General features: G+C 45.6%; 6 protein-coding genes across 13 annotated transcripts in view; 4 read left to right on the top strand and 2 right to left on the bottom strand.

Moving 5' to 3' along the window:
* LOC116782832 (solute carrier family 2, facilitated glucose transporter member 3) overlaps positions 1-8,151 on the bottom strand; it is a 10,999-nt gene extending 2,848 nt beyond the window's left edge. The window contains exons 1-9 of the mRNA XM_032679852.1: positions 8,019-8,151; positions 4,980-5,075; positions 3,535-3,695; positions 3,008-3,248; positions 2,673-2,835; positions 1,849-2,036; positions 1,380-1,484; positions 871-972; positions 415-618 (exon numbers count right to left, since the gene is read on the bottom strand). Of these exons, the coding sequence (XP_032535743.1) occupies positions 415-618; positions 871-972; positions 1,380-1,484; positions 1,849-2,036; positions 2,673-2,835; positions 3,008-3,248; positions 3,535-3,695; positions 4,980-5,075; positions 8,019-8,033 (1,275 nt within the window). The 5' untranslated portion in view covers positions 8,034-8,151. The remainder of the gene's footprint in view (positions 1-414; positions 619-870; positions 973-1,379; positions 1,485-1,848; positions 2,037-2,672; positions 2,836-3,007; positions 3,249-3,534; positions 3,696-4,979; positions 5,076-8,018) is intronic.
* Positions 8,152-45,441: 37,290 nt separating this feature from the next.
* Positions 45,442-73,360, top strand: FOXJ2 (forkhead box J2). 4 transcript variants are annotated; one of them, XM_032679607.1, is made up of 12 exons: positions 45,442-45,525; positions 46,988-47,112; positions 61,718-62,070; positions 62,579-62,653; positions 64,619-64,687; positions 65,056-65,196; positions 65,624-65,822; positions 67,847-68,173; positions 68,573-68,674; positions 69,137-69,337; positions 70,100-70,198; positions 70,776-73,360. In XM_032679607.1, the coding sequence occupies exons 3-12, from the start codon at positions 61,738-61,740 to the stop codon at positions 70,862-70,864; spliced, it is 1,635 nt and encodes a 544-aa protein (XP_032535498.1). In that variant the 5' UTR covers positions 45,442-45,525; positions 46,988-47,112; positions 61,718-61,737; the 3' UTR covers positions 70,865-73,360. The 4 variants fall into 4 exon arrangements, with proteins under 4 accessions (XP_032535498.1, XP_032535500.1, XP_032535499.1 ...); XM_032679608.1 differs by lacking the exon at positions 45,442-45,525 and adding an exon at positions 45,717-46,515; XM_032679609.1 differs by lacking the exon at positions 45,442-45,525 and having other exon boundaries at positions 45,713-47,112; positions 65,627-65,822.
* Positions 73,361-74,792: 1,432 nt separating this feature from the next.
* C3AR1 (complement C3a receptor 1) lies at positions 74,793-83,792 on the bottom strand. 4 transcript variants are annotated; one of them, XM_032680833.1, is made up of 4 exons: positions 83,499-83,792; positions 82,332-82,435; positions 78,120-78,181; positions 74,793-76,293 (listed from the first exon to the last, which is right to left on the bottom strand). In XM_032680833.1, the coding sequence occupies exon 4, from the start codon at positions 76,284-76,286 to the stop codon at positions 75,177-75,179; it is 1,110 nt and encodes a 369-aa protein (XP_032536724.1). In that variant the 5' UTR covers positions 76,287-76,293; positions 78,120-78,181; positions 82,332-82,435; positions 83,499-83,792; the 3' UTR covers positions 74,793-75,176. The 4 variants fall into 4 exon arrangements, with proteins under 4 accessions (XP_032536724.1, XP_032536725.1, XP_032536728.1 ...); XM_032680834.1 differs by lacking the exon at positions 82,332-82,435 and having other exon boundaries at positions 78,120-78,259; XM_032680837.1 differs by lacking the exon at positions 82,332-82,435 and having other exon boundaries at positions 78,120-78,312; positions 83,683-83,716.
* Positions 83,793-83,938: 146 nt separating this feature from the next.
* On the top strand, positions 83,939-90,716 carry NECAP1 (NECAP endocytosis associated 1). Its single transcript, XM_032678708.1, has 8 exons — positions 83,939-84,137; positions 85,460-85,560; positions 85,708-85,812; positions 86,211-86,292; positions 86,676-86,784; positions 86,866-87,052; positions 88,213-88,306; positions 88,420-90,716. The coding sequence occupies exons 1-8, from the start codon at positions 84,040-84,042 to the stop codon at positions 88,466-88,468; spliced, it is 825 nt and encodes a 274-aa protein (XP_032534599.1). The 5' UTR covers positions 83,939-84,039; the 3' UTR covers positions 88,469-90,716.
* Positions 90,717-90,849: 133 nt separating this feature from the next.
* LOC116782285 (C-type lectin domain family 4 member A-like) lies at positions 90,850-110,467 on the top strand. Of its 2 annotated transcripts, none has more exons than XM_032678709.1 (6): positions 90,850-93,899; positions 103,660-103,776; positions 107,244-107,336; positions 108,970-109,121; positions 109,312-109,433; positions 109,847-110,467. In XM_032678709.1, exons 1-6 carry the CDS (start codon positions 93,770-93,772, stop codon positions 109,989-109,991), a joined length of 759 nt encoding a protein of 252 aa, XP_032534600.1. In that variant the 5' UTR covers positions 90,850-93,769; the 3' UTR covers positions 109,992-110,467. The 2 variants fall into 2 exon arrangements, with proteins under 2 accessions (XP_032534600.1, XP_032534601.1); XM_032678710.1 differs by lacking the exon at positions 90,850-93,899 and adding an exon at positions 98,469-100,334.
* A 7,598-nt stretch (positions 110,468-118,065) lies between these two features.
* On the top strand, positions 118,066-121,676 carry LOC116782286 (C-type lectin domain family 4 member E-like). The gene is made up of 6 exons (XM_032678711.1): positions 118,066-118,110; positions 119,034-119,129; positions 119,582-119,674; positions 120,709-120,860; positions 121,114-121,244; positions 121,517-121,676. The coding sequence occupies exons 1-6, from the start codon at positions 118,074-118,076 to the stop codon at positions 121,674-121,676; spliced, it is 669 nt and encodes a 222-aa protein (XP_032534602.1). The 5' UTR covers positions 118,066-118,073.
* The last annotated feature ends 7,933 nt before the right edge of the window (positions 121,677-129,609 follow it).

Here is a 129,609-nt window from a genome sequence, read left to right on the forward strand (position 1 = left end):
ACAATGCCCTTCTTCTCATCGATGTTTTTTAAAATTAAAATCAGGTTCCTGTGGGCTTCTGAAAGACTTTAATGTTCCCAGGGGTGACCAAAATTGAGGCTTCTAAAGGGAAAGCCTTGATGTGCTAACCGAGATGGCTCTTTCAACTATTTGCAAGCTTCAAGCAGTTGAGACACCAGAATATAAGGTGAGCAATGGCACTTCAGTAACAATCCTAAGACTGACTCAGGGACCTCCGGGGAAGATTCACCAGCCCTCTGCTCAAAGCAGTGACACCTTCCAGGAGAGGTCAGGTTATTAAAGGTCATACAGTCATGTGCTGGAAAGTCTCCATGGATGGAGATTCTACAGCCTTTCCAGACACCTATTCCAATGCTGCAGTGCTCTCATAGTGCTTTATAAACCAGGACTTACCTCTGCATAGGGGAAGAGCATTCCCACCAAGAAATTGGAGGTCCAATTGGAACACCCAGCCACAGCCATGGCTGCAGGCCGTGGGCCCTGGCTGAAGAGTTCTGCCACAATGAACCATGGGATAGGGCCAGGGCCAATCTCAAAAAGAGCCACAAAGCCAAAAGTGGCAACAATGCTGATATATTTGATCCATTCCAAAATGTCCTGCAAGGGAACAAAATACAATCAGCTGCAGTTTGAGGCAAACATGGCACAGCACAATGCCAACTCCAGTGTCACAACTTTCTCAGCTGCACTGTGAACACTGTAGCAGTTTCCAGAGTTAGAAAATCGCGCTCCCTACTGCACACTCATGTATAGCCCCAGCTCTACCTGCCCTACAGGACAGCACTGCAGATGTAAAGTCTTACAGGTCCCCTGCTGGGGTTACCATGAATAAGAACACTCTTCACTCACCTTCAGAGCTAAAGCAATAGTCATAACAGCAGCACACACAGCCATGCCAGCCAAACCAACTAAATGGAGGGTCCTGCGCCCTGCACGCTCCACCAGGAAGAGCTGGAAAAAGGTTAGAAGAAAAATCCATTACTTTGGTAGCAAAAGCATGACAGGCTCCCTTGCTCAGTGTGTCCTGCACCTCTTTTCTCATCTCCCTGTAGCCCTCAGTGACAGTGGTGATCTCAGTGCAGGTCACCAGACTACTCCATCCTCAGCACAAGTTTTTCCACTCTGGTTCTTGCTGCTGCTTTCTCTCATCACTTTTCCCCCATGCACTCCTTTTTCACCTTTCTTTTCACCTAGGAAAACAATACCTCCTTCTGCCCAGCTCTCCTCTCACAAATGCCTTTGATTAATTCTTGTCTTTGTTCCTACAGGTCATTGCCTAGCTCAATGCTTTGCCACAGCCACTGGTTACTTGTCTTTAGTCACATCTCTTAAAGAGGCCCAGGCCTCCTTCCACTCACCGACACAACAGTGAAGACCGTGTTCACCACGCCAGCTCCAATGGTGGCATAAACAGGCTGTTTGATACCAGCTCTTTCAAAAATCCCAGTTGAATAATAGAATACCTGGGAAGAGAAGCAAAAGTTGGACACAGTCATGATCCCATGTTTGAGAGTATGTCCCTCATTCTCTGCCTAATTGGCTTGCACATCCCAACAGGGAGTTTCTAAGCAGCACTCCACAGTTCCAGTCACGGTTCATTCACTTGGTGCAAGGCTGCAGTGTCTTGCCACAGTATGCATGGGAAAAGTGAAAGCCAATACAATATCCACCTTCCATCTCGGCCATCTTTGCCATATCATACAACAGCGACCTCCAGTCAAGGGACAAAGAGGTTTTTGGAGGTACAGTTCTCTCTGCATCAGTGACAAGTGCAAGTTTAGCCACAAATAAGGCTAAACCAGCAGATAGGACAGGAAGATAACTCACAGCATTGATGCCTGAGAGCTGTTGGGAGAGCTGCAGCATGATGGCAATGATAATGGCTTGACGATAGTTTGGAGAACGGAAGAGCTCTGGCACAGTGGCTTTTTTTTCTTGGGACATTTTAGCACTTTCTTCTTTCATCTCCTGGATGTCTTGAGACACATCTTGTGTACCACGGAGCTTCTGGAGAACTGGAGGGAGGAATCAAAAAATGTCAGGCATAATAGACAGACCTACCGGCCATGGGTGCATATCTGTATCCTGCCCTGCTATTTCAGGAAGGGCACAGCAGGAAGAGTGGAACACCTGCCAGCTGGTGTTTGGGCCTGTTACACAGGAAAGACCAAGCCTCTACATGCAGCCTTGCTCATCTTTTCAACCCAGGTCAGGGTGTTGTGATCAACATGGAAATCAGGCACAGGCCCTACTCATGTTGATTGATCTCCAAGCTTATATTTGACCTCAAATTCTGTTCATGCTCTTGCCAGAGCTGATCTCAGACCTCCAAGCTCCTTGTTAAATGTCATCCTATTTCCTGCCTTTCAGGAGGAGTGGCAGCAGCTCATCCTGCTACTTCCCACCAGGCCAGATGCCAGATGTGTCCTCAAGTCTTAATCCCACCTGGAGCCTCTGTTGGGATGCCAGGTTTCTCATGCTTTCTGGCATTGGTGCAACCTAAAGGATGGGAGGGTACGCCAGGCCTGATGCCCTCCAGGAGTCACACCCTAATCCACCACAGGCTCCAGAGTCAGTCCTGGCCTCCCACTCAAGCTCAGTGTAGGCTGGGAGCCAGAACACTGCCCTGCCCCTTCAAGATGAGTTCTTACCTGCTTGTGCTTTCTCTTCTTCCATCTTGTTGATCAATAGGAAACGGGGGCTCTCAGGGCAGAAAAGAAGACCCACGCACTGCAGGATTGCCGGGAGGACTGTGAACCCCAGAAGCAGTGGCCAAAGTGCTTCAGTCCCCATGATTCCCTCCAGGCCAAATATCTACACCAAGAATTAGAGAGAAAGCAAAGTGATTTAAACACTTCAGTTCCTCACTCCCACCCCAGTATTACAGGACCACATACTGCACCTGATAGCAAGTACAATCCTCCTCACCCTCCCCCAGCCCTCCTTTCCCTCCCCCACGGGTATGAGCAGGTTGTGCCATACCTACCTGAGCCACCAGGATGCCCACAACAATGCCCAGCTGGTTGAGGGTGCCAAAAGCCCCACGGACACTGGTGGGTGAGACCTCACTGATGTACATGGGCACAAAGCCAGTGCAGAGACCACAGAAGACACCAATAATGAAGCGGCCAATAATCAGCATCTCCACTGCCTTTGCCGCCTTAGAGAAGGCCATGAGAAGGCCACCAGCAAAGGCCAAGACATTCACCAGTAGCATGGAGTTCCTCCTGCCCAGGAAAAGATGTTAAGACTGAGCTTAAACTGCCAACACGAAAATCACTGGGAGGGGGATAAACCTGACCATGATCTCCTGTCTCAGTAGTGGGAACAGAATAATACCCATTCAGCTTCTGCCTTGACCTGAAACCCTTCCTTTCTTTTTGCAGCCCACATTCTCGCTTCATCCCCAGACACCTCCTCCTCCCTTCCGCTCACCTCTGCCCTCTTCCTCCCAAAACTGCATTGTAGAAGGGAAAAATACCCTAACAGATTGTATCCCTCATCCCAACTTACCTGCCAAATCTGTTGACAAACACGCTGACTGAGAAGGAGCCGATCATACCTCCTACTGAGAAGATGGCCACAGAAAGGGACCACAGGGAGGTGAGGAGCTCTTGGGAGACAGCCCTCCCACTCCTATCTGACAGGGTTTTGTTGAAGAACGTTCGGATGATCTGCAAGAGATCAGGTGGAGACAGAGTTACAATCCAGAAGGAGGTATTTTGCACTGGGGAGAGGGGAGACTGTCTTTCTTGCTGCCATGAAAACAACAGACCCCCCCACTCAAAAAAAAAAAATCAGCAAGCAGCAACAAGTCATAAAAGGGAAAGATGAGGGTGCAGAAAGAGGAAATAGCATGATGAGGGAGAGACTGCTTCACTGAATTGGGGGGTGAGGGTGGGCAGGTGGGATACACACAAGACAGCAGTGTTTATTAGGGAAAACAGGCTTATCTTCTGAGTATTTTGGATTAGGTGAGTCACTGGTGGTTCTTGGGAGGAGGTGTGAGACAGTTGGGAGTGAAAGGGAATGAGAAAACGTGAACAGAGAATGGAAGGGGACATTTCTGGCAATACCAAAACACTGGCAGCAGGGAGGGGCTTTCTGGTATGGACATTGTTAAAAGAGACACAAGGCTTCACTGAAGTAAGGCTGAAAAGCAGCATTATGTAAAACAACTCAACAAGGCCATGATGCTGATTTCCAAGGCATTCTCCTAGATAATGAGGGAAATTTTGCATGGGCTAGGGGGGACAGAGTGTCTGCCCCCAGCAGATGGCAGCAGGACATTAGCTAGGGAGGACCAACCCCCATCCCCCATCCCACTGGTGATGTGACATCTCTTCCCGGAGACAGGGTGGATGTGGTATTGGTGACTCAGTTCTTGAGAGAGGAACCATCTTAAAGTTACATGAAAACCACATCTCTCATTTTCTTCATCTCTCCTTTCTTAGGCTATAGTCATGAGATGATTTGTTCAGAGTGTCCAAGTCACAACCCTTTTGCAAGCACTGAATCTATACTTAACAAAAGGAATGAATAAACAAGTAAAATAAAGAAACCTGAAATAAACTAAACTAGGGCAACTAGTTTACCAACCCTCCACTGTTTTCTGGACACTGCTTGCTACATTCCTTCTGCCATGGCTGGTTTATTCTGACTCAAAATTGAAGTTGCTCACATTCCTCCACATACCACATATGGCAGATGGAGCCCTCCTGCCACCTCCCCCTTGTTCCTAATTAGGAGAATTAACCTCTCTGTATGCTCTTTCTCCTCCCCAAAAGTTTGCCCTTCCTGTCCATTGTTGTATTTGAAAGGGGACTTTAGATGTCTTATTGACTTCATAAACCAGAACCAAATTATTAGCTTGGATGACAGTTCCTCTCCTTTGTACACCTCTGTTTTCCCATCAGCCCCTCACTCATACCATCTCCCCAGCCCATTCTTGCTCTCACCTTCTCAGGTGCATTGATGACACCAGTGTTGTACCCAAACTGAAGAGAGCCAATGGCAGCAATGCAAACAGCATAGATAAGGGGTGCTGTGACTTTCTGTGGAGAGAGGAAACATTTAGTTAATTTGACTTTCTAATCAACTTTGAGTTTCTCTTCAGCATGAACAGCAGCTGCACCTCATAGGTGCCATATGCAAGTGCACTAAGGGCCAGGAATGGCCTTTCATCCAGCAAGGGTAGGTAGTAGCATCCCCTGGATCTCCCTCCCTGGAAAGGGAAATGCAACTGTACAGAAGGAAGAAGTTCTGTGACTACAAGTGGGAGGCCTTGTCAGGGCCTCCCCTTTATTATCTCCCGACCTTTAACAACTATTCTCAGCTCATTAGTAATGAATACACTAGCTGCATTAGTAGCTGTTATTTTGGGTTGATCTGCTTTACAGAAGCTTTTGCTGATCTCTGGCGTGTCATGAAAGAAGGGTCTAACTTCCCTGTGCCAGCTGACAAGTTCCCATAAACTGAGTCTCAGATCTGCCCATGAGCTACACTGGCAGTCACTCCTAACAGTTACAACACGCACTCTTCAGCAACAGGCTTGTTTTTCCCAGGCTAGAGCTTCCCAACCCTGCCCCAGGGCACCTGGCACAGCAGCCTCCCTCAGAGATGGCAACAGTTACTGCCAACCTTCCCGTTTATTTTTCTTGAAGCTGTGGCAATAGTCGATATTTTAAATTAAGCACACTCCCTGGAATTTCAGTATATGTCAATCTCTGTTAAATTAAAATAAAAACTGCTGAGCCCTCAGAGCCATGGAGAAAGCTGGAAGGTCCAACCCTCAGAAGTCTCACATACTGAGAAATGTGTCAGTGAAAAACATCTGACATTTTATTCAGTTTTGAAGCTTGTGGCATTTAAGCCAGCTCCAAGTGAGGGAGGTGTGGGGGAGCAGGTGACTCAGGAGCTGGCGCTTCGGCCAACAGTGCTTGAGTTGGCACAATTTGGAAAGATCGTGTTTCCATCTCAGGAGGGATTGGAAGCTTTTCCAAAAATATTAACAGTCCCTTTTCCAAGACTTTCCAATTATTGTACTTATACTGGCAGAGTAGAGATAAGTACTTGGTGGGGCCTACTATCACAGCTCTTTCAGTCGCTCACTTTCTAGCCCAGCTCCAGTAGCGGCTCAAAGAACTGCCCAGTTTTTGATAATAGCCTTCTTCCAGCGCTCATACCACCTTCACCAATCTTTCAAGCCAAGCATGTATGTCCTTCTGGCCTGCACAACCCTAAGACGCCTACCAGTTCAGCCCCAGTAAACAGAAACTGAGGAAATTACTCTCGGGCATGGCTTCCCCCACCTACATCATGTAAATGTCTCAAGTTTAAGTTCTCTTCCTGCAGAGGTCAGTAATGGAGACAGAGGGGACAAGGTGCAGATGTTCACCGAAGTAGCATTCACACCTGAACACACCCTAGGCAGTCTAGGCATTCTCCATGGCACCCTGTGACTTATCCCCTCATCTTTATCTCGAGAAAATTTGGCACAGAACCACAAGGACACAGCTCTTTCAAAGCATCTGGATGATGCTGTAAAAAGGCATTACAATTTTTAAGCACTTTTAGGACCCCAGGCTAGGTCATCTCTAGTCAGCAGGTATAGTTAAGCTGCGAACAAAAAAACCCAGCTCTCCACATCTTCATCTCAAGAGCACCTTTCCCCCAGGACTCTGCTTTGTCATGGTTTGCGATGACCACAGCTGGTCTTTTGCTTCCGGTACCTTGCTTTGTGGGTACCCCTTACCTACATGGCACATACATAAGCTATAAGTTGTTCTGCCCTCCTTCATACTTCCTTCTCCTGGCTGTTGCCTGCTATTTGTCTCCTACCCAGCCTCCTACCACCTAGCCATCACGTGGCATGACCCATACCCTCCAATGAGCCAGGCCGCGATCTAGTGTATGGATCATTTGTTACTGTTGCAACTGCCTCACTCCCCAAAAGGCAAACAGGGAGCTCAGAAATAGTACAGCTCCACCCACTCTATCTAAAGGCTCAAGGCTGAGGTCTGTACACCAGCAAGGAATTCACACCACCCCCCCCTCCCTCTCACCACAAGCATCAGCAGCATTCGTTATCCAGGAGATGCTCCTCACCAGCTCCCCTCCGTCACCGAGTGGAACTCCAGAGCTGTACAACTTGTTGAGCCCGGCGGGAGCAGCCTCTCTAAGCGACCTTGACCGGGCGCTCCCCTTTTCTCTGCCTCATCCTCTCGCGCTGCCCCCATCTCCCATCAATATGGCGATGCAAGGCCTCGTCCTTCTCCGATTCTGCTGTTCCCGTCTAACTATAATCCCCCGGCATCCCGCTCCGGGTTCCGCTGGGAATTTGCTGTCTCCCTTGGAACATTCAAACACACACATCATGACCTCACGCCACCGCTACGCACCTCACTCTCAGCTGCAGATGAACTACGATATCGACAAATGTCCCCTGCTCTCCATAGGAGAAAGAAGGGAAAGATACACTTGGTCGCCTTCTTGAAATTTAAAAATACCTTTATACATCATGCCACCACCAAACAAAATGCCTTTAATAACAACCCCCCTTCTAGCATCCTAAACCCTGAGACAAACCGAGTGCGGCGCTGCCAGCAAAACAAACCTCGTGATCAATACCCTAAAACCCGGAGCGCATCATGTGCATCATCAGACCACGCGCATGAAACCAAATCGATCTTGCGACCTACAACAACCCGTTCCAAATTGTGCCCGCCCCCGCGCCCCATCTCCCCTCCCGCAGATGGGGGCTTATTCCGACCCACCCTCCGAAGGGGCCAAGCAGCGGCCCTGCCGGCACCACCGCCGCATCCATCTTCACTGACACCAACAGACACCCGGCGGCGGCGGCCACCGAGCCGGCAACCAACCCCGGCCGCCCGCCGGTCGCGACAGCATCCCCGCTCCCCGGCCCTCCGCCGAAGCGCCCGGGTACCCCAGCGGCGAGGGGAAAGAGGACGAGAAGGAACCCGCGCTCCCCATCCCACCTTTTTGTCATCCATGGTCGGCAGCTCCCGGAGAACGTCTGCGGGCGAACGGCCACCCGTCCCCACCTAACGGAACCCGCGAGGAGGCGGCGCCGCACCCGCCCACGCCCGAGACTTGGTGTGCGCCCGCCCCGCACGGATTTATGGGCTCGCCGCGGGAGGGTGGGAAGGAGGGGCGGGGAGGGGCTGCCGGGCATCCTGTCATTTCTGTTTTCAAGGAGAAAAAAAAAAAAAAAAAAATCACGAAACACCCCTCCGAGCTCGCACCACTCTCTGACGAGAACTTGCGTGCCGGGCGGCCGGGCGGTCATGGAGCGGGGCGGGCGGTGGCACCGGGCGGAGCGTGCCGGGCGGCGGGGTGGCCATGGAGCGCCCCGGCTCCGCTCCCCGCTCCGCAGGGACGCAGGGAGAAGGCACGGGCGGCGGGGACAAGGACCCACCACACCTTGGATGTCACGCGCAGACGTTGGCTAATTGGTACAATACCGCTGGTTTGTGCCGAAATCAGCTGCGTGGCACAAAGCGACATCTTTATTTATTATTTATTGTATTTAAAAATAAAGATATTTATTATTCAGTCTATAAGCCAAAGCAGCAAGGCCGGCAGTGACGGTGCAGAGAGGCAGCCACATAAACATCACGGGCAGAAACCTGAAGTCTAACGCTGTGCTCTGTGGGTGCCCATCCCTCGTCCCAGAGCTGTGCATGAAGCACAGTTCTGGATAGCTGGGTTTGGGGGATTGTTTTGTTTGTTTGTTTTGTTGGTTGCATGTTTTTATTTTTAAAAACAAATTTTTCCTACGATGCTAGAATCTACGGGGGCAAAGCCGAAGCTGCATTTAGCCTAAGATTTGCACCCTTCCTTACAAGGGCATGTAGTGACAGGACAAGAAGGAATGGCTTTAAAATGACAGAGGGCAGGTTTAGATCAGATAATAAGAAGAAATTCTTTACTGTGAGAGTGGTGAGGCACTGGCACAGATTGCACAGAGAATTGTGGATGCCCCTTCTCTGGAAGTGTTCAAGGCCAGGTTGGATGGAGCATTGAGCAACCTGGTGTAGTGGAAGGTGTCCCTGCCCATGGCAGGGAGATTGGAACTAGATGATTTTTAAGGTCACTTGTAACCCAAACTGTCCTATGATTAAATCAAACTAGGCTACTGTGCTCCATAGTCATTTACTGTCCATCCTTCAGGTCAAACAATTACCAAACTCTTCTAGGAGAATAATGAAGAGCTGTGCTTTGAATCTCAGGCAAAACTGCTGTCAAACAATAGAAGTCTTCACTGAATTAAGAACCTGTCAAGGACTTCGACTTCAGCAAATGGCAACAGCTGAGAGCTGGGGATGAGGGCAAGGACAGGGGGAGAAACCTGACAGCCTGTTTTTTCATTGTTAGAAAAAACACCTTGAGACCAGACACCACTTTTGTCATAAGATTCTGGGGAACTGGAACAATCACATTTTAAATTCCCTTCTGCTGTTTGTTTGGCATGGTCACCTGGCCACACTTAACTGGAAATCAAGAGGTCAAAGTTTTCCCCCCCTCACCCCCACAAATACCCTTTTATTTTATGGCATTTATAAGGGTGAGTGAGGTTGATAAATACTCATGGGATATTTATGTGGTAAGTACCTCGTGGGTATTTGTGTGTTGTTGTTAAAATATTATTTCCAGCAGAAAAAGCTGTGTAGAAGGGCACAGGATGCCTGCACAGTCCTCTTAGGCTATGTGACAAAAGCTCCTCTTCACACCCACAAAAGCGGATGGAGAGACAATAGCAGAAGAGGAGCCCAACTAAGACCCTGCCCCAGCTACTCCCAGGCCCATCAGAAGAGCCATTAGCACATCAAAGGCCCAATTTTCACACACCCGGAGGAAAACAGGGACACAATGCCAGGTGACAACCCAGATTAAGGACTCAGAGGAAGGGACACCCCGCCTGGGCCAGGTGCCGTCCCAGGAGAGCCATCAGCCCTATTGTTCAGGTGTGAAACTCATCACAAAGCCAAAGCTGGAGCATCTTTTAGACTGGGGAAGAGGTGGTGCTGCGTGCAGGGGCACCGGACACCTTACAGGATGCAGGGGAAGAGAATTTTGGGATTGCACAGGATTTACTATGGGATGTTTAGGGGAGGAAACAAAGAGGAGAAAAGGAGAGACGAGGGGAAAAAAGGGACAGTTGCATGTAAACTCTTAGCTGGCCAGCACAAGCGTCCAGCCTGTTCCTGTGCTCGATTAGCACAGTTTGTCCAATCCTGTTAATTTCTATTTCTAACTCTTTTCCTTGGTGAGGTGTTCTCTGTTTGGGGGTGGGGTGGGGTGTATGGAGGTCTGAGTGCCGGGTCCCAGGGGCCCATGTGCCCAGGGTGCAGCAAGTACGGCTGTACGGATGAGGGTATGAGCACAAATAAAGATCCAACCAGATAGCTGGCAACCAGGTGAAGTGGCCTGGGAGCTGGGGTGCCTGTAAGGAAGGAGCTGCCTATCGGAGGGACCGGGACAGTCCCAGCCAGCTGCTGGAGAGACTGTGGGGTCTGGGGGTCTATAGGGGTGAGAACCACTGGTGTCTGCTTGTCTCTAAGGGCAAGGCCATGGCAGGTTGGCTACTAGAGGGACCAGGATTGTCCTGGCCAGCCATGCACACACCTGAGTGCATGTGTCTGTGTGTGTGCATCACCAACAGCAGTGGGGCTGCAGCCTCGTGCCAGCATCAGGGAGACTAGTATCTGGGGTCAGACTCTCTGAGCCCAGCTCCTGGAAGGATCCACTTTACCATATTTGCATATTTACATATATATATATATATGTATATTTCCCACTACTGGACCTCCATCCTGCTTGTTTCGTGAGGCCATTGGTGCTGCTTGTGTTTGTGTAAATGCACAGTGTGTCTGTGTAGATCCGTGTGGCAGCCGTGTATATAGATGTACATATGTGATGCATACATGTGTTTTTATGCACGTGCCTACAGGGAATACATGGTCAGCCTTGCTACTGGTTGCACCTGGGAGCAAGGAGCTGTGTCCAGCCTAATTCCCTAACCCTCTTTGACTAATCTTGGCTCACAGTTGGTTTTCTTTTTCCTAGTTTATTTTCCATTTGTTTGCAAACATAGCAAACTCTACCTTGAGTCTGATCACCCAGCTGTCTCAAACTTTGGCATTAGCTCAGGAAATATTAATTTACTAGTTAGTTACCATGTTTGTGGAGGTTCTAAGCATATCCAAATTGTAGAAGCAATTTTTGGACTGCATTCTTCTGAATGTCCTCATTCCTTGTTTATTCTTAACCCACATGAATCTGTTGCTAGTGCTAAGCAATCCAAACTTCAAGACTAGATTAAATACATACTAGTCCAACTTAAAAGCAATAAGACTTCAGCTGAAAATTAAATCTCTAACACATAATGCAAAACATAGTGGGTTGTACTTCTTTATTTTACAGCACTGGCAAAGTAAACAGTAGTAAAAAAGAGACACAAGCTCAAAATGCACCACTGGAACCCAAATTTTCCTAAGGAATGTGGGAAAAACATCCATTTCAGTGAGTTTTGCCCCATTTGCTGATGCTTAAATATTCACATTTGAAGTTTGCATCATAGGCATTCCTCCTAAATACCAGTTTTGTTTCTGTCCTAGGACACACACCTACCTCCCACATCACAGATCACTTCTGGGGGAAGTACCTTAACAGCTCCTTAGCAGGGCTATCTTGATACAGCACAAGTAAAACTAATCATCCAGATTTTTCCTGAATATAATACTCGTATATTATGCAAAATGCATTAACTGGCTAGGATGGAGGCCCACTGCATGTGGACAGGCAGATGTAAGATTGCTAAGGGAAGGGCAAGGCAGAACCGGTCCCAGGTAGAACTTGATGCTGTCTGCCCCACATTAACCACCAGTATCCTAACCACAGAGCTATGGGGATTGGGAAAGGCTTGCCTTCTGCTTAACAAGCTTTTTTCTTTTTAGCTTTGAGAACACTTGCATGTCTAAACTAGTGCATGCCAACTAACGTTTCATTTCCAGGGAGCTTACATTTTCTGAGGAAAGCTGGTTTAGTCAGAGAATCCCTATCTAACATTAAGCAAGAGCCCCAACAATGGGCAAGCCTGTTCTTATTTTGATTTATCTCAGAGACTGGAGCTGGCAAGTCACAGAATCACCTTGCTGTGGCTTTTTGAGAACATCAGTGGAGGTCCAGCAGGTACAGTTCTCTGGCAAACACGTTTCATATACACAAGGCCTTGGCTCAAGGCACAAATGAGAAGGCACCAAAAATTGGGTGCTAAAAAACCCCCGAACTAACATTTTGATCCTGACCATGCCTCTACAACCTAATGGGAACAGAGACTGATCAACAGGGATTGATCACCCACAGGGGCATCACTGTGCTGTCCAAGCTCCTGGCAAGCTATATTTCACTTTGCCCTACCTGCTTTGTCAAATCTGCCCAACTTGCAGCCCCATATGATGAAGCTTTTTCTAGTCTCTCTCTTTTGTCTCCAAATTTGGCAAACCTTTTCTCATGTTTCTTCTTATTTTGCCCGGAGAGCAAATTCTTCAGAGATAAGAGGAGCAGGGACAAGGAGGATTATTATGCAGTGTTTGCCTTGAGAGCTGATTTTGTGCTTTTCTGTTTGTTGTATTTATAACAAAAGAGCATTCAGAACAAAAGAGGGAGAATGAGAGCCAGCATGGGCCAGATGCTTCCCCCTCAAGCCATGAGTAACTTTTATTGTTGAGAGGAGGTTAGAAGGAGGAGGGGGGGGGAAGGAGGAAAGATAAAAGAGAGAAACAAGATGGGTGGGATGTAGGTTGGCCCCTACACAACAGGAGGTTGAGTGAGAAAGGAACCAATGGAGAGACAGGAGGCAAAACCAAAAAGACATAACGAGGTAAAGAAAGAAAGCACTAAAGCAGATTAAAAGGGTGAGGCAGAGGAATAAAGGAGAAAAGGAAAGGCAGCAGCAAAATACCAGAGGAAAAAGTATAACCTGTGAACTAGACAAAAAATATGAACAGACAGACAGAGGTACAGGAGGAAGCTACAGAATTACCCAAGTAAGAGAGCACAGACATAGCACTGGAGAGATCATAGCGTTAAATCAAAGTCACCTTTAATTTCTGCCCTCCACCACGGTGCAATGTAGGTTGAAGCTAATGTCTGAAAACTTTGCTAATAAACCCAGTCAGTTAATCAAATCATTGAAGTAAAAAGTTTTTAATACTTTAACAATTGCTTGCAAAGGGGAAGTAACCATTGTAAAAAAAAAATCTATGGAAACCAACATTTAATACTTTAATAACAATTCACAAAGAGAAAGTAACTTTTATTAAAAGAATGAATAGTTCTGCAGAAACCTACATGCTGGAGGGTAAACCAGGAACAGTAGCATACCACTGAAAATTCTGTTTCCTCTCTCTACCTATCTTGGTGCTACACAAGAGACTTGACAGCCCCCAGAAAGCCATCTAAGATTTCCTAGTCCCACTTCCTGTACTCAGCGCTGGTGAGGCCACACCTCGAGTACTGTGTCCAGTTCTGGGCCCCTCAGTTCAGGAAGGATATTGAGGTGTTGGAGCAGGTCCAGAGAAGAGCAATAAGGCTGGTGAAAGGGACTCGAGCACAAGTCCTGTGAGGAGAGGCTGAGGGAGCTGGGGTTGTTTAGCCTGGAGAAGAGGAGGCTCAGGGGAGACCTCATCACTCTCTACAACTACCTGAAAGGAGGTCGTAGCCAGGTGGGGGTTGGAGGTTTTTAAGATGAGACCGTCTGTGGCACTTAGTGCCATGGTCTAGTAACCACGGGGGTAGTGGATCAAGGGTTGGACTTGATGATCTGAGAGGTCCCTTCCAACCCGGCTGATTCTATGATTCTATGATGGAAGCTCAAGAGTGAGCTAGCAGGAGACTGCAGGGCAGGAGTGAGAGCCTTTGGCCAAAATATCTGTGGTAGGGGTTTTTTTAATATATCAGCCACTGCATCTCACTGTGTTTTTCTCCACCCTGAGCAAGAAACTAAATTTGAAGGGCAATGTAAGAAAACAACCTGGCTAATGAAGTTCAATTAAAACACATCAGCACAAGAGAAAAAAAATGTACCAAGGAGTAAAATTACAAAGAGAATTTCCTAGCTAAGTCCTGAGCATAGCAATAGGAAGATACACCTGGTTCAGGAGAGTGGTTGGGCTGAGGGTCGGCTCAGGAGAAGGCCTGGAGAGGAACAGAAGCTAGTGGGATAGAGGGATAGATGGGATAGAGGGAAGTGGGGTTGCCAGTCAGCTGAGACCCCTTTCCTCCCTTCCTTTTCCCAAGGGGTGAACAGTACATGCATAAGGACTGGGTTGTTTTTGATGAGTCTTCACAAAACTAATATGGTCAAGAAATTACTATATTGGGATGGTAAAATATTATTTTCTAAGGAGTGGGGAAACAATTTTTCTCTGGAAGAGATAACAAGAAACTCTCTTTGGTACGTGCAGGGCACCATGCCAGCCTGATGAAAGGATGATGGGAAGTCTAACGAATGCAGCTAGACAATGTTCTCTAGCTGCTTAACCAGCTGCAGTGTTTCAGTCACACAGATACCAATCAGACAGCAGAGGCTTCCTCACAGCAGCATTTTATGCCTAGCCTGGTCAATCCAGAACCAGGGGAATAGGTGCTAGGGAATGCTGCCTGATGGCACATGGAGCCAGTCTGGGCCTGCACCCCATGGCACAGACTGGAGGTGTTTCATCAGTGTAAGCTGCCTTATCTCATGTCCCCATTTAGGCATACTTCTCACACCCCTACATTAGTAAGAGAAAACTACACGCAGGGCCAGCACATACACATACAGTATGCAGAGCTGAACCCACCCACTATACCTACACACTCCCCAGCAAATACACACATTAAGACACACATATATTGACACAACAGCCGAGATATATAAACACGCAGACACCCTGGGCACAAGCAGAGCTGCAGATTCACAAACACCACTTCTGGAGGCATTTCTCATCAAGCCATGTTCTTCTCCCAGGTACTTGACCCGAACCATACTCTATTTTCCAGCAACAGAGTGAAGGATTGTAGCCTGGGGCAGAGGGGCTCAGAGACTATGATAATGGCTCATTACCACATGTGATTACAGCAGCTGGATTCACAGCAAAAAAAACAAAGCCCCTGGCTGACCCTTCTCCACTCCCCTCACTATTGTAATCTAAAATTAGCTGCAGATGAGCTGGAAACACTCAGCAGGACCTGAGCCTCCCCTTATCCCTATGCGGGCTTGTTTTACCTTGTGGGCTAACAATGGCTAAGCCAGTTTATCACACTGGGGTTTATCATTCCTCTCCCAGCATGAGATGCTCTGAGCTGCCCCGTGGCTGTGCTCCCCTCTCCCCCAAGTATAGCATCCCACACTTGCTGCTCAGTAGCCAGGGGCACAAGGAGCAGCTCATGCAGGACTAGAAAGGGGGTGATGTGAAGAGTGCTCCAAAACATGCCTATCACTCCTGTGCTGAGATCCAGGCAGAGCAGATGAGGAAATATGAGATTAAACCCATCTTTAGGAAGAGCTGCCTCATGCAGCCAGTCCTGCTCTGCATCGCTGGCAGGGTCAACCACAAGAAAGGGGGCAGGAGAGATCCCACCATGCAGCCTCATCATCCCATCCCATCCCATCCCATCCCATCCCATCCCATCCCATCCCATCCCATCCCATCCCATCCCATCCCATCCCATCCCATCCCATCCCATCCCATCCCATCCCATCCCATCCCATCCCATCCCATCCCATCCCATCCCATCCCATCCCATCCCATCCCATCCCATCCCATCCCATCCCATCCCATCCCATCCCATCCCATCCCATCCCATCCCATCCCATCCCATCCCATCCCATCCCATCCCATCCCATCCCATCCCATCCCATCCCATCCCATCCCATCCCATCCCATCCCATCCCATCCCATCCCATCCCATCCCATCCCATCCCATCCCATCCCATCCCATCCCATCCCATCCCATCCCATCCCATCCCATCCCATCCCATCCCATCCCATCCCATCCCATCCCATCCATCCCATCCCATCCCATCCCATCCCATCCCATCCCATCCCATCCCATCCCATCCCATCCCATCCCATCCCATCCCATCCCATCCCATCCCATCCCATCCCATCCCATCCCATCCCATCCCATCCCATCCCATCCCATCCCATCCCATCCCATCCCATCCCATCCCATCCCATCCCATCCCATCCCATCCCATCCCATCCCATCCCATCCCATCCCATCCCATCCCATCCCATCCCATCCCATCCCATCCCATCCCATCCCATCCCATCCCATCCCATCCCATCCCATCCCATCCCATCCCATCCCATCCCATCCCATCCCATCCCATCCCATCCCATCCCATCCCATCCCATCCCATCCCATCCCATCCCATCCCATCCCATCCCATCCCATCCCATCCCATCCCATCCCATCCCATCCCATCCCATCCCATCCCATCCCATCCCATCCCATCCCATCCCATCCCATCCCATCCCATCCCATCCCATCCCATCCCATCCCATCCCATCCCATCCCATCCCATCCCATCCCATCCCATCAATTCTACTCCACTCCCCCTCAGAAATGGGGTATCAGCAAGCCAGGGTGGGTATCACCCATAAACTGCCCCTTCATTTTATACTTCCCCCTTTTCAGGGGAAGACTAGGTGTTTCCCAATTCATGCTCTCTGTCTCTTCCCCATCCTCCTTTCTCACCCTCCAGTGATGCTGCTCTGCTCATGCAAACCCTTCTGGATCTTGCGTTGCTCCCCTCTGGGTGCTCCACACACCCTCTGTCCTCCCCCAGGATCATTCCTGCACCCTTTCACAGCTCACTTCCACTCCTACACATGCATGTATCTACTTGCCCGTGGCCCTTCTCATCTCTTTGAAAACTAGTGGTTATATTCAGCCGGCCTAGCTGTGTGAGGATGCTGTGCACACAGCTTCTCAGGTGTGTTTCTGTGGGCAGGTGGAGGATTCTCTGGAGCCTGCTGCATTATGGTTGCATTTCCATATAAAATGTTCACACCTGAGTAACTTTATGTTCTGATACAGAAACAGATACATAATGTGTGTTGTTACATACCTGTACAAACATTAGGATTTCTGAGATTACCAGTGCATAAATTCATAATATTAAAATGTGTACATCTATATTACTTTTATTTCTGAACATACATTTAAATATAAAAAGATATTTGCAAACATGCTACTTTGTACATACAAATGTACACACATGATCACATGAGTGTATACATAATATATAGCTGTATTTTTGTTTGTGTTTCCATATCTCTACTTGCTTGCATTCCTGTGTCTACTATATTTGTTTATATATATACATTTCTGTGTACTGGTATTCAGCTGTTCCCTATTTGAAACCCTGTATTTTTATTTTTATTGTTTATTTCTACTGGGCACAGTTTGTTCAAACCCAAACATTAACTTTCACATTTGCAAAAATAAAAGCAAAACAAAAACCCACACAGAAACTTCTGTAGGTAATGAAGGAGGGCTTTTTCTTTGTATTTAGTTGTGCAAAAAATATCACTCTCTACAGCGATAAGGTCTCAAACCCGGAAAAAGGGAGAGCTTGAACAGTAAAGATAAGATTTTGCTGAAAGCATTAAGAAAGTTAATGCTATTGACCAAATCCTCAAAAGAAATCTGTACTTTTCCAATCAGATGTGAAAGGCAATACTTTCAATATGTTGCAACACCGTTTGCAACAGGGTAGGCCACGACTGCTGCTCTGCTCAGCTACCCTTTGCTTTACAGGGAAATGTATGAAGAGCTCCTTCATATTCCCCAATGGCAACTCCCAGCAGGGGTTGCTGTGGGAATCACACAGGAGCCATGGCTGCTGTGGTCCAGGCCTCTCCAGAGAAAGCTCTGGAAACCGGAGAGGTCACAGGCCTCATCCTTCCAACCCACATTACTCCAGCAAGAGTCCTCATCCCAAAATACTGTGTTTGCTCTGAAACAGCTTTCACTGTAGCCCTGTTTCTCAGCAAGGAACAGGCCACCTACTGAGAAGTCAGGGACCAAGACAAGAATAAGCTTTGAGGCAGAGATGGTTAAAACATCTCCAGTACTGAGGAGCTTCAGATTCGAGTTTCCCAGAGACAACATACATTACTGGACAGCTGTAGGAAACAGGCTCGGCACTGCTCCATGGTTTTTGGTCTTATGATAGCAACAGCATCCATGAGAAAGCATCTACACCACTTGTTCCAATAGGGGCTTCACTCTTGGAGTCATTCCTTCAAGGAGTTGGGGGAGACTGTGCAGGTATGTATTGCATGGAAAACATCACCACAGTCGGCTCTGACCCTGCTGCAATCTGCCTGAGCAGACAGGTAGTGGACAGTGGGGATGAGGTGCCCATCCCACAGCTCCAGGTAGGGCTGAGGTAGTGTTCACAGGGGAAGTCACCACACATCTTTCCAGGAGGCAAAGTGCTTGGCCTCAGGTCAGTGCTTCTGCACAGATTTGTTCCAGTTTAATTGACCAGGTGGGAACAGGGTGCACTTTGAAAGACATTATACTTTTGAATTAGCTCTCCTGCCAAGTGCATTATCGCTCTACAAACAATGTGAGTATGGGGAAATGCACCTGGGAAAGCAGAGACTAGATGCAGACACTAGGAAGAGTGTAGATTCCTCTGTCGATGACACAGATAAGTAGAGCTAGCCATTCCCCAGCTCAGAAATTAAACTAAAGAAATGAGATGGCAGGTCTAGGATAACAAGGAGCCATAAGGCAGGGACTACATTCTGGCCATCCTGGCTACTGACAGAGCTACAAGAATGCTAATAAGGGGACATAGAGAAGGGACATTCAGAGGGGAAACCACCTCGAGGGAACGACTGAGGCATCCATTCAGCCTTTAAACTTTGCCCCTTCAGCCAGTGGTCTTCTCTCCAGTAAGCACCAATTTTAGACACCAGTAGTTCCCCCTCTACAAAACTCTGCCCCAGGCAGGCCCAGACATCATGTTTATACCCACTGGCCAAATGCCTTGTTTTCAGAATGTCACATAACTCTTCTTTAGCCAGCTCTTGGCACCTCCTGCATTCCTGCCTATTCCTTTTCAGGCTATCTCTCTTCTTTTTCCCTTCTTTCTTTTTCTTCAAGTCTGCTTCCATCTCTTTGTGGTTTCTCCACCTGTCCTTTTCCCTATTGCTGTATCTGTTTCCAAACAATGTACATCTTTCTATACACTTCCCCCTCAACACGTATTTCCTCTTTGCCCTGCTACACATCAGTGCTCCTCCTTTCCCCATCCTCGCTCCCCCTCATCACTCCTTCCCCCCATAATTTTTCATTGTCTGTGCCTCCCTATAACACCTCCACCTTCTGCAGTTGTGATCCCTCATTTCCATCACAAAGTCCCTTAGGAAAGGATGCCGCGGTCACCACAGGGTTAAAAGAACTAGCGGGGGATGGGCAGGGGGGAGCTGCCCTTCTCTGTCCTTGATTAGTGCCATCAGCCTTTTGGAAGACAGCAGGTGGCCTGAGGGAGCTGGGCTGCATCCTCATGGAGGGAGCTGGGCTGCATCCTCACGCAGTCTCTCATGCCCTCAGCACTTAGGGGAGTGCAGCAGTCCTGCTATCGGCTGTGCCAGTGCCAGGTGGGAGGGAGGGAGGCAGGCCAGGTAAAGCAGGCTTTTTGGCAGACACAGCCAGTACCACATGGGGAAATCTCAAACACATGAGGATTGAAGGGGATTGATAGGGTGAGTGACTGTGCTTTTTTATGCAGCTGGAGCATATTAAGTGTAATTTTCCTTGTGCTCAGGTGCTTTGCAGAGGCCCCTTGGTCCCACACGCTGCTCATGTGTTCCTCTGGGCTGCAGTGAGGCTCCTTGAGGCCTTTCCACAGTATATCACAGAGTCCCTCCTAGTAAATCTCACTTCTGACCCACCTATTCTCATATGTATGTATATGTGCACATCTCAGATCACCAAGCAGCTGAATTTCTAAAGAAGTGAATACCTCACTGCAGTCAGTCTGACAGACATCCGCCCTGGAAAACTCAATCTCCCTGGCAATGGAGAGTGTGAAAACTGAATATCCCTGGCAATGGAGAGTGTGAAGAAACAGATGAAACAGAAGTATATTTTTCAGAAGAGCAAGAAGCAGACATCTCCTGTAGAGACATCAACATTCCCTCCACTCAGAAACATAGTAGGACAATTTAGGGTGTAGAAATAAAACATGCCAAAAACAAAGGGGACTTGGCTGAGTGAGAATGAGTACTGGAATTTATGTGTGATGTCACAGACTATGCCTTTTAGCCAAAGTCCCCCAACTGAAGGATTGCTGTGTTGTTCCTTCTTCTGGTACAGCCAGTCAGAACCTGACATGAGATAGGGCAGTATCTTGCCAGGTTCTCAGTCTTCAGCGGATCACAGAACAATATGTCAAGTGCTTCAAAATAAGTCAGTAATTGCACACCCTGCCCCATCCACAAGGCACATCCACACACCACTTCTGCAGCACTGTAAGATCTGGACATCTCATAGCCTTGATTTTTCACAGGACCCCACTAAAGGAGGAAAGAGCCTTTATCAGATGTAGAACTGAGACAGAGACAAAAAGTACATCCCAGTCTGAGATGCCACAATGCTAAGCACTACAGCACTGGGGCTTTGTCCCTTAAATGGGAACTAGGAGCCCATAAGAAGAAATGAATATTGCTACAATGGATCAAAAAAGCACACTGGGGAGCCCTAATACAAACTGACACAGAGGAAATCAGTAAATCCCAGCACTGTCCAGGTTACACTGCTGTACTCAGCACTGCTGGGAGCTGCCTCCCTCCGGAGGGGAGCCTGCAACCTCTGTTTTTCTAAATCTACACTCATCCCACTCTTTACTTCTAAAAAAGAAGCAACTAAAGAATCTGTTCTTTCTCTCCATTGACAAGAACAGCTCTATGATTAGTGCAATACCCCAGAACAAGAGACCATTGTTCTGCTTCTCCATCAAGGGACCCATGTTCTACATTCCTAGACATGGTGTTCATGGATCCACAAGTTGCTACGGAAGGACAAACCCATTTACCACGTTGCTCTGAATGCCTGATTAGATCTCATAACCACCTGTGACAGTCCTTAAAATATACACATGCTCTGCCTAATAAATTCAAACATGCTCATGGTGAAAAAAGACTAGAAGCCAAGATCACCTGTTTTCTGTACCTATGCCAGGTAAGGTAGGAATCAGGCTTCCTCATGCCTCATACCCAATGCATCCTTCATTATTCTTTGTATAGGGATGTGTCTCACTACCTGACCCAGAATTGCAATCATTAACTTCTTAGGGTCTCCACCACTCCAGTTGCCTCCAGTAGTGAGAACAGCTTCCTATGGAGGCTTTTTTACAAAAGCACACTAAACACCACTGCATTTCATGTCACGTCTGTTCCAGTAGGGATGCAAACAGTATCCTCAGAAATAAAATAATAATAAAAATTTGCCTCCAGTATATGACACTCACTGAGTGTGGAGTTCTTTGAACATATTTTTTAGGTGTAGTTGCCTAAATGCTGCCTCTATCCCCCTTCAGATTCATAAGCCACTGTATTGAAGTCTGCCTTAAATAACAAGCACTGCACTACGTGTCTAGAGAAAAAGCAACTGAACAAAGCGTTGGTCAAACTACAAAAAAACATTGCAGTGGGCCTGGAAACATCTCTTAAGGGAAGACACTGCATGCATAGGTGGTGGTGGAGTACATCCTGCTTAGACCATGGCATTCTTGACTCTAGTCAGTGTCCTGGCACTACAAAATAATACAAAATGTCACTTCTCTCCAACTTTAAGTCTCATCTGTTTTTCGAGATCTTCTTATGGTAGCATACTGACTGAGACATAGAAATAGAAAAAGAGATTAATAAGAACTGAAGCAAAAATCTGAGGGAAGGAAATATCTGTCTTACAGAAAATGGACAGAAAAAGGGGGAGGAAAAACAAGATGCAGGTTAAGACAATGTAAGAAAGGAATAGCTAAGCAAAAAAAAAATTGAAAGTAAGTACAGGAATGTAATAAAAAATAAGAAAAGGAGAAACAGAAAAAGATGGCTGATATAGAAACATATCTCTTTCTACTGGATGATATTCTTCTGATTGTCAGAAAGTTGCATGACAGCGTAAGGGAAGGATGTTCTTACAGCATTTTTGTGTCAAGTGAAGCAATTAGTGCAACACTGAGTGACAGGGACAGAATACTTGCAGCATTCCTCCACAACTTGCAGAAGGATTTTCTTGGTTGAAAGTCCACTACTTCAGCAAGTCAGTAACTGTCAGGTCTTCAAAGTTTCTTTTGATCAAGAAATATCTCCTGCACTATGCCTGATGTTAAGTTCAGGCTCTGCACAGCTCTTATGTCACAAAGGTGCAGAGCACCACAATCATTCAGCTACTCTATGCCAAGAGTTCAGGTTTCCCTGAGAATTTGGGACCCTTAGCCAAACCACCTTTAACAGGTCCAAAGACTTATCAGATAACACATTCTTCAGCCTTTCAGAAGAGTCACTGGATCAGAGACAGAGAAGACAATGTGCTTGTCACATGAGACCCTAAATCCTGAACTGACCTAAAAATGCAGTGAAGCTCAAAACTCTATGAATAACATATTTATCTGCAACTGATTCCTAATCAAGCACTGATGCAAGATTTCTGGGAACACCTTAAACTATGGAGTGAAATGTAGTAGTAAAATAAATGTCTGACCACTGTTGCCACTATCTGATGTTCACACAGCAGAAACAAGCCTCCCTGAATCCCATCCCATTCTGTGCCAGGCTCAGTGTAAGACTTGGAATTATTTTCCCATGGCAGCCACTCCCCTAATTCTTCCAGAGTTTACCCCACAGAGCTCAGAATATTGCAGAAACCAACAAATGAAACTACTGATGACATGATCTTCAGAGCCTGGAGCCAGCTAGAGATGCATTATTAATAGGATTAATTAATTAATCCTTCTAAAGGGTCCAATTTAAATCAGGATGACACTGTAGAAAGCAGTGTATGTATATCAAGAATAAGAGAGAGCTATATCCTCAAGATCTATCTTGAGGCCTACATACATAAGGGAAAAGAACTAGTATTAACTCTGTTTAGCTGATATGAAAACCTGACACATAGTAATTACATGGCTTGGCCCAAGAGAGGATCTGCGATGGAGCCATAAATCAAACCCCAATATCCAGAGACACAGACCAGTGCTTCACCAGCTAGGCAATCCACAGCCTTCCTCTGGACTAAAAGCAGACTATGACACAGGCAGCTGATAGGTCTGCTAAACAGAGCCACTATAAGTCCTGTATGTATAGTGTTATTTGTTTTTGTTCTAGATTTCATGCTCCCTTACTTACTTGAAGCCTCCGGCACCAACAAACAATTTTCTGGGAAGCAAGAAAGTGTAGTTATAGATCATAAACCCTCACTTGCCTGCTGGGAATGCGCACAGCTGATGCTATCAGGGGAAAATACATATGTCAGATTCTGTCCATCTAGCCCAGACCAGAAACAAGAAAATGACCTTTAGAGTCCCCTAAATTTTTGTGCTTAGATCACTAGGAAAATGATTTTCCAGTAGGATGCTCTTCCTAAACTAGGAAGAAAACCAAAGCCACTCACTGGCTGGTGTTATACACCAAAAGAAGCTGAGGTACAGCCCTTGGGAAATTGCTGTACAGAGCATGGAAGTATTATTGTGACTGCCTATGTGAGCTTAATCACGTTACTTTTTACTGAGAGGAATAAGGGCTGCTCAGTACCATGACATTGTTCCTAAACAGACAGGTTGTCTCCTTTCAAAAACAAAGAGAGGATCAAGATAACACTGAAGAAAAAACACCAAAAACATAACTTACTCTTGCAGGCCTACGGCCAGTTCTTCTGACCAGGACATTCAAAAGGCTAAAACAAACCTCAGTGCCTTGAAGTGCAGTGAAAGACCTGCCAGTCACAGAGAAACTACATGACATGCTTGAATACTGTACAACCCTTTCTGTCTCTAATTTTGGCTCCCTAATCACCTAATATCTGGACCTGATGTAAACTGCTGTGGCGAAGCAGGTTTATACGAGTTCAGCACGCTCTGTGAAGATCAACTGTCTCCTCCTGCCAGGCAGTAGGTGGATGTTGAACCTGCCCAGCCCCTTCCGTCCATCAGGGTGCCCAGAAGACAGCAGGAAGGTCATTTCGAATCCTCCGTTTTCTAGTACAAAAAAGGCTATAGAGATCCAGAGACGTGGATGACAAACACACATGGCTCCCAAGCAATAAACCGTACCCACTTTCCCCAGCAGGTACCAACCTTTCTAGTTTCATTCTGCTTTCCCTCCCCTGTCATAGGCTCAGCTGGTGGGCAGTCATGTTTCAACTCTGTCCAAACCAGTGAAGGTGTCTGGACATAACTCAATGGGGTTAACTTTACAGGCAGAATCTCTGATGGGGGACATTTCTCTTCCAAATTTCCATTTGAGGCTGATTTCCATTTGAAAGGCAGATAAGCTATTCCCTGTGCTTCACCTTTCTGTCATCCTTCAAGCAGGGAGGCACAATCAGATTAGGAGCAAGTGCACATGTACACGAGATGCCCACATCTTGTGGGCATGTTAAGCAGTGGGAGTAGGACACATGGAGCAGATCTGGATTTTATCCACACGGGGAAGATCTTATAATAGCTCTAGTTACACTCTGGCTCTTCCCCAGATGGAAAGGAGCTGGCACATCTGGCAGCAATCAAAGGCATTCAAGTATTGTATTCCCCTCACTCTCTGTTCCCTGTATCCCCACCTTGCCTGAAGCTTTGAAGCTCCACCAGAGCTATCCCATTTTGTGACTCACCAGTGGGAATCTGCCAGCCTCCACCAATGTGAAATTAAGACAGACCCACAGCAGTTTAAGTGACAATGAATTTAACTCCCTTTCAAAGAGAAAAGGAGAATATATGTCACCTATTCCACCCAGTGCACAAATCCTGCAAATGCCAGTTATCACAACCTGAAAAATTGCATGGAAACTAAACACAGCAATCCAACACAGACAAGCCTGCATCTGCTCAACCCAGATACCACTTCTGTCATTCCTACCTTGCAACAGCTCTCCCACAAGCCTCTTTCCCTTCAGGCCCCCTCTATCTGCAGCATCCCTCTGTTCCGCACTCAGGTAATCCTCGAGGAGGAGCTCTGTTACCATTGCAAATCTTTGCCCTCACCACCTGCCCTGACATTTTCTTCCACTGCCTTCCTGATTCCATGACATGCAATTACTCTCCCACTTTCTAAGTACTTTCCTGAGGGCAATAGCTCCTGCTCTGCTCTGGAGATTGTGATACTGCTCTCCCCACCAGGCTTCCAGTCTCAGCTGACCTGGCTTGATCTCCAACCCCCACATAGCCTGCCAGTCTCACCTGATTTCACTGAGGAAAAGGTGAAAGGCAGCACAGCAAAAGAAGGAGCTACATCTGGACCAGCACCTTAACTGTGCCATCTTCTCCCATTGTGAAGAACGAAGGGGCTGATCTCTTTATACCTGTCCCCTAAGAAAGCTTCTGTTTTCTGCCCAGTCACGAGCACCAACCAAACAGGACTGCTCATCCTGGTGAACAGAAGGCCAAGGGAACTGGTGACAATAAAACAGACTCCAGCACTGCTGGGTCTCAGATCCAATCCAAGATCAGACCTTCAGGACCTCCTCTCCTTTGCCCTTTCACTTGTCCCTTATGTCCTTTCTCCTCACCTGTGCTCTCCCTCTACCCCACTCCTGTCCAAGAGGCTGGTGCAGAGGTGTTGCTGAGGGGATCTCAGTGGCACAGTGACAGAGCCAGCATGTCAGCACTAAGCCAAGACCAGCAATCCTGGACAGATCCACCGTGTGCAGGCTATACAAGGTCCCTTGATTTGCTGTGCTTTCCCTGCTCCCCAGAGGAGCTGGAGGGACAAAAACACAGACCCTGTGGTTGGACCCAGTCAGGCTGGATCTTTAAACATAAATAGGCTGCAGCAGTTCCCTGGTGCCTCTGGGATTGCCACAGGGCACGGTGAAATCTCTCTGACCTCATAATCTCTCATCCGTTTCTAAGAAAACCTGGAAGTGCTACAGGGCACTTCCTTCCCTTTAAAGCTTTTAAGTTGTCTTTCATTCATAGCTGAACCAATCAGGTGTCCTGACTTGCTCCACCTGGGACAAGGACTCTGCCTCTACATATGCAACTATTATGACTATTTTGGGGTTACTGTGGCTCATGGATTTTGTTAAAGCCTGACAGTTTTCCTTCTTTCAGACAAGGAATGTTGTTATCTGTGAGCATGCTAAAACATGATGACTTCTGACAATGCTTCCTTTGACCCCACCATGGGACAAATGAGCACAAAAAATGTTTGTGATTCTTGTGTTGTGCATAGAATCATTTTAGACTTTTTCTCTGAATTTGCTAAAGTGCAGGTCACAAATGGGGAGCTCGGAGCTCTTGAGAAGGGTAAACAAATTCCCCTTGTAGTCTTTCATGTGAGTCATGTTGTCTCAGATCTGTTATAAAAATCTCTTATCGGCCTGTTTCACAATGAATGGTTATTTTTATAGTTATACGATCAGGTTTTGATGTGCAAGTTGTTTCAAAGTTGTCTCCAGACAAAAACGGCTTTGGAAGCAGGGTACTTGTTACTGATTGAGGTAGTTTTTATTTTGCATAGAAACAGATGTAAGGATATCCATAGCAGAATAATTATCCCATTGAGATGAATGCCAGTTTACTTCCCCTCATAAATAGGTACAGCTAGATTCAATGTCAACATGAGCCTTTGTAGCCAGCAAGGCCTTAGAACAAGAGGATCTTCTTGGGCATATTAATATTGCTCCAGACAAAGTCAGCCTTGATTTGTCATTAAGTCCTTTGCTCAGAACACCATGTTAAGGACTGCACAGAGAAACTTCCACAATAACGGCAACAAATATTCCCAACAAAGGTCAGAGTTATTTAATGCTCTTGCCGTATGACAAGGATCAGTCATGCCAGACCTGGAAATAGACTTGAAGCCTTCTAATTTTGTAATCCCATTATCCCCTGTTCCCCACCTCCACAGCAACTGAAGTTCCTGGCACTTCTTCTGTTCTCTTCCACCTTAGCATCTTTGCAGCCAAAGCTTGCTCCAAGATGGGTAACCTCATGGGAATGTGCAACTGGATCCCTCAGCCTATTCTTCTTACCTCACGCATCTGCCATGTACTTGTTCTCCTGTCCCCTTTCACCCCAAACTTCTGTGCTGCGCTCTGTACCCAGCACTGTCCGTCTCCTGAGCACATTACACATCCCCCTTGCCTTTGCAACAGTTATCTTCTGCATCATCTCTTCTCCATCATCTTTCTCCTCACCAGCCTAATTTTTCAGAATACCTACCGCCTCCTCCCTTTCTCAGGATTAATCTAGACAGAGTTTAAGGTTTGATATTAGCCACAAAGGATAATGCAGTCATTTAACCAGTCTAATATGGACACAGCAGACTGGTTTTAAGTCATGTTAGACTAACTGGATCAAGTTAGAATCTAAGAAGTGTACTTTAAATCCTAATTGAGGCAAGAAATCAGTGTTTCTTTGCGTATTTATTAGTTTTTATCAGTTTCTGACATCTTTCCAAGAGTCTCTCCTCATTTTTGTTCTGGTCATTATCTTTTGAAACATCGCTTTTTCCTCCCTTTCTCACCAAAAAAGGCTCCTTTTCACAACTTGATCATCACCCTAAACAGGACGCAAGCTGCTTCCCCTTTGCATGTGTTTATGTTAATATGTGCTTGCTTCTCATTCCAAGTTTATCGCTCCTGCCTCAAAGACTTTTTTTTTTCGAGAAGAACAAAGAACTTCTTTTACGTCTTAGATATGGATAAAGGCGAGGCCATGATTCAGGAAGACTGTCGCTAATCATACAGGGAGGCAAAGAGAGACTAGAAAATAAGACTGCAGTGAAAGCATGAAGGCAAAAGGTTAGAGATAGGGCTGAGTAACAGCTAATACCAAGAACAAGGAGGAGGCCTGATTGCACCTTCCCACTCGTGCCTTTGGTACCCAGGAACGGGAAGGCAGTAGCAAAAAGACTGCGCAACGGGATCCAGCTCACTCCAACACTCCCCTCTGCTGGCCGGTGCACGGGGCCCCGGGCAGGGCGCGGTGTACTGGGACGGGGGGGGGGCTCCGGATTGCCCCCTCTTTGCCCCCAGAGACAACGGGACCCGGGTGAGCCCGAACTACCTCTGTTAGCTGAACCACAAAGTTCTTCTTTGAGGCTGAGGATGGCTGAATTATTGGGGGAACTTTAGCTCAATTCCAGGTATCTATTTTGTGTTACTCACACAACTTTAAGGTCAATTAGTGGGTCTTTTTTTGTCTTGAAATCCAGGCTAATATACTGCAACACTCTTATCTCCTTATGGCTCCTAGCCGTTTCCTCCAGTGGCCTGGATTTGCTTTCCTCACTGCAGAAGCTACAAGAAAATGATAAACAGGAAGACCCAAAAGGCCAGATCATTTACACGTAGGCACATGTATCCATAATGTGTTCTAGATAATGCTAAATAGCATGGGAAAGAGTTATGTGTTTTGCCATATCCTTTTGTACTTAAAGAAATACTGATGTATGGTCTTGGTTTATCAGGCAGTGGGAGCTTCTTGGCCTGCTCCCCAGATGTTCACAGATCTGTAAAATTTCCTAGAGCCTTTTTGTTGATAATGCAATATAGAAGGCACTATTTGGCAACTGCAGAGCTCTTGCTGTTTTGTTGCAGGGGATCTGCAATGTATGTCATGTCTGCTGTATGTGTATTGCAGAGAGTTTTTGGATTTCCTTCCTATGTGGTAAGACTGCAGGCTTACAGCCAAGTCTCATGTTTTCTAAGGTTCCCAGCTCTAGATCCTTTTGCAACTTAAAATTTCCTTTATCTTGTTTTTAGCTACAAGTTTCAGATGGGTTTTCTGGGGTACTTAAACCTTGATAAGCATTCATTTCAACATGAGTTCGTTCCCCAAACCTCCTAACTCCGGCTGTGCCCCACCCTCCTCTCTGGTGCCCGTAACACAGCTTCCCAGCTGCCCTCCCAGTCATTCCACGCTGCTGCCTCTCCTCGCCCCAGTTCTTCCACCCACTCCCTTTTCCTCTTTCCCTGTTTCCCTCACCAGTCTCCTCTCCTTCCGTCTCCTTCTCCCTTCCTCCCTTTCTCTTCGCTTTCTCTGAATGGCTGTAACGCCGCCAGGATTTGACAGATGAGCCAGCCTGTCTCCGAATTAGCTAAATTAGCTCTATTAGCTACATTAGCTGTGTGCGTTAAGGGGAAACCCTCTTTCGCAAACTCAGCCCTGCCAATCCTGGACAAGAGAGGGCCATTTTTAGGGATTCCTGCAGTTTCCTGCAGTCACTTAGCTGTCTGACGCTGTTTGCTTCTGAATCGAGCCCTGGTGCCCAGCCAGGGCAGCCTGTGAGGTGTGCATTGATGTATCCTGACAGTTATTTATGGTGTAAAAAAAATGTGCCCGTTGCCCCAGGAAACCGGCTCTCTCGCTCATCTCAAGCAGGGTTTGCTAAGCAGTGTGCTTGTGCTTAAGAGTTGGGGGAAGCAAAGCTAAGATCCGGCAGCGCTTCCCTTACCTGTTGCAAAACAGGAGGGTAGGGACAGGCAGGACCACCTGCCGACGGGCGGCAGAGGCCACAGAAGGGATGGGTGATTTATTGAAATGTCTGACGAACAGCTAGCTGCTTGTCAGACACAATAAGTGGAGAGGATTGGAGGGAAGAGCAATCCGGTTCCCATGGCAACCGTGCTCAAGTCATCTGAGGTCAAAATGATGACCGAGGCTGCCAGAGAAAACGAATTTTGATGTGAGGATAAATCCCACGGCAGTGACTGCCATCAGTCTGCCAGCTCTGGGTGCTGAGCAGCCCTGCACCCCCCTTTGTCTGTCATCACCCCCCAAACTGGACTGCACTGCTCCGCACCACAGTGCTTCTAGGGGCCCTCACAAAGCCTGATCATCTCCCTCAATGCCTGCCCTGAATTCACCCCTAGCTATTTTTGTTTCTGGGTCATCGAGATCACATCTGCATGGCCAGCAGAGGCAGTGTGGGCTGGCACATCCTCGCTCCTCTGAACCACCAGCAAGAGCTGCCCACAGCAGTCTGAGGGGCCCAGAGTGCCAGCCCCCCACCAGCCAGTGAAGGCTCAGCTCGCCAGTCACCACTTCTTTGCTGTCCTCAAGGATCCAACTTCACCGAAAGCCAACGCATAGACGACTAGTGACGATAAAATCACGTCAGCTTCTTTTTTTTTTTTTTTTTGGAAAGCAGCTGGAATTGAGCAGTTTCTGAGTTTCTGCCGAATCCTGCTGCGCTGAAACGGATTTCTGTTGCCATCTGGTGGTAACTGAAGAGCACCTGGAAATATAGACAAATTGCCAAGATCCACATCCTCACCATTCTCTGAGAGGGGCTTGTTCTCCTCCACTGGAACGGGCTGCCCAGGGAGGTGGTTGAGTCACCATCCCTGGAAGTGTTCAGAAAACGACTGGACGTGGCACTTAGTGCCATGGTCTATTTGACAAGGTGGTTATCCATCAGAAGTTGGACCAGGTGATATTGGAACAGGGGAGAATGTTAATGCTATTAGATTTTATTTGATTTGATTTTACATCTAGATTCAAGGTTATACTTGTCATTGCAAGCACTCTCCACGGTTTTCAATTCAACACTGGCAATTTTCTTGACTATTCCACATGCTGTAGTCAAGACTCTCTCTCCTAACCTCTTAAACCTACAGTTTAGCTCATCTAAATTAAAAATCTTCACTCTAGGTCTGAGAGTTGTTGAATGAGTCATCCACAGTCAGTCAGCTAATGAATGTACAATAACCAACCCCATCTGCCTGTTGCAGAAATCTCCTTAAAAGATTGCACTCCTGCTTGTGGAGGAACATATGAACCACCATCCAGCCTCAGACTCCCTCTCTATCTAGCCCAGGGCTCCATCCCATTTCTGGCTTAGGAGCAGAGGCCTCATGAAAGTTTTCACGTCAGATGGTTTGCCCCAACACGTTCCTTTTGTGGGTACTATTGCAGCTTCTACTGGAGCCTGGCTTAAACTGCAGCATCAGCATTTCTGCAGGTAGCCACAAATTCACCCTCTTGTTGACTCATTACTCTCTGGGAGAGAATAATTCCTTTCCTGCTTAAGGAGGGCACCAAATCCACGGACAATGCAGAAGCAAGGCACCCTAATGGCATTTGACTGTAATCTTCCTTTGCTTTTTGCTCCCCCCTACTCTTAGCCTGCCTTTGTGTCTCCCCCCATGCCAACCTTGCTCTTGTCCCTGTTCCCTGCTCCAGCCCAGCCACATCTGACTGCTGGAACCGCCCAATTTCCTTCACAATCATCTTGCCTAAACTCCAACAAACTGCCTTTACCAGTCAGGCAGAGAGCCCATGGAGAATTTCCCACTCTGTTTTTCCCAAAGGCAGAGATGACTCATGACATCTTGTCACTCCCAGTAAATTAGCTGATAAAATCCCAGGAGCAGCCAGCCATACTCCAGCTCTGTGTGGATGTTGGTTCTCCAGCAGCAGCATGTGCCCCATCTGACGCAATCTGTGGAAGTGCACCAGTGCCTTCACTAGCCCCATCTCGGAGCTGAACCTTCCCTTGCCACACAAAACTAAAGAAGACCATCAATGTTGTTTTGGTGCTGTTCACCTATGTCACAGGTTATTTTTGACCAAGTCTCCTGTGTGTGCTCTTGTTTTGCTTGCCAGAGGTGGATGGCAAACAAGCTCTCCACTGCAGAAAGTAAGGAATTACTTTTAACCCTTTATATAGACCCCGGGAGAGAGCAGTCAGCAGAGGTGCACTTACAACACTAAACCAAAGGTAGAGGGACTTTGTGTGGATATTTGGCAGTACCATGACCCTCAGGTCCCAGGAAAGAACTCTATAATACAGCATCTCCACTTCCAACATGGGCTGATTGGAAAAGTCCTGGTGCAGTTTTAAAAATCCTTCCTTCACTTTAGTTAATTAATTTTTTATTCTCTACATCAGTTCTGACATCCACTGTCAAGACAGGGAGGCTGAATGTTTGAGGGGCTCATAAATGGCAGTGATTTGCACACCCAGTTCTCTGCAGCTTCACGTTTCAGCTCCATATTCAGTGCATTCACAACTGAGAGCTGAGACAGACACTAGACAGTGGTTTGCCACCATGCTGCTGTAAGGCACGGGAGGGATCATTTGAGGGCCATTTTGAGTTAAACACCTGATTCCACACACATCACAAATGTAGACAGCCCAAGACACCCCACCAACCTGTCAGCCCATCATTCTGCTCCAAAATGAGGTAACCTCGTCCCACCACAGTATGATGGCAGTGGATCACATGGGTCTGAAAGACACAGGAGAAACTTCATAGTCTCTAGAAACTTCATAGACACAGGATTTTTTAAGAATGTTAATGGTCTTCTACAATTTAGCCCAGGAGTAGATCTTCATTCACTCCACATTACTTTGTGACAGAGATTATTTGGTTACACAACCACACTAGTAAATGACATGGTGACTGGGAGTGTTCCCCTGCACATTTGATGTTTAAAGTTTAATTAGCAGCCCACTAGCAATCTTCTTAACAGTTCCTTACAGTTTAGAAGTCAGCACACGGCAAGGAATGTTCCAGAAGGTAGTCTGCTTGCAGCCAGACTGTTATGGAGGGTAAGAGAGTTTAGCACTATGGCCACTCCATGCTCATTAGCCTCAGAGCCAGAGACGAGTCTTGTTTAATTTACTACCAGAGTGAGCCTTTCTCTCCGAATGGGCACAGAACTAATTTATCAACACTTTGTTCACTTTTCATATTTCCCAATTACTTTAGGCTTTCTGCATGGTACCAAAATAATTTGGGGAAAGGGACTAATGCAGTTTAGGCTCAAAGTCATCTTTCACTAGCATGTCTCTACAAGTAATGTTTGATTCACTATGATGACAGAGTCAAGTTTATTGATTTCTTTTTTTTTTTTTTTAAGTTGCATTGCCTTCAGAAAACTAGAGCTTGTTGCTAGTTTTGAGGATCCTGGTTACTGGAAACACTTTTGTCACCAAGTCAAGTGCACTGCTCTACCACAGAGCTGTGCTCTTCCCCACAACTCCCATTGATTTGATCCCAGACACGAAGACTCCTTGAAAGAACCAAAGCTAGTGCTGATTTGAAGCAAAGCCAGTTTACTCTCAATACTTAACATAGTGTTCCTTGTTCCCAGAGCTTCATCTACAGATCTCCACAATGTTTCTTAGCTGGAAAGGAGAGCTTTCTTAAATCTTGTGCTACCTATCAAGAACTGAAGAGGAAATACTGGGAAATACAAGTACCTCTTTCATTGCATCCGTGAGCTACTGGCTTGCATGTGTTAAAAATCACTACAAAGCTGGAGTTGGGGAAGCATAGAAGTTCTTAATCCAATAGGATACAAATGGTAAACCAGTCTCCCAGGCCACAACTGGTCATTTTGAGTATATGGCTACTCATTTTGCTAACAGTGATTTTTCCAGAGGCTGCAGACTAACTTAGTTCTGAATATTTTGCATCATCCCCAGCTGCATGTCATAACCTCAGCAATGTCATTTTAAGCAACCCAGAGCAAAACTGCTGCCTCATACTGATTCTTAAGAAGGACTAAGAATGATTCATGTAAAGATTTCAAGGCTCACAGATTGAGCCAGGCCTACTGGTGTTCAGGGACTCTGCAAATGTTTACTACCAATTTGCTACCAAGTTATAAAGTAACCACTTTTCCCGACACAGAGTCCTTAAGCAAAGGACAGTATTTTCTGGACAGCAGCCACTCAATGAAAACCTTACACAAGCCTTTATAAATAATTTTTCCCCTTTCTGTTCATCCTGTGTTTTCTCACACCTTTGAGTCAAATGTTTGAGTCAAAAATCTTCTGATTATGCACAGGAACACAGTTGTCCCCATTCCTCGTTCCTTGGACAGAAGGGCATCTGATCCTGACTATTCCTATAAACCAACAACTTCAGAACATAATTAGCAATACTATGAAAAAATCCTGCAACTAATTAGGACCATGTCTGGCCAGTGGTAACACGACTTGAAGGAGTATGTCATGCTTTCAAATGCGGACTGATCAGAAAGTTTTAATAGTTCAGAGAAGAAAGTGAATGAATTTAAAGTTAAATAGCTGCTTCCTTTTCCTGTTTCCACTCTACTGCCTCAGGCTGAGTGAAAGAGTAGGACAGCAGATGCCTGTCTCTGAAAGGAAACCTTAGCCAGCCCCCTTTTCAAGCTCTGTATCTTAATTTTAAATTCAGTTATGTTTTGGTCTGACTCACACACCTTTGGGACATTCTTTGCTATCATCTCTCCTGGGCATCAGTCCACTAACAGCTAATTCAGCATCCTCAGCCAGGATGTTCCCCCTCAGAAACTCTGAACGGTTTGTGGGTACGTAACCCTAACAAATACCCCTGTCTCAAGTGTATTGACATTGATGACAGCACTAGACACTCATGAGAGCTACATAAATTTTCAGTTCTTTCTGAAAACTAGTGAAGTATTTGGCTGAACCACTTCCTTCAGCAATGAATTCTCCAGTGTAATCTCATGATATGGAAAAGAGTTTCCCCATTTTCACTCCCCAGTTTCATTGAATGGTCCCGTTGTTCTCATATTATGATACAGGCAGAACAGAAGCTCTTAAGTCTACTTTTCCTACTCTAGCAACTATTTTATAAACTGTCTGTCCACTTTTATATCTCTCCTTTTCAAAATTGCAACCTCTGTTTTTCTAACGTCTGGGAGTTTTTACACGCCTTACTCACTCAAGTCACCATTTCCTGAAGTCTCCTCTTTGAGGGCAGAGTTCTGTGTCCTCTCCAGAGCGTTTAGACAAGATTGCCCCCACTGGTGCTGAAATCTCATGCCTGTGATTATTATAATTTAAACCCCAGAAGGATAACATCAAGCCTTGCAATTGCAATGTTGACACTGCATTTCAATTACTGTTGTGCTGCCCAGTCACCTTCCCTGTTTAGGTCTGACTGAAGTCTCCCAGAGACCTCTCTAACATGGCTACTCTGATGTTGATTCATTGTTCACTTTTCCCTCCTCTTCCCAGGTGAACAATAAAGAAACACAACACAGGACACAGGATAATCCTTAAGACATTCTGCTTTTAACCTTTTGCCATTATGCAAATTGTTCAGCTCCACCCTCTGTTTGCTGCTTATGAGATAGTTCTTGTTCAAAGACAATTCTTTTCATCTTACACTGTAATGCTTAAAAATTTTTATCATTTTTTTTGTTTGCAAAATTGGGGGAAGGACATTTTGGAAAGTCCCTAATTAATTCTGGATTTTCTTTTCCTACTGTTCACCCTAACTTTGGCCACTCTGTACATATTTGTTCTTAAATTAGTAGCATCCTTCCAATTAACAGCTCTTTCCCTACCTGTTGATTACCATCAAGTGTGTATCTGGCCAGCCATCAGATCCTTCCTAGTCTCCATTTTACTACACAAGTTTTTTAAACCAAAGTTTTGGTGATAGGATCTCCGTTCTCCAGAAAATCCTATAAGCCATTCTTACATCTGTTTCCATTTGAATGAATCTTTATTGAGAATGAATTATCAGAATTATTCACAATATTCTATATGAGATTTTTTTAATAGAAAATTTTCTTGATAATTTCCTGGATCCCATTTGCCTTTTAGCAGTTTATGGTGTGTGAGCAGCTAATATTCAAAGATCTTTTTGCTCCTTCTCTCTCATTTCCAGTTGGTGAATTCCCAGGAAAAAAAAAGTTATTAGTCCCTATATTCATGGTAGTAAATTTTGCATACCTGAATCTCATCCAAGATTTCATTTCATCCATCCTTCAGTATTCGTTTATAACATCCTGATCATTCTGTCCTTGTGTCATCAGCAAATTTCATCCAAATGCTCTTTTTATTTATGCCAAGGCCAGGAATTCAAATATGAAACAAGATAAGGCCCTGGAGTGACCTTCATTAGTAATCCCTTTTCCCTATCAAGATTCTGCTTTTGTGGAGCAGTCTCAAAGGCCTTTTAAAAATCTAAATATATCAGATTAAATGTTTCTCTTTTATTAACTTCTTTATTGGCACATCCAGAAAACTGAAAAGAGGATTTATGAGATATTCTCTGCTTAAAGAATTAATCTTGGTTATCATAATCTTCCAGGTGTTTTGACATATTTTTAATTACCATTCCAACCATCTTTCAAGAAACAGATAAAAGCTTCTCTATTCTACTTCCCTGCTTCATCCCCAGCACCTCTTCTTAAATTGTGGGTGCTGTCTGTATTGTGTCCTCTGATGCTCTGGTTCCATAGCAGATTTCTATGAGAGACCAAATATTTTTACTAACCCAAGGAGCCAAGATGCCCAAGTACTCCTCACTTGAAGTTCTCTGGAATTCTTGGAGCTATACCATATTATGTTTAAAATAATTAGTTTGGTCCAACATTCCTCCTTAGGAGACCTCAATCTTCAAAAGCTGCCTTCATTGTAATAAGCAGAATGCATGCAGGACAGGAATATAAAAGTCTCAAAACTGAAGGTGTACAAGAAAAAACAAAATTTTTTTCGATATTCTCTTTAACCTCCCTTGATCCAACACATGCATTAATTATTTCACAGGCTTCCTGGCTCTCACACCCTGTAAGATTCTTATTTATCCTTTTCATTCATTTCATTGTTTGCTCTGCAACTCCCTGTTGTATCTTCCCTCCTAATTATTAAATGCTGCAAATTCAAGCTTCTCCCTACTGTAAATTTTGAAAAACCTCTTGCATGACTCCAAAATTATAAGTTAAGTCACACAGGTATCCTATTTTCCTTTTGATCCACGGGAACGCTTGTCATCCAAGACTATTATTATTGCTGATATCATAGGTATCCACCGGCACTTCTAAGGATTTTAATCTTTTACTATTAAGTCTGATGTCTGCTTCTCAGTCAGAATGCAACGGCATGAACCCCTCATTAGTTTGAGTTATTGCGATCAAACTTCATATCCTGTCTGCATTTTCACACCATCTGCTTTTGAAGTGGCAGACAGGCTGTTAATCAGACTTACTGTGCTTCAGTGCCTGTGAAGTGTAGTGGCTCTTTGAAAAGTGACTTCTGGTTGTTCTTCATTTACTGTTTCAAGCAATTTCTGTCCACACTTACAGACAGAGATTTCCTAGCTGCCAGCCCCGGGAATGTGTCCACAGCTTTCCTTCCCTGTCACCATTGCTCAATATGAAGACCCAAACAGGGTTTTCCTTTAAGGACAGCTACCATTTGATCTTTTGGTTTGTTCACTCTAAGTATCCGAAACTTAGAATACAATTTTGTCAATTCAACAGGAAGGAGCAGTATCCAGCTTCCTCTCTCAGGGCTATTTTAATTCTGCAGGGCTAACAAGCAGGAAAAATAGTACAAATCATTTCAGTCTGTCAAGTCAGAAGATTAGTCAGAACACACCTAAGCATCTGAATTGCTGACTAAGAAGGTACCTTTTCATGTGGGCTTTTTAGAGGAAAATCACTTTACAACTTTGCTGTACTTTGTATTCATTGAGCCTATGGCAGTATAATGTGTAACAGTATCTTTTTGAGCTTTTGGGCCCTAGAATCTGATCCTCATTATCAATTTGTCTGTCTGTACAACTACTGATATGTCTCACTTGTGAGTACTTCATAATCTTTAACATAGTAACACTATGTAAACCTTCTGAGTTGGGAAAGTGCAATTATCACGGAAATAATTTTCTCATGGAAAACTCTGTAGATGTTTTACACTGACAGAAAACCAGCATGAATTGAAAATGTACACAGAACAAATTCAATTCATTCACTGGTGCCGCCTTCTCTTCCCAGCAAAGTGCCTTTGTCTCATCCACGTCTGCTAGAATAGAGGACAGCAGACCCTAGGCCACTGAAAACAGTTCTGAAGACCTCAACATCCTGGTCTGCCAGATCATGACAGCCAGGAATCTCATCCCCAGGGGTCCTCTACTCTCTAGCCTTGTAAGCACAGAAATCATGCAGGAGTCTGCATTTAAGTATTACTTAGAATCATGTAGGCACTTGCTGATGCTGACAGTTCTGACTTCACCTCCAAGTTTTTCAGCTTGAATGGGAGCTCCAGATCAAGACTCCTACGTACAAACTTCCCTTACCAATCTTTACACAAGACATCGTTGCCAGAGGCCCATTCAGAGCACAGCTTGACCACAGGGAACTCACACAAAGGGCTGGGCAGACCAAGCACATCATGGTTAAAATATTTTCCCCAGTTTGAGGGAGACCTGGATCCCAACTCCTGCCTCCCCACACTGCTTTCAGAGATACCACAATCTGAACACGCAGTTGAGCATTTTGCTGTAAGTATTTGTCCTTTTGTATCTCCCTGGTATCTCCCATATACTGCCTGAATGTCCTGAAGGCTGGGGTTTATAATCTACCAATTTTTGTCTCTGTGAATATTTAATCAATCATTCACACAAGGAGGAAAATGTTCAAGGAAACAAAAAGCCTTAGAAAAGCAACTGCCTCTAATTACCTGGATCAAAAATGCTGGATAACAAGAGCATTTACCTAAGATATGCTGGCATGTCTTGCTTTCAAATAGGGCATTTGACCTCAGGATATAGAGGGAGCAGTCTCCTGCTCATGATCCTTGGAAATAAGCCCTACTCTGTCCCTGTACTTATCTACAGCCACTATGCCTGTCTATAAGATCAAGGGAAAAGCGGGTGAGCCAGGTTTAAACCTCTGCTATAAAGCTATGACAAGAATGAAGGTCCCTTGCAGAGATCTTAAAAAACAAGAACTCATGTAGGGTTCATGGAAATAAGGAACCAAATACAGAAGACAGACTTTATTTTTGTCCTTGCAGAGGGAAAGGTCATGGTACAAACTAGAGATTTAAAAGGCTTAAGAGAACCAGAATGAAAAGAGACATTACAAACGCACCAATTAGGGGAAAAGCTTCAGTTAGAACTTGTGCCTTGTCAGTCATCAAAGAATCCAATTACAAGACCAAAACTGGTAAGGAACCAGGCTTTGTTAGTTCTGTAATTCACAGAACTACCTGCTTCAAAGCACATTAAAGTGCAGCTGTAGCCTGAAAAATGACTATTACAGCCATGTGTGATAGCATGGAGCCTGCACAGAGTCAGGCTTGGAGAAAACAAAGACCAAACCATCAGTCAGAAATGAATGCTGGGACTTTCCTTCTTTTGACAAAGCCTCTCTGTATTGGAAGCACAGCCAATGTCCCTGTCTTGGACTTCTGAGGATTTCAGGGAAGAGTTCATACTGTAGCAGGTCCTACTTGAAAGCAGAGGTGGGATAATGGTAGAGACAGGACAGTCCATGTAGAAACCACTTCTATGAGTAATGAGAGACAGAGAGGCTTCTGACTACCCAAAATATTCCATTATCTTCACCAGTGACTAAAACTCTGGAGCACAGCTGATTTGATTTTTTTAATGCAATCTGGAAAGGTTACAGTGTCACACTCCTCAGGAAGGCAATAGCTGTAAGATATAGAACACACTCCATTCCTGAGAGCCTGAGTGCAGTGTAAGTGAGAAGAGGATACACTTCACCCTGAGAATTCAGTCATACCTGCAGAGCAAGTGACTAAATTAAATTCAAAGGCCTCCAGGACCAGAGGACATAGTCTTAAACTGCACCAGGGGAGGTTTAGGTTGAACATTAGAAGGAATTTCTTCACAGAAAGGGTGATTAGACATTGGTATGGACTGCCCAAGGAAGTGGTGGAGTCACCATCCCAAGAGGTGCTTAAGGAAAAACTGGACGTGGCGTTTAGTGCCATGGTCTAGTTCACATGGTGCTGATCGGGCAAAGGCTGGACTCAGTGATCTCAGAGGCCTTTTCCAACCTAACTGATTCTGTGATTCTCTGATTTTACCTGCACCTACAGCAGCACAAGCACACCAGTGACAGCAGCAGGGACGCTGTTCTCCTCCACATACCACCACCATCACCCATCCACCCAAGCACTGCACTGCAGAGAGACCTCGACAAACTAGAGACAGGCAACCACCAACCTCATGAAGTTTAAAAAGGGCAAATGCCAGATTCTGCACCTGGGACAGGGCAACCCTGGATATGTGTATAGACTAAGGAACAAGAGGCTGGAGAGCAGTGGAAAGGGACTTGGGGGTCCTGGTCGATGGCAAGTTGAATATGAGTCAGCAGTGTCCTGGCAGCCAGGAGGACCAACAGTGTTCTGGGGGGCATCAGGCAAAGCATCACCAGCTGGTCATGGGAGGGGACTGTCCCGCTCTGTTCTGCACTGGTACGGCCTCACCCTGAATATTGTGTGCAGTTTTGGGCACTGTAATATAAAAAAGATATTAAGCTACTGGACAGCATCCAAAGGAGGGCAATGAAGATGGTGAAGGGCCTTGAGGAGAAGCCGTATGAGGAGTGGCTGAGGGCACTTGGTCTGTTCAGCCTGGAGAACACTGAGAGGAGACCTCACTGAGGTCTTCAACATCCTCCTGAGGGGAAGAGGAGGGGCAGGCACTGATCTCTTCACTCTCATGACCAGTGACAGGACTCGAGAAAACAGCGAGAAGCTGAGCCAGAGGAGGTTTAAGTTGGATATCAGGAAAAAGTTTTTTCAGCCAGAGGGTGGTTGGGCACTGGAACAGGCTCCCCAGGGAAGTGGTCACAGCATCAAGCCTGCCTATTCAAGAAGCATTTGGACAATACGCTGAGGCACATGGTGTGACTCCTGGGGAGTCCTGTGCAGGGCCAGGAACTGGCCTCGATGATCCTGATGGGTCCTTTCCAACTCAGCACATTCTGTGATTGCGCTGTTTGGTCTGAGCCGACCCCAAAGCCCATGCAGAGCCTGGCAGCGCGGCCGCCGCTGCCCTTGCACACAACATGGAGCCTCCGCTGCCATTTCGCGGGTGCCGCTCCCCGCGCGCCCCATGTCCCGGGGGCGGGGCGGCCCCGTGCCGGCCCCGTCCGCCACGTGACGTCACGCACAGCGCACGCCTCGGGAGAGCTCGGGGTACGCTCACGGCACCGCCCCCGCCGCGCATGCGCTGCACGGAGGGAGGCGGGGGCGGCACCGCCGGGGGCCGAGGGGTCGCTCACCCGGAAGCCGCCGGGCCCCAGGCAGGAAGTGACCCCCGCGCGCGCGCCGCGACCAGCGGGCCCCGGATCCGCCCGCCCGCGCGGCCCTCGGTGACTTCTGTGACTGACGGGGCGGCTCCGCCCTGCCCGCCTCGCCCCGCCCCCCGTGGGCTCCGCAGCCAATCGGAAATGCGGGTTGTCCCTCCGTCTCCATCTCCTCTTTGACGGATGGATGCGGGAACCAATCAGGCCGACGGCCCCGCCCCCGCCGCCCGCCAATGCGCACCGCGCGATGCGGCTCTCGCGGTCTGGGAGCCGGGAGGGTGGGCCCGGCCGGGCGCGCGCGCGCCCCCGACCCGGCCCCGCTGCCGCCCGCGCTCCTCGCCGGGGGAGCCGCCCCCGCCTCGCTGCCGCCCTGAGGGGGCTCCCACCGCTCCCGCGCCGGGGCAGCCTCGCCGCCCGCCACACGTTCCCTGTCTGGATGCGACACGGGGCGGGGAGGAGCCGCCCGGCCCGGGGGCTCCGCGCACTCTTAAGGTGGCCCGAGAGTCCGGCGGGAGCAGGACCGGTGGGCGTGTCCCCGGAGAGGCGCGGTGGCGGCAGCAGGGGCTGCCTGGTGTGAGGGCGGCGTGCGGGGGCGGCTGCGGGAGAATTCTCTCTTCGCCATCGGGGTTGGGGAGCCGGGTGCAGGTTGGTATCGGGACATAAGCGCCTGTCACATGAGGGATTCCTGTTGCTGAGACGGGGAGCGGTGGCTGGAGACGAAGTGTCTGCACTCCCGCATATCCCGATCTGGGCCAGCAAACACCTCCCTTGACGCTTTTCCAACCTTTGAGACTCCCTGAAGGTCCGGTGGGGTTACCCACTGGTGGGGATACCAGGCACTGGTGGGGATACCAGGTATCATGGGCTTTCTTGTAGTTTGGATCCTAAACGTGTTTAAAGTGCCGAGTTTTAAACCACTAATTTTGGCCTCTTGACTGTGTAAGATGCATGGTTACCCAGGTAGGTATGTCGCTTCCATAGAGTACTCTGAGAAGTCATTCAGAGCTCGTAACGTGAGTAACTGAAGTAAATTTTTACATATACGTTTACAGAGTCACAGAATCAATTAGGTTGGAAAAGGCCACTGAGATCATCTTGTCCAACCTATGACTTTGCACCACCATGTCAACTAGACCATGACACTAAATGCCATGCAGTCTTAAACACTTCCAGGGACAGTGACTCCACCATCTCCTTGGGCAGCCCATTCCAATGTGTAATCAACCTTTCAGTGAAGAAATTCTTCCTAATGTCCAACCTGAACCTCCCCTGGAGCAGCTTGAGACTATGTTCTCTCATCCTGTCACTAGCTGGGAGGAGAGGCTGACCCCCACCTGGCTACAGCCTCCTTTCAGGTAGTTGCAGACAATAAGGTCACCTCTCAGCTTCCTCAGCACCCCCAGCTCCCTCAGCCATTCTCGTACTTACACACAAGTACATAAAAGAAAGGATTTCCTGGATAAGAAGAGGTTTTTAAAAAAAAGCCAAATGCCAAACCCTAGCCAGGGAGAAAAACACCTTAGGGTACCTGCATGTTACAAGGGGTTGCTGAGATGCCTGTTTACTACTAGTTGCAAATGGAAGGAACAGTCCTTCAGTCAGGATGTGGAAGAGAATTCCTTCCCAAATACTGTGAGTTTCAATGTCCTAACTGCCAAAAAACAAAGCCACCTCCTACACCTTCCTGGATGCCAGAAGCCCCAACTGCCCGCTACCCATCTGTCAAAATTTACAGCTCTCCTTAGACAAATATTAACAATTCAGTCATGCACAAAACCAGTGGCATCTTGAAAAAAATGGAAGAAGCATAAAATACACGGAATGTAATGTAAAAATAAGTTACATGGTGACTAGTTTACTTTTTCCCCCCATGTCTCCATCTGCTCTATCTTCTACTTAGCTTGGAAAGTCTTTGGAATGTGTCTTTGTTCTCTGAATGCTAAATATTATGATGGATCATGATTCATTCACCTCTGTGTGCCTCTACCACACTGTCCTTTGCCCTGCCTCCCTAGGGCACTTTTTATGTTGGATGCAAATTTTTCTATTTACATTCTTTCAAGTAGTGGAACAAGTTAAGTTACATCATATATTTTTATTGTCTATAAAAAGCAGGCAGTATTTCAGGTATTCATTTGGGAGAGAGGATCCTGAAATCAAAATGAAAAATAAGTAGGAAACACACACTGGATGCCTGGCACACGTCGAGTCCAACCGCAGCTTTTCAACACCTCTGCAGTTGGCTACAGATCAAACAACTCGGAGATACCACCCGTCAGTGCCTCCCAGCACAGTGGTGCTCCTGCCTTCTCTCCCGGCAAAGAGGAGCCCGAGCACTGTATGGACACAAATCCCAGCTAGAGGGGGACTGGGCGACTTCGTATGGAAATAGCAGAGACCCAAAGACCACATAGCCTAAACAGAAGTCCAAGGAGGGGCAGAAGAACAAGGGAACTGAAGCTAAGATGTTCACCCAGGACTGGAGTGGGGCTAGGAGAAAGGACAGAGCTCTGCTGTAGTGGCGGGAGGGAAAGAGGTGGTTGTTGGCCCTTGGTAATGATCAGGAACACCATAATGGGATCTGTAATGAGATAATATGAATATGGGAAAAGGGGCAGGGAACCCTCCTTGACAGAGGGAAGAACACGTAAGTACCATAGGGAGAAGAGCTATGACTAGAGCTGCTGGCATTGGAGCAGAAGAATGGTTTGGTGTGGAAAAAGGAGGACCTACAGCATCTTGAGAGGATGGTGACTGCCTCCTGAGAGGATGGTGCCTGCCTCCTGAAATGAAGGCATTGAACTTTGGCACAGGTTTTGACAGGTTGAAGGAATGCAAGGAGTCATTGCAGGTGCAATGGTAAACTAAGCCCTGCAGAAGCAGCAAATATTACAACACACCTTCTACCATCAGAACAATTTCCATATTACAGTTTCCAGAAGGAAAAAATTACTCAGAAAATGCCATTTCCTCCCAGCATGTGTGCTGTCCTCTGCTCCAAACCTTACAGAAGTGCTACCATTTAGGATGCAGATGCAAAACTACCTACAAAAAGAAAAGATTATCAAATGCAAGGTGTCTTTCAGAGAACTGGGGTAGGGACCCTGAGGGAGGCTGTTTCACGGTCATGCATTTCAGATTGACATGTCAAAGCGACCTGCCTATGACACTGGCATCAGCTGCAGGGGGATGCCAGGCAGCGCCTGCTCCTTCCTACATCCACATTTTGGAGTATTTGGTCTACTTAGTGTGCTTCGCTGCACAGTCCTCTTTAATGCTATAAATGCTGTAATGCTATAAAATAATGGCCTTGGTCTGCAGCCCTGAGATACCCCAATATGAGACTCCCAGTTTTCAGGCAACAGGGTGAAAGTGGGACAATGCTGTATATAATTTGCAGAATCACAAAATAGGTAGGGTTGGAAAGGACCACAGTCAGTCATCTGGTCCAACGTCACTGCTCAAGCAGGTCATCCTACAGCACGTGGCACAGGATTGTGTCCAGTCAGTTCTTATTCATTTCCAGTGAGGCGGACTCTACCTCTCTGGGCAATCTGTTCCAGTGTGTAGTCACCTGCACAGCAAAGAAGTTCTTCCTCATATTCAGGTGGAACTTCCCATGCACCATTTTCTGCCCGTTGCCTGTTTGTCCTAGTGGTTGGTATCACCGAGAAAAGCCTGGCTCTATCTTCTTGGCACCCCCACTTTAGATATTTATATACATTAATGAGGTGAATTAATGGGGTTTCCTATATGGTTCTAGCTGGTTGTAACACATAGGAGAGACTTTTAATAGGGTTGTGGCGATCTGGTTATTGACAAACACAAGGCGTGAGGGAAGATTACCAGAGACGGAGAGAAGAGTTGTTTTGCGGTGGAAGTTGACCCCGAGCATCCCGGACTGGAGCTGGGCACAAGCACTGCGTGGGCGGTGGGAGCAGCGCGGGTCACCCAGGGCGGAGACCCCGACCCAGGGCCCGGGCAGCCGTCTGGGAGCCGGGAGAGTAGAGGAGCCCCCGGGCGGGGGGCGATGACCGGCTGTCGCCGGGGTGATCCCGCCAACTGAGGGGCGGCAAGAGGCGGCTGCTGGCAGCGCCCTCGGGGGCGAGGGTCCCGCGGCCACCGTCAGGGTGACTCGAGCCCCGGTGCCGGGGATGGCCGGGGCCCTGGCCGGTCCCCGCGGGCAGCCGGCTCCCCCCCTCCGGCCGGCAGAGCTGGTAGGCAACCGCAGCTCCCCCGGCCCGGCGCCTCCTTAACCCGGGGAGGCGGGGGCGGCCGCGGCCAGGGGGAGCCGGGGGAGGCGGAGCGGCGGCTGGGGAGGAGCCGGGGCCTGCAGTGGAGCCGCAGCCCGGAGCAGCAGCCGCGGGAGCGGCGGGGCCTGGAGAGACTCAGCGCCGCCCGGGCCGGGCCCCCGCACCGGAGCCCGGGGAGCGCCCCGCGGACGAAGCCGCGGCCCGGCGGAAGGCGGCGAAGGCGCCGCGCAGCCCCGCGCAGGCCCGTGAGCCGCCGCGGCCTCCCGTGGTAGCCGAGCCCGGGCAGGAGGAGCTGGGGCCTGGGGGGAAGTCAGGGACAGCGGCCGCGGTGGGGGGACACCCCCGTAGCCTGCCGGGGTGGGGGAGAGACCCTGCCCGCCGCCCCCCGCCCCGCCCGCAACCCCGCCGGGCAGCCCCGCTCCCGGTGCGGGGACACCCCGGCGGCCCCCCTCTGCCAGGCCCCTTCTCCGCAGCTGGTGAGGAGCTTAACACTCGCCCCCTTCCCCACTAACGAGCCAAGGCTGCGCAGAGGCCCCCGGCACACAGCCCAGGCAACTATCTAGAAGGAGGTCTGCTCTTCCTCGCTGTGGGACAGAGTCTTCTGGAGCTCCCTCGATACGAGGGGAGAGGTGTCCTCAGATCCCAGTTTCTAAGGATTGTGAGAATAACCCTTACCACCTACTCCCCCCTGCTACTGAGGAAATTCCTCCCTCAAGCAGAGCGGACAGCCCTTCTTCAGACCAGATAGTAACAGGGGAGTCTTCACAGGAGGAATCCTGTATGCCCAAGAGAGGCAGTCCCCAAGACAGAAATAAGCAGGAGCTCCAGATACTTACCTAGTAATTTTAATTATTTACATCTGCTCAGCAGGCAGCAAAGCGAAACAAGGGAGAAAAAGCAGAGGCAGATTTAGCTCTTCTTTCCTTTTCCAGTTGCTGGTAACTGGAGATAAAGGTAATTTCCAATACTGATCCCATCCTCCTTCATCCCAAGGAATATCCCTCATCCCCTAATTCCAAGAGGGTTTTCTTCAGATACCCTGTGCAAGGAGAGAAGACACACCTCCTAGTTACAGGGAAAGGACAAGACAGATTTTGCTGATAATATCCACAGAGATAGCAAGAATTTTTTCAGAGGAAGATATTTGCCCACCTTTAAGGACAAGGTGTACCTAGAGAAAAGAAAAGAGAGATTTCCAGGTAGGGAAATTGGGGAAATTGATTTCTGAAATAATCTGACTGTCAGTGAAAAGGCTGTCTCCCGGGGGAACACCCCTTTGGTACTTAGCTGCCAAAAGGGAGAGAGGATCTCCATCCCAGGATAAAACCAGCTGTTTTAGGGAACTGACTATCCCAAGCAGATTGTTTTAAAACTCAAGATCCTGATTTCATCCACAATCCTTTCACCCTCAAAATATTTCTTGAAGAAGCTCTTGGAATAGCTGACAGCAACACTCTGAGTATGGGTCTCAGAGAAGGAGTGTGAAGGGCAGCACCCCAGCAACCAGCACTGAAGATAATCCACCTCCCTCCAGAAAATCTTCCAGACAGAGTGAGTGACCACATTATATCACCTCTTTATTCCTAGCTGTCCTTCTCTCTCGCCTTCTGTCCTTGTTTTCCGTGTCTTTTCTCTCACTGTATCTGCTTTCCTTTTAATCTTTTTCTCTCGTTCTGTTTCTGAACCTTTCCCCAGGCTTCTTTCTCTGTGTGTCTTTCTCTGTTTCCCTCATTTAGCTCCCTTATATGCTGTATGGAACTGACCTGATTCTTTCCCTCACTATTTAGCTTATGGGAGACCTTATCCCTGTTTAATTGTAAGAAACCTCTCTGCCCTTTCCCTTCTGCTTTTTTTTCCTGGTTTATTCATCCTGGGCTCAGCCTGTTTCATCACCGGTGTGAATTAGTTTCTGTCATTTAGGGGTCATTGAGAAGGGTAATACTGGCCTAAAAAAGCTTTGAGGAGACAGGAGCAGTGATTTCTGGTGCCAGTGTCCAAGGATGCACTCATGGGGTGGAGTTCTCCGTGTGGGTTCTACTGTGCTTGTAACTGTGAGAATAAAATCATTGTGCGAAGCAGACCTCACTGTGCTTGGGATCCAGAGGTACAGATCCCCATGCAAGTGCTCTGAGATGTGTGTCCTAATGTACCTGAGGGACTGTGGGATGAATTCTGGAAAGAGTGCCCTTGAGAGTGGGTTCTATGGTGCGCAGGGGCCTGGGAATGAAAACCGTGACAGTGCTGGGGGACCTGCTCTGAAAGCCAAGAGAAGCCATGCGGTTGCCACCAGCCTTCGTTTGTGCTTTATGCTATGTTCAGGGGCTAGGAACATGAATCCTGATGCTGGTGCTATGTAAGCTGAGCTGCTGCTTTTTGTAAATGAGGCAGTTAATTCCCAGTCACAAGTGAGTATTCTGACACCACTGTAGTGATTTCCTGAGAAATCAAGTCTGAGGGAGATTTCATCTCAAATGAAGCCAAAGCAGATTCCAGTAATAGAAGAATCATGCCTAAGGATATCTCACCTGAAGTATTCTTGTTTCTGTTCTCCAGTGAGATATCAGCGAGGAAATCCAAGATCAAAAGGGCCAGGGCAGGAACCCTTTTAGAAGCCTTTTGGGAGAGCAATGGTTAAACAGGGAGTCCCTAAAGAAGGAACTCCTTGGTGTAATGTGCTAGCCAGATCAGACAAAAGATGCCAGAGTGATTCCCCATTTTGGCAGAGGATTCTGTCAGTTATCCATAGCTTCAGAAGGCGCCTCTTTCTAAGGGAAGGCTGAACCACCCAGCATACATATGTTCTGGGGGTACTGTTAGATGCCCTCCTACCTGTTGCCCTATAGTTATGCAATCAGCCTGTTTTGAGTACAGCTGTGTTATCTAGCACGAGGAAAGAGATAACTGAGGCATTTTGGCCTTTGTACATTCAAGGGGGTAACTGACTTTTCATGCTCCTGAGGTTAATTTACCTCATGCTGCCCCCTTCCTCACAGTAATGACTTGACATTTTTCAAGTGCTTTTGGCTCTGATGGATTGCAGAGCACTTTACAGAATATATATGCCAATCTTAACAAAATTCTGCTCTTCCACAACAATTATCTTTCTGCATATGAAACATTTTTTTTTCTTCTATTAATGATAAAGATTAAGATTTGTGTACTTGCTGCCTGAGTATTAAATATTCATGACAGACATACAAGGCTGAAAGTGGTGTGCTGTAGACTAATTGTTATATACTTGTTAAGTGCTGACAGAGCATGAAGTACTGACTTGGACACAAAATTAAGACAATCTCTGCTCTGAAGATCTTGTAATCTAAAACACAGCTATGCAAAAGCGAGGACATACTCATAAATTTAAGGGAAAAGGGAATAATTTTTAGAGAGCATAGCTCTTCAGTGTGATCATGTGTTCACATCAAGTGTTTGTCACAGGTGAAAATGCAGCTTCCTCCGAGATGGAATACTGCAGCTGTTCTGCACCATTTATTTTATACAAAAGTATGCATAAAAGAAAAAGGGAGAGTATTATTTGTCTTCATGAAAGTGCAAGGTACTTTATAGACACATTTAAATGAAAGTGCTATGTCTATAAGAGTTTACATTAAGAATACCAAATCTGAATACCTAAAATTAGATTTTAAAAACCACATTAATGTACCTAAGTAAATAGCCTAATTCTTGTAAATCCCCAGGAACACAGAGTTGGCTTCAACAGAAGGAATGAAGGCTTCAACACTTGAGTAAAGAGACACTTAGCTATGTGTGTATGGGTTTGTAAATTTAAATCTGGACATTCATGCTTACAAAACTTGACTTTTTAGATTGAAGCAGTCTGATCCTGTCCTGTGGGCATTCAACTCCCATCTGAGAACTGAGTGTGTGGCATTTCTCAGGTGAAGTCCTTGAGTAAAATGAAATGAGATGGTATAGAGAATTATGGGAAAAGGATTATGTTATGATCAGGAGGTTATAATAGTGTTTAAGTATGTGTTCTATAAGTTCTTGGGTTTTATCTTGAAATCTGCTTTTGTAGGCAAGTTTCTAAGATAGAATAAGGAATCTGAAAAGTTGGAATGAAAGAATGAAATACAATGAACAGTTTGAGGAGTTTGGATGTAATTTCCCAGTCCAAGACAGGGTTGTGACTATTGTATTTCTGGTTTGGTTTTTTGTTGTTTTGGGTTGGTTCCCCCCCCCTATAAATACAGCTGGTGTCTCCAGAGAAGTTTATTCTTACCACAGAGGCACAGGTTACAGCTTACTACCTCCTCCCCTAAACTTCAACTGACCTTCATGTAGTGGGAGATTCTGTCTGCCTCCCAGTTAGGATCTTTGGCCCTTTACTTCAAGTGTCAGAAAGGGGGTGCGGTTAATGGCAACTGTGATATGGACAGCTGTCCCTCAAGAGCAGGACTGGGCTGATTATCTCATTTTACACAGCTGTCAGAGAGGAATTAGATCTTGGTCATTAGCAACCAGATGCTAATGAAAAATGCTTTTGGACTAATTTTTCCATTTGCTTCTCCCAGCCTTGGGTAGAACTGTAACCAGTGACTTTCACACAGAACCCTCTATGTTATGTAGTACTCCATTTGCAGAATATGTTTCTGATTGATGCTTCAGAATTGAAACTTCAAAAAAACATTGTTTCTAGCATTTGCAGCCTGGAAGACAATTTAGAAAAGATGAGTAGTCCATAGATTAATGGACAGCCTAATATGGTATCTCTAACGTGTTTTAACTCTCCAGTTGTGTTAACTCCAAAGCCTGAAGAAAAGCCTTTAACTCACTGTATTGCTGGCAGTTGTACATTTTATTTTAGCAAGAATTTCCAGTTGATGTGTTCCACCTCCAAATGCTTATCATCTTGATAGGAGGCAGTATTGGTACTTGCTATCTGTTCTGCTGGTTTTGTTTCCTTCTTCCTTCTACGGGATATAAGATGAACCTAAAAATCTATAATATGTTTCTTCCTGTACTCATGTTATGTTTTTCACTTTTAAATCCGTCTATGTATTATTGAGAGAGAGCAACCATGCTGCAATATGCTTTCACAATTAATTAATTGTGAATTTTCATTTTAAGTTTGAAATGAAAATGCATAATACTGGGAATGTTTCAAAATTCAGAGATCTCACAACCAAATTTAGGACCAATTTAATGTTGTATCCCGTGGTGCTTTGCCAAGATTTGGACTAGACTGTTGCTTTATCCTTGCAGTTTTGACCTGCTCAATCTTTTACCCCATCCTATTAAGAACCTTAGAATTGTCTTGGAGGCAGACAACACAGATATTACTAGTGCCTGACCTTTGTGAACCCTTTCCTGAACTCCTGGGTTCCGTAGCATCGCATGACACTCGAATTCCTCTCCTGCATCTTTAAGGCCCAGCATGTTTCCACCCTGCCTACTTCTTGACTTGCATTTCCTCCTACACCCCACTCCTCCTCTCAGTTGTCCCTGCTCTTTGCATCTCGTTTCCCTTGCAGTCCCTTTGGCATTCTGTCCTCTGGTCCTACAAGCCTAAAATGCTGCTTTTCATCAAGTAAGCATCCCTCATCTCCTCTCTAGGATTCTTCACTGGCAGGAATCCTTTCTTACTATGTCTCGCAGGTTCTGATCTTACCTGTATTTTGACCTGTTCCTAGTTTGGCTTTCATTAGATTATATGCCTATGTGGACACATATGTTTTTTTGTCTGAGGTTATCTCAAGAAACTTTTTTTTTAATCAGAGAAAATATCCAGTTCTGCTTGTCTGTGAAGTGTCACTTTGTCTCCACATTCTCTTACCCTTCTTTTTCCTCTGGCCCCCTTAGTTCCTCAGGAATTGCTAGATTTTGGTTGATTAGAATGAAAACCCCTTGCATTACATTTTCTGGTTCCCTCTAGCACTTGAGGATCTTGGTTTTCAGAGCTGAGGTGGACAGTTTGTTCAAGGCCCAGTACCTCATTCCTTATCTTTCTGAGCTGGTCAGTTTATTTGATGTGAAGTCAGGAACTAAGGGAGTGTATGTTCTTTTTTTGGCCTTTTTTATGTATAAGAGAGACTGAGTAATGAGGGACAGGGTGAGATGATGAGTGAGAGCTTTTATACCTCGAGGAAAAAAATATTTGCTTTTTTGTTTTTTACAATTAGCAATTCAAATTTTGTTTATGCTCTCTGCTGTATAAAGACTGTGGCTGATTATAGCAGAAATATGTAATTACTGTTAAAAGTTCAAATCTGAATAATTGGGAAGGAATCTGAACTCTTTGTGGTCACAAATTAAAGGAGCAAAGTTTCTGAATTCTCAGTTTCCCCCTAGAAAACTGTGGTTAAATAAAATCAAGACAAATTCTCCCTCCCCATCAGGAACTTGCAGAGAAAAGTAAGCAAGCTACTAAAATAGTTACATCTGAAATTCCCTTTATCTGAACAAAGCAGACAGGCTTTGAATGTAGAGAAATGGTCTGGGATTTGGGAGACCCATGTTCTCTGCATGGTTCTGCTACTCCTTTGCTGGCTGACCTTGGGCTGCACGCTTCTCCATACATGGCTTCCCATTTATCCTGGAATAGGTTATTGTAAGGGTTCCAAAGTATAAGGATGAAAACCACTTTTTGATGGCTGGCTGTTCTTGCTGTTGATTGCCTTAATTACAATGTGATATTGGACTCAAAAACTCTACGTGCTGGTTTTTGTGACATTAAGAAACAGTGAAAGCACGATGCCCCGATTAATTCTTGTTTCATGGGAGGACCAGTGACTCCAAAATTGAAAGATCCTGTACCATATCTGCAGTCTAGAACGGTTTAGTGAGCTGATTTCACTACAGATATTCTCACTCCCTTGAAGCTTCTCCTGAGATCTCTAATGACCTTTTCTTGGCCAGGTCTCAGGGTCTCTATTCCATCTTCATCCTTCTTGGCTTCGCTGCTGTTTTTGACATTTGATCATGCCCAGTCTTGAAATCTTGTCCTCCCTTGACTTTTGTGTCAGTATTTTCCTGGTTTCCCTCCTACTGTTCTAGTCATTCATTCAGTAGCTTCTGCAGTAAGCTATTTACCTTCCTCCTTTTTTTTTTTTTCCCCACAAGTTAGACACAATGACCCACTTCTGGTGTCCTCTCTTTGCTTTTCTTTACCTCCTTCATTCCAGGGATATTAAATTATGCAACTTTGCATACTACCTTAACATATTCTTTAAAATTAATTGCTGCAATTGCTGAGGCCAATACGGAATTCTAGACAGCTCCTTTGAGATTTCCCTTTGTTTCCTGCTTTCCTCTGTTGCAAACCTCCACAGCTGGGCCTATAACATGTCCTTGCCCTGAACATATAGGATGGAGACTCATCTTCCAGTTCATGGCATGAATCTTTTACTGCTACTTTCTGAGTCTCTTAGGGTAACCCTTGCTCCTTCATTTACCATCTCTGTTACTGCTCCCTGTTCTTGCTGGCCTCTGACAACTGTGTTACCTTCTTGTATTTCTAAAAACACAGTTTCTGAAGCTGTCCTCCTGGCATGTTTTCTCAACACGTTGCCATCTCCTCCTTGACAAGCCTGTGCTTTGGCTACCATCTACCACATAAGGTTCCAGCTTCTTGTACTTACTCTAAGGGGCCTTCACATTTATGTTTCTCCTCTATCTGTTGCCGTCTCTTACTGCGTTGTCCTTTGCTCTGCCAGCAACACAAGCATGACATTGTGCTTTTCCATTTTTTGCATGAGCATCTCTTCATTTTCTTCCTCAGCTGACTCATATCTTGATACACAGAGGAATATTGCCAGCCAGTAGAGGCCAGACACACTGGAAACTACTTATTTCGTAGAACTGTAGAATCATTAAGGTTGGAAAGGACCTCTGAGATCATCAAGTCCAACTGTTAATTGTGTGTTTGCAATTAACTGTTTTCAAATACACAAATAACTGTTATTAGCACATTTGAAAATTATTCAAGATGTCTAACTGATAGTCAGAGGTAGTTGTCTTACTACATGTACCCCCCTCTCCCTGACTTCTTTTGTGAAGTAAATAAAGATTGTCATAAGCAAAGACATAACATCTCAAAGAGTGGGACGGTCAGGGTTAGAGCAGAATAATAGTTACTTGCAGCTGCAAGGTGACAGCTGTGGCAAACGTGTGTGGAAGAAAGGGACTTCTTTCAGTGTCTGTAAGGAGATGAACAGAAGATTTAGTTTCAGGATGATACACAAAACGGAGCATTTTATGAGTAGGATGCAGAAAACCGAGTAGCAACACAAGCATTTGAAGCAAGGAGAAGCCATTAATGAGTGTGCATTCTGTGGCAGTGTGGTTCTGAATCCTCTTGACCTTCAAGCTTGGTACAAATCTTTACAAGTTGTGAGCCTGGCGAGGGATTGTCAGGTGTTTTGGTTGCTGGAAGACAGTTCAGCCAGTTTAGTTGAGAATAACAGCTAACAGAATAGTAAAAAGGAATTATGTTAAAGCAGTGGTTGAGAGCTGATTTATGAGCTTCACACAGTATTACTTGATTCTTCTGATCATTCTCCAACTTCAATTTCAGCTGTGCTTTGCTCTCAAACTCCTCTTTAGCAGGCTTTTCTGCAGTGGTTTGGTAACCTCAACTCTGGGAGCGTGTGCTGTATGTACATTTTGGGCACGTGGTATACGACTAATCTGTGCTGGATAGCAATTTCCTGATTTCCTATGAATTCAGTACATAGTTCTTGCTAGTGCTTGATACCCATTTCCACAAGTGGGTTGTGGCTTGTTTTAGCAACTATTGCAGAGTTCATATTGACTAATCTATTTTCGGTGGTTCAACCTTTCGTGAACAAGTTCTGACCACTTGCAGTCAGTTTGTCATTTTCCCTATACCTGGCTGCCATTCCTTTCTCTTATATAGAAGCTTTTCACTATTACTGTCATTAAACTGCAAGGTTAACAGTAATTTTTCACTGAGATACCCATTTTTTAATGTAAGAATACAGTTTTCTTTTTATAAGCCTGTTACACACAGAAACCCAAGTTAAAAGAATGTATCTTTGCAATGCTGTGCAGATCTTCTGAGCAAGATATTCTGAATGCTGATCTACTTCTGATGTTGTCTCCAGTTTCAGAGACAATCTGGATATTGTATCAGTGTTTGCATATCTTGTACTGAAGGTTTACGACTGGATGTGATTCTGATAAGCAGATAGAATTGAAATCTTTCTCTTCAACTTGTGTGCTCCCCTAAGGCTGGGGGAAATACCTGCTCTTAGATACTGTTTCTCTACCACAGACTTTCTGGTTTCCAAGGGAAAATTTCATTCCAGATATGTGCTCATAAATTTGAATTATTCCAAAACCAGTACCTGATACCTTTCTCAGTGTAAGAATAATTGTTCTGTTAATATTCTTAAAGCAAATGTCAAAGATTTCTCTACCGCCTTGGCATATGTTTCGAATTACAGCTCCTACTTCCGATGGTAAAATATTGTGTAGTGATTCTGAGGGTGGAAAGATGCTGTAGAGCCATTTCTGCTGTGGTGATGTATTTTCATTGAGCTTCTTCAAAGTGCTTGGTTTACTTTTTACTTAAAATCTGTTATTGGAAGGGTTGTCATAGGACATTTGGCTTATTATTAGAATAAATCTTTTCTAGTAGTCTTATTACAAAGGAAATAACTTCCAGCTCAAAAGTATTTTAGGCATACCACTATTCTCAATATAATTTGCTGTTTCTTTTGACAGGTGTTACATATTCCCCACTTTCCCTTATGCAGCACCATAAATAAACAAACTAGTCCTAACTTTGAACACGTATTTTCAGACCGTCTAAGGGGTGTCTGCAATGTCTGTGTAGTATTTCTCAATGCACTTTTTTCCCGCATGTTTATATAGCAGACAACAAAAATATTTGATTAGTTGATCTTATTAAAATCTGGCAAGTCATTAGCTGTGCTCCATCCTAGCCTGTTATGCCCATAAAGATACTGTCTCCCTTGACATGAGCATATTTCAGACTTTGGCTGTAATGCCATCTGTTGATAAGTTTAAATAAGCAGGTCATGTTTTGTAAACGAGACCATTTGTCAGTTTCATACAAAGCTAGGACATAATTGCCTTTGGAATTGAATCCTGACACACTTCCAACATGAGGGTTTTGGTGACTTTATAGTCCCCACAAGACTTCATGCTCCATTAGTACCAAAAATGTCTGTGCAGTCGGTGCCATTCATTTACTGAACTCAGAATGCAAAATTATATCCTGCTTGTGCACCGTTTACAAAATGGAGGGAATCTAAAGGTCCTGTGTTAAAATGTGCTATCGTGATATTTATGTAATCAGTAAATATTATGAAAATAAATTTCTTTTTATTTTTCCTTGAGATTTAATATGAACCTTACGTTACTGAGATTTCTATTTGTTAAAGGAAAATAGTATCTGCGTAACAATTTAATTATGACAGAACAATTAGTCCAGTGATTTTTATATATTAAGCTTTGTGTCGTCTAAAAGTTTTCATCTTCCTCTAACTCTGATTTTTAGTACATCTTAGTGTGTACTGTAACTTTTAGCAAATTTCCATTCAGGATGCCATAATCACGGAATCACCTGTGTTCTTTTGCACAAAATAGCACTGAACACTGAAAGCCATTCTGTCTTGCACACTGAGTGGTTCTGAGGAGGGGGTACAGAGCCAGACTACTGTGACAGGGGCAAGTGCAGGTTGTGACAGTTCCTGCTCATCCAGGCAGTACCACGCCATGTGCTCTTCCGTGACAGGAACTTCCTCCTCTTGGATTATTTTTCCCTTTGTGGCTCCTGGCTAGCAAGAACCGTGTGCCTCCTGTTACCACACCTGCAAGCCTACAGTTAACTGGGAAAATGTTTTCTGGCTTGTTCTACTGGTCGCAGAGTAGGGAAGTGTGGTTCTAGGGTATGAAAATTTCTCTTACCTCCTTGCCCCAGGGACTGTTTTTCCTTCTTTCATGTGACGCTGCAGGCAGAAGTGTACTTTCAAACTGCAATGCTTTTCTCTTGTCACTAATGTGACACCTGCCACTCCTTCCAGGTTAAGTTTGATTTTATAAACAATACCCTTCTTCATTTGATTCCATAAACATAAACATCTTCTGAAGACTTCTCACAATTAGTTACCAAAATGATGGGTAGAAATTTCAGATTGTGCAGATAATCAGGTTCCTTTTTTCCAATTTCTTGCATGAAACAAGTATCTCTGTGAGAACATTTGCTTAGAGAAGATCAGATTTTTAAGTGTTTTGTTCCTGCTGTCTTAGTTCACACCTTCTTATTTTTGAGGGAAGACACATGTCTTAAAATGGCAAATTTCTCCTGCCAGAATTAGCAAAATTGATTATTTCCCCCTTTCTGTATTGGATAAGAACACAGTGTTTTTGCATGTGTAATCTACACAAGTATGTCAAAATTGCCTTTTTGTCGTCAAAGTAGAGGCTGTCTGTTTCTTCATGCATGTAGTATTCTTATGTTTTACTTTTTCTCCCTACACTTTGATGCAGTTTCGTTTAGTTGACATGGTGCTCACCTTTCTATTTCAGAAAGGTTGCAGTCTTTTTTTTTGTCAGCTTGGGTTTGAGCTTTTCTGTTTGCTAAATACGTTAGAAAATAGGTGTATCTCTGAGTATATTAGAGGGATATTGTTAGTTAGATCACTGGATCAGTGTTTCAGGCACCTAAATAGAAGTGGTCATGTATTTATGGGTGTTCTACAGCAATGTCAGTCATTGCTTGGTAGTTTGTTGTGCTTTTCTTCTCTCTCAAAGTTTATGTTGAGAAATCTATGTTGAGTCTTCTCTGAATGTTTTGCCATAGTGTTTCATTGTATCAGAGTAGCGGCAAATAAAGCAACAGTGAAAATAAACACAGAAATGCAGAGATTTATTCTAGAATATGCCTCTTCTGTAGGCAGAGGTTTCATTCACTGTATGGCTCCCTGCTTCAGTCGTAACTGATTCTGACTGGCCAGCTTTTGAGTTCAGCCTTGGAGAATGTTTCAGGCTGTAAATGTTTATTAACTGCGTTCAGTGTGACCCTCAGAGTGTTGTTCCCCACATTTCGTACATTTCTCAGTCCTGATATATAAGTAGCAATGATCTTGGATAACATCTGACTGGGTTGGAGCAAGCATTTGCAAAGTAGCAGGGCAGGCAAAGTACAGATTTCTTCACTGTGGCAGTAGGGATAGTCCTCACTATCCAACAGACAGAAGACTGGCTTGCATGATCTTCGATTTACTGCTAGTTGCAAGTATTCAGAGTAAGGCAGTAGTTTTCCTGGAAAGCTGTAGTGAAGTATTACTAGTCCCAAGCGAATTAGTGGTTATTAAAAGGTATTCAATGCAAGGATTTTTTTTTAAACCATTTTTCTTATGAACTGGACAGATTCTTGTCTGTTTAACAGATTCTTGTCTGTAGTTTGGGATCAGTGCTTGGCTGGCATTTTTGCATCTCTCTGACCTGTCTGACTTGAGGTTGTACTGTAACTAGTTAGTGCTTGGGAAGTGAAGACTGCAGACAGTTTCCAGCTGTTGATGGTGGTTATGACTTGGCTACCTTACCCTTGCTTTTTAAAGTCAGCCAAATACATAAACAGATAGAATTTGCCTTGTAAAGTGGGAGAATTCTGGTCTTCATCCTTCTTTTTACTTCTTCAAAGTTAATTCTGGCTTGCTAATGTGGTAGGATATTTTAAAATATCCTTGATTTCAATTCAATGTGTTTATTAGTTACTACTATTTTTTTCTTTGTTTGAATGGGATCATAAGAGAAGAGTTCAAAAGAAGATTTGCCAGGCAATAAGCTGGGAAGGGAAAGTTGGAAGAATCATCAGCCTCTCTGGTTTGGCTGCAGTCTTGTTTTATTATACCATTAAGTAGTGTCAAGCTGGTGCACCAACCACTTGGATAAGGTGAATGAGATATACAACACAAATTAACAATAATATTAACTGCATAGCAAGTAATCTTTTAAATAATTTAGTAACCAATTACACGGCATTATTTTTGCCCTGAAAGTGTTCTGGAATTGCCACCTTACTTTAGGTTTGACTATGCCTGATTATTACAGATCCTGTATTGCCAGCATACAGGCTTTTAAATCCAGTAACATGATCAAGTTCAAACTTGGAAAAAACCCTCCACTGCTTTGAAATTTCCCATGGAATTGCTGTTGCACCTGAGTCTTCACTTTCTGTCCTAAATTACTGTCTAGTGTATGTGTCCTTAAAGAGCTGCTGTGTTATACTGAAAAGTGGTGGTTTCAATACTGGGTGACTAGTGCATTTGTATAGACAGAATTTTTTATTTAAGATTTTGGGATTTTGTTTTGTTGTCAAAGATTTTTATAAACCAAGGAATGGAAATATTAAAATTCTTAGTGTGGATGTAATCTGACCCAATTCTAACCTTGCTGTCTCCCTGACAAGTATATTTTACACAAATGCATGAAAGCTTGTGTATTTGATGATGGGCGTATTGCAAATCAGCCTTACATTTTACTGCATAGCAACTCATCCCAGGTGCTCTACTGACATAACCTGGGCAAATCTGAAGCTCTGTGAAAACTGCAGGGTTTTCTTCTGCCTCTTGAATTTCTGGTGTTTCAGATTGGTATCTTATTCTGCCATAGGCTTTTATAACCTAATTTTCTTGATTTCTATGCTTGCCTTAAAAAAAAGGGGGGGGGAATGGAACTGAGGAATTTGTATTTATTTTACTTTGGAGTTGTTAACACAACTGATATTTCGTAATGATTTAACAAGAAGCCGTAATCTGTTGTCCAATTGCACCATGGAAATTAAAAATTTTATGAGGCACACTTACAAAATTAAGCATTCAACTTATATTTAGTTCATGTTTGTTTTTTCCCAAGTGGAATACTGCTTTTAGTGAGGGCTGTACCTGTGAACTTACCATGCTGTGTTTTGCGTACATGGTGGTCTGTCCATCCCGACTGGATAAAAATATATTGTTTCTTTTCCCTTGTATTATTCAGGAAGGAATGGGTTTTTTTTTTTCTTCTTTTTTGTGTGTGTCTGTAAATTTCAAATGTTTGATACTAGATCAAATCCATCAAAATGTTATTCAATAATCTACATCTGGAGGAGGGTGGATAATGTAAGGCCTTTTGCAGCTCTCTAGTTAGCTGTTTAGCAAGTAGTTGTCCCTATCAGGTGTGATAGATAGTGTGGCAAATAAATACATGGGTAAATTAGTTGCAGTTGGGCTTTTCCTTTCCTCTACAGAGAGAAAAATGTTTTCACTCGCCATAGATACTGTAGAGCTGCAACTGTACTTTTCAGTCAGCGAGTGCTGTGAGTGTGAGTGACAATGTTCAATTAGGAGGTGTTTTTTGAGGCCAGGGCTTTGGAGCCACTGTCTGTGGGGGTTGAGGGATGGATTTTGTTGGGGAATTGTGTGGGTGTTTGAGCCCTAAGAGGTGTGGTGAGCACATGCATGGAAATGAAAGGCTTAGTGCTTACGAATGCATTGGAATATGGACTTAAGTGCTTTAGTGCTGTGAGAACACTTCAGTGCAGAAGTGAAAGGTATAATGCATATGGTTGTGGGAGAAGAACCGGTAGCTTCTCTGTCAAAATGCTGGGTGCATCTGTCTCTGGATCTGTGCATCCACACTGTTATTGTCAAATACCTATTTTTAGAATGAGTATCTAATTGGTATTCATGCAGATGGGTGTCTCCCTGTCTCATCTGATCCACTCATCTGAGTGATGCACTCGGTGGGAGGTGTCTGCTGACGAATCTTTCCTAAGCGAAGTGTGTTCGTGTCAGTCTCTTCTCTTACATGTAAGCATGTGTTTAATTTGTCACAAATGTCTACATAAGTATGTGCACGTGTTTGTGTTTCCCTTTTCTGTGCGCTAGCATGCTCAAAGATAGTACCATCTAAACTTCAGAAATAAACGATGCAGAACTTGCATCCCTTCAAGACATGATTCTTCTCTTTATGCAAAGAATAAGCACAAAGCACTGCAGGTTGTGGCCATGGAAACTTACCTACCTCATTCCAGACTTCAAGGGATCGCTCCTAGTATAGTGATGCAGCCAGTTGTGAGTAGGAATGATGAACTTTCTGCTGCCTTGTCTACAACAAAAGACGACATAAAAGTTTGTGTGCTAAGTGCACAAGTTCCTACAAGCTCATGCTGCTAACTATTTTCTTAATATGAAATAAATGCTAAGTAGAGATCCCTGGGTACTACTGCAATCCAGGTGTGTTTTGTTTTTATGAGGGGAAGTATATAATATTTATGAGAAAAGATCCTGAATCTCTTCCTACCCTGTGGCAAACTTGTGTGACTTTGGATGAGTAAGTTCTTCCTGTGTCTTAGAATTGGAGAAAATACTTGCCTGCTATGTTGTGAATTAAGCAAGATTTAATTCAGTAAAATTATATATATATATTTAGGAAAAATTGGTTGTGGTAGGCAAAGCTTTAACTATTAAGAGCTTAATATAGTCTGTTCCAACTCGACATGGTAGATGTAATTATCTATATATAGTATTATGCATGATCTTGGTGTTTTAAAATGAGATATGTAATCCTAGCTCTAAGGAATAGGATTCATTATAATGTCACCTAATGCAAAAAAAGAGGCTAGGCCTTAGGGAGAAATTAATTTGCCCCTGAATTAAGATAGTCTTGACTTTGAAGATTATCTAATTAAACTGTGGTTTGTATATGGCATGAATGAGTATTCCCTTTTAGCTATGATTTTCCTCTTACCTGACACAGTAAACCTACTGGATTAGAGGTAATCTTGGTGAAGGGTACCAAGGTTATATGGATTGGGTGGTGAGGGAGTGAATGTGATACAGCTGCTGAAAGGACTCCGCTTCCTTTAAACAGATCTTGGTTCTTTACCTGGGGGCAGTGCTCTGGGTAAGATTGCCCTAGTAATGCTACCATCAGCACTGTCCCAGCTTCTGTCAGTAAGGATGGTCCTCCCAGAGACACAGTCATAGGCCCTTTTGGGTGCTTCTGTCTGGCTGTGAATAAGGGATATGAACTAGGATGGTCTTCACACAGGTATTTGTGATAGGGGGAGAAGGAGAGGAGGAGTGCAAATGAGTGGTTTTGTTCTCAGAGTTCACCTTGTTTGTGTCTCAGGAGTTTCCTTTCTGCTCCTTTCTCCTCACAGGTACTCCTGCTTCCAGCACCATGGCCTCTGACCTGGAAAGCAGCCTCACTTCCATAGACTGGCTCCCACAGCTTACTTTAAGGGCTACTATTGAAAAATTAGGGGGTTCCTCACAAGCAGGACCTCCAGGGTCTGCCCGAAAGTGTCCACCAGGCTCACCAACAGATCCTAATGCCACACTGAGTAAGGATGAGGCTGCAGTGCACCAAGATGGGAAGCCACGTTACAGCTATGCCACTTTGATCACATATGCCATCAACTCTTCGCCTGCCAAGAAGATGACGCTTAGTGAGATCTACCGTTGGATCTGTGACAACTTTCCCTACTACAAAAATGCTGGTATAGGTTGGAAGGTGAGGGCTTGCACTAAAGTACTCTTTTTGCCTAATTACAAGACTTATTTTCTTAATTCTGTGCAAAATACCCCCACTGAGAAAAACAAGACAGCTGTAAAACTAAGTTGAGCGACTGGAGAAAATGCAGAACTAGGAGTCCCATTTTCTCTGAGAATTTTGTTTTATGTGGTGCTCCCTTAAGAAGGAGTGTGCAAAAAAACTCCACCGACAACTACAAAGAAAAACAAAACAAAAAACCCACACAAACCCCACATTCCTACCAAGCTCTGCATCATTTTTCTATTTTCACTGCACCTTCTGTAGATGTAGGGGTGGTTCAGCCCCATATTATCATCTAATCCATCTCTCTTTGCACAGCTTCTGTTCTGCTCCATTCCAGGTATATGTAGTGAGCTTTGGCTTTTGAGTATGCACCATCCTATTTTCTGTACCTGTTCCAGGGCATACTCAGAAGACTGTATGTTTTTGTTGTGGCACTTACCCGTATCTCTTACTCTCTCATCAGAACTCTATTCGTCATAACCTCTCTCTGAATAAATGTTTTCGAAAGGTGCCTCGACCGAGAGATGATCCAGGGAAGGTAAGAAATCAGCATGCTCCTGGACAAGCAATTTAAAACTGCAGGGGATAACCTGGGGTTGCCCTTTCTAACTCATGGTTGGAATTTGAAACCTAAAGTGTAGGCAAAAATGGAAGCAGTAGTAAGATTTACTGCAGTCCTTTGGCTACAGACACATTTACTTAAAGGGAACCTCTAAAGGGGCCCTAGTGGTTTTAGTAATTATTTTTCCTATCTGTGATCTTCAACTGACTTTAAAGATACTGTAAGAAGTCAAAAATGAGATTGAATCTACCTTACTAGTTTTGTTTCTTTTTCTTCTTGATCTCTGTGTAAAATGTGGGTCTAGTACAACCTGTTCTGTTATAAAAGATCATAGTGACTACTGGTGAACAGCAGGATTATGATGTGACAATCATGAATTTCCTGGAGGCAAGATCTGTGAAAGTGAGAGCAGAACCTAGACTGCAAAATATTTAGTGTTGGGAAAATAATATCATCATCACATTGTTTAAATCTGTAGAAATCATTTACAAGTAAAACTCAAGAATTTAGGAATTTGTTGGCCAAGTAAAGGCTAATAAAGCTCTGATAGTATATATAGATTCTAAAGGGGATTGCTAGCAAAACCAAGACTTGGCAGATATTATTGTTTAAAAAAACTCACAATTAAACAAGCTGAAGGAGATGGTGGGGGCAAGAAGTTATGTATCTAGACAGAAAGATTGTCTCTTCCCTCTCATCCTAAAGTTATCAGAAAGGAGCACTTGCTTAGGCCTTTTATTTCAGGTTATATTTAAAGGACTATGTGGTCTCAATTGGTGTTTATAAATTGAAGTAGTAGATCTTTGAAGATCACTGCTCAAAAATACCATTGATTATATGCCTTACTCCAGGAAATCCTAACTGACTTAAGGGTATACGTTTGCAGGTGTTCATTGGCACGTTGGGCTGGGTTTATAATGAAAACATGTTCTGTGCTTTATACTTATTCGGATTATTCAGATTTCAGTTAGAGGTTAAAATGAGCGAAATTACACTCTGGAATTCTCTTTATACTTATTCAGAAAAGAACACACATTATTATAGACTATTTTGTGTTGAAAGAGACCTCTGGAGGTCAACATCCACCCCCACCCCCACTCCCAGGCAGGAACAATTGGATTAGGTTCTTGAGGTTTTTGTTGGATTTTGAGTATCTCCAAGGATGGATATAGCAAAACTGGCCACTTGTTCCAGTGCTGTACCACCAACATTGTGAAGAATTTTTTCTTCATATCTGACTGTACTTTGCCTTGTTGTAACTTGTATTTGTTGCCTCTTATTCTTGTGCTGTACATTTTTAAGAAGAATTTGATTCTGTCGTATTTTATTTCCCTACACAGTGGAAGACAGTGGTTAGATCCCCTTAGCCTTCCCTTGTCCCAGCTAAACAGATCTCTTCTGTGAACTGCTTGTACATTATATGTTTTAGTTCCTAATCATTGTGGTGACCCTTTTGTGGGTGCATTCTAGTATGTCAGTATCTGTCTTGCATGGGAACCCCCCAAATGGGCAGAGCGCTCAAACTGGAGTCTCACAATCATGGAAAAAGAACGATCCTTCTTGCTGTCGGCCAAATCAGAATATTGAGTTGGATCTCACCAGTCAATAGCAAATTCAAGTTGGGAGGAAGCTACTGAAGGGGGTGTGCAGGCCCAGAGAGTTCACCTAGCTTGGGTCAAACCATCCTTTTGGTGTCTTGTCACAGAGTGATGGAAAAGTGGAGTATTCTGCCTTCCACCAGTAGCATTGTATCTCATTGTTCTGTGCAACCCAGTGCAAGAGAGGAATCTCTGTACAACACCCAAGTCTCTGTCTGATGTTTTAGAGGGTGGTCCATGTGGTCTTAATGTTTAGTTGGTGCTATATTCTGTGAGTCAGTAGTCCCCTGCTTCAGGAAGCTCTGTGATTTAATCATGCATTCACCAATGGATCTTCTTCCAGGGCTCTTATTGGACAATAGATACATGTCCAGATATATCTCGCAAGAGGCGGCATCCTCCAGATGATGATGTGAGTGTTTTCCTTTCCAGACAGCATGGAGTGGGGTGGGAATTCCCTTCTGGTTTCAAGGAGTCCTTCCAGCACCAGACCATGGTAGTGTTTTGGGGGCAGGGTGTACAGATGGGGAGACAAAGGCTAGGAATGAATGAACTAGTGTGTTTGTCCTGCTGATTGGCTGTTGTTGCTGCTATTCAGTAGCAAAATTAATCTCGTGTAAAGTCCCTTATCCTGACTTCTCAGTGACTAAGGCCCAGTCCTCCTCTTTTTTAAGCCATGAACTTCTACAGCGGGGGAGCTGGCTTCCCATCTGCAGTTTCACTTCTCCATCTGTTTTTGATTTCTGATCCTTTCCTTTTCTCTTTCTTCCCCATCCACAGATACCGCAAGACTCCCCAGAGCAAGAGGCAAGTAAAAGCCCCCGAGGGGCTGTTCCAGTCAGCACAGAAGCCTCTTTGCCACCTGAGGCCACCCCTCAGATGTCGATCCAGAGCACCACCCCCATTGCCAACTACAGTCAGGTGAGCAGCAGGGGAAAAGATAAAGTGGGAGGAACAGCACGGGGGAGGATGCATGAATGGAAAAGTGGTGAGGAGAGGGAATTGTGAAAATTGTGATATGGAGGCAAAAATAAAAAGAAGGGAAAGAGCTGAAATTGCAGAGATAGAAAATAAGGAGGAAGTGAATTTTAGCAAAGGGCTGGATGGGGATAAGGATAAAGGCATAATGATATTAGATAGCTGAAGAAAATGCTGGAGCCATTGGGCTGCAGAGGGAGGGCAGCGGTTGGTATTCCACAAGGAAAATGCCATTAGGGAAGATTTGCTGGGGGATGAGCTAAGTGATATGGGACATCAGTGCATGTTCTATGCGTATCTAATCTCTGGATCTCTGTCTCAAGTTACAAAAACTAGTACAAGCTAAAGGCCTTATTTCTTGCTCCCTTAGCAGGGTGCAGGGCCTGTGGATGTTGCCTCTACTGTAGCCGGGGGGCAGGGCCGTGAAGGGGCTGATGTGCCACCCCCACTGTACAGTGCCAACCATGACTTCAAGTTCTCCTACTCTGAGATCAACTTCCAGGATCTTAGCTGGTCCTTCCGAAATCTCTACAAATCCATGCTGGAGAAATCATCTTCCTCTCAGCACGGTGAGTAACTGCATGCGTCATGTGGGGTGGGCAGGTATCTGCCCACACAGTCTTGTCCATTTGGCATCTCTCAGATCTTTCCTCACTTTGGAGCCTGTGCAAACAGACGTTCTTTCTTTGGCATGCTGTAATTACTTCTGCCAGGAGCAGATAAGAAATTTGCACGTCCTTTATCTATTGCTCCCCCTAGTTCTCTTTGAATAAAGAGGATCGTGATTTAAAAATACCTTCTGTTGATACAAATGCAAGTACTGAAATGGCAGAAACTGAGAGAAATGAAGTCCTGAAGAAAAGCACATTGGAGAAATATTCACAGTCTGTCAGGCTAGAAACCATAAGAGGGAGGAGATTGTTGCATGTGGAGTTTCTCCAGGAGAGTGGAAAGTCATCATTGCTCAGATCTGTTAAAACTAGGTTTGTACAATGCCGTGGAGAACTGTGCTTCTTGGTTTGAGAGCATGGAAGAGAGAGCCCCCAACTCTATTCATAGCTTGCATTTCTGGGATTGAGGAAGCAGCCACCAGAGGGCAGAATCGCTGCAGGGATGAGATGTCCATGGAAAACACTTCAGAAAAGCCTACAGTTCTTCCCGCCTTTAAATACTTCTAAATTCTAATCTGGAATAAAAAGGAATATGTTATTACATGAGCCTTTCACCTGTGCTGCTAGCCATCACACAGTGCAGGCAAAGTTTGCCACTCCAGGAGGAGCCTCCTGAGCTTGTAGCTTACGTGAAATAAAAATTTATATACTTCTACTGCTTCCATTGTGCTGGCACTTGAGATTCCTAGTAGGAATGTGTGAGGTGTTGCAGGATGAGCAAGCTACAAAAATGTAGAGAAGAACCTTGAGTTGGTGTGTTCCTCTGTTTTTGCAAACTTAGCAGTAGTCTGTTTTTTCCCCTCTCCAAGTCTTAGGCTGTAAGGCACTCTAGGAAAACATGCAGTTTTTGAGGAAATTTTCTAGGCAACTTTGGAGTCAGGATGGCAGTATTCATCCTTTTGCCCCATTGCAGTAGTAGGAAGCTCTGATCTTGAATCAAGGCTTGATCTTGAATGTAGTGAAAACCTGAGGCTTGCTTGCAGATGGTCAGGTAAGGGTACTCAAAGTGAGTAGCTCAGGTTAATGTCATGTAATGTCCCTGTGATTTTTTTCACAGAGGTTCCACAATGTGTGGGGAGAATGAACCAGGGAAGCAGAGATATGCTGAGCTCCTGGTATTGGGGAATAATGGAGAACACCTGATGCTCCTGCATCAGGGGATACCTGAAATGCAGGAAGATAAAAATTACACACCGAATGAGTCAGTGCCCCCCATAGCCCCCATAACTGCCCCTGTACCCCCATACCCCTCTGTGCCCCACATAGACCCTATAACCACTCCAGTGCCCCCCAGAGCCTCTACAGTCACCTCCATGCCCCCCATAGCCCCTCCAACCCCCCTGTGCCCCCACAGCCCCTATAACCACCCTATGCCCCCATAGTCCCCATACCTTCTGTCATGAAGGAGCCCTGATATGTATAATGTGATCTGTGTACAAAAGCAGAGCCTTTTATATGTGTGAGAAAAATTGGGAAGATTCTTGGCCAAGCTGCTTGTAGAAGGGGACTGAATGGAGCCCTGGGAAACAGCAAGTCAGATGTATCAAGTTATCTGTTTTTTAATTGTTTTGTTGTTTAAGTTTGCTTAGTGGTCATTTATGGGAAAACAACATGTGCATGACATTTCAGGAGAGCATGAGTTACTTTGGCAAATGTAGGAAAAATCCAGGGAGGAATTTAAGTACCTAACTCTGTACTAAAATCCTGCTGGGTCTTTGTTGTAGAGCCTTTTGTTTTGAACAGAGTCTGGAGTGCAGCAAGTGCATAATTGCACAGGTCATGGTTGTTGGCAGCCAGTAGAGGGAACTCCAAAAGCGTCATAAATAGCGGGATGAACAGTGTGAAGTTAGAGATGGATAATGTAAGCAGAGATCTGATTCAGGCTGCTCTTAAAGCTCCCTCCTCTTTCGTTTACTTGGCAGGTTTCTCTTCACTCCTTGGTGACATGCAGCCCTCCAACCACAATTATTACATGTACCAGCAGCAGCAGCAGCAAGGCCCCTCCTCAGTGGGTGCTGCTCCCCCACTCCACACTCCAACCCCAGAGGGTTGCCCATCCCAAGGGGGAAAGCAGCAGGGTGGTGAGGGTTATGGCCCTCCACCAGTGATGTCCATGCACCCGCCCCCAATGCAGCATGGAGGCTACCACCAGCATCAACAACATCACCCGCACTCCCACCCACAGCAGCAGCCACACCAGCACCAGCAGCAGCAGCAGTCACAGGCTTCAATCAACAGTGCTGGCTTCGGTGAGTCAGGGGCAATGGAAAACACAGCAGGGAAAATGGGAGCAATGAGGAGCCCCCAGACAGAAATTCCAGACGTGAGCTTTCCCTAGGTAGCGCCTAGATTGTGTGTAGAAAATGGGTGAAAGCCAGTTAAGGTTGAAATCTGAGAGGGAAATTACCTCCCTACTGAAAGAAAGGAGGCTACATCCACCCTGGATTTGGGATTCTGTTTAGAGATGCAAGATAAAGTCAGGGCCTCAGTGGGAAAGGAGGCGCCATCCCTTGTCTTCCATCGGAGAAAGGATTTCTAGCTACTGTAGCATCAGGCTCTTTGGTGAAGAGGGGCCAGTCTTTTCCTATTAAAGGGTGGAGGAAAAGGGCAATCTGCATTGGATTAATTTTGTCCCTGTTTCATTCCAGCGTTTCCCCCTGATTGGTGCTCCAACATTGATTCCCTGAAGGAAAGCTTCAAGATGGTAAACCGGCTGAACTGGTCTAGCATTGAGCACTCCCAATTCTCAGGTCAGTGTTGGCCTAGTGACTAGAGTTAGTGACTCGGTGATTAGGGCTGTAGTCTAGAACATGTGAGTGCTGTGTCAAGATCTTTTTTCAGTGTATCTGTGTCAAGTCCATTGGTTTCTCAGACTCACTTTATTTCTAAAATGAGGTGTCCTACTTCATGGGTTCTGTTTAAGATCTTGAAGCACTTGAATGAGTACTGCAGGAATTTGGGACAAGGGGAATTAATTCATAAAAGTATGTCAGAAAGCTGAGATTTTTCCCTCCAACTCTCCCCTCCCCCACCTGAGTCAGTGAGACAATATCCTTAGATATGGAGCTCTCCAGGTGTTTGGTGACAGATTTGAAGCAATGAAGTTGGGTTTGTGAGGAGGAGGTAGGATTTAGGGACAGAAGACAGAAACACTTTGCAGGGAAGATGACAGTGTGACTGCTGTCTTTGACATTGTCCCCTGTCCCCCACAGAGCTGATGGAGAGTCTGCGCCAGGCTGAGCGGAAGAACTGGACGCTGGATCAACATCATATTGCCAACCTCTGTGACTCCCTTAATCACTTCCTTACCCAGACTGGTCAGCTCCCTCATCTGGTTGGCCCACAGCAGCCCCCTCGAATCTCTGATTCTTGTGCCCTGAACAGTGGCAAACAGGAGCAATCCATGAACCAAGGTAATTAGGCAGAGACTAAAATGATATATAAATGAAGGCCCAATTCTGTGAATATCCTAAATTACTTACAGTCTTGCCAGGCAATATAGCACTGAGCAACTCAGAGCTAGGCTGTCAGAGGTGTTCATAGCAACTCAGCTTTCTCTGGCTTTAAAGAATTGGGTTGTCCTATGCCTGTGACCTGGACTGACTGCTATTATTTGATGCATACCATTGACAGGCAACCTATCCAGGCAAAAATATATTTAAAAGGTAAACCCATAAAAGGAGAAGGGAGTGGTATTTTTTTTAGTAACCATCAGAAAGAAATGGCCAGCAGAGAGATTGCTATTCCAGATGGCATGAGCTGTAAAGGAGAAAGCGCTTGCACCCTTGTTGGAGAAATACTGACTGAACAAGGAGTAGCAGGATGCACTCTGAGGAGAGCACAGGGGATATTGTGGTCTTGATAGCACTGTGATGGTGTGTGTCATCTAGTACTGAACTAAGTGGATAATACTGAGCCAGCTTGTGGTGTTTCTGGATGAAAATTTTCTTCTTTTACAATAATAGAGAAACTCCTGCTGGTTCCAAGAACAAGATCCCAGACCAAGCTATAGCTTGCAGTTAGGACCCAGCAGCTGAACATCTCCTCAGTATCCCGTGGGTCTGAGTGAGTTGCTCTGTGGCTGAGCTGCCACCCAGTCAGGGTCAAGACTGTTGACCAGAACCTTAACAGTTGTTTTTGTTTTGTTTTGTTTTTTACCTCATTTCCTTTCACAGTGAACTCCTATGGTCAGCCCCAGCCTCCCCATCTCTTCTCCGGGCCATCTCCTATGTACCAGATTTCCACCCAGGACTCTCCAGGATATAATCGCCCAGGTAAGGAGTGACATTAAGGCATATTATACCAATGAGCATTAAAGAATTGGTTCCAACCCCTTTGTGTGTTTCTCCCAAAGCATTTAGTAATCAAATGGAGCACTGCAGGTAGAAGGGGAGGCTGGACTGCAAAAAAACGTCTGTTTAGGGTTCTGCCATAGCTTTGGAAAGGTTTAAGGTGTCAGTGGCCTGATTTCTTTCACTTCACATAGACAGTCTCCCAGTTCAGCCTCACCCTCAGTTGGTTGCTTGAAGGCAACTTTACATGAGAAGCTTCTATTGATGAAGTCCTTTGTGCTCTGTCAGCAGTCAACAGTGAGAAAAGTAAAGGAGGCTGAAAGTTAACTTCTGTAGAAGATGCTGTGGAGAATTTCACAGCAGACCACCTACAGACATTGGTAGGTGCTGTGTGACAGAGAAATTGATGCCAGTAGTGTGCTTGTTTGTTAGACTATTGGAAGGGAGAAGGCCCAAACCACTTTGGGTTTCTTTTGCCCAAGAGCCCCCTGTGAAAAAGCATGTAGTTCTTTATTCTAACTGTTCCCTTTCCTTTTTTTTTTTCTTGTTTTTGGCTCAGCTCATCATCTGGTCCCCCGGCCTCCAGGACCTCCTCCAGGCGCCAATGAGGAAATCCCCGATGATTTCGACTGGGACTTGATCACCTAGCGAGTTACAGACTTGATAGGCCGTCCTTTGTGAGGGACGTGGGAGGGGAGGGAGACATGGGGTCAATGGTGTCAGCACCGCCCTCCCCAGCCTCCCTGCCTTGCCTGTATATAGATATATATTCTCTATCTCCGCCAGAGAAGCCACCGCAAGATGCTGCCGAAGATAATCCTTCCTTGCGTCCTGTTTTATCTTCTTTTCTTCTTTTGTTTATTATTATTATTGTTATTATTATTATTACCAATAATTGAGCACAGCCCTCCCCCTCCTCTGGTGGCCTCGGACGCATCGGATCAGCTTTCATGTTGTGTAGTGCCCTATGGAGGGCAGAAAGATGGGTCCTTGGTGCCATGAAAAGACCTTGGAAGGCTGAATCCTCGAGTGCATCTTTCTCTGCCTCCGTCATTTTGCGTTTAACAATCCCTCTTTCCCTTCAAGGTGGCCGGTGAATCTGTTGTATTGGCTACTGGAGTGAGAGAGCCTAGTGGACCCTGGGAGCCTGTAGTTATGTTGTTTCGTAAATGTTGTAAAGGTCAGGGGGCTGAAGGGACACTTGGAGGGGTGATCTTAGCTCTGTGAACTTTGTTGCACCAGCAGGAACAGCAAGAAAAGAAGTGGTGTTCCCAAGTACAAAGAGAAGGTAATCCCTGAGGCAGGGAGAGCTAAGCTGAGCTGGGAGGGCAGACCTGAGTTTGGAGAAAGGAGAACAGGGCAGAGATGGTATTCAGCACTGAAGTTGGGTTTCACAATGTGGTGCCATCTGTGAAGACAGAGATTTTGAAGGGAATCCTGACCATTTCCTACACTGCTTTTTGCAGTCTCCAGGTGAAGCTTAAATACCCATCAGATAAAAGAAGCAGTCAGGGGTCTCACATGTGATTCAGAAAATTCTGTTCCCCAGAGCTTTTAATTTCACCCCCTATCCCTTCAAACTCTTCTTCAAAACATGTAGTGAGGCTCTTACTTGCATATGCAGATTTGGAAATTTTCTCCCATCAGTATTTGTCCAATTGTTATTTGGCCCTCTGCCCCTCAGATTTCTTTGGAGACTGTCTTTGCCTGTGTTTTGAGTGCCAGCAGCAGGAGCCTTGTTGTGTATGTGCATGTCCTCTGTCAGGGGTTCCCACTTGGTGAACGGGCTCGTGGTGGGCAGATGAAGCTGCTGCACAGACTGGGAGGGAACTTGAGGGACTTCTGGTCAAGGGCTGGACCCTCTGGTCAGGTACCGGGAGGCCCTCACGAGCATATTTTGTAAGAAGGGCATTAGAAGAGAGAGGATGAAGCAGGGCAGGCTTTTAAACCGAACAGCTGAAGAGTGTAGTGTAAAAGGGAGGTGGGTGGGTCAGACCCCTTGTAGTTCGGCTGGAGAGATGACAGCATCTGGTGTAAATTCTTAAGGATGAGTTTTGTCAGCACTTGCAAATCAGGAAGGTGGAAAAGGTGCAGGAGCAGGAGTGAGTGTTGAGATGCCTCCTCCCCAAAGCTATGTCCTGTGTTCCCCTTTTTTTCTGGTATGGCTCTGTTCTGTCAAACCTCTTGCTTTCTCTTAATATTTTGTAAAGCCTCCCCCCATCCCTAATTCCCTGTTTATCAGTGAAGGGAACAAACATGGAAATAGACCATCATGGCCACTTGACAAACCTGGGGCAGGGCAGTAAAGTAATAACCTCTACTATGACTGCAGGAAGGTGGGGAACTGCCATTGCTTTTTCAAATTGCTGTAGGGATAAACCAATCGGAAATTGGATCTTTGTCAGGGAAGTGGACAGTCTTGTTGTATCAGGAGGGGGGAACAACACTTTTTTTTTTCTTTTTTTCTTTTTTTTCTTTTTTTTTTTGTTTTTTTTGGTTTCCTTTTTTTGTTTTAAGTGTGTGTTTGGGGGGGAGTTCGTCATTGAGTATCTCCAAGAGAAATGAGGAATCCCAGACAGCTTCAACATGGAGTCAGCTGTTATCTCTGCTGATTCAGGATGGGAATAATACATCTTGGAAGCATGTGTGATAGGTTTCTGTGGGAAGTGGCACCAGAGATAACTCATGGCAGGTGCCAGTTAATGCTTTGCAAAGGACATTACTGAGAGCCGGCCCTATGGAAGTCTGAAAACACCACCGGAAGAAAAACAAACCAAGATGGCTCCTTCTGCGTATCCAAGTGCTCCTCATTTGCATATTTGCCTCATTTGCATATTAAGTTGTGCCTCATTTGCATATGTAAATACATGCCGGTCAGTGTGCAAATTAGCCTCGTTCCTCTGCCCCTGAAATAAATGTGCGTTTTTAGTGCGTGGAAGACACCAATGGGGTGGGCAGCACTGGCCTGCAGGGAGGGGAGGGGGGCCAGCCTGGCCTGGAGGAAGGTCCTGCAGGCCCTTCCAGCCCGGTGTGGCCCCCCCTGTGCTTCGTGTCAGTGGTCAGGGAGAGAGGGGCGTGGTTTCACGAGTTTATTTTTGTGCATGCTTTCTTAATAAAAAGAAAAAGTGAATGTTTATGGTTTAACTCTTTTGGTGCCAGTATTGATTTTTTTCCCGGCGGCGTTCATCAGGTTGGCTCAGGTCTCACCTACTTACCTTGGAATTTCGGTGTTGACATGGCTAAATGAACCTGTATGTACTTTAGGGAGAGACTTTTTTACGATGTTGAGAGAAAGAGTTGGAAGTTCTCCCAGATAACTGTTTTTGAGGCACTGAGATCTGTGAGTCTTTCAACTCGTGCTCACCAGAAAGGCAGAGTGAAAACTCTACCGGTGTTTGGTGGCTGTCATACCATGTGTTGACCTTTCTCTTTGAAGGAAGGAGTAACACAAAAAGCAGATTTTTAAACTGCTTCCATAGAGTACCTAGTAAATGTATTACCATTTTTCAGGAGCAGGGAACGTTCAAGCTTAGGAACACCCCAAATAGCCTGACTGGATGAAATTTTTATCTTCCTCTGCCAGAAGGACACAAGAAGCACATCTCTCTTGTAAAGAGAGCCTGATGTGACTGAGCCCCAATGTGCTCATTCCCCACCTTCTTGAGGTTATCACTTCTCAATTCCAGAGTTTTGCCAAATGGCTGATAGTCTAGCAGTCATCTGATCTGGATCATCCATGACTACAGCTATTTAAATTCTGCACATGTGCCATCTTGAAATGCAGGAGGTACATTTGGATAATCTCAAACTACTTCCTAAAAGGAATATTTGGGACTCTGGTGGTGGAGAGAGTGTTGCGGAGGCAGTGAGCGTGCACATGTTAATGAACATAGGTACTGCATGTGCATTGGACGAGTTACAGTGATGTATTTCCCAGTCAGTTCAATGCAGCTGCCTGGGGCAAGTGCTGCTCTAACACAAGGCTGTAAAGGAATCATAGAATCATAGAATAGAATCAGCTGGGTTGGAAGGGACCTCCGAGATCATCAAGTCCAACCCTTGATCCACTGCCACTGCAGTTACTAGACCATGGCACTAAGTGCCACATCCAGTCTCTTTTTAAAAATCTCCAGGGACGGAGAATCCACTACTTCCCTGGGCAGCCCATTCCAATGTCTGACCACCCCCTCTGTAAAGAAATTCTTTCTAATATCTAACCTAAACCTCTGTTGGCACAGCTTAAGACCATGCCCTCTTGCCTTGCTGATAGTTGCCTGGGAAAAGAGACCAACCCCCACCTGGCTACAACCTCCTTTCAGGTAGTTGTAGAGAGTGATGAGGTCTCCCCTGAGCCTCCTCTTCTCCAGGCTGAACAGCCCCAGCTCCTTCAGCCTCTCCTCATAGGACTTGTGCTTGAGTCCCTTCACCAGCCTAGTTGCCCTCCTCTGGACCTGCTCCAGCACCTCAGTGTCCTTCCTGAATGCAACATTACCCTCTAGGGGAATCTTCAGATACTCCCCCCACACACCTCAGGCCCCAAGTAGAGACAAAGGAGAGGAAAGATGTGATCACATTCTGAGGAGAGACATCAAAGTGAGTTTTATCTGCAGTTTATCAGAGACAGGAGATGTAGAACATAGACATATGGAAATAAAATAACATCTCAATTCAGAGGTTCAGCTACAAGATCCCACCACATTCTGCAGCCCTGCTTTCTTCTTTAAGGGTTAAAATACTCTCTTCTGCTTCACCAGAGTCTTCCCTCACTCTTGGTACTTCCAACTTCCCATTTCTAGAGTAGGATGTAAAGGGGCTACTTGTCATGATCTGAACCATACAGTGTCCTAGGTGTGGAGTTGCAGGCTAATGAAATGTGTTAGAGCAAAAACAGCTGTTAAACAGCGATTGATGTGCAGGGCCATAGCTTGGTCTTTCTGCAATGGTGAGAGGAAGTCCTGCATTACACTGTGCTGCTAATATTCTTCTCTGCTGAAGTCTGGCTTCTGTGAAGGGTTGAACATGTGAGTTCATCACTAAAGGCACCTTCCAGGATTCCTTGCACTGATTGCCGTACCTTTGCCCTGAAGTCCCGTCCCACAAAAACATAGAGCAGGGGGTTGATGCAGCTGTTGGCATAGGCAAGTGCTGTAGAAAGGTGATCCCAGAGGATCAGTGACTCCGTCAGTCCCGTTCTAAGACTAGGTACAAGGGAGAGAATCCCAACTACATGGTATGGAGCCCAGCAGGTGAAGAACGCAGCTACCACGAGCACAATTGTTCGCAGCATCCTGTTGCGCGGTTTGTTAAACTGATTTGCGCGAGTTCTGAAAACGATAAGGACGTAGCAAACTGCCATTATGCCAAAGGGGAGCACAAAGCCAAAGACAGCCCTAGTGATGTTTATTACCACTAAGGCAAGGGGTACAGAATAATCACCTTCATAGGTATTTCCCAACAAGTCGTTACCACTGTAGGCTAGAGGTGAGTATTCTTCCCATGACTCATTTACAGACTCATTTATATAATCTAGCACCTGATCGTCTCCAAAACTGTACCCACACTCAGTTTTGCCATCGTAAGTGCTTGTCTTACGGTAGTAGAAGACAGGACAGCAGAAAATGAAGGCCAGGATCCAAATGCCACTGCATATTAGCGATATAAATTTCACTGTTCGATGGTTTTGACACCAGACAGGTTTCATGACAAGGAGGCACCGGTCGATGCTGATGGCCACGAGTAGGAAGACACTAGCAAACATGGTGAAGATTATGACTGATGGAATGACTTTGCAGAGGAACCAACCATATGGCCAGTGTTCATGGAGGGCCAGGTGAACAATGAAAAATGGCAAGGACAAGCAGCACATGATGTCAGCCACAGCAAGGTTTAAGAACCACACAGTGTTCACAGACCTTTTCATTTTCAGACCAGCTACCCAGATTACCAATCCATTGCCTGGGATGCCTGTGATGAAAACAATGATGAAGATAGCAATGGAGACAATTGATACCGATGCATAATATACAGCAGCCTGTTCCTCTGAACTGCTATTGCCCAGGAGCTGAGGCATTCTGCAGCTATAAAACAGAGAGCAAATTAGTAGCAATTCACATTCTCCTCCCCAAATTCTTCTCTTAATCTTTCATGAAGCATCCTGAGTCAGGTTACAGTACAGAGCTGTGAGGATACAAGGGCATTGGTCTATACAAGTTTGTGCTAAAGGCTTACTAATGTGACCATTGTACACCTTCATCATTCTCGTAGTGGCTAAGCTACATAAGCCCCACTATTCAAACAGCTGTATGCATTTACATTCTCTTATCTCTGTCACCCTCTTTGATACCTGGTTCTCTTTAGTCTCCAAAGTGGCGCTCTCTGTTCACATGGCCATGCTGTCCCCAGGTGTTTCCCGTTGCCTTCCTGCTTTGATTACACTTCTCAGAAAGGGAAATCCATGTTTTTAAGCCCTGTTCCCTTTAAAACGAGCAATTTCCTCAGGTATAACCAGTGAAATACATCTAGGCTAAGAAAGCGGTGCTTGTCTTTATGAAATAATCCTTCTCCGCTTTCTGGACATTATAAATAGAACACAGAAGACAGCAACTCTGTTGCTAAGGGGTATTTTTGGGCTAAGGGGTGTTTTAGGGAAGTCTCAGTAACCACTTCCTTCTCCTTCGCTTGTTCTGTCTGCTGGTTCCTTGGAAAGCTAGTCTTGATGAGGAGAAAGGCAAGAAATTAATGGTTAAGGTTCTATGAAAGGCAAGAAATGAATGGCTTAAGAAGAACAGAGCTTTATTTGTAGAAATAAAAATGAAAATACAGAGTAACAGCAGTAAGGTTCTTGAGCCATTTTAGATATAAGAAGTGCCTTAGTGCAAGACAATGAAGCTGAGCTACCACATACTTAAGTGACATGTTAAAACTATGAGAGTAGTAGAGGAACAATGTTAATTGCTCAATTATTCTTGGACTTAGATATTAGTAAATTTAGAAAGGAAAGGAAAACTAGCAAAGCCAAGATAGAACTGAGAAAAAGTGCCCGATCTTCATCCTTTAGGTATTAATAGGTTTGTCTATAAAATGCCTGTTAACTAAATCCTTGCTGAATCAATGAAAGCAGTTGTGTTGCTGAAAGGTCCCTAAAATGGTACTAAAATGCAAGGAAGCTGCATAGTTAAGAGCTGAATACAGCCTGCAGAAGCAACTGAGAAGACATGAATAACATGACTGACCCTCTTTTTACCTCTGTTATGCCAGTACTTAAATGACAGTCAGGGACTGTTTTGTGCAGGACTAAATACCAATATTATTAAAAAAATTTAATTCAAATCATCCATCTCTTTCTTGCATAACATATAGTCTAAATGTGGAGTGATGCATAAGTGTTAGAACTGCTTCACCAGGAAGAAAATTAGATTGTAATTTACCAGTTTTTGGTAATAACTGCTAAGATGTTTTAGATGAGGGTGACCTGCAAGAAAAGCTATGAAAGAAGTCTCTGTAAGACTTAACTTAAAGCTGGAGTCTTAACTTAAAAATCTAGCAGGTTTGTTCCATTTCCTGTGGTCTTGCTGATACATGCAGAAGTGACTTTTACAGGGACAACTGGAGAACAGTGCTGCAACAGCTGAATCTTGTTGCCTCCTCATATAGTTACAGAAAATGGTGCGAAGGGGATAGGGAATCAAGGAATGCTGTAAAGACAGTAATGCAAGTCCTATTCCAGAGTAAACGGAGAGACGAATCAATACAAAGATATTGCCCACTCTATGTTTTCAAGAGGGCTAAAAGGGCTGAAATGTTGTTCAAAAATGGAAGAGGGAACTGGAGGAGAGAGAGAGGTTTTCAGGAGTGAATAATAATAAATTGCAAGTAGAAGAGGAAAGCAGCTTATGATACCTACCTGAGTGAAGTTATTTCAGTGTGTCAGGGAGCAAGTACCATCAGTCCTGTCCCTGGAGTTACTGAAAAAAGAAACTCACATGACATTTTAGGAACTGCTTGTTGTTTCCTGTATGTGTGTGCCAAGTGTGTTCTTTCACCCTGATGGAAAGGCTTAGAATGATTCATATTTGAAGTTTTAGATATCATCTGCTCTTTAAATAAACAGTCAAACCAAAAGAAGTTATCCTGATATTGTCAAAATAAAATAGTGGCCTAAATAAGACATTAACAGAAAGCAAAGGAATAATGTGCACAGACCTAAGACATTAATAGAAAGCAAAGGAATAATGTGCACAGACCTATACTTTACTAGAGTTTCCATAAGACAACTGAATGACATCTTGCCTGTTGGCATAGTACTGACATTTGATATAATTCATAATTCCAAACTCTGCCATGTTACTGTCAAATGTCTGACCTGTTGTCTTGTAGCCACTTCCATGTTTTATCAGATAAGTACATTCACCTAGTTAATCCCATTTTTCTAGGATTCTTGTCAATCCAGATCAGCTTCTGTCCCATCTCGAGACAGCTTAGAACACTGTATTCAGCAAACCATGACTGGTCATGTCAAAGGGATTTTAATCTGACTTTTACATTTCAGGGTATTTAAACTCTATTTTTTAAGAAGGAACTTGACTGACAGAAAGTTAGAAGTGGTTAACTGAAATGCTGATTGCACAAAATGTGTCAAGACGATAAGAACAAAAGATCTCTAGGGCAAGAGATTGCCCCTCACAATTTGGCAAATCAAGACTGCTAGCAGAAATGACAAAGCTCTGACATTCAAGAATCAGCCTCAGTATTTTGGTTTTGATCTGGAAAAGAAACCACGACAGAGCAAAGTTCTGCTCCTGAGTGTGTGTCTGTGAAACCCACAAATGCTGCCTCCAATACAAAAACCATGAAATCAGAAACAGGAAGACAGGGGAGGGCTGAGCTGTACCCCCAAGGATAGACAGGCAGTCTGCCAGAAAAATTTCTCTAGCTGCATCATATTCTCAGCTGCCACTCTTCCTGTGGGACCCCTCGGACCCAGACAGGCAGTGCTGACAAGAGGTTACTCTTATGGGCTCCTGTTGGCCGAGGGACACACAGCCTGGTCACCGCCGTGGAACTTGCTAGCCCTAGTCAAACTCTACTTTGCAAGAAGGTCCTTCTCCACCAGTTTTGATCCTCCAAGTTAAAACCTCTCTAAGCTTTGGTGTTAATCCCAAATTACCACATTGCATTTTCTTCTCTTCTGGCTCTCTCCATTCCCCTTATGATATACAGGCTGAGCTAGCTGAGAAAGGCTCTAATTCACAGAATCACAGATTAGTCGAAGTTGGAAGGCTGTCTGGAGACTGACTAACCCAACCCCACTGCTCAAAGCAGGGTCAGCTAGACAAGACTGCCAAGGACTGTGTCGAGTTATGTCTGGGTATCTCCATAGGAGATTCCACAAACTCTCCAGGGCGATCTGTTCCAATGTTCAACCACCCTCACAGTAAAAAAATTGATTTTTTTTTTTGGTGTTCAGATAGAACTTCCTGTGTTCCAGTGTGTCTCCCTGGCCTCTTGTCCTGTTACCAAGCTCCACAGAGAAAAGTCTGTCTCCATCTCCATTAAACACTTCCATCAGACAGATGAAAAAAATCCCCCTAAGCCTTCTCTCTTCTCCCCAGGTTGGATGGGGCATTGAGTAACCTGGTCTAGTGGGAGATGTCCCTGCTCATTGCAGGGGGGTTGGAACTAGGTGATCTTTAAAGTCCCTTCCAACCCAAACCATCCTATGATTCTCTTCTCCAGGCTGAGCAGTTCCATCTCTCTCAGCCTCTTCTTGCACAACAGGTGTACCAGTCCCTTAATTGCCTTAGTGGCTCTCCACAAGTTTCACTCTAGTATGTCCACGTCTCTGTAGTAGTGAGAAGCCCAGAACTGGACCCAGCACTCTAGATGTGGCCTCACTAGTGATGAGTAGAGGGGAAGGATCACCTCCCTTGACTTGCTGGCAACACTTCTCCTAATCCAGCCCTGGCAGTTACTGGCATTCTTTTCTACAAGGGCATATTGGCAGCTTATGTTCAACTTTCTGTCCACCAGGACCACAATGTCATCCTTCTCTGAAAAGCTACTTTCCAGGTGCTCATCCCCCAGCATGCATTAGTGCATGGGGTTGTTCCTCCCCCGGACTTTCCACCTCTCCTTGAACTTCATGAGGTTCCTGTCTGCCCAGTTCTCCAGGATGTCCAGGTTCCTCTGAATGGTGGCACAGAGACCTGGTGCTTCAGCCACTCACACCACTTCTGTTTAATCTGCAAACTTGTTGGGGGTGCACTTTACTTCATCATCCAGGTCATTAATGAAGAGTTAAACAGTACTGGAACCAGTGTCAGCTGCAGCTGGACACCACAGATGGTGTACAGATGGATGAAGTTATTCTGGTCATCATTCTCTGAGCTCAGCAGTTCAGCCACTACTCAGTCCATCTCACTGTCTGCTTGCCTAGCCCACATTCCATCAGCTTGCCTATGAGAATGTTCCTGTTGAAGTTAATCTTAATTAACAGACTCAACCAGCCAGCACAAGTTGGCTAAAACCATAATGCAAGTTACCATGTATATTGCCATTTCAGGCTTGTTACTACAAAACTGCACCAGTCCAGCAGTTACTAAACAGTTACTACACCCATATGCAATTCCAAAAACGTGATCGGTGTATTTAAAAAAGCCTCCATCCTGCAAGAGTATGCAGGTTGTCCCTGAAACACTTCAGCAAGAATGGAGAATTCCACTTTTATTTCATATTTCTTCCACTTCTGCAGTTCTTGAAAGCTTTGCAGCCTCTCTCTGACCTACCATTTATTTCTCTGCAGGTGGCATGTCTAGCTGGCTATGATCTTCCACAGACCTTGAATGTCCCTTGTGTATATGGCAAACTGATGTTCCTAAACCATCTGTCCAAAGCTCTTCCAATAAATCTGAGCCATAACTGGCACACCCGTATCTCTAGAAGGCACACTGCAGTCGTCTGGTGGCCAGGCCTTGCTAAGTACTTGCTTTCCTCCTCACAACTGTGCATTTAGGGACTCTCCAGTAACATAAAGTACCCATGGGGTTGCCCTGGTACTCCCCATATTTCCCTCTTTAAAAAATTCACTGAATGACTCCAGGGCATTTCTTTACAGTGTTGAGTAAGCTCAGGTAAGCACAAGCCTTGGACAGCAACTAGGGAACAAAGCCTGGCAAAACTGGTACCAATATAAAACCTACATAATCAAAAAATAGCCCTTCACAATAACAGGGTTTCAGTACTGGATGAGTGTTTGAGTCAGTTTTTTCAGTGAAAGAAACATCATTTGAAATAGTATATGGTCTGTTTTGTAAAAATGCTCATAATTTTTAAGTTATCTAAAGAGTAATTTTGTGAGACTGGTTTCCCCTGTACCTTCTGTGCAGAAAAGGAAAATTCCAAACGTTGGATACAATGAAGTAGGTTCCTGGGCAATGCCTTATTTTTTCTTAAATAGGCAAAGCAAAAGCCTAAATTATTCTTTTGCATGGTTTATTATGAGGCTACCTACAGATTGGCATGAACAGTGCATTTTACCCTACTTGCACACCTCACATGATTGCACATTGTGGAGTTCCATCCAAGATTTCTGCTGTTCCTTGTTTTTTGTTCATTGAAAATTTCTGTGTGGGAAAAATACGGATCCTTCATTGCTTTCATAGTCTGATTTTAAATATGTTCTACTTCAAGATTTCAACCTCACTGCTGAATTCTTAAAAAAAAAAAAAAAAGGTAAAAAAAATTAAAACCTTTAGCTTTTATCAGCAGTGCTTTATAATTTCTTGGTCCAGAGATGCCTGTCTGAACCAGGCAAAAGAATGTTATGTTCTCTGCTGGTTAAGTCTCAATGGAAATGGATGCAAGGTGTATTCCTGGAGTCCTGGTGCTGCTTGCGAATTTTTTCTCACATGCCTTTCAACAGCTGGCCCTTTGCCACTCTCTCATCCTAGAAGGACCATAGGAGGACTGTAGCACACTGAATGACAGCACAGTAAAGAGGTAGGTGAAATTTAGTATTGCTAATTGTGAATCACTGAACCTGGAAAAGCAACTGTAACTATACACACGGAGGGATGTACTCCAGGTGAGTTATTAGAACTCAAAGAAAAAACTTAGCAGTCACTGCAGGATGTTCTCTGAAAAATCATGTCAACACACAACTCAGTCCAAAAGGTAAATGTAATTGCTTCTTGAACAATGAATGCTGTAGTAGTCCCCGATCTTAAAAAGAATTATAGAATCAAAAATAATGAAGAAAATTATGACTAGACAGCCATTGCTGGGAACGGCTTCTTTTGGTGGACAAGCTAAATAGATGAGAATGGTTCACCTAGGAAAAGAGACAGGTGACAGTATGAGAGACATGAATTCTTATTTGAAAACAAAAATTTACATTTTTTCATATTGCACAATCAGATTCACAACTCCAGGGATGATATGGGTAACTAGAAGTATAAATAAGTTTTAAAAAAATTAGATGAGTCCATAGAAGACTATAAAAATATTGCTAAGAAATGCACTAAACCCCTGGCCCACAGACTGCTAAACTACTATACTAGGGAAGTGTAATTCTGTGCTGTTTTACAGGCCTTCTTTAAGTTCTTCTGCAAGAAGATGTCTCTCGTCTTGCACTGGCACAGTGCAAGGAGGGAGGCTGAGCTGCCTCTTACACATGTATCTGCATTGAGTGTGGGTGCCATGTATTCCTACTGGCTCCTGCACATGCTGATTCAGCACAGTTGCTGAGTTGTCTTTATTAGTTTCTTCCTTATCTTGGGAGTTCTGCCAAATGTCCTTGTGGCCCATAAATTCTGCATTGTGTCCACTATCAGTGGTACATCCTTCTCTCTCAAGCTTTGTTAACCTCCCCCCGAGGTCTGAGGTTATTGAAACATGTCGAGCCCTAACAAGGTAATTCTACTCACAAGTAATTTGTCTTTCTAGCACCTGGACATCACTTAGAGCTTGCTTGTTAGCTGCCCTGGGTTTCACGGATTAAATCTCTCTTGTTGTTGATTAGGCTTAAAAGTATACAAAGATCAAACAGCAAAGAACATCCTTTCTTAAGAGAATTTTTACATATTCCGTATTTTTGCGACAATTAGGCAGTACTCCGCTTCACAACCCCCTCCTCATTTCCTGGAACTTCTTGGGCAAATTGTTAATTTTTCTGACGATTGAGATGTCAGCATGACTGCTAGTGTTAACTAAATAGATACATAAAATAGTATCTACACTCTTATTTTCGCCACATTTTTGGGGAAGCCACACTCCTGAAATTAACCTTTGTGTAGCTGGCATTTCCGTCACTTCCAGCAGCAAAACCTGTAGTGTTTTGTGCCACGTTTTCTCTTGGTTTGCCGTTTTACCAAAAAGCCACCCGATCCCAGCACCACAGAAAGTCCATGTTCACTCAAAGCCCCAAGTCTGGCCCACGGCTGCAGGGGAGCAGCCCCGGGGGAACCCACACAAGCAGGTCGATGTCCGTGCGGCGCCACAGACAGCGCCGCTCCTCCGGCCATCCCTGGGGACGGCGCCCCAAGCAAACATGGCCGCGCCAGCCCCGGCGCGGGACCTGCCAGGTTCCAAGATGGCGCCAGGGCCCGCTGCTGTGTCAGAGGCGGCTCCAAGATGGCGCCCTCCCGCCCCCGGGCCCCGATGCCAGGATCCAAGATGGCTCCCTCCGCTTCTCTGACGTTGCTCGCGTCCCGCCTTGCCGCCCCCGCGCCCCCAGGCGGTGTCTGCCCTCATCAAAGATGGCGGTGGGCAGTACAGCTGGTCATTAGGCTACCGCGGTTTGCTTCTCGCCGGGGTTCGTGGCCGAGATGGCGGCGGCCGAGTTGGAGTACGAGTCCGTTCTCTGCGTGAAGCCCGATGTCAACGTCTACCGCATCCCGCCTCGCACCTCCAACCGCGGGTACAGGTGAGGCAGCGAGCGGCGGCGCCCGAGATCGCCCCGGCTCGGCGCGGCCCGGCCCAGCCCCTGGCCGCAGGGCAGCCAGGGCCCCGAGCGAGGCCTTGGGGAGCCGTGTCCCGCGGCCGCGAGCAGGTCTGGCCCGTTCCCTGAACCCCCGCCGGCCGCAGCTCGGGGGGACCCGCCGCCTCGGGTTGCCTCTGGTTGGAGGTGGTCAGCGCCCGAAAGCAGACGCGTGCGCTCCGTGCTGTGGAGGAGCAGGGGCTGCTCTGTCAATCAAGTTCAGGAGGTGAGGGCGCCCGAGCGCCTTGCTGTTCCAGGCAGAGCGGACCGTCGCTCCGGGTTTGCTCGGTCAGCGGGGATATGACTGATGTGCTGTAACGGCGCGTTGGCTTTGGCCCGTTCGCTTTGGCAGCAGAGCGGGGAGGAAGGCGGGAGAAGTTCTGCGTGATTTTTAAGAAGAGGCTGCAGGACCAGCAGGTAGAAATGCCCTCTCTGATTAACCGAAAGCAGTGGCGTGCGGTTTTAAAAGCTGTGACCGCAGGCCTGCTGGAGAAGGGGATTTGTGTACTCCCTGAACTTGACAGACTGTTGGTGCTGTGGATGTTGTAGCAGGCCACGGATGTTTGTTTACAGTTATAAAATCCTGTAGGTTTTACAGCACCAAGTCTACCAGAGTTCAAGTGTTGTTTGGACAATGCTTTCAGGCACATGGTGTGATTCTTGGGGATGTCCTGTGCTGAGAATTGAACTCTATGATCCTTGTGGGTCCCTTCCAACTCAGAATATTCTATGATTCACTCAGTGGTTTTTTTTCTCTCTTTCCTTTTTTTTTTCTTCACAAGACTGTGGTAAAGAGTTTGATAGGCTAGTCAGAACGTATGATGTTTTACCTGGTGTAAGCCAGGTGCCTACAGGTTCAGAAGTACTTCATTTTAGTTTGCAGCAGTAGGGTAGAATAATGGTGTGGCTTTTCAGCATGCTAATAATTAATTTTTGGGGTCTTCCTGATGCTCACAAGGCACTTATTAGTCACTTGTGGATTTCAAGAGAGTTCTGGGCTTCCGTCTCCCCTCTTCTGTAGGCTTATAAACGTAGAGAGTTGATGTTCTTTGGACTGTGTCTATTTCCCTTTACCCAGAGAGGCCAGTCAAAGTCGTGTGTTGATTGGCAGCAACAGAGAGGAACTGAGACCCCATCTGTTGTTTGGGGAGGGAAGTGGAGTGAGGCAGTTTCAGGTGTTGAGGGTTTGGGAGCAGAGACTTCTGAGATGGTTGGGCAGAAGTAGAAGGGTTGCTGTATGGTCAGTGATCAGCTGCTTGTCCTTTCAGGGCATCTGACTGGAAGCTGGACCATCCAGACTGGACAGGACGGCTTCGTGTCACCTCCAAAGGCAAAACTGCTTACATAAAACTGGAGGATAAGGTTTCAGGTAAGGCAAAGGCTGTGCCTTGGCAAGACTGCAACTGTGATTGCTGCTTGTGAGCCTGTGTTTCTCAACCTGCTCAGAGCTGTGTGGCAGCCCTGGCCACATTTAGCAAGAGGTTACTCTCCTTAACACCTGATTCTTTGTCTGCAGGAGAACTCTTTGCCCAGGCTCCCATAGATCAGTACCCTGGCATTGCAGTAGAGACTGTGGCAGATTCCAGCCGCTACTTCGTCATTCGAATTCAGGATGGGACTGGTGAGTTGAGGGACAATGTATGTGCCAAGTGCTAGGGGTGGAGGAGACTTAGCCTGGTGGAGCTGGGTGTTTGCCAGGTGGATTGGAACTGTTTTGGGAGTGCTGGCAAGGCTGGGGAGTGTGCCTGGAGGAGTCAGAAGCTGAGATAAACAGAGGAGGTTCTCTACATTGTACAGAGCCCAAGGGCTGGGAAGGAACGTTTGGTTTCTGAGCGTGCGTCGTGGGAAGAAGGGTGTATCCTGAAGGCTAGGAACAGTGAGCAGCTGGTGTCCAGCTGCAGCTGTGTTGGAGGGAGGTAGCACAGAGTGATTTAGGAGAAGCAGAAGGATTTTGGAGCGAATGAACACAAGGGCCCATTTGCAGGGCACCTCCAATGACTCCTCCTATCTCCTTGCTAGGACGAAGTGCTTTTATAGGCATTGGCTTCACGGATCGTGGTGATGCCTTTGACTTCAACGTCTCTTTGCAGGATCACTTCAAGTGAGTTGTGCTTTTCTGGAATGCTGTTTTTCCTCTGGCCTGTAGAACGTGGTGGGTGGTGGTGCATGGTCATTCAGTGCAGGCTTCCCTGGGATGGTCCTGAAGCCCTGCTCTAGCAAGGGACACTTGAGTGTGCTGCCAGCAGGGTCAGATCTGTAAGTCTTAAGCTTAGGTCCTGTGATGCTCCAGGTGCAGTGTTACATAGTTTTTTGGGTTTGTGGTGGTCACAACTTTTTGTTGTACTACAGTACAACAGGGAGTAGGGAGGCAGCAGGTTTGACAAGGCAAGGTAGTTTAGTGGGATGGGGAGAGAAACCACACGTTTTTCTGAAACCCTGCTTCCTTTTGCCACAGGGTTTCATGTCTTCCTCTCTTCTTTTTAGGTGGGTGAAGCAGGAGACTGAGATCTCCAAGGAGTCCCAGGAAGCTGACACACGCCCCAAATTAGATTTAGGATTTAAGGAAGGGCAGACTATCAAACTAAACATTGGGGTAAGCGGACCAGTTTACTCTGCTTCTTTCTCTGGATGTGCCAGTGGAGACTCTTCTTACATATCCTTTCTTTTTATACAGAACATGACGACAAAGAAAGGAGGAGCAGCCAAGCCCCGTGCGTCTGGATCAGGTGGCCTAAGCCTGCTGCCACCCCCACCAGGAGGCAAAATTGCAGTCCCTCCTATACCTCCCCCTTCTTCCACAGCCATTGCCAACCACGTCACACCACCACCTGTGCAGAAATCCAGTAATGCGAGCGGTGCAGGTAAACATTAGCACAGAGCAAATGATCAGGCAGCGGTAGGTGCTTAGAGAGAGCTGAGATCTGCTGCAGCAAACCCATGTTCAGCCTTGTGCCAGCAGCGCCCTGTGAGATGTGGTGTGTCCCTGCTCTCTTTGGCAGCTCTGGTGCCCCAGTGCAGGAAAGACATGGGCCTGTTAACCTGGGTCCTGAGGAAGGCCGTGGAAATGGTCAGAAGGCTGGAATACCTTTCCTGTGAAGAAAGGCTGAGAGGGTTGGAGCTGTTCAGCCTGGAGAGGACAAGGCTCTGGGGAGACCTCATTGTGGCCTTTCAGTATATAAAGGAATCTCGTAAGAAAGATGGAGACTTTTTACCAGGACCTGTAGTGACAGGACAGGAGGTAAAAGCTTAAACTGAAGGAGGGTAGATTTAGATTGGATATCAGGAATAAATTCTTTACAGTGAGGATAGTGAGACCCTGTAACAGGTTGCCCAGAAAAGCTGTGGGTAGCCCTTCACTGAAAGATTTCAAAGGCCAGATCGGGGAGGGCTTTGAGCAACCTGATTTAGTGAAAGGTGTCACTGGCTCATGGCATGGCAGTTGAACTGGATGAGCTTTGAAGGTCCCTTCCAACCTAAGCCATCCTGTGATTCTATAACAGAGAGGTCGCTGCAGTCTTCTGGAGGCTGTACTGAAAATATGACCATGCAGAGGTGTCTGGAGAGCTGATGATACCCTCTTGAAGGCAGAGACTTTAGCAGTGCTGTACACAGGTTTGAGTGAGAAGAAACCACAAGCTTCTGAATAGGTCTTGTGTTGTTCCAGAGCATGGTTTTTAGTGTTAAGGTGATGTCTGTTTGGCAACTGTTATGATTGCTGAGCCTTATGTCTACTGGGAGAGGTAATAAGTCACAAATCTGCCAGTTGGTGTGCTAAGTGGAGACCGAAAGGTTTGATGAACCCTTGCAGTGTGAGCTGGAGGCTCTGCACGTTCAGTAAAAGGTGATGCTGTTACAACAAACCCCTTGATAAGTAACTTCCTTCTTCTGGAAGGACAGCTGGAGTCCTTTAAGATTTTCTGCCCCTGCATCCAGGACTTTGTTAAAGGTGACAGTTTAAATGCCTGTGGGGTTTTCTTCTTGATTAGCTTGATGGTTTTTTTTTCCTTCTCTCCTCCCATAGATATTCTCTTAGACTTAGATGCTCCTGCATCTGCATCCAAGGCACCAGTACCAGCTACCACAGACCTCTGGGGAGACTTCAGCACTGCATCCAGGTAAACTGATGAAGGGAACACAAGAAGGGTAGTGTCCTAATGGGCACTGGAAGAACCATAAGTTAAGAAGTCTTATTAGATCTGCCCATTTGACTCTCCTTTCTTTATTGCAGCGCTGTTCCCAATCAGGCTCCTCAGCAGTCCAACTGGGTCCAGTTCTGAATGATCAAAGCAGTGGAATGGGGCAAACTGATGACCAAGAGGCACTAGAGGCACCCAATGGGATCAGAGGGGGCACAAACCTCTCTAGTCTTCAATCAAAAACAAATTTGGACAATCTTTCATTTTTAAACCAGACCTTCACTTCAGTAAAAACTTACTATTTTTGATCCCACTGAACCAAAAGAGAACATAGTCCTCCCAGGATGGGCAAGGAGGAGAGAGGTAGCCTTATCTCTTCCACCTACTTGGCCATTAAATGGTACATCCTAGCTCTTTTTCCCTGTCTTTCCATACAGGGAAAGCAAGAATCCTAAAGAAGGTGGGTACAGGAGTAGGCTGATAGGTGCCCCTGAGTTCCTTGTCCTCTAAATTTTCTCTGGTTAGGCTGTTTCTTTTTGTGGCTGTTTTCAATAGTGACTCCAGTCTTTGCAGCTTGCAGTGCCGAGGACAGCTGCATTTGGCTGCAGCTGGTAAATGGAACATGTAAGGAGATAGTTCTTGTCTCAACACAAAACCCTGTTGGATTAATTACATCTGTGGTGAGGAGTGAACCTCCCCCTGCACACACTACTACTTGCTGTCTTTGGTGCAGCTCTTGGTAGTGCTTGATCTTCTTGTGCTCTTGTGAGAGGAGTCACCCAAGTCATTGAGCAGACCTGCTGCCACTGCGCTGTAGCTCCTTGGTGGGCACCATCTCCAGGCTCCTTATTTGGCTTGCAGGTTCGCTGGAGCAACTTAGCTCATTTTAACTCCTTTCTCCCCGTGCAAAGGCCTCACTGTCACTGAGCTGTTTTAACTGGAAATAACTTTAAAAAAAAAAAAAAAAAAAAGGCTGGTTGTTATAATTTGGTAGTTACTTGCACTAGATGACAACCAGATAATTCCCACCATTTAGCATTTTATGTTCCTGCATCACTGTCCTGAGCCCTGGCCTTTTATGTGACTTGGCACTTTGTTACAAGTATTGCATATCCATGCCACAGTAGGAATTATGGTGGGACAGTGGATTATTTTCTGGTGAAGGACAGTCTTCTTCCTCTTTTCAGCTCACGCTTACCATTTGGATAAGAAAGTATAGTAGGCCCAATCTTGAGAACTGTCAGCAAAATTCTCCTGCTGTATTCCTTCTTATAGCTTTTCTTCTGGGGCTAACTTTGTAGAGATGTGAGCTGGTTATTGGAAGTTGAATTTTTTTCTTAAATTTTTATTGTGCCCCAAGCCCCCTCTATTTTCTGTGTGGTTTAGGGGGTTAGAAAGAAGATAAAGGGCCCTTACTCTCTGCTTTTCTCTTTGGGAGAGCTCCGGTCCCTTGATGTGGATGCTATTTCATCTTCAGTGTATGAATGTGATCTGGGGTGTCTGTGATTACTCTGGGCAAAGCTCACAGGGCAGGCTGGAAACCTCACAATGCTGGCTACCCTTCATGCCGGCTCATAAGCCAAAACACTAGCTGGGAAGGTGATCTCAGTGACTCTTGGACAACTGTACCCAGTTACTGGAACACTAGGGTTTTGGTGCTTCATTGGAAGGCTTCTTCCTGTTTTGAACACTCAACACAGCAACACTTTTGTGTCTCTAGCACACCTCTGCAAGTAAACTTTTGCCTTTGGGCAAAAATTTTCTGATGAGGCTTTTAAAAGAGTAGTTAGATGTATGCACCTTGTACTGGCCGAAGGGTCTCTTGTCATTTTTGTCTTCTTATTACACTGAGGGCATTTTGGAGACAAAGTTTCACTTAGACCATCCCTCTGGGAAGCAACATTATTGGAATAGCTGTAAAGCTGCTGCAGTTCCACTTGTGGAAGTGGGGACCAGGCTGCTGTTGGATGTATTTTAAGTAGTCATTTAATCCTGATTCTCTTGCTCTCTTGGTGTTTCCCCTTGCCTTCATAGTCACTCCTGCAGTCTCACTGCGCTCCAACTTCCTGCCTCCTGAACTTGTGGATGGCTATAGTCTGCCAGTGAAGTCATGGACTCTGCTGGTTGGCTTTTTGTTTTGTCGTCTTTTGTTTGCTCAAATCCTAGTGAGGTCCTGTCATTTCAACTATGTATCAATTCCCCAACCAAGGAAGTTCATGGCACCAATTAACAACTAACTAGGAGCCTCTTCTGTATTGTCTTAGTTAGTATTCTGGAGATAATATATTATGTATTGAAAAGCTGAAGAAGCAAAAATTAAAGATATATGTATATAAAGCATAAGATGTACTGGTGCAAATGGTAATTAAACAAGTAATATTGGGGAAAAGAGTGTCATGAATCTTCTGAGTTGTCAAATTGTTGTTGCTTTGGAAGCCTCTAGATTGAAAGTCTTCATGTCTCCAGCAAGATCCTTGTAGCCTACTTACCCTTCTGAATATGTGTTATGGCCTGCAGACTGGACAAGAGCAACCTCAGGAATGAATGGGTTCAGGACATTCTGTCTGGACAAAGAGGGGGGAGTGTGGAAGAAGGACACAGAAATGACATGGCTATTCCAAATGGGGTAAAACACCACACGACACCAAACACAAATCAACAACATAGAAACAGGCCTGACTGTAGGTGCATGTGATGCTTGATAAGAGTGTGGATAAAACTACAAGTGAGAAAACTTAGTTGCCCTGACTTTTAGCATTTCAGACATTAGAGGCTTTTACAACCTGCAGATACTTTCAGAAATTATTCTTGCCATGCTGGTAGAGGGGAAGCAGTCTCTGCTGAGTGCAGAGGTGATCAAGGTGAGCTTTGTCAGGAGCAGCAAGGGCAGGCTGCTTGGAAAGAGAGAGCAAACTGGAAGCTGAGTCACAGCAGGGCAGGCAGGGGCAGTGGCCTCACCAACAGAGGAGCAGTCCTGCAGTCCTACTTGAACACAAAGATCAGAGCCCATCAGGGTGAGGATTTAGATCAGCAGGGTATGTGGCCAGATGTGGGCATGACTGCTCTAGCTCAGGCAGGGATCAAGCGTGAGACCCTTAGCTGTGATAAGCCTGCAGGCCAACTTTGCTAAGGTTTCTCAAAGCCAGACACCTCTGTTACTTAAGCTGGACCTGAGTCCAGGCAGCCAATCTGCCAGAAGGTGGGGAATATGCTCAGGGCCCTGATGTTCTTCTATCAAACCTGCTTACAGCTGTTATCTTGTGCCGCCATGCTTGCTCAGTGTTCCTCTGCCAGACAGCAAAGCTGTGCATATGGCTGTGTTGAAAGTACAACAGAAGTCTTGTGACCTGGGTAAGGATAAGAAGTCTAAACCTTTGAAGTTGGTTGTTTGAATTGTCAAATATTCTAGCATCTGTGGTAGCCGAAAAAAAAAATCCAAACTTTTTTCAGATCTAGGAGCAGAGCTGTGACCCTGTTTTGATGGAATGTTGTATGCATCCTGGCAGGTGGAAGGTGAAGCATCGTGCCCACAAGCTATGGTGAAGTTTCTCTGACTTTTCAGTAGGTACTTGCAGCAAAAAGGATTAAAAAGCTTAAAAGGGTATTTCTCCAGAGCAGGAGGATTTTCAGGTGAGGTGCACCTAAGGGAAATGCAGGGATATACTGCTGTTTATGCATAAAGAAGCATAGAGGATTGAGAAACAGTTCATTGGGGAGAGTTTAGTCCCCTCTGGAAATCTTCCCAGTCCCCTTATCTTTCCTCCCTGGTAAGTTACTGGTGAAATTACTTGGCCTGGCCTGTGGCTGGACCAGCTGAATTCTTCCATCCTTCTGCACTCCCATTACCAGTGGTTTCTTCTAATGCAGCAGAAGCCAATAAGCAGGCTGCTTGAGAACTACAGTTTCTGATATTGCAGACAATAGTCTTCTCTAGGTAAAGGATCAAGGTCAGGCCCTTAATACGTATCAGCAGATCAAACTGAGCAACATCCCCTGAACATTTATGTTTTATATAGTAGATCAGTTGATTTCCTTAGGCTTTTGGGAAGACCTGCCATCAGTCTGAGAGGGACTAGTCAAAGGGGCAGAAAAGTTTGTGCCAATTGAGAGGCAGACTGTAGCAAATAGTCAGGAAAGAAATGTCGAAGGGAAGATCCCAGTTTCATCTGGTTTTTGGTTGTTTCTTTTGTGAAAGTTGTAGCTGAGGTGGGATGTGAGTGTTTCCCGCCCCTTTCTCCCATTGATTATGTTCTACATTCTGTGACTTATGTCTCACAGTCATGCAGCAACTGTTCCTACCACAGCCATGTGAATTGCAGACTCTAGACTTCACAGAGCCTTGATGCTGTGTCTGGACTCCTGAAGAAATGAGAGGAAGACTTGTTCTTCCAAATAAAAACCAAACAGAAAACCAAAAACCCCAAAGTCTTCCTGAGCATTGGTGATGAGGAAACAGGATCTGAATCTGAACTCAACCTGTTAAATCAGCATAAATCTACAAAGTTCTAGGAGGGAGAACAACTGGTCTGGTAAGGCATAGAAGTGGAGCCCTGGGGCCTAAGTAGTTAACACACATAATACCTCAAGGTCTAGGCAATCTGTTGAGGGCTCATTGCATTATGTGAACAAGAGACTCTCACTCTAGAGATGGTTATTGGTTGGTCTCTTTCTTCCAAGTTAATATCTCTGTCCATGCTCACAGGAAAAGGAAAAGCACATTGCAGGATGCAGTGCCCTTCTAGTTTGGTAGCTTAATTTTGCCCCATCCAGAGTTTGGACTCTGACAGACATTCCTTGAAGCTGAGCATGGGAAAAATCCGTCAGTCAGCAACAGCTGGTCGTTATAGTGGCTCCTGAGCAGAGCCACGTTTTCCAGCTGTCACTTTTGGGATCTTATTGCATCACTTGTGTTTGGGGCAGGCCAGCCAGGTAACTTGCAATAGTCTGCTTTCCCTTTTCTTTCCTAGGCATTGTAGGACAGTAGCTCCCGAGCCCTGGGACAGACGCATCTGGCTTGCATAGTAGACTGCTTTTTAGTCCTTGAAGCAGTCTGAAGAGACATTCCCTAAAGGATGAAGCCGCCTGTAACTTGCCGCCTTTGTGCTGAGCCTTGTGTTTTAGGGATGTGTGGTGCTCCCCTGCCCTCCTAGCCTGGTCTGCAAGCCTCATCCGCGACAGGGCATTGGAAGTTCAGTCTCACCTGTGACAGTGTGCTGCCATCTACTGCTGAAACCCTTTGTTGCGGGCTTTCCTGCAATTCCTGGGTTCAGCCACCATCTTCAAGGGCTGGCTGGGCCCCCAGGAATCGGGGGAGTGGCAGGTGGGATGCAGGCAGACATCATCTGAGATCTGGCTAGCACTGGTGAGGTGCTCTCTAAAAAGAAACTGCAGCTGGTGATTTGTACTTTGATAATTTGGCAGTAATGGAACTGGTGCATTCAAATGTACCCATGTTCTGCAATCCTAATGCCCTCTGTGTTTCCCTGCTGCACAGAGAGCCTTGTGTGGGGCTTGGAATCAAGCTGTGCCAGGGCAGGCACATATCTCCTCTTGTGGTCCAGCGTATTTACAGGTGTGTATTTCTGTTGTTTTTGAAGTTTGGCCCAAAGGAGCAGCACCCCTCCTAGTCTTTTTTAAAGTGATGTCTAAACATTTGTCTGTAAGTGTATGTTTACAGTGTTAAGCAAACTGTTCAAAGATGTGTGGAGATGCTATGTCAGTAATGCTATGCAAACCAGCACTTTGGTTAGCAGGGACAAGGAACTATAGTCCAGTGAGCAGCAGTGCCAAGTGGAAAGGAGTAGGAGAGCATTTTTTTGGGTAATATGTGCTGAGGGGCTGTAGATATGGCAGCATAGGCTGTGTGTCTGGCCCAGAGTTAGGGGCTGCTGTCACCAATACCTAAAGCTGAAGTCAATACCATGGGTACGTGCTATGCTTGGAAATGACCACTGCATATTTTTTGGTAACAAAAAAGGCCCTTAAACAATACATTCCATACAGAGGCAGGGTTACTGTAAGCAGATAACCTGTCCTGTGTAGCCTGGTCTAGCTCCAGAAGTAGTCCTGCTTTGAGCAAGGTTTTAACAGGATACCTCCAGTTTGAATATTTTCTAGCACAGCTTTAGTGTTGGGCTGTGGTGGGGTGGGGCCCAGGGTGGGCCAGCAGTGTGGTGAGACATCTGACATGGGAGAGTGGTCAGTGGTGGGGAACGCTGAGGTTTGACAGCTATCCTTCACCTCAGGAAGGGCAGAGGCTGGGCGAGGACCAGGATGGTGTGCTGAGCCTGTCTGGTCCAGTCTTAAAATGCTCAATACATGAATAACTGAACTGGAAGCAGGGTCTAAGAGACTCAGGCCATGGTGCTGCAGGCCAGTGTGAGTCATCAGGGAGCACTTTGCTCTCTGTGTCATCCCAGCTGGCAGCTCCGGGACCTGCAGGGAGTCAGCAGCAGGGGCCCTTTGCCCTTTGAGTCAATGCTGGCTCCATGCTGGAGCATGGTACCCTGAAGTGCCATTTGCCCGCCCTTCACTTTACTGTGCTGACTTCAGTGTCCTGCTGTGGTAAAAGTCAGTGACACAGGCACCTGGAGAGTGTGCTCTTCAAAAAAATTGCCCTTCCCCATCCAACTGTGTTGACATCTGTGTCATGAGGGGGCTCTTGCATACGGTTGAACCCCAAAGCTTAAGCACTCCCTGCCTGGCATTAAAACTTTCCTAGCATGTTTCAGTGACGAGGTGCCACGGAGTGTCTGACTGAGTTGACTATTCTCCCTGGGTTTAATTCAGCTTTCTGTCGCTGTTTCCAAATGGGTTTTGCCTTGTCATGTCCTGACTGGACAGGACAGTGCAGACATGGGAGGTCTGCACTCCTCTAGGGGCAGATGGTGTCCCCCTGCCCTGCTGCTGGCCAGCACGAGGTGGGCTCGGAGGCCGCAAACGGCATGCAGGGCTGCCTTGGCTACGGAGTGCAGGGTAAGGGTCAGCACAGGCCATTTACAATCTCACTGATACATCTGCCCTTGAGGATGTGGGGTGAGGGAGCTCTGCAGGACCAGGGAAGTTTGTGCTGCTATTCCAGACCCACCTACTGGGACAGCCTAACCAGTATGGTTGTCCCCAAAACCTCCCCATGAGAAGATTTTACTATGTGGAGGGAAACAGCTTGAGATCAAATAAGAGTGGCCCTAAGATTATGTCATGGATCTGTGTGACCTTACCTGATAACCCTCATAGTTACTTGGTGACTGTGATTGTTTTCCATTTTTATGCTTTTCTTTCCACTCCTCCCATTCCCCCTTCAAAAGAAGGAGATCAGGTGCATTCACCTCACTGGGCAGAGAGTAGCCAAACTGAATTCAAGGTTGTTGATGATCTGTGTGATCCTTAGACAGAACTGAAAATAAAACATGAAGAATTGGAGGTGTTATGTGGCCAAAACTTTTTCATGCGAATCCCATGTGCAGTTTATCTAAGATTATAAACTTCACAGCCCTGCCTCTGAAACAGGCCACTGGGGTCTGATCAGGATTTGGATCTGGCCCAGGTTTGAAGTCAGATATGCCACTGTGGCAAGCAACTGCAGTATCTGGACCCGATTTCCAACAGTTTCTGGCCTTGAGACTTGTGACTCCAGTCCAAAAGAGGAAGGGGGCAAAGGTGCAATGTTCACAGTAATGGCATAAACCAAAGCTGTGAGGTAAATGCATCTGAATGTGTCCTCGGTCAGCTTTGACTGGATAATTTGTTAATTAGGGGAAATAAATGAAACATTTCTCTTCTCTTCTGAAGAAACAATCCTATGTTAATGCTTTATGTAAAGAGGCAGGTTGGGGCTTCTTGTCTTCTTGAAGATTCCCTGGATAGCGTTCTTATTTCTCTTATTCTTTCCTTTGCACCTGGGGGATTTTGATGGTCTATCATTACAGCTGGGCACTCGACTTTCCCTTCCGGGGTCTGACTGAGTTTGAGCTCCCTCAGCTCACATAACTTTGGGACATGGCCTCTTCTGCTTGAAAACCTCAGGTCTCACTAAAACTTGGTAAAAATGTGCGCAGGGGAAAAGTGCACAAACCCTTTTTGGGGGGGAAACATTTCTTTCTCATCTCTTCTACTTTTCTTTCCTTTCACCGTGTTCTGCGTGGTACTGTAACCATATATTTTGGTGAGGTGCTGATCTCTGTCTATGTACTAGTGTTACTCTAGGTGGTTTTGCTCAGGACACCGTGTGTTGCTGCTGACTCAGGCCTGCCTGTGGTGAAGTGCTGCCACCTGCCAGAAACTAGTGTGGCTTCGCAGTGCTGCCTTCTGTTTAACCCATCCCACTCATTGCTCTCACCTCCTTTTCTCACTGTCCGTTCAGTACTTCCCTGTTTTCTCTTCTCCCCTGGATGCTGGCTCAAATGTCCTTCTCTCTGAGCTTTTATAGCTCCATATAGCCCATTTCTTCCTAGGTCTCCTGGCAATTTGTATGGAACCCTGGTTCACCTTCTGTGACTGCCTTCCACAAGAGGTCTCTTATCCTTGCAGCTCTGGCCAGTGTCATCAGCCATGGAATGCCTTTCTCCCAGTTCCCAGGGGGCTGCAGTGCTCCCACACTGTCCCCTGGAGCTGGGGGAACTCAGCTCCTGCAGTAAGAACTGCAGCATACTGCCCCTCCCTGCCTTAACCAGTTCCTTGCAGCAGGGTACACAATGTTGGTAGATCCTCTCTAATGAGCCAAATCCCTCAGGAGCTCTCAAGGAGCTTTCACTGCCTGAATCCCTTTGATTAGGTATCTCACCTCCCTTATTAACTTCTCCCCATTTTCCATGCTCCACTGTCTTTTTTTGCTCTTCCCCTGGCTGCTCTGCTCTCTGGTTCAGATGGATTTTCAAAAGTAAGGCCTGTGCAATGGCGCTGTCTCCTCTGTTGTGACATGGACCTGCTTGCTCGATTGGGTGACACTGTGAGGTGAAAGGCTTGCTGATACTACCTTATTCAATCCTTATTGACAGGTAGGGGAGAAAGAGCTTTCCTCTGGTGCTTTCTGTTTGGGTCAGGCAGCCAAATGGTGCCCGTGGAGTTTTGCAACGGGAGCACAAGTAAGAGGGAAGTACAGGGCTGTTGAGGTGAGCAAACACATGAGTCCTAGAAAGGAGCTGGGTTGTGAGGCAAGTGGGAATTGGGAGTGTGGGAGGTATGTGGCAGTGCAGAGTAGGGTTCAGCTGAAAGGTGTCTGTGGGGAAACACAGGTATTGTTGGAGGACAAGAGAATGAGCAGAACACAGAAGTGGGGAAAGAGAGGAACTGAGGAGCAGCAGTGGGAATGCAAGGAAACAAAGTGTGAGTTTGGGGTTTTTTAGAAAGCAAGATGTTATTTTTTTTTTGTTCTTTTTCAGCACCACAACTAACTACAGGGCCCAATTGTTCCTGTCTTCCACCCAGTTACATGCCATCAGCGCATATGAAATTCAAAGGACAAATTTTACCCTCAGGAATATCGCCTCACTGTTGTTGCGCAGCTCAGCATTGCATCCTATGGAAGTATGATTCAAGGTTGAATTTTGATAGCAAGCAACAACAACTCTGGCTGAGAAAGAAGAATTGAGCTGTCTACTGATGTTTGAGTGCAGTCTAGTGTAATCTAATAAAAAGAGCAGCTACAGCCTGAATTCGCATTTGAAATGCCTCAGCTCTGTGTGGAGATGTGATTCAATGGAAAAACCTCTGTGACTTGCTTCTTTGTCTGCTGATTGTATTTCCTGTTTCTCCACAGTGGAAATCTTGAAACCCTGACAGGAAGTAAGCCTTTTCCTCATGAGACTGGGTCTGTTGAGCTTGGTTGGGTGGTGACAGGGGGAAGCATGCAGAGGATTGCTCTGAAATCTCAACATGAAATTTGAGGGCTTACTAGATTTCGGCAGACACTCAGGGAGACTTAATTCCAGTGAGAGGGCCAAGCCTGAAGACAAAGCATAGTGCTGGAAGGATGTTGGAAAGAAAAGCAGGCAGCATGCATATTCTCAAGGGGCCAGGCTTCTGTTCTGCAAATGTTCTGATTCTTGTATAAAAGTCACACTCTTTGCAAACAATACAAAATGGAGAAATAAAACCAGTTTAGAGCACACAAGACATGAGGAGGCTCCTTGATAAAGAAATCCAGCTACATATGCCCCACTCAGTTTAGGGGTAGTTCTCTGTAGTCTGTGTTCACGTGCCCTTTACCTTCTACTACGTTATGGTCCTCTGGTGTCTGATGCGTGTTCTTCCCGGTACTGCCCTATCTCACCTCCAGCTCTGCCCTGTGTGCCCTCTGTGCTAGCTCCCTGGATGTCCTGTGAGCATCTCAATCAGCTCTGCCTTAAGGAAATTCCAACTAGCTAAACTAACCAAGTAAAGCTTCCTCCTTCTCCCTTCTCGTTGTTTTGGAGACCTTGTTGTGGCTTTTCAATACTTAGATGGGGCTTAAAAGAAAGATGGAGAGAGACCTTCTACCAGAACCTGTAGTGATAGGACAAGGGGTAATGGTTTTAAAGTGAAAGAAGCCAGATCTGGAATAGATATAAGGAACAAAATCTTTACAATGAGGATGTTGAAACACTGGCACAGTTTGCCCAGAGAAGTTGCTGATTCCCCTTAACTGAAAATGTTTAAGACCAGATTGGAAGGGGTTTTGAGCAGCCTGATGTTGTGAAAGATGTCCTCGCCCATGGCAGTGGGCTGGACAAGACAATCTGTGAAGGTCCCTTCTGACCCAAACCATTCTGTGATTCCTGAGTCCTATCTGCTGACTGAACCCTTCTCACCCTGCCTGACTTACTGGCATTTCTTCTCAGAGTCTTTCTGATCCAGCATGTATCTCAGCAGCCATTTCTCTTAATTGTCTCCTTTCAAAATCTGCCCCAGCTTGAAATCAGGCTAAAGATCAGACTGACATTTTGTCCAAGGTAATATCAGAGGCCTTTACCAGAAAGCAGATAAGGGAGATAAATTACAGTGTTGGAGCAAAAAAATATAAACCATCCCTTTTCAAAAGCCTCTGAAATGGAGCCTGAAGCAAGCACTGCTCTGAACTTCCACAGGCTGTGAATCAGGTTGTGATAGGAAGGTCACTGTGTGTGGTCTTCCCAATAACCTCTCGAACCATCAACAAATTTTTTTTTTTTAAATCCACTTTGCTTGCTCTCCTTCTTGACCCTGGCCTCATCCTTCTGTTTCTCCTTGGATATATCATAGTTCTGATTATTTTTATTCCTTTGCCTAAGGCTGCAAATCCCTAGTCTCACTTCTACAGGAACATTTCCTTATTTGAGATTTGTTGTAAGTGCTAGCTCCTAACTGGGACTGACTTCCGAGAATGACACATAACTACAACATTTGATGTAGAAAATGCAGCTTAATCACAAGTAACTAGTGAGGGCAGGATGCATTTTATACTGGACTGTGGATTAAACTGGGCTAGGAGCTGTGATAGCTGCAAACCTAGGGACAATAGTGGAATGCAAACAGACAAACGAAGGCATGAAAATATGAGAATAGGAGAAAGTTAAATAAGAAAGGTAAAAAGACAAAAAGAAAACCCTAAAAATATCTTTAAAAGCAAGGCTATCAGCTGGGAATTGGTTAAGGGGAAGGAAGGATGCAACTTCCTTTTCAGTTGTTAGGTTCTCTTTTTTTTTTTTTTTTTAATGTCTCAGAAGTTTTCATAGTGCCAGGGCTGATTTTCTGGGCTAAGAAACTGAAGACCCATATGGAGCATTTCTGAGCTCCCAGGAATTCTGAGGTTATTGCCAGTGTTTCCGGTGTTTAACACAGCCTTCTTTTATGGGCAGAGGGTGAATGAGCTGATGGGAAAGCCTCAGTAACCTATTGGTGTCACCCCCTGGAAACAAGGACCTAAAAGGACCACATTTTATGTGGCAAAACTAAGGAGAGGGTCAGTGGTCACGCTGTGATTAAATGGCATCAGAAGTCACCTATGCTGAGGTGAAGTTCAAGAATGCATCACTGGCTGCAGTGGTTGAAGGTAAGGAATGGATGGGTTATTCAGGGGAAATGGAGCTGGCATGAGGGGGGGCTGAAGAACAGGGAACAGTCTTTTCCTTCTGTGACTCTGGTTCCTACCTGGTCTTGATGGATTGGTGAGAAAAAGGAGCTGTCTACCACTAAATGAGCAGGAGACTGGAGGAGTTTTGAAGTAAGAGTCTCAAGGAATGTCTGCAAGAGTAAAGGTGAGTTGGAGTTGCAACATGATCAAGAATGACTACTGGGAGCACAAACAGTAGGTTTCAAGTGAACATTCATTAAGGAATGTATTTGGGCTCCCTCAGTCCCCTGGTTGCAACACCAACAGTGGGAATAGGTAGAAGGTGCAGTGTAGGCACTGTACAGGAGTAGTGCTTAGCCCTGCTTCCATGCTGGCTGCATCCTTACATGGTATGTAGTCTTGAATGAGTCGTTTTTGGACAGTGTTGAGTACCAACAATAAAGACTATGGTTTATTACAAACAATCTGATCTGTCACAAAGGTGAAGGGGCTCCCAAAGCAGCAAATAAGCCCAAGCCCTTGCTGCTACTGCTCTTGCTTCTAAGAGAGTGAGACCACAGATTCCTGCTTATGGAAAGGACAGGAGTCTCCCTATAGCAGAGCAGTCAGTTGTACTCTGCAGCTTCATGAGAATTGGTACTGGCTGCAGGAACTTATAACTCCATTTTCCATGGTTGATTGAGATATGGTCATTGAAGAAAAGAGACCCAAAACTTGAACAAAACACCCTAAAATACGCAGAAGGAGAATTATTTAAGATCTGGAGGAAGATCCAACTCTATTATTGATGTCTGCCACTCCTGAAAAATAATTAACGCACCAAACAAATTTTTATTGCTATTAAAAATTACAGTGATGATTTTTTTTTACCAGACTTTATGCAAATGTAAGGCATATTCTGATCAGTATGTATTCTGTAGTCATTATGCCACAAGTAGGAACACATAGAGAGGCTTTATGTATGGCTCATTGCTTCTGCCCTGACATAGAGAACCCTATACAACAGCAGGTTTCAGGGGAGTGAAAGTATGTGTGCATAAATCAATTACTGCTGCTAAGGATATTAACTTGCCTATTAACAGCTTTAACTCAGTTTTACAATCCCAAACAGAGCAGGCATCAGCTCCAGGTTATTCCTTGCCTGCTCTGAGGCATGAGTCATGGAAATAAATGACTGTCTTGAAAGCTCACTGTTTTCAATGCACCAAGATTAGCTGGTTCTGGATACAGCTAGCATTTCCATTGTGGTGAGGTGGGGGTGGTGGAAGTTCCCCATCGTGTTCCAAATAATATTCCAAAGACATCTGATCCAGCCATGTCTGCTTGAGCTGTGGATGCCAAGCTTATGCTATAGGTTTAGGTGTGTGCTTAGGGTCTGATTTTGGGTGTACCTGTTGAAGTGATCTCACACTGCCTGTCGTTTATACTTGGAATGCAGAGGAGGGTCTGGTAGTACCATTGCAGACAGTTCTATGTCTCTCACAGCCTCACACTATGCCCATAGGATGAGCATTATGATTATTAGTGAAAGGCTGAGACAGTCTTGCTGCTCTGTTGTTCTTCTGAATGGTTACTCTGGCCATGCAGACCCCGTGTTGGTAATGGCCAAGCACACCTGGGTTTTCCCATTCTGTTGCCTCTTCCAGTTGGGCTCTAGGGATACCAAAACTGGCAGTCAAGAAGTTAGAGAGGAGAAGGCTAATCAAACAATACATGAACTCTAGCAGGAAATTCCTCATTTCCAACCAGGATTTCCCAGATAAAAACTGCTGCCTGTGCCTAGGAGATGCTGGATTTACATGCTGAATAACCAGCGTATGCTCATCAAATCTGTTGTGTTGGGATCATGCTGGGCATTTTACAAGCAAGCAGACCAGCTGTGGAAAGCATTTTGCAGGGAGCTCAACCCACTGAGTTGCACAAGATTACTGCACTCAGCACTACTGCTGCTGAGGGGGATGGCATACAGTGCTCCCTGTGCCGCTTGGGTGTGAGTGTGGGATGCTCAGGCCTGACTGGGCACAGGTTGAACAGTCATACTCTGGATGTGCCGCACATCAAAAAAATTATTTGGACTGGTTAGGTCTGAAATAGGTGGCTGGACTCCAGATCATGAGCTGGTTCCTTGTTTTCACTACAGACAAAAGCTTTGGTTAGAAAAACGTTATATCACTGAGGAAATCTGGATCTTGTCTGTCTATGAATGTTTTCTCTACAAATAATGCAAGATTATGCCTTTTGCCCTTCTGTAGCCTTTGGGAAGTAGTCAGAAGGCTTCCACAAAGAGCAGTTTTCTGGAAGTCTTGCTTACTAGACATGGCTGGCAGGCACACACGGCTGCTGATAGACTCAGGAGTTTCATGCTGAGCAACAAATGAGGCCTCTCTAAATCTTATCATTAATATCAGTCTCTCCAAAAACTTATTTACTCCTGTCCTGCAGTGAGTGTTGCAGTCTCTTTACCTTTCTATTTGCTCTGGCTTGTGTACCTGCCACAAACTAGAACAATCTCCTAGCAAGTGATGGCTTCTCCTTCCCTGTGACCTGCTCCTCTGTCTACTTCCAAACCTCCTCAGTACTGGTAAAATCCCCCTAGACAAAAGTCAAGTCCTGTCAAGTCTTAATCTGAGTGTGGTACTTAGGCTGCAGGACACAGCCCTTTGTTTTCCCGAGGTATCCATCCTAGCGGAACCTATTAGAGCAGATCTCTGAACCCTGGCTTGGAAAGCAGAGATGGAAGGGAAAAATATAGCTTTTAATCTCCCAATGATTATGAGCCACCACAGCGTTGTACATTTTTTGTTTCCTGTACTCATTCATCTTATATCAACCTTCTGCACAGGAAGTCCAAAATGCTAAGAAGGAACCGAATCAGGCATAAAAGGTTTTCTGGGAAGAAGTTAACATGAAATCTTCATATGAATGTCTCAAGTATTATGGATAGAGTAATGTTGTATTTGGCAGCTTTGGGCTCATTCTAGAAAGACACTGTTTCACTGCAAATTTTGAGGCCACATGAAGGCCTCACCTCCTAACAACAGCAGTTAGCACTGTTAGCTCACCAGTTGGGCTGAGACTGGGAATACTGTCACTGAACTTGACCTTCTCCAGAAACCACAGAGGTCCCCTGCTTTGTCCCAGTCTGCTCTTCTCCCCAACCATGTAACTTCCACATCAGAAATTAAATTGCTTTTTATTTTTGAGGAACTCTCTCTTGAGTAGTACATCCTTGGTATGTGGACTGGGGACTGACCAAAGCATAGTTGACTGTGGTGTTTTGTTTGGTGTGTTCCTTCACTTTTAGCACCTCCTGAGACGAAGAAGTGTGAACATCACACCCAGAAATACCCACCGTGGCTCCCATGGCTGATCTCACTGTTACTCCTCTTGACATGCATTGCCCTTGTTGTTGTTCTCCTTGGTGAGTATGTGCAGGTTGGTTACAGAAGAGAGGTCTGGGGGAAGTGCTGGGAGAAAGGAAGAGAAATCAGTACCCAGAGGGGAATACCTTCCAACCAGAGGGGGCTTTTACTCAAGAACAATTTTGTCATGAGAAAAGGATGCAAGCATCAGCATTTGGGTTCAGAACATCCAAACACTGAACATTTGAATGGTATGTTTAGGAGCAAAATCTTCCCTGACTACTTAAGCATTGGGGATTTAAGGGCACAGTTGCAACATGACACAAACTTCTCTCTTGTAGGCCAGCCAAACCAGAGGTTGTGGCCAACTGGCATGTGGGAGGCAGGACTACCCAAGCATTATGCCAGATGGCTCTGTTATACCCACCCTCTTCCTTAGAATTATGAACAGAGTTAGGCAGGAAAGGGCTTCTGGAGGTCTCTAGTCTATTGCCCTGCTTGAAGCATGGCCATTTTCAAAACTGCATGGTTGTCTGGCCTTTGTGTAAAGGTCTCAGGTTTTCCTGACCTGACTTTGTATATGTCTGCATACATCCTCCAAATCTTCCACTGTTTACCTGGGTTTTTTCAGTGTGCTCAGATTGCACATTCCCGTCTTGAATGGCCTCTTTGGAACTTTGGAACAATTCTCTGCCTTCATACTACACAAAAAGGAATTAAATTACATTTAGCAGAAGGGGAAATGTGGAGATGGAAGCACAAGGGCCTACACAGGCAGCTGAATCTGCATTTAGGCTCTCTAAGCTGCTTGGACACACTTTGTGTCCTAATGGAAAACATGGCTTCTCATAGTCCTGGCATCTCTAGGATGAGCTGCACAGTGCTAACTCTTACACCTTTATAGGGTTAATTGCAGATTAAATAATTAAAAGTTATTCTTGCACATGCAGTTTGTGGAGATTGTGATTACTGTTTCATTCTCATTTTCTGTTAAAGATCATTCATGGCATGTTTGAACAAATTGTCAATAACTGTGATGGATTCTGATAGAGGCATATATTATGATAAATCACTGCCCTTCCTTTTACTGTCATTAGTTCCTGAGTCCCAGGAGTTTGTACTGCTTTGTTCCCAAATGTATAACTTTTCACAGTACTAGGCTAAAAGGTTGGGGAGTTTTAGGGTGGGATGTTAGAACCTGATACTTTCTCATACACATGGAAGGTTTAATTTTTAGTGGCAAATTTACTTATCCAAGTTAGTTGATGCTACATAGGATTTTGGTTTAGCAGAGTGATACAGCAAATGTATTAAAATGAAAACACCAGTACAAATTTCACATAGCAGAGAGTGGCAATTGCAATGCACAGATGAATCACAATACAAACATGATTTTTGTTAGTGGTCATACAAACATAGAATAGTAAAATCATTAATGTTGGAAAAGACCGCTAAGGTCATGCAGTCAAACCATTAACTAAACACTGCCAAGCTCACGACTAAACCATGTCCCCAAGTGCCAAATCTAGATTTTTTTTGAACACTTCCAGGAATGGGGATTCCACCACTTCCCTGGGCAGCCTGTTCCAATCCTTGACCCACCTTTCCGTGAAGGGGTTTTTGCTAATATCCAAACTAAACCTCCTCTGGTACAACTTGAGGCCATTTCCTCTTGTCCTGTTAGTTGTCACCTGTGAGAAGAGGTTGACTGTAACCTGGCTACAACCTCCTTTCAGGTAGTTGTGAAGAGCAATAAGGTCCCCCCTGAGCCTCCTCCTCTCCAGGCTAAACAACTCCAGCTCCCTCAGCCAATCCTCATAAGACTTGTGCTCCAGACCCTTTCCCAGCTTTGTTGCCCTCTTCTGGACAAGCTCCAGCACCTCAGTGTCTTTCTTGTAGTTAGGGGCCCAAAACTGAACACAGTTCTGCAATATCAGCATCAAGACATCCACTGTCCCCGATGACCAAGAAAAAAAAATGTGCTTTCCTCAGGTTAGTTTTTGTTAGTCATTCGTTTTTTACTTTCTTTTGGACTAAGCCACATATACACTCATCCCATGCTGGTCTGGCTATCTTAGGAAGACACCACTCTCTTCGTGATCTTTAGAGGGATGCACAGTTTGTCAGTTCACTCAGCTGAACTAAAACAAAGGCCATCTATCTTCTCACCCCCCTTTGTGTAGTGATAAGGTCACCTTTATTTGCATCAGAGGTGGTCAGTCACTCATTGCCCTTGCCCATCTTCTCTGAGCCATCTTCCATTACAGGAATTCATTCCTCATCAGGCGCTGAGGCCACTATGAGGCCTCACCTTGAGTCCTGTGTGCACTTTTGGGCACCACAATATAAAAGAGACATTCAGCTATTAGAGAGCATCCAAAGGAGGGCCATGAGGATGGTGAAGGGTCTGGTGGGGGAACGTTATGAGGAGTGGCTGAGTTCACTTGGTCTGTTCATCCTGGAGGAGACTTAGGGGAGACCTCACTGGGGTCTTCAACATCCTTGTGAAGGGAAGCAGAGGGGCAAGTACAGATCTTTTCACTCTCATGACCAGTGACACGACTCAAGAGAATGGCATGAAGCTGAGTTCAAGGAGGTTTAGGTTGGATATCAGGAGAAAGTTTTTCATCCTGAGGGTGTTTGCACGCTGGAACAGGCTTCCCAGGGTAGTGGTCACAGCACCAAGCCTGCCAAAATTCAAGAAGCATTTGGACAATATTTTCAGGCTCGTGGTGTGATTCTTGGGAATATCATGTAAAGGGCCAGGAGTTGGACTCGATGATCCTGATGCATCCCTTCCATCTCAGCATACTCTATGGTTCCCTGATCCTTTGATGCCTCTATTTTCCCCACTAGTAAACATACTTCTAAATGAAATAATTAATAAAAACAGACATCTGTGTTGCTGAGCACATCCTGATTGGTTTTAAGTCACTACCACTGAGTGTTTGAGTTAGTAATAAGTCCTTCAGGTTGTGGATGTGACCATTCACCAACACTGTATTATTCCCCAGAAACTGGGGGCTATGAAATCCTAGGAGTTTACCCTCCACCCTGATTTCAGCAGCTTCAGCTGTATGTGATTACCTTCACCTACACAGTCTGTTGCTGAAGAAACAGACCCATCTGATGTGCTACTCCTCCAAATTACTGTTGATATCTAGATTAGGAAGAGATAAACTGTGACACGGAAGAGCGGCTTTTTATTCACTGATTGTACAGAGGTTTAGACTGGCAGCTTGGCTGTAGGTATGTTCATGGTAGAGTGAGTGTGGTTGGGTGCAATCAATGCTGCCCTATCTGGCACATCCTCAGGGTGTCCTTCCAGTGTTCCTTCTGCTGTCTGAGATGCAAGATTGTCTCTTTGCGGCTGGGAAGGCAGCCATGCCACTTGTTTGGGCCAGGAGAGGTGACGACTGGGACAATGCTTGGTGGGGAAATGGTGGAACAGGAGTGAAGCCCAGAGATGCTGTGTGAGGAGCCAGGAGGAAGGAGTAATCCTGCCACCTTTCCTCTCCCTTTCCAGTGGCTCCCTTCTCCCACAGCAGTGACCAGCCCACAGCCCTGCAGGAGAAATTCACGGCGTGGGAGTGCGACTCAGCGGTGTCAGAAAACAAAGGTCAGTAGGGCTGTCAGGGGTGCAGGAGGTCTTTGGGATGGGGACAATGAATGCTGAGGTCTGCTCTGACAGCAAGTGGCAGCAGGAGCAGACTCGGGAGAGGCAGACTGCAGAGGAGGGAAGCAGGCAGAAAAAGGGTTTCCTGCTAAGAACTTAGGGGGAGGTGTAAGAGGGGTACTTTTGAATTAGATTATCAATGGAGCATAGAGGCTCCATTACAGTGAGAAAGGAATCATATTAGGATGTGAAACCAGCTAGAGTATGGTACAATGTAACTTCATGGCACAAGCTAATTGTAAGGTCCATTGTGCTTTTTAGCAAGTCAGCCTGATATCCCCTATTATCAGAGCTGAGTTCTTCCTTGGTTTTGCTACATATTGCAAGATAGATGCTAGCCTTGAAACACAATGGTAGAGGTCATACATAGGGGTGAGAAAGATGATGATGGGAGGAAGATTATGTGAGCAGGGGTCGCTCGCCTCTTGCTCTACAAGTAGGGCACGTGCAGACTGTTGCCATTAGGTAGTGATTAGGCAGTGTTTGGCTGCCATTCAGGCATTACCTTATACTGCATACTGGCCCTATGTAGTGTAATGTGGAACTGATAAAAATGGGGTGTCAGGACTGCTGAGCTCAAGCGATAGTCATCCTACCACCGAGACTGTGTTGCTCTGCCGGGACACCTGCTAAGCATGGGTACCAACCAGCTGCTGCAGATCCTGACAGCCCTGGCCTGTCTGTGTGGGTAAGCACAGTTTATTGATAGGAAGCAATCGAGAAAAAAACTTTTTAATATCCTTTTAGTGTTCCTTTAATTCCCCTTTTATTATTGAATATTGTTACATAAATAAGTTGTTCATAGTATTTCCCTTTAATTTCCCTTTTACTAACCAATATCATGTTAATAGCTATCCATAATATCATGTTAGGATCCTTTTTTGATATCCCTTTAAACTCCCTTTTTTACTAGTTAATATTTTGTTATAAATGCTGTTCATTTTTTTTTTTAAGGCCACGCAATAAGGTACTTATTTTGTATCCTTTTTAGTTTTTAATTCTTTTTGCTAAGTTTATTATCATTATTATTCTCACTATAATAAAAGATATTTTGTGTGTTTGAATGTTTCTGGCACTTGTTTTTATTCTGGACATGTATCCAAATGAACTGTTACAGGAGGAGAGGGTCATGTTAATGATGTCCTGGAGGGTATTGTGGATGTGAGCTCTGACCAGACAAAGGGGACAGCACAGAGTGGCACAGGGGAGGTTAACAGCGGAGTAATAATAAAAGGGCAGCTCCAGTCAAGGAAAGAAGCAATATCCCCTGTTTCCTGGGGCTAAAGGCCTAAAGGAGACTGACTTGACACAGAGAAGTCAAACCAGAGCACCAAAATAATCTTGTGAAGACCTGCAAGGAGATTACCAGGATTTTGTGTACACAAACCTCACTGGTCATCCTCAAAGCAGTGGGGGAAAAGTATCTGTACTCTGCTTGTTTTTCAAGCACTTTCTGTCAGGAAAAGTGACTAAGGAGAACATGAGCACTGTCTCTGGAGAATTTGGATCTTTGCAATCACCATCTCTCTTGTTGCTAGCATTCATTGCATTCATTCTGTGTTCTCTCCCCGCACAGACCGAGGCTGGATGTGCTGCCCGAAGGGCTGGAGAAGGTTTCAAAACAGCTGCTATTTTCTGTCCCTTGATAAGATGGCCTGGTCTGAGAGTGAGCAGAACTGCACTGGGATGGGCTCCCACCTGGTGGTGATCAACAGTGAGGAAGAGCAGGTACGTGCACAGGGCGGAGAGAGGGACAGAGCAGCCACAGACACAGGGCTGGGCCCTGGAGGGGACTCAGATCCCCTCCTTGTCCTGCACTGGGTTCTGTTTGCCACCATCTCTACCCCACATGGACTTCTGATGGCTCCCTCTGATCAATCCTGCATCTCACAGACATTGCACTCTCCCTCATTTCCAGGTTTTCCTCTCTAAACAGATAAAAACAATTCTAAAAGCAATGAATTTCTACATTGGTCTGAGAGCAGAGATTGTGGATCAGTGGCAGTGGGTGGACAAGACTCCCTATGATGTAACAGCAGCGTGAGTATCCCTGGATGGAGAGTGATTGGTGTGGCTCCTGGTAGTGCAAGAAAGTAGGGGAGATGTGAGGGTGTCTATTGGTGTGTGAGAGGGAGGTATCACAAACTTGCCCTGAAGGCAAACACATGTATCTGCTGGGTATGAAGTTCATGGGGTGAGTGGTGGTGCTCAGTTCCCCCCAGAAGGAAGGAACAGGGCCCTTCTGTGTTGGAAGACTGTAGAAAGAAGGCAAGTTTCCACATGACACTTGTACCAGTGGGATATCAGAGAGGGAGGAAGGGTACTGCTTCTGTCCATGAATCAGCATTGGGAATTTTTCTCTCTCCCCTTCAAGTCTTGCATCCTTCTATGGCCTTTTCCAGCAGTGCTTTACAATGAAAGCTGGGGAGTAACATGCCTGTCTCTTGTCTCAGGTTCTGGCGAAGAAATGAACCAAGTGAGGGTGATTATGAGAAGTGTGTTGTAATTCATAGGGATTCAGAAATACCCAACAACTGGAATAATGTCGGATGTCAGATGTTTTATCGGATTTGTGAAGCTGCTGCCGTAACTCTGTGATGGAAATACCCTCATCCTTAGTAAAAAGTGGGAGATGAGCAGTGAGCTGAGACCGGCGCAGGGCTGTGCTGGAGGAGTGGGGAGCCCTGAAGCCTGCATCTTCTCTGTGCTGGGTGGGATAATGGAAGTGATACGACCCTTTGTCCAGCATCCCCAGTGCATCAAGGGGCTGAGGGAACACTTGAAGGCTGAGGGTCATCAAAGCTGGTCCTGTGTTCTTGTGTCCTCTTCTCTCTGAGAGGGTCCAGAGGCCACTGGCAGAAAAGACATGGAGTTCTCCAGGAAGAAGACACAGGAATGGAAGACAGATGTCCTGAGCTGCATTTTCTTTCTCTCCTTGAGCAGAAGTCTCTGCTTTCTGTTGAGTCACATGCAGAATGTCCCCCAGTTGCACTGGTTTTGTTGAACAAGTTCTGAAATTTATGCAAGAGAAAATACAGTATTAGACCAACAAAAAGGTCTCTGTGTAGTGTGTGTAGATCTGTCTTTCTCTCTTTCCATCTCTAATCGGCCGGGGTATAATCCTTGAATCATGGAATGGTTTGTGTTGGAAGGGACCCTTAAAGATCATCGAGTTACAAGCCCTGGGTCTCGAGCAGGGACACCTTCCACTAGAGCAGGTTGCTCAAAGCCCCATCCAGCCTGGCCTTGAACACTTGCAGGGATTGGGCATCCACAGCTCCTCTGGGAAACCTGGGCCAGTGCTTCACCAACGTCACAGTAGAGAATTTCTTCCTGAAATCTAATCTAACCTACCCTCGTTCAGTTTACAGCCATGACCCCTTGTGCCATCACTACATGGCCTTGTGAAAGGTCCCTCTCCAGCCTTCCTGTAAGCCTCCTTTACGTACTGGAAGGCTGTTCTAAGGTCACCTTGGAGTCTTCTCTTCCCCAGGCTGTACAAATGCCGCAGCCCCTCTTTAGAGGAGAGGTGCTCCAGCCCTCTGTCTCCATTCCCTTTCCCTTCGTCTCCATGGCTCTCCCTCTGGACTTGCTCCCATGGGAGAAGCAATCCACTCTGGGCCTTGAGTGCCACATGGAGGAAGCAGTCCTCTTCCTAAGTCACAGCTGATCCCAGGCTCACCTGATGCAGCAGCATTCCTGGAAGGCCAAATCCTCCATGGTCCCTGTAAGAGCATGCCTGCCCAGGCCAGGTCATGCTGCAGAAGAGGCTGCAAGGGGCAGGGCAGGGCTGCTGCTGCACATGAAGTTCCTTCCAGAGGTTCATTGCCGATTGAATTGCCTTCATGTCCTGCTGCAGACCATATGGCACCATGGATCTCACTTTTTCTCCACCCCTTCCCTGTGTCCTCACTTTTGTTTGCCACAGGAAACATCATCTGCCCAAGCTTTCCTGACCAAATAGTATGAGCTCCTCACATAGAGTGCAACTGGATGTGCAACCTGGTTGTGTGACTCTGTCCTTACTATGACAGTGAATGCTCTCTCTGTGTCCCAAAGAGAGAGGAGAACTCACACTGGAGAGAAGGTGACCAGGAGATTTGGCTTCCCAAGCCAATCAATAGTAGTTCTGTGAACAGCAGTGTGTGGTAGCTCCACATCTGCATCTCCAGACAGTAGTGAGACTGAGTGTGTCTCTACAATGTATACGCAGAGAGAGACATATGGGAGAAAAAGGATGTACACATATAAACAATCACACAGGTCAACGCAGACAGAAAGCACTGACACCAACTCAAAGAGCAGCCTGATCCTGTTCCCCTCCCTGGCTGCCAGCAGGACGAAAGCCTGCCAGCAGAAAGAATGTATGTTTACATGTATACAGTATGGACCTCTCCTGCAGTAAGGCTTAGTCATTCAGTCTATCCATAGCTGGCTCCTGCACCTCCTGGTCTTTCCTGTACTTGGTCTCATGACAGGCACAAGGAGAAAAAGATTGCTGTGGTAGTTGGCCAAGATTTCTGGACTTCCCAGAAGGTGCCTCTCAGACTCTGTGGTCTGCCTGGGAGCTGGCTTGGACACCTGGGCTCCTGCTCCATTTCCACTGATGTGTTTCCTGGGGTACATAAATGCCTGATGATGTTATTTTTCTGAGAAGCGGGGAAGAGACTGGAATTCTTTTTTAAATCTAGCCACTCCCAGTGATTGATAGGGGTATTTCCACTCTATAGGGTTGATACTTGCAGGATTTGACTTCATTCCACAGGATACAGTCAGTAATACAAGCGGATGTGAAGAAGTGTCACAGACAGCTGTTAGAAAGCAGTGGTCAGCAGAGACTTGTGGTGGTATCAGGGACCTGATGAAGTACCGTTCTGCAAAGAGCCTCCCTTTCCCTTCCTGATGTCCTGGTGCTCTCCAGCTTCACCATGCAGACGTGTATCTTGTGGAGAACAAAATCCTTCCCTGCTGCCATTTGAGTTAATGTTCTTTGGTGTCCTGTGGTGGGAACATGACCCCTGCGCTCTTCAGAGGCTCTTTGGGGCTGAGATGCTTCTCTCCCATTGGCTTTTTCCCAGTGAAACTTCATCTTTCCACACAGGTCTTACTGAACATACTTCTTTACACCATTTTTCTTACTTTGCCTCAGACTTGTCCCATTCCCCTCTGGCTCTGCCTAAGCCCAGTGCTCTGGCTGTAAGCATGACAGCACAAGTTACCTCTTTAGCCCTAAGTCATACATGCAGTCCAGGAGTTAATATACCTGCTCTGGAGACCCACTACTGGACAAAGACTTTCCTCTTCTGTTTAGGGAGTTCTATGAGGACCAAGCTAATTCCCACAAAGCAGCATTTTAGTCACTTCTCCCCAAATTTATTTCCATGTTGGCTTTCTTCTCCATGGTATAATTGCATGCATCTGCTTTTCAAGGATTTTCTCTTCTCTGGTTTTAGTTCATTTCTCTAGTTTCCAGACCCCTTGTCAGCTTGTCCTCCGATCTTGTTTCTTGGCCTCTTGGCTTGTCCCTTCTCAAGCTTTTATGGCAATTTCTTCTCTTTGGCTGGTTGTTCACTTTTCCTCCTCATGGGGCTTTTGTTTTTGCGTTAGTGGAATGAAATAGCCCTTGATCTGCCTCCTTTTCAATGCACCCTGAAAAACTGGATAGGGAGAAAAAGGAACTCATTGGTGGTCCACCTTGGCGATGCATCTGTGTCCTCTCACTTCTCAAATGGCTTTCCACCTTCCTCAAGTGTTCTTTCTGCACAGGAGTCCTGGGATGAGATGCACTGTCATTTCAAGAAGGGTGATGTGTGTGACAGTACCCTCTCCTGGTCCTGTAAGTAAGGGCCTCTCCATCTGCAACTTAGAAACTATGCTCTTTAGTGTCACAGCTCCTCCCAACCCCACCTTGTGGTCCTGGACTTGGGACTGCCAGGAGCAGACCTTGTGGTCTGGGGTCTTTAGCAAGATTCCCACTAGTTTCTGGCTTTTGCCATGCAGGACTCTCCTTTAACCCTCACTCTGCAATGACTTTTAGCACACAAGGGTGACAAGGAGCAGATTTCCTTCCTTCCCTCCTCCAGACAAGAGTCATAGCAAGAGAGGAAGGGTTAGGCCTTCAGAGGTAAAGCTACCTGAAGGGCACAGGTTGTGAAGGACAGAGCTGACTAGCAGTTCGCCTGGGGTGAGCCTGCAGTGAGCAGCACCACTTGCCAGCTCTGAACATGGTCCTCTTGTTTAGGCTGTTGGAAGAAGGCAGGTTTCCATGTAGGACTGACACCAGCAGTAATAGGGAAGTAGGAGAACAGGTGTGATTCATCCATGGGGCTCTGAGTGAATCAGCGTCTGGAAGATGTCTTCATGTCCCTGTCAGGCCTGAAAACCCCAATTCCTAGTCCTCATCTTTCCATGCAATGCTCGACAAGGCCATGCTGGAGGGTAACATGTCTCCAGTCCTGGAGGCCTGGGGAACTGACTAATGTGAATGATGAAGGTTATATTGTAGTCCACCAGAAGGCAGAAGTGCAATAGGGCTGGAACAAAATTCCACAGGAATGAGAGCCATTGTCTCCAAATTCCTAAATCTACAGCACCTACTGTCTGATGGGGGAAACCTCAGTCTGAGTAAAACTGGATGACCAGGAGCTACCTGACAAGAACACAGAGGATTTTTGTAATGGGTGTGAATGCTGGAGCCTGCATCTTCACTCTGCCGAGTGGGAATTTTGAGTAGAAGCAATACTGTCAGGCAGTGGGTGAGTACCAACCTTCTCTTCTCTGGTCTGAACAGTTCTAACGTGCTGAGTCTCTTCTCATATGAAGATCTAACCAGAAGATGCTTCATTTGCCTTTCCAACAGGAGAGAACAATCCCCATGCCTTTGATGACTCCACAAAACAGGCCATATTCCCACTCTGTCTTGGACACAGTCACTCTGTGCCATGCTATCGCTACCAGTACAAGGCTGGATGTGCTGCACAGTGGGCCAAGGACGCTTTCAAAAATGTTGCTACCACATATTGGCTGAACAGATGCTCTGGAATGAAAGCAAGGACACAGGTTCACACATGGTGGGGATCAATACAGAGGTAAATCAGGTAAGTGGGAATCTTCCCATGGGAATCTTATAAACAAATCCTCAAATTGTCCAGTGTTTGCTCTCCTGAAGACTCTGGTTGTGATTATGGATTTTACCCTCCTACCTCCTCACGGGATCCTGAATTCCAACATCTCATAGTCACTGCAGACAAGCTTGCTCCCAACCTTTACATCCCAAACAGCTCTTCCTCGTTGGTAAGCGTGAGGTCCAGCAGAGCACGTCTCCTCAACGTTGGATCCTCCATAACTTGGGTCAGGAAGTTATGGTAAGGATGCTCCACAATCCTCCTGCACTGTTTGTACTTTACAGCTGAAAACAGAGCTCAGAAACTGCAGCGCAAGCTGCTAAGCCTGACAGCTGCCTCTGTGAGCTGCCCTCACACACACACTGCTGGGGCTCAGGGCTATGGAGCTGGTTTTCGTTCTGTGTGAGTGCAAAGCAACCAGGCACATTGGAATCCCTCTCCCTGTGGGATTTTTTCTCTCTTTCGGTATTGTCACACCTGGTAGCACTTCTTCTGTGTTTTCTGCCTTTCTTTTTAGTATTTCCTTCTGGGCTACTTGCCTTTATTTGACTAGTGCAGATAAGTCTTTCCCTTCAAATCATTCTGAATTCAAGAAAGCTGGAAAGCAGGACTCTCTAGGGAATTCAAGTGGATGGAGAAATTGCCATCAACCCCTGAGAAAGAAAGAACTAGATTCAGCAAGTTCATTTCTGAACATGAACATACTTGCTGTTTCTTGGTCCTTGGAACCCTCTGAAGCATTCTCCATCCTGCTTCAGGTGGCTGATTGCTTCTAAACCCAGGCACCTCCAGTGCTCCCAGCAGGTAATTGGCTCTGTTTCTGCCTCCTGAGTAGGAGTTCCAACTGATTTACTGTGTAGTATAGTCTGGCAAAAAAGCCGATGAAGTTTTATCTTCCTGCTTGTGGCTCCCAGTTCTCAGATCCTGAGTATCTCCAAGGGAGATGTCATTCTATGTCTTTTCCTACAAGCTTGAGTAACTGCAATATTTTCCATAGGTCATGTCCCATTGATCTTGTCTATATCCATGCCATGCTTGTTGACTTTTGTCTATACTTCCAGAGTCAGTGAAAGTAGATTCAGATTTCTCTAGGGCCTCTTTTAGGAGGGCATTCCTTATGATCAAATAGCACTGCCTGCAGTGCTTCAGGCTCATGGCTTCCTGGCAATTCAGTGCTGCCAGGTGCCACCCTGTTGTTCCAGCACACTGATCTGACATATAGACTTGTAAAGTGAAAATATCAAGGGTCACTCATGAAGTTCTTCCTGACCGGAATAGATAGAAAACCACAGAGAATCTTTCCTTAGACAACTAAGGAAAGATGTACAGGAAGATTGAGGTCACTGGTCCATGTTCTCCCCAAGCATGCTGCCCGTGTTTATGGAACAGGAAAGAGGAATAAATTGCTGGCAGTTTGGAAATGTTGCACTGGTTCCAGAGCCTTCCACTGAGGAGGTAACCTCTCCCATCCCTGGTCCCAGCTACCTGGCACCAGGACTACTGAGGAATTTCTTTGCAGGACAGTGCACAGTTTAGTTACCATCACCATTTTGAGAGTCTTCATTTCCAAGTTAGTCACCTGAATGCTCTGAGAACAGCTGTTTGATTTCCTGGGAAGAGCAGTTTGGTTTGTGATGCTGAAAAAAAGTCCTTTGCTGTCCCTCTGCTTTAGAGCTTTTGCACACACCCAAGTGAATTCTTGTGAGGGTGTTTGAATAGACCTTCATGTTGGTCAAATGGCCTGCATAGCAGCAGGTGATAAAATAGGAATGTAAGTGCAAACAGCTGTGTGAATTGAATACTTGAAACTAATTGAAGGGGCACTTGCCCCAAAACCCCTGCGATTAAAGTAGAACAGGACCACCAGGTTAACAGTAATTGGGGAATTAGCAAAAGGCTCCTGAGAAAGAGAAGAATCAGTCTGAAAACAAAGTTTAGAAGAAACAAAAACATTTTTAACACAGAGGAGACAGAGAAATGGGAAGGAAGTGGTACTTGACACCAGGCTGTTCTATAACTTTGCAGTATCTGTCTGTAACAGAGCACCCTCACTGTGGATGATGTGGGTGGCCTGCACTCGTGGCAGTCAGGGCTGCAGCAGGTACAGACTCACAACTGCAGTGTGCGTACGTGACCCTGTGCTGTCCCACCGGCCTGTGGGTCAATGGGCTGTAGGAAGTGGTATGAGTACACACGAACCCTGTATCTCCAGCAGGAAGTGTGTGAGACTAGGGGAACCCTACTTCCAGAAAAGGGGAGTGCAGCTGTGCTTCCTGTGGTGGTGGTGGGAGACTGGAGGTTGCAAAAATAGTTGTGCAAATGTGTTTTTCTAGAGGGGTTAGAGCTTTTGGACATTGGTTATGTGAAGGTGTTTAGAAATATAGGGTCTACCCCTGCCTGAAGCCTGGTGTGCACAAAAAGCATGTTCAGAGGATATCTTCTACATGCAGTTTAGGGTTGTCCTCACTTGTAACCCGTCCTGTGCCCTAATCTTTTGATGCTTCAGCTGATATCCCTCTGTTATTGCTATTACCTACCCCATTCCTTCCTCACTGCACCCATGCGTGCCCCTTCACAGGGAGAAACCAGCTGATGGAACAAGGAAGAACAAAGGCTGGGTACCCATCTCAGTCCATTCAGGGTACAATGAGATCCAGTAGTGATTCTTTATCCTCCAGGTTATCTTTAGGGACACTGTCATGCAGGATTTTCATTCAAGTCGCCTTGAGCAGTGCTAGAACCACCACATATGGTTGTGCCTTTTGTAGTCATGACCAAGTCAAACCACCACTTCCTTCCCATTTCTCTGTCTCCTCTGTGTTAAAAATGTTTTTGTTTCTTCTAAACTTTGTTTTCAGACTGATTCTCCTCTTTCTCAGAAGCACGGGGATTCTGGCATTGTCTAGTGATCGTTTCTAACCTCCAGCTTCACAATGACGGGTCATATGCAGCCTCTCATTTCAAAGCTCCATCCTCTTTTCCTGAGCAGTTAGTTAAAAATAATGTTGGCAACTTCTTTGTTGTGCTCTGGGTTACTGGGCTCGGGCTTCGTATGGGCACTGCTGAGGATGAGTCACAGATATGCTTTCTTGCCATTTTTAGACTCCCTTTTGCAGGATGTTGTGAGTGGGTTTAGCCCTTTAGTGGCAAATACCAGCAGAGTTGCCATTTTCACACACATACTCCCTCACCAGGAAAGAGCAAGTATCAAAGAGAGAAGGCCAGTGCTATGTCCTGTGAAACTCCTGGAGTATGTGCAAAAGGAGATTGTTTGAGCTAAAATGATGGTACTCTTCATCTGTTTTCTTTTACCTCTGTGAGTTTCTGTGTTGCAAGGAGCATCTTGTGAAATGTCCTTGCAGGGAAATGATGAAAATTCCCCAATCTCCATGTACAGTGGGGAACACCCAGAATATGGCTTTTTCCTGCACACCAGATTAGAGGCTGTGAAGGCTCCTCACCAGTGTGGGAGCTGCCCTATATAGTAGGAAGGCTGTGTTTCTAGCCGCATTGGTAACGTGGATTCTTGGAGAAGAGTGATACAGTGGTGGAGAGAATGGATTGCCAAGGGAGAGTCAGTCCTGGAACTGCAGGTAACCACATACCCTTCCTTTCTGTCCTCCTGTAGAAGAAAGAAGAGGTGAGGGAAATATGGGGCTGGGATGGATAATGGCCATGGTATGGTGGCTGTCCTCATACCAGGAGAAGGGGCTTAGGACAAGGGCAATGCAACAGATGAGGGAACTGGGGAGTACCTGGGCTGGGAGAATGACCTTTTTCCTAGAGCCAGGGGGAATGAAAGTCCAGGCAGACTATGGTCTACCATTCCTTTCAGTGTTTTTTTCTGTAACTGATGGGACTGAAGAGTGCTATCCTACTATCATTACCCTGGTAAAACAATCTGCATCAAGCTGAGCACAGGTCACTGCTCCCGTCTCTGGTGTCAATACAGAGGACCAAGCAAGGCCGTTCCAAGAGCTTCTAAGTGCCTTTTTTCCCTTTAGAAACAATCATTTCTGTGTGTCTGGCTGTGCAAACACTGAGCTGGAGAGTCAGTCCTTTGGGTGAATATATGCTATTGCATAAAGGGGCTTGTGGTATAGAGCCAAAATAAAAGCAGCAGAGAAAAAGAAGGTTGAAAGTGAGATGAAGAGGAGAGAGGTACAGAAAGAGCTTTTAGTGAAAGACAGGGGTAATGGGGGTAACAAGGAAGATGAGTTGAGGAGAAAGGATGTCTGACACCATAAAGAAGGAATGAAGTTTGGGCAGAATACAGGCAGGTCCTGTGACAACCAGCAAAACAAGAAAGCAGCTTCCGGGCAGCCCCTGTGCTACTCTGCTTTGTGGGCCTGACCCATGGCTACTGACAGGCAGCAGGACCTGCTTACAGCACCTGTGAGGCTCCCCAGTCCTTGGAACAAGGGTACCAGCAGGGTGCTGGGTTACAGAGCCATCTGGGTTATGCTGCCCCTGACTCTGGGCTGGGAGATTCCCACTCTTGCTTTATGTTTTTCAGCCCCAGCAGAAGAGAGAAGCTGCTCCTGGCTGAACCCCTGGGTTTTCCTTATTTCTGTCCTTGTCATCAAAACTGCCTTTGTGACCGTCTGTCTTGGTGGGTTCCAGGCTCTCTTACTTCCCCTGGGATGAAGGGATCATTTCATGGCCTTTGTCAAATGGAAAACAATATCTCAGTCTCTCTGCCAACAGACAAATGTCATTTACCAAAACAGCCCTTTCCACCTTTATTAAGCCTATCTCACAACTTACTTTTCCCTTTCCTGGCCCCATTCTCAAAGAATGTCTAAGCTGGTTTTGTCAGTTGTGAAAATGAGTCTCTCAGCCAGCAGAGGTGAGACAAGCTCATCTGAGGGAGGGGCTGACTGGTAGTGGGAGAAATGGCCTGCTGTTTCTCACCTCTTTGTTCAATACAGATTTCAGAGCTTGGTCATGTAACAGAGTCTCTGTGGAAGCTCTAAGCCAGAAGGTGGAGGATGGGACAGGTTGCCTATGAATGAGGAGGAAAGGATGACAGTAGCACTTTCATTCTTGTTCCTCTCTTCTCAGTTGTATTACTTCATGGAGGCTATGGCCAATACAAGACTCTACTCCAGAACTCTACAGAGTGGCACTGCATTCCCAAGATTTCTGCAGACAAAAGTGAGTCATGTTGAGACCCTCCTAAGAAGCATAAAGTACTTCACCAACATTTACTCTAGTGTCACTCAGCCTTTGAGTTTGGGAATGTCATTGTCAGAACTGGATTGTTTTAAGGAAGGAAGATGTGGATTTGAGGGAAGAAGATGCTGTATTGCACAATTTTACTTAGGATGCCATGAAAACATGTTCTGGGCCAGCGGAAGAGGGTGGGTTGTTCCATACCTTCATTCTGCTCACACAACCCCTCAGCTGTTAGTCTGGTTCACTAATCTAGCTGCAAATGCTTCATCCTTTTGTCCAGGTTCGTTCAGCTCCATCCTTTCTGGTTCCTTGCCTGTTGACACAGGCATCATAGTCAGTGAGCGGGACAGAGATCTGAGGATATTGTCAAGTGTTCAGAGTAGCTGGAGAGCTGGGCTGTAATCACACATGAAGTAATGGCAATATCAAGTGCTAGAATGCCTGCAGTGGAAGTTCCGAAACTCAGGTCAGAAATTTATTCTCATGTAGCCTCATGCTTTGGGAGAATATATCTGTTGCTTTTTAATCCATCATGTGACTTTCTGGCTATAAGCTAGATCTCTAGGATAACCTGACTGTTTAAGGAACTGACTGTGGTGGCAGCAAGGCTGTCAGAGCAGTTTACTGTACATGTCTGCCAATCTGCATGAATTGAGAGCTTGGACAATACTTCTCTGATGGAAGAGTTCCCATAGGAGTGCAAGCCAACTACTTCCCATCTTGCTTCCTCAAGGAAGGGTAAGGCAGAAACCATGTCTCTCACCAAACAGGTTGCATGGACATGGCAGAACAGCTAGAGAAAGGGAAAGGCTCTTCAGGCAGGGGGGCTTGTGACAGGAGTCTGTTAGGATGTTGACAGCTTTACTTGTTGGAGTGCTGAAGAGAGCATTTACCTCTGTCCAGACTAAAGGTGTGGTTCAACAACCCCCCCCCAACATTTGGGAACCTACACTGAACTCACAGAGATGAAGGACAGCACACCTTGTCTAAAAGCAGGATTTTTTTCCCCACAGTGGATGGCTGGATGTGCTGCCCGAAAGGCTGGAGAAGGTTTCAAAACAGCTGCTATTTTCTGTCCCTTGATACGATGTCCTGGGCTGGGAGTGAGCAGAACTGCACTGGGATGGGCTCCCACCTGGTGGTGATCAACAGCAGGGAAGAGCAGGTATGTGGACAAGGCTGAGAGAGGGGCAGAGCAGCCATAGACATGGTGCTGGGCCCTGGAGGGGACTCAGAGCCCCTCCTCATCCTACAGGGGAGGGGGCATTGTTCAGTCTGCACCCTGCAGGGGAGAGGGGATGTCCTATCTGCACCCCTGCAGCACTAGGTCCCCTCTGTCACGAGCCCCACCCCACAGGGACTCCTGATTACTCCCTCTGGTCAATCCTGCGCCTCATGGACAATGTACTTTTTTCCAGGAGTTCCTCTTCAATTTGGCAAAAGAAAAAGTTACTAACAGCTATGAAACAAAATACTACATAGGCTTAAGTTCTTACCAAAATGGGCAATGGCAGTGGGTGGATCAGACTCCATATGAGAAGATAGCCACGTGAGTATCCTGGTGGAGCGGAGAAGGTCCAGTAATTCACTTCTCCTCAGTCCAACTGACCAATACTGTCTAAGGCAGGTATGTATCGGATGCGGTTTTCTGTCTTCAACTGCCCTGTAAGTCAGAAAACTTGACTAGTTTTCTAGTCAAAACTATGGCTCCTGATTCTTATCACAGTAACCTTCCCTTTCTCTTCCATAACTGTTTGAGGTGACTTCACTTCCACTGTCAGGCATATTAGTGTATTTCTAACAGAGGAACTTTTTTTTCAGGTTCTGGAAACCTGGAGAACCCAATTTACTCTTCGCAGAAAGATGTGCTGCAATTCATGTCAAGGGAAACAGAGACTCCAACACTTACAGTAACTGGAATAACATTCTTTGCTTCACAAGTTGCTATCGTATTTGTGAACTGGCAGTCAAATTTGTCTGAAGAAGGAAGCTCCACTTTGGATGAAGGATCCAAGGGAGTATCCTTGAGAAAGGCCAGCTCATGAAAGCTGATGAAAACCCGGCCTGAGATCGTACAAATACTTTATCTTGCAGTGTAGAATGAGCAAGCTTGTCATAAAGTCCTAGACCTGAAGGACCTCAGTTTCCATCCTGTGTGTCTGCATCTCTTTCCAATCTGGAGATCAATCCTAGATGAAATAGCTCAGGCTGATGTCAAGGACTTACTGCGTCCCTTTCACTCTCCTCCTTCACAGATGAGGATCCTGATTCTTCAATACTTTCCTTGACTCCTTGTACAGTCAACATCTCGATGTGGAAAAGGCCATCTCTGTTTCATGAAAGGATATTGGTTCTTCAAATCACTGGAGCAGAATTTGAAAGAGGAGGAGGATTCAGTGGGGTGTTCTTGTCCCTCCTCTGAAGGGAAAAATTATTTGTGGCTTATCTTTAATGTTTCCTTCTTCCTTCAATATATTCTGTGTTGATGCATTAGAAAAAACCCCATATTAATAAATGTTAATTCTACTCTTTGCATGAGGATGTCATCTGAGTGACATGTCCCAGATTCCCACAACCCAGCCTCCCTGCATGGAGGTTTTAACTTTTTAGTATGTTTGGCACCTGTAGATGAGAATATTACTGTGAGTGTGCTGGTCATGCCAGGAGCATGACCCAGTGTTCATCTGCAGAGCCTGTGGAGAATCACATGTGAGAGCAACAGAGCAGGCTGGGTCATTTTCAGTGTCAGCCATTGTTTGCCCAGGATGCAACAGAAAGGAGATGGATTTTGGAGATTCTGCTGAGATGTGTGGCAGGATGGGGCATGACAATGAAGGGGAGAGAAAGAAATTAAATATAACAAGAAGTATAAAAGCCAGAGTCCCCCAAGGAAGGATTTCTAATGCAAAAAAAGGGTAGAAGACCCCTATCAGAGGCATCACTGCAAATCAGACACAGAGAGGTCTTGAGCAAGTGCTCTGCTTCCCTCAAATTTTCCAAACCTCTGTCAGTATGTTCCTCCCTTTTGTCAATGATATCCATGGTCTTGAAGAGCTGGTAGTTTCCACTTTGGGATTAAAAATGCATCCTGAAAAAATCAAGTTGGAGTGATTTTTTTCCCCCATCAAAAATCTGAGTACAAATTTGTGTAATTTCTACCTGAAGCAGTGTATTTGTCAGGTTTCTGGTTTAGCCACTGGACCAAAAGCTAGGCTATTGCAAGATCTTGGCCTCCTACTTTCTAAAGATCCTGTGATACTTTCACAATGGAGAAAACTTTTTTGTCTTGTCCAACATTACAGCAAACAAAACACTGCAATGAACTTCTGTTTTGTGTGACTTCTCTTTTTTATTTCCCCAAAACATTCTGGAAATCACAACAGCACAGTTTCAAGAAAGAAAAAGGGGCAGATAAGACACACAGAGTAATCAATGTTTTGCAAGAGCTTTTAGGGACAACTGCAGTTCTGGCTCTTGGAAGGTGGTATGGAACAGAGCAAAACCTACACCAGGAGATTGACTTGCAAGAAAATGTTACTTGCTAGACACAGTCTCCATCCCCAAATTCGGAACACAAAATTTTTCTTGACATGTCATGACAAAAGAGGGATTTTGGGAGATGCCTGCAGAATCGCTGAAGGGAGGTTCCTGAACCCCTCTTTGATACAGATTTGTCTGAAAGAGGTACCTTTCTTCAACATATGAGAATCAGTCTTTACCTCTCAAGTCTGTCTTAATTCAGGAGGTAGCAGATGTCATAGCAGGAGGCAGAGGTGAAGATATACTGTCAGGTACAGTACTTTCAGAAAGCTTCAGAAGGACAATCCTGCATACTGAACCAGGAGGCTGGGTGGAAAGGACAAAATGTTTATCAGATTAACGTGCTTCATGATGACACCTGCAGTCCCTCTTTTCAGGTGCACGTCCTGGCTACATCCCAACTGACTGTCAGAACAAGATCTGGATGTTCATGACTCCTTGGCAAATTAATTTTTCCTTTGGAAAGGAACTCAGGTCTGAGGGAAGGAGCCACAGTGACCTTCATTTCTGAGAATACATACACCATAGGGTGTATGTATCCTGACTGCAGCAAAAAAATTCTGTTGTGGTTCAAAATTGAGCTAGCTTCTGCTTTTCCTCAAGAAATTTCATGATGCCCAGTCTTTGAGATGTTGCCTTCAGCTGGAAAAACATCATAGAGTCCATCCATCATTAGGACAGCCTGGGAATATACCTCATTCCCCTGCACACTGCTTCTTTTGCAGAAGAAAGCACAGCCAGTTCTCCCCACTTCCTCAGTCCTACGCTGCAAGTCTTAGAAATTTCCAGTGGGAATCTTGTTGTGGGGGAGGTGATGGTGTACCCAGCTAGTTTTGTCCCACCTGTTCAGATTACAGCTCTGGTAGAAAGGGAGGTTGGTTTCCTTTCTGCTGCTGACAAACAGTATGCCCAGTGATGGCATCATCAGCAAGAGATGGAAAGAAAAGGCCAGGCATTACTAGGGAGAGAGAGAAACAAGAGTGGGAAAGAAATAGTACTGCATTCTGTTTTCAGAAAACATCTGATAAAAATGCATATACCATATGAGCTGGAATATTCTTCTAAGTTATGCATCCTACAGGATGGACAAGGGATCAGACCCAGCCAGCACAGGTTTAGGAGGGGCAGGACCTGTCTGACCAACCTGATCTCCTTTTATGATCAAGTGACCCACCTGGTGGATGAGGGGAAGGCTGTGGATGTGTCTATCTGGACTTCAGCAAAACCTTTGACACCATCTCCCACAGCATTCTCCTGAAAAAGCTGGCAGCCCACAGCTTGGACAGGGGCACTCTGTGCTGGGTTAGGAACTGGCTCGAGGGCTGGGCCCAGAGAGTGCTGGTGAACGGGGCTGCATCCAGTTGGCGGCCGGTCACTAGTGGTGTCCCCCAGGGATCAGTGTTGGGCCCAGTTCTGTTTAGTATCTTTATTGATGATCTGGATGAGGGGATTGAGTGTACCATTAGTAAATTTGCAGATAACACCAAGCTGGGGGGGAGTGTTGATCAGCTGGAAGGCAGGAGAACTCTTCAGAGGGACCTGGACAAGCTGGAGAAATGGTCTGATTTCAGCGGGATGAGGTTCAACAAGGCCAAGTGCCGGGTCCTGCACTTTGGCCACAACGACCCCACGCAGCGCTACAGGCTGGGGACAGAGTTGCTGAAGAGCAGCCAGGCAGAAAAGGATCTAGGGGTTATGATTGACAGGAAGCTGAACATGAGCCAGCAGTGTGCCCAGGTGGCCAAGAAGGCCAATGGCATTCTGGCCTGGATCAGGAACAGTGTGGCCAGCAGGACCAGGGAAGTGACTCTGCCCCTGTACTTAGTCCTGGGGAGGCCACACCTTGAGTACTACCCAGGGGAGGTGGTGGATTCACCATCCCTGGAGGTTTTTAAGATGAGACTGGATGTGGCACTTAGTGCCATGGTCTAGTAACCATGGTAGTGTTGGATCAAAGGTTGGACTTGATGATCTCAGAGGTCTTTTCCAACCCTGTTCATTCTATGATTCTGGTACAGCTAATAAAGAAGGCATTCATTGTGCCCATAGATGGCATTAAGCAAGAGAAGCGAAGACCAGTGCAGGTGCCAACATCTATCTCACAGGATCACATGGAAGAGGGATGGTGGTGGTGCCGGGTCTACCACAGTAACAATATATTCACCCTCTTAAAAAATTCCCTATTGCCCTGGAGAGCACTGACATGTGCTGGCTTACCTTCCTTCTCTGCTGCTGAGAGACGTGACACCAAAACCTCTGGAGATCAGAGCAGTTAATACTGACATTGACTGGGCAGTGGACATGTAAAGCAGTCATGTTGATGTTTTCCTCTGGTCAGGCTTATTAATTTCATCTGTACACTGTGCATGCTACTCCCTATATGTCTAGTTCTGACAGCCAATTCTTCCTTACAGGATACATCAGACTTTCTCTAATAAATGATCATCCTTGCTGAGCCAAAATTGAAATGTATGAGGTTTTCATGACAGACGTTATTTTTTATAGGAGCTTTTCTATAAAAATTTCTCCAGGGGTGTCTGTTTTTTTTTTTTTTAGACAAAATAGAGAATTATCCCCCTCCTGTTCCTCTTTTCATGTTTATCTCACCTTAGATTCTTTCATATTCCTTTACAACATTTATTTCTCCGCTTCTTTTTGCTTCTTTGTACTCCCTGCTGTCTCTCATAGTGTTTTCCCCTTTACTCCTTTTTTTCTCTTTAAATTTTGTTTCCTTTACCTTTTCTTGCTAGACCACAGACGAGGATGATACAATGTTGTTTGGGGGAATAAAAGAGAGAAATGGCATTTAAAGGAATTCTGACACTGGAAATACCTCTGTTCTGTCTTTTAAAATTTGGTGTTTCTGAAACCATTTCCTAAGCAAACTTGTGTAAGGTATTAGTAGTAAACCAGGTACTGTTGGCCTTGCTGTTTCTTGTTATCCAAGAGATCTCCAAACCCCTCTTATCGTTTAGTTCATGCTGCTTCCCCATTGTTTATCTCACATGTTGTCTAAGACAAATCCTGTGACTTTAGCTTTATGTCTCTACCTGGTTACAAGTAAATACAAACACTTCTTTGACTTTATGTGCAATCAGTCTACATACACCTGAGCAAGTTTTTTACTTTCTGCTTTTTAATTATAAATCATTTATCTTGACATACTTTGGTCTCCTGGTTTCCTGGAAATGCTTCAGCTGATTGTGAGGTCCAGCACTTCTCTTGCTCACAGCAAGTCACCTGCCACTCTGTCAGTGTCACTGTCATTTACTTCTCTGGAGGGTAATGGACACATGCAGGGGAGAATGAGCGGTGGGAAGGCTGTTGTGGTGAGGGATGAACTGCATGATGTGAAACTCTGAAGTCTCACACTGTGAGGGTGTCCCACACAGCAGGAACATTTCTACCATTCTGTAACCTCAGGGCTTGACCTCTGCCATACCTCTGCACACCCTGGTCCTCCGCACTGCCCCGTTGTCCCACATCACCAGCCTCTCTTCAGGAAGGAACTGAGAGGAAAAGAGATAAAGATAAGCTAAATATGTGCCCTAGCAGATAAAAAGGTAATGTTAGGAGTTCTTGGTTTTGTAAATTAAGTTGGATTCTAAACTCAGCTGCCAAGGCCATTGTGTGGCATCCAGCAAGAACAGAGCAACAGAATTGGACTATAGTGGAAAGAGCATGTGAGATAAGCACTTTTTTCCTCTATAAGGGGATCTCTTGATTACACAGTCAACATGATACTTAGTCATATATCTCAAGCAAGCCATGAAGGTCTGATCTGAGTGGCCAAGGAATCCTGAGGATGGGGAAGCACAGAGCCAAAACAATACATTTTCTTTGGAAGACAGTTGTTCCGTATGGTGCTTTCTTGTTAACAGTTTTTATACTGTGAGGGTACAAAATGAAGCTGTCCTGCTATTTTGTACCTTTGATGGACCCTAGAGCACTTTAGGCAAGAATGCACATCTGGAGGTGTTTAAGTCCCACACATCTCTAGCAGCAGGGCTATCTTCAAGGCTACGTGAAGTTATTCAGGTATTTCTCCTGTTGAGTTTGGATAGTCTCAGGGATGGAGATCCTACAGTCCCTCTGGCCATGTGATCCAGTTCTACGCCACTCTCAGAGAATAATTTGGTTTTCGTACCTGCTCCAACTTTCCCTGGTAGCAGTGCACGAAACTGCTTTTGCTGCTCTTCAGCATACTGACTCAGTGGGATGTGAAGGAATGTATAGGTTAATGAGCTTGTGGAGAAGGGATATCCATATCCTGAGCCTTCTCAGCTCTATTTACATGGAGCCATCAATACGTTTCCTGACTGTTCAAATCTGTTCACCATATTACAAAAGAGAAAAATATAAAAAAATAAACTATCTTTTTCTCTCTCTAGCCCAAGCAAATGTGGGAGAAATCCACTGCAGATTAGAGTTCAAGGGCCCTTTTCTTCCACTTCAGAAAGTCAGTTAGTTCAGACTTTTACAATGCTACTTGCTCCACGGCTCCAAATTAGAACCACTGGATAAAGCCATTTACAGCTGTGGGCAATTATAAGTCTCAAAGCAATGACCTAAGATACAACTAAATTTAATTTCCAAACTGAAATGAAATAGCTGGATCCTTACAGCTCTTCCAAGAAGGACTATGAGTCTCTGGGGAGAATAAGGGTATATATTTTGACTGGGAAAGGAAAAGGATCTACAGCGCAGGAGTGGGGGCACTGCCAGAGGTATGTGAGGGGCCCAGAGTTAAAGCAGCAAGTAGTCCACAAGGCAGAGCTCTCCTGGAATACAGAAAGCAGGAAGGCAGATGTTTGCAAGGGCCTTTGGTCAAAGGGCTGGTGTGCCTTCCCCCTGAGCTGGAGGCTGCTGCCCCACAACCCTGCCTGGAGGGCTGCGGCTCACCTGAGCTTTTACGTGAGAGATGGGGAGGAGGTGGCAGGGCCTGAGTGGGATGTACTTGGCAGGAGCCGTAGAGGGGGGGGTCTTCTGGAAGACATGAGGAGGGGAAGGGAGCAGGGAGAGGGCTTGTGAGACCTGCAGCTGAGGCGAGACAGGGAAGGAAGGCAGGGATGGAGGCAGCTGACCATTTACTTCTGTCTCTTTCCTCCACCCTTTCTCAGTACCATCCTGCCCTGGGCCATAAGCCTGTGCCATGGGAGTGTAAAGGGCCACTCATGGCACGACTGCTGGTGCAGCTCAGGTGCTCACCAGGACTGCTGGGCAGCTGTGCCACATGGGGAACAGCTGCAACCTTGTGACATGAGAGCTGTGATGTAGAAAGTTTCTCCCACAGCTCATGAGCTTGAGGAGATAGCTTTTCAAAGCTGCAGCAACAAAACACTACTACTTCACATTGCCAAGTTACCCCAAAGCAGTCTTGCCTGCTCAGCAGGAACTTTGGTTATTCCAATGTATCGCAGAAGATAATCACAGAACCTCTCCCACCATTCAAGGCTTAAGCAAACTATGTTTGACAAAACCAGTCTTAAGGCGGTGCCTTACTCCCCCTCTCCATTATCTTCTGCATTATTACAATTTCAGTATATTGTAAGTTATATATGTAAGTTACATATGTGAAGTATTCAGTGACCCACTAATATGTCCAGATTTTTCCTCCCTGCCATTTCCCATCAATAAGCTCTTACCTTACCAAAGAAGCTCTTGATAAGGAGTCAAAATAGTTCTTCACTTTAAAATTTCGTCCTGTGTCCTATTAGTATAGTCTTCAATGACATCTGACTATTTTCAGATAATATTTGTACACTCTGTACCAACAATGCACATTTTTCTGGCATCAGTGAGGCTTATTAGTGTGAGATCATGATGAAAATGCTAAATGAAATTTGTACCTAGTATAATTTTTCATGCTCTGCTTGGTATGTTATGAAGGAAATGAGCTCTAACACCTTGGGTATAATTGCTGATGTGTTAACAATATATTATCTTGTACCACGAGATACAAACAATCAAAAGCCTTTATTAAAGGCACCACAAAAACACCAGATGCAAAGAGAGGTTCTAAAGAAACATCAAATAACAGTGTTTAAGTACCGAATTGGAAGTATATCTTTTACTGTAGAAAAGGGAGCAAGTTCAATTTTCTAGGATATTTAAAACTTGCTTTGTGGAAATTTTTCAAACATTGGTGTTGGGGAGATGACAATGCACTGTTAGTTTTCAGTTCCTGGGAATCAAATCATAAAGTCATTGTCTCTTTCTCAGCTTAGAATCCCCAAAACTTCAAAACAGAATAGTTGTAGGGACTTCACTAGAAGAAAAAATCGTAGCATCATTTCGCTTCAAAGTATAGACTAAAGATTTTCAAGTTCAGCATGGCTGAAGGATTTGGGGGAATCTTCCTGGGTAACGTGCTA

Source organism: Chiroxiphia lanceolata, chromosome 2 (genome assembly GCF_009829145.1).
Source record: "Chiroxiphia lanceolata isolate bChiLan1 chromosome 2, bChiLan1.pri, whole genome shotgun sequence".
NCBI lineage: Eukaryota > Metazoa > Chordata > Aves > Passeriformes > Pipridae > Chiroxiphia > Chiroxiphia lanceolata.

Bases quoted from the DNA above. Each gene is read 5' to 3' on its own strand.
- LOC116782286 (XM_032678711.1), top strand. From the start codon at position 118,074: ATGGATTGCCAAGGGAGAGTCAGTCCTGGAACTGCAG. The intron at 120,861-121,113 runs GTATGTGGACAA...ACTTTTTTCCAG, and splicing joins TCAACAGCAGGGAAGAGCAG to GAGTTCCTCTTCAATTTGGC. The intron at 121,245-121,516 runs GTGAGTATCCTG...CTTTTTTTTCAG, and splicing joins CCATATGAGAAGATAGCCAC to GTTCTGGAAACCTGGAGAAC.
- LOC116782285 (XM_032678709.1), top strand. From the start codon at position 93,770: ATGTACCCATGTTCTGCAATCCTAATGCCCTCTGTGTTTCCCTGCTGC. The intron at 93,900-103,659 runs GTGTGTATTTCT...CTTCACTTTTAG, and splicing joins GTGGTCCAGCGTATTTACAG to CACCTCCTGAGACGAAGAAG. The intron at 103,777-107,243 runs GTGAGTATGTGC...CTCCCTTTCCAG, and splicing joins CCTTGTTGTTGTTCTCCTTG to TGGCTCCCTTCTCCCACAGC.
- FOXJ2 (XM_032679607.1), top strand. From the start codon at position 61,738: ATGGCCTCTGACCTGGAAAGCAGCCTCACTTCCATAGACTGGCTCCCA. The intron at 65,197-65,623 runs GTGAGCAGCAGG...TTGCTCCCTTAG, and splicing joins CCATTGCCAACTACAGTCAG to CAGGGTGCAGGGCCTGTGGA. The intron at 68,675-69,136 runs GTCAGTGTTGGC...TGTCCCCCACAG, and splicing joins TGAGCACTCCCAATTCTCAG to AGCTGATGGAGAGTCTGCGC.
- C3AR1 (XM_032680834.1), bottom strand. From the start codon at position 76,286: ATGCCTCAGCTCCTGGGCAATAGCAGTTCAGAGGAACAGGCTGCTGTA.
- NECAP1 (XM_032678708.1), top strand. From the start codon at position 84,040: ATGGCGGCGGCCGAGTTGGAGTACGAGTCCGTTCTCTGCGTGAAGCCC. The intron at 84,138-85,459 runs GTGAGGCAGCGA...TTGTCCTTTCAG, and splicing joins ACCTCCAACCGCGGGTACAG to GGCATCTGACTGGAAGCTGG. The intron at 87,053-88,212 runs GTAAACATTAGC...CTCCTCCCATAG, and splicing joins CAGTAATGCGAGCGGTGCAG to ATATTCTCTTAGACTTAGAT.